The 144,179-nt window shown below is 46.3% G+C and overlaps 1 protein-coding gene, 1 long non-coding RNA gene and 1 other non-coding gene across 4 annotated transcripts in view; 1 reads left to right on the plus strand and 2 right to left on the minus strand.

Moving 5' to 3' along the window:
- LOC135397758 (uncharacterized) overlaps nt 1–2,712 on the minus strand; it is a 3,467-nt gene extending 755 nt beyond the window's left edge. The window contains exon 1 of the long non-coding RNA XR_010423725.1: nt 1,088–2,712. This is a non-coding gene — a long non-coding RNA (uncharacterized LOC135397758). The remainder of the gene's footprint in view (nt 1–1,087) is intronic.
- A 33,217-nt stretch (nt 2,713–35,929) lies between these two features.
- Nucleotides 35,930–96,343, plus strand: LOC135396468 (agrin-like). 2 transcript variants are annotated; one of them, XM_064627455.1, is made up of 10 exons: nt 35,930–36,058; nt 36,132–36,170; nt 36,228–36,437; nt 74,608–74,844; nt 78,867–79,216; nt 79,511–81,999; nt 82,135–82,152; nt 82,253–82,364; nt 82,991–83,352; nt 93,937–96,343. In XM_064627455.1, exons 1-10 carry the CDS (start codon nt 35,941–35,943, stop codon nt 94,388–94,390), a joined length of 4,389 nt encoding a protein of 1,462 aa, XP_064483525.1. In that variant the 5' UTR covers nt 35,930–35,940; the 3' UTR covers nt 94,391–96,343. The 2 variants fall into 2 exon arrangements, with proteins under 2 accessions (XP_064483525.1, XP_064483526.1); XM_064627456.1 differs by lacking the exon at nt 82,135–82,152.
- On the minus strand, nt 92,260–92,332 carry Trnaa-agc (transfer RNA alanine (anticodon AGC)). The gene has a single exon. It is a non-coding gene; the product is annotated as a tRNA-Ala (tRNA).
- Nucleotides 96,344–144,179: the final 47,836 nt, after the last annotated feature.

The raw sequence follows: 144,179 nt of genomic DNA on the forward strand, positions 1-144,179 counted from the left end.
GTCACTCCTCACCGGCCGTGCAATGTAGTGCGCTCCAACAAAAGCACACATATTCAGCGGGCACACAAACTGCTGAACAAGCACACGAGTACACATGTTATGAGACACACAAATTATTCAGAAGGCACGTGAGGACGACATTGTCAAACTACAGGCAGTTTTTGTGTATTGTTTTAGTTGCCCTAGCGTTCCTTGCTCATGCGAGAATGTTGTGCTTGTGACTGAGTAGCGCATTCTACCAATATTGAAAATTTGTTGCTCAGACGAGAACACATGGGGAGTGTGAAAAAGACATGTCTCCGTGCAATCTTATGCCTATATCTTATCTTATCTTATCTTATGCATTATATGTACAACTTTGTATTCAACATATATATATAGATTTCTGTACACATTTTTTTAACATATTTAGCCGTGCTTTTCTATATTCAACTTTGTATTCAACGTGTGTATAGCCTTCTGTATACAGTTTTTATACATTTTTGGCCATAGGCATAGCAAGCATATAGAATGATATAGGAATATATAGGTGCTATGTACTCAGTCTATAGGCCATTTTCATAAGGGTCGACACCTCAGATATCTTAGTGGAGTCAGCATGTGGAATGTAGCAAGGACTTTTTTCCTCCTGGTGCGGCGTTGCTCACCTAATTTCTCATGTGGCCTGGGCAACTAATTGAGCAGGATATCGAGAGTGCACGCTACTATGAAAGAAAGTCATCCTCGTGGAACTACGTAATAGTCTGTATTGTCTGAATATATACAAAAGGCTCACGAATACAAAGTTGTTGTGATGATTGAGTCCATAACAGATAATTTTCAAGAAAGGTTCTCCAGAATATCTGTGCTTATATAATGCACAAAAGCTGTCGGTGATTGGTCATGGGTATGTACCTACAATAGTTAACCTCGAAAAGTAATGATGCTTCCAAAAGGTTTGCAGCCTCCTTTAGCACATTGCTGTGTAGTGTATTTTGCAGAAGCAGCCCTACAAAAGTATATCTACTGTTACCAGATAATAAATTAATACACAAGTAAGCAGCTGTCTCTTTGAATGTCTTCTAATGTAGCAGTGATAACACGATACCTGAAGAATTGTTCTTCGTTGGTCTGTTCTGCTGTGGCATGCTGAAATAAGTAAAGGACACATTTCAGTTTCATCTATGCTTGCATGTGAATCCAGGGGAAATGGGGACCTCGTTCGCTTTTGTTCCGATATTTGCATAATCTGGGAACGGAAAATCTGCTCAAATTGTTTGTTCGGTGTCGTGCAACTACATGCAATATCTCCATGCCTTGATAGCATCCACACAACAGCTGCAAGACACTAATAGACTTTATGATCAGTCCTATTGCACTCTTAAATATGCCTGGAGATCAGACACGCTGCGAAGAAATGATACCAGGAAGAGATACCGGGATGGTTGATAGACATGCCAGATGGATAACGCCCCTCAATTCCTCCATTGGGGCTCGTAACAACCATCTAGCATGTTATTGCTCTTACTGTACAATGACGGGGGCGCTTACAGTGCACAGGAGATTACACTCATAATAAGCGCCAGCACTACTTATACTTTGTTTTTGAAGATGCACGTTGACGTTCGGCCATCCGCACGCTCTCTCGGTCCCTTGGATTTGTATATGGATTTTGTCCAGTGGCACATGTCAATGTCACTCTCTTTGACCACACTTTGACGGTGTTTTTTTACGTTTGCCAAGCAAGAGTTCGCAAACGCCTTCTAAAAACAACTGCAGCATTTCGTGGCCCCGGTCAAGCGCTACGCCGTTTTTCTTTACTAACCGTGCATTTAAAACGATTCTGCTTAACTTTTACGAGCTAACTTCGAATTAGTGCAACATCGCCTGCCGCAGCCACTCTACGATAGTTTTTTCAACACACGTTCACAGTAGTTGCAAAGTACTTAGACCGACGTTAAACTAGCCCCTCCCCTAGTTTCATGATGCCCCCATTCAGATGCACGGGGCTTAAACCAAGTAGCTTGGGTGGATGATCGAAATGGAATATTCCAGGCAAATATTCGTCCCATTGTGATAAAATCCGTCTCCTGGGCGCTTCTAGTAACTCTGTCAATCAAAACTTACCCAAGATTTGATGAAAAATTCTTCGTGAACCGGGGATTAGGCTTACCGGCCACCATCGCTTCTGGCAGACTCTGGCGAAATGCGCACGCGCCGTGCAGGAAGCTCGCTATGTGCGGTGCCATAAGCTTCACAGCAACAGGTGGTAGAGCATAGGGTGGTGATCCAGGATTGGCGGATTGGCGAACGAAAGTCTCACGTGATCGATTTAAACCCGACGTCACTAAACCAATGGGTTAAGTAACTTGGTGACTATACGGACTTACGTGTGCAGCTCTGACCGTTTCCAAAGTACTGCATCTCTCGAAAGCAGTCATTCCTGCATTCACAGCATAATTCTCACCGCTCGCTCAAGCACCAAATAACGTAGTAACTCATATGGCATGCCGCGTGTGAAAGTGACCACACCACTTACTTTGCTCCACTTCTCAGTGGTTTTTACTGCGCCCCCTGCTGCGTTGAGGCGCTCTGCCAGTTGTGTCCAGTCCCTGTCTCGATGCTGTGCAGTATAGGCGGGCGAGAACGTTCCGTGCAACAGGTTCACGTTCTCCTGCATGTACTGCACTATAATGGCGTACTGCTCAGCAGTTGCGCGGGCACCACGACGAGAAGACGCCATGTTTTATCTTCTTCTTCTGTCCCAGGATGGATGGCCGTTACCCACAAAGGGATATTGGCTATTGCTTGTTTTCTTCACTCTTTCAGCGCAGCGGAGGAAGAAGAAAATAGGAACCAGCGAAATGCTCCCTATTGGTCGAGTAAATGCCTTGCAGCCTTGCACGGTCAGCCTTGCACGCAGACTGTCTTCTCACTGTGGTGACGTCAAGTATCGGACGAGCACGAGCGCGAGTCTAACGAAAATCAGCGATTAGGACAGAGCGATAAGTCCGCTCGCTTCGTTTGCCTAACGACTCGTTAGGGCGCCTCGCATCGTTATGCCGAACGTGCAAAGCGATGAAGCCCCCGGGGCAGATAACGATATCATTTGAGATGATGGTTGGCTAGGAGCATGCTATGCGGTGAAGTTCATTTTTAAGAGTGTACTGTTGTACTAATTGTGGGAAAACGGTTTCTGTGCCCCTAACACTCTATAGCGAAAAAAAAAAAAAAAAAGAGAGAGTTGCGTGCAACTGGACTGCTCCTTTAAAGCTGAGTGGAAAAGAAAGTAATTAGACTACAGTAGTATATAAGTATGTAAGTAATAAGTAAATGAAGTGTGTAGGATAGTATTTTATACACTAGCCACACGGCAAACTTAATACATTCAACGGAATGGCATTTACTTCACCTCGTAAATGCCATTCCGTTTAATGCATTAAGTTTGCCGTGTGGCACGGGTATCAGATATATTGAAGGTACTTGAGTCATATTGGTGAGAGAATGTGATTACTCTTTTTATTTATTTATTTAGGTGTTGACATTATCAGGTCGTACAATTTGTATTTCACAGTGTTCGTCAGTCGGTCTCCCTTTCTTTCTCTGAAATAATAATCTAGTTAGGTCAATAAGTCATAGTCCTCCTCCAAAATGCGTTGAAGAGAAGAATAAGACAACAGAAGCAAGGGTACCATGTTGTGAATGTAAACGTGGTGTGAAGGTCGGCATTTTCCTAAGAATTCATTAAACATCACAACATTATCGGATATCCGTGCAGCCGATCACATGACATCACCATCATACCCCTTCACATCAGAATCCATCATTCAACTTCAATTTCAGAGCCCCATCACATCACAACCCGTTATTCAACTTCAACTTCAGAACCCATCATGTTTTTGAAGTTGAATTCCTATGATCAGGTCTGAGGTTGGTGATGGATTTTGAAGTTGAATTCCGATTATGGGTTCTGTCTGAGGTCGGCGATGAATTTTGAGGTTGAAGTCGATGATGGGTTTTGAAGTTGAATTCAAAGTCGAGGGCTTATGTTGTGTCCGCCGCATATCTGGGCGAACTCACTCATGAGGGGACTCATGAGCGCCCCTCACACTATTACCACCCTGGTACCGGTGGCCCATGGGTTGTTATTGTGCAGTGTAAAGGGATGATGAGCTATGCCTCAGGGTGTTATATTCCATTTGCGACGACCACAGCGAAGCGTATAAAATCCGTTAGTTGCCACTTTTACGAGACTGTTACAACGAGGCGAGTACCAGACTTTAAAGGGAACCCGCACTTCCATTCCCTGACTGTGTTATGCTATTGCGGGTGCTGTGAACCTTGTAAAATTTGCTGGAAAGTTGCCTGGAAAGTTCTCAAAAAGCAGCACACGACCCCTTTAATATGGACCAATGCCGCCGTATATCGCTAGCGCTAAAGTCAAATGATAACAATAAATGTTTTAAACTTCAGAGGGATTGCAGCAGCGGTGACCGTAAAATTCGCAAAATGTAGAACCGGACCTCTATAATGTGGACCAATGACCTCGTATACAGCTGGTTCCAAAGTCATGATGATAACAAGATCGTTTCAAACTTCACAGGGATTGCAGCAGCGGTGGGCGCAAAAACGCAGCACCAGACCCCTTTAATATGGACCAATGCCTTCTTATAGCTGGTGTCAAAGTCATAATGATAACAAAAAACGTTTCAAACGTCACAGGGATTGTAGCTACGGTGACCGCAGAATTCTCAAAAAGTAGCACCGGACCCTTTAATATGGACCATTGCCCTCGTATACCGGGTGTTTCAGTTAAATCCCCGGGCTAAATAATTCGCGAACGGGTCCACCGATCGACGAACTTTCTTTTTTACAAGTATCTGTCCGATACCATCTACACGCTGCGCACCGTGTGAATGAGTGGGAGGCGCTCATTATTTAAAAAAGGGGAGAAAAAACATAGCTTCTAAAGCAGGGCGCTGTCGGCATTAAAATGGGTACTACCCCTTGGGACCTTCAGTGGACACCTTTTACAGAAAAATCTGCCACCGAAGCGGGTCATTTGTTGCAGTAATTAATTTGTTTCGGTTTACATATTTTTGTCGCGGCTGGTCGCAGTGAAGCACAAAAGGACGCTCTTCCACTCCCTTATCCACCAATGAATTATGTCCCTACACCAATGAATTACGTCATTTTTCGCTTCACCGCGACCAGCCGCGACAAAATATGTAAACCGAAACCAATTAATTACAGCAACAAATGACCCGCTTCGGTGGCAGATTTTTCTCTAAAAGGTGTCCACTGAAGGTCCCAAAAGGGGTAGTACCCATTTTAATGCCGACAGCGCCCTGCTTTAGAAGTTATGTTTCTTTACGAAACGCATTTGAATTTTTATTTAAATAATAGGCGCCTCCCACTCATTCACACGGTGCGCAGCTAATAGATGTTATCGGACAAATACTTGTAAAAAAGAAAGTTCGTCGATTGGTGCACCCGTACGCGAATTATTTAGCAGCACCAGGCCCCTTTAATATGGGCCAATGCCCTCTTATCCCTGGTGTCAAAGTCATAATGATAATAAAAAAACGTTTTAAGCTTCACAGGGATTGTAGCTACGGTGAACGTAAAATTCACAAAAACTAGCACCGGGCCCCTTTAACATGGACCAATGTCCTCGTATATAGCTGGTTCCAAAGTCATGATGATAACAAGACCGTTTCAAGCTTCGCAGGGATTGCAGCAGCGGTGGGCGCATAATTATCAGAACGCAGCACCAGACCCCTTTAATATGGACCAATGCCCTCTTATCGCTGGTGTCAAAGTCATAATGATAACAAAAAACGTTTTAAGCTTCACATGGATTGTAGCTACGGTGAACGTAAAATTCACAAAAAGTAGCACCGGGCCCCTGTAACATGGACCAATGTCCTCGTATATAGCTGGTTCCAAAGTCATGATGATAACAAGACCGTTTCAAGCTTCGCAGGGATTGCAGCAGCGGTGGGCGCATAATTATCAGAACGCAGCACCAGACCCCTTTAATATGGACCAATGCCCTCTTATCGCTGGTGTCAAAGTCATAATGATAACAAAAAACGTTTTAAGCTTCACATGGGTTGTAGCTACGGTGAACGTAAAATTCACAAAAAGTAGCACCGGGCCCCTTTAACATGGACCAATGTCCTCGTATATAGCTGGTTCCAAAGTCATGATGATAACAAGACCGTTTCAAGCTTCGCAGGGATTGCAGCAGCGGTGGGCGCATAATTATCAGAACGCAGCACCAGACCCCTTTAATATGGACCAATGCCCTCTTATCGCTGGTGTCAAAGTCATAATGATAACAAAAAACGTTTAAGCTTCACAGGGATTGTAGCTACGGTGAACGTAAAATTCACAAAAAGTAGCACCGGACCCCTTTAACATGGACCAATGCACTCGTATACAGCTGGTTCCAAAGTCATGATGATAACAAGACCGTTTCAAGCTTCGCAGGGATTGCAGCAGCGGTGGGCGCATAATTATCAAAACGCAGCACCAGACCCCTTTAATATGGACCAATGCCCTCTTATCGCTGGTGTCAAAGTCATAATGATAACAAAAAAACGTTTTAAGCTTCACAGGGATTGTAGCTACGGTGAACGTAAAATTCACAAAAAGTAGCACCGGACCCCTTTAACATGGACCAATGCCCTCGTATATAGCTGGTTCCAAAGTCATGATGATAACAAGACCGTTTCAAGCTTCGCAGGGATTGCAGCAGCGGTGGGCGCATAATTATCAAAACGCAGCACCAGACCCCTTTAATATGGACCAATGCCCTCTTATCGCTGGTGTCAAAGTCATAATGATAACAAAAAACGTTTTAAGCTTCACAGGGATTGTAGCTACGGTGAACGTAAAATTCACAAAAAGTAGCACCGGACCCCTTTAACATGGACCAATGCCCTCGTATATAGCTGGTTCCAAAGTCATGATGATAACAAGACCGTTTCAAGCTTCGCAGGGATTGCAGCAGCGGTGGGCGCATAATTATCAAAACGCAGCACCAGACCCCTTTAATATGGACCAATGCCCTCTTATCGCTGGTGTCAAAGTCATAATGATAACAAAAAACGTTTTAAGCTTCACAGGGATTGTAGCTACGGTGAACGTAAAATTCACAAAAAGTAGCACCGGATCCCTTTAACATGGACCAATGCCCTCGTATATAGCTGGTTCCAAAGTCATGATGATAACAAGACCGTTTCAAGCTTCGCAGGGATTGCAGCAGCGGTGGGCGCATAATTATCAAAACGCAGCACCAGACCCCTTTAATATGGACCAATGCCCTCTTATCGCTGGTGTCAAAGTCATAATGATAACAAAAAACGTTTTAAACTTCACTGGGATTGCAGCTACAGTGACCGTAAAATTCGCAAAAAGTAGCACCGGACGGACCCCTTTAACATGGACCAATGTCCTCGTATATAGCTGATTCCAAAGTCATGATCATAACAAGACCGTTTCAAGCTTCACAGGGATTGCAGCAGCGGTGGGCGCAAAATTATCAAACGCAGCACCAGACCCCTTTAATATGGGCCAATGCCCTCTTATCGCTGGTGTCAAAGGTCATAATGATAACAAAAAACGTTTTAAACTTCACTGGGATTGCAGCTACAGTGACCGTAAAATTCGCAAAAAGTAGCACCGGACGGACCCCTTTAACATGGACCAATGTCCTCGTATATAGCTGATTCCAAAGTCATGATCATAACAAGACCGTTTCAAGCTTCACAGGGATTGCAGCAGCGGTGGGCGCAAAATTATCAAAACGCAGCACCAGACCCCTTTAATATGGGCCAATGCCCTCTTATCGCTGGTGTCAAAGGTCATAATGATAACAAAAAACGTTTTAAACTTCACTGGGATTGCAGCTACAGTGACCGTAAAATTCGCAAAAAGTAGCACCGGACGGACCCCTTTAACATGGACCAATGTCCTCGTATATAGCTGATTCCAAAGTCATGATCATAACAAGACCGTTTCAAGCTTCACAGGGATTGCAGCAGCGGTGGGCGCAAAATTATCAAAACGTAGCACCAGGCCCCTTTAATATGGACCAATGCCCTCTTATCGCTGGTGTCAAAGTCATAATGATAACAAAAAACGTTTTAAACTTCACTGGGATTGCAGCTACAGTGACCGTAAAATTCGCAAAAAGTAGCACCGGACGGACCCCTTTAACATGGACCAATGTCCTCGTATATAGCTGATTCCAAAGTCATGATCATAACAAGACCGTTTCAAGCTTCACAGGGATTGCAGCAGCGGTGGGCGCAAAATTATCAAAACGCAGCACCAGACCCCTTTAATATGGGCCAATGCCCTCTTATCGCTGGTGTCAAAGGTCATAATGATAACAAAAAACGTTTTAAACTTCACTGGGATTGCAGCTACAGTGACCGTAAAATTCGCAAAAAGTAGCAGCGGACCCCTTTAATATCGACCAATGCCGCCGTATATAGCTGGTTCCAAAGTCATGATGATAACAAGACCGTTTCAAACTTCACAGGGATTGCAGCAGCCGTGAGCGCAAAATTGACGATACGCAGATATGATCGAAACGAAATATGGACCAATGTCCTCATATCGCTGGTGTCAAAGCCATAATGATAACAAAAACGTTTTAAACTTCACAGAGACTGCAGCCTAGAAAATTCTCAAAAAGCAGCGCCCGACCCCTTTAATATGGACCACTGCCTTCGTATCGCTACAGCCGAAGTCATACTGACAATAACAACAGGGTAGTTTTTTTTAAATCGAACAACGTGTGAAAGTCGTATTTTTTAATTCGCAGAGAAAAAATATATGTTAGATGACAGCTGAAACGATGCAAATCCCGCCACGTGCGACACTCGTGCATGGAGTAGTTTCCGCGTGGGAGAGGAGGAAAGTCTTAGGCTGCTTGAGCGCGCTTTCTTCTGGACCGACTTTGACGGGATCTAGCACGGCTGATTTTTTGCCTAGGAACTGGAGGTTTTTTGTGATTGTAAGCTGCACCATAGACACTGTTGACAGCCACCCACAGAGCTCTGAGGGCCACAGATTTTCTGTTAAAAAATGCCAAACTTGGCGCAAACGTTCAAAAAGGCCAAACTTTGTTACCAATTTGCTTCATGACAGAACGTCTGAGGACATCGAGCTTAGTGCCGTTCGATAGGACGTTGAAAGAGCTTTCGTGCTGTATAAAGTTCATTTTTCTCAGTTTAGTGCTTTCCGTGTTATTAGCTTGAGAATCGCACATGGTAGGCGAAAATTACCAATGTTGCATCTCAATTTTTTCAAAAATACCATCTTCGATTTCTTTGATTATTTTTGAAAAGGTGGCGTCATGTCTCTACTTTAGACCCCAAGTGAGACAATCTTTTATTTTTACTTGAGAGACGCGCAGCACTTTTCTTGGTCAGACATGGTCTGCGAGACTGCAGCCTAGCGCGCCCCATCCACGAGGACGCGACCTTCAACCTCTTCTTTGCTACAGGTCTCCCGTTGACGGAGTAATCAATGACCACTCTGCGTGAGCTTGCTGTAGTACCCCCAGAGCATTACTTTACGTTTACCCAATGGTCTCCCAGTTCCGTCAGGCTCATTCAAACCGTGGGAGAGTACATGAGTTGCCACTGCGCCCTTGACGAGAAGCCCCAGTCCGCGAACATACCGACAAAGTAGTGAGAAGAAACGAAGCGCTTCGTAAAGATCTTTATCCAGTGGTAACATCGTAGCTTTTGTTTCAGGTTGCCGCTAGTCCCCCAGGCAGTGTGAAAGTCACATCCTTTTCATTGGTAAAAGAACATTGTGGAAGTTTCGAAAAACGTAAAATGTGCCAATGGACCTTTCTCACAATGCGCATGCGTATGACCTTGAGGCGCCGGAGAGGATTATCTCCGTCTTCACTAGGGGTGGCGCACTATGGGGACGACAGATAACGACAGAAGTGGGGACCAGTGGGGAGACCGCACGAACGGCGCGACCTTGTCGGCCCCACTCTGGACCGGTTTTGGTCCTTTGTGCTGTCCACGTGGATTTGTTTTGACGTGCGCCGAGCATGGAGCACTTTTGCCAACTGAATGGCAGCTGAACTTGAAAAGAACGGTGACCTACTAAGCGAACAATAGACGACGGACCGATGAGCCGGTTTCTGCCAAGGGTAGATATTTAGTCTGAGGAGAGGAAGTGACACCACCCGACGGAACCGTGTGCGCCAATGAAAACACGCTTCACAGGAAATGCCACAAGCACGTGACAAAGTCACCTGTAAACATGCCCGTGACCGCTTCTTTTTTTTTTTTTTTTTCGGGCTTTGCTTTCTTCGCCCTGCCTCCTAGAAGGACACGCGCGGACTTCGACGTGGATATCGCAGGTCTTTAGTGAGCATTGCTAGAAACACTCATAAGCCAACATTCTCTTCGTATCTCAAAATTTCTTGTAAACATCTGATTTCTAGATGTTGTTAGCACCGTACTTTTTCAAGAACCGCTAAAATATCATTTATGTTACTACGTACAGCAGTTTACTACATCGCGTGCAACAAGCGGTGGTAAACGCTAGGCCGACGCTTCACCATGACAACCTCAACGTGGACATTCTGCTCCATGCGGTTGCAAGCTTCGATACCGTTCCGTTCCCGCTCAGTTGGTGCTCCGTTGGCCCGATTCAGTTGGCAAAAGTTGCTCCATGCGGTTGCCGCCTTAGACAGCCGCTAGGATACGACGCGGATGTGAAAAAGGTCCATTGCGAGACCCCTGCAGATCATGGCTGCCACCATTGGATTAGTATCATCCGAAAGCTTTACAGGACCTTTCACATGATATAAAGTGACTGGGTTCAAGCGCATCTTTCGTCCGCCTAGTATCGCAAAACCACGAGTGGTACGCGAAAATTTTCCATGTTCGATCTTGATTATTTCTAAAACCCCAGAATATTTTTCAGGATTTATTCCACAGGGGCAGAATTATGCCTGTACTTTGCCCTGCTGATAAAGTAGGTACCTTTTCTCTTTTTGATTGAGACTCTGGGCTACCTTTCCGTGGAGCGATTTTTCCACACAAAGGCGCTCCTCGTATATGTCTACGAGCGCGCTTTGCTTCTTAGTCTTTGCTTTGTAATTTATTGCCCAGATGTTGCATTCTGTACTTATTTTGCACTTATGGTACGTATGTTTATTTTTTTTTCCTTTGGGGACGCAGGGCAATACTTTCGTGGGCTCCTTGAACTTGCTATTACGCACTTTCATGGGAGTCGCACGCACGACGTGTGCGTATGCACGTGCGCATATTCACTATTCTCCCGCACATGTGCTTGAGGTAATGCACATACGCACGCTATGAGGCTGCCGTGCGAGTTAATATTAGGAAGGCAAAACTACGGCCACAGGGGACAGAAAGTTACAACACGTGAGAATAAAATTTGTGGCCGCCTGGTTGCAGCCGTCTCTTAGCTTGGGCGCAATAAGTGATAGTTCCGAAGCTGTGCATCCTATCTTTAATTAGTTTTATGCCCCGTAGCGTTATTTCGGAACCACGACGAGTACTATATACAAAGCCCGTAAGACCGCTGTGATGACAGTATGTTGCTGCTCTCAAGTATAACACGTTCGCCCCCCACGAGCTGTGTCAGTGCTACCGTGTCCGACAGAACAACGCACACCTAAAATCCCTCGTTTCCGGTAGCCGTAGGTACCTTAAACCCTCGGTGTGGTCTTCTGTAATCCTTTTGGCATCCATGCGCTTGAACCCAGTCACTTTATATCATGTGAAATGTCATATCTAAACCTATCGGATGATGCTAATCCAATGGTCGCATCCATCACCTGCAGGGGTCTCGCAATGGGCACATTTTACGTTTTGCGAAACTTCCACAACGTTCTTTTACCAATGAAAAGGATGTGACTTTCACACTGCCTGGGGGACTGGTGGCAACCTGAAACAAAAGCTACGATGTTACCACTGGATAAAGATATTTACGAAGCGCTTCGTTTCTTTTCACTACTTTGTCGGTATGTTTGAGGACTGGGGCTTCTCGTCAAGGGCGCACAGGCAACTCATGCACTCTCCCACGGTCTGAATGAGCCTGACGGAACTGGGAGACCATTGGGTAAACGTAAAGTGAGGCTCTGGGGACACTACAACAAGCTCACGCAGTGTGGTTATTCATTTCTCCGTCAGCGGGAGACCTGTAGCAAAGAAGAGGTAGAAGGTCGCGTGCCTGTAGATGGGCCCTGCCCAGTGTTGTACGTAGCGCCGTTACTAGTAGCGGCGCTACCGTATCCGTTACTTTTTTTCGGTAGCGCAGTAGAGATCGCGCTACTATTTTAAACTGGTAACGAAAGAAGTACTTCTGTTACAAATTTGCGGTAGCGCAATCTTTGAGCGCTACCGCTATCGCTACTTTCCGAGCGGGGTTCGCGACAACTCAGCTTCGACCTATCATCAATCCTCCACTGCCTGCCTTCGAACAAGCTGCCCGATATCACAACTCATTCTGCGAAGACCGGGCAAATAGCAAATAGCCGAAAGGAGGGCACAGGCCGTTATCTTACAAGGAGGCTGTGTCCTCCACGTGTTCCCTATTTGGGATTAACCTTCTTGAAGATTTGGTGTATTGTCGGAGTTGTCTGCAAACTGACGTCACTCCTACTGCATTCTGGTGCCGTCTTCGTTAGCTATGAGTCATGACATTCCACATGACATTGCACCACGTACGCTTAGGTGCTTGACCGTTGCCATTTCTTGTCCGCTGCAATGGAGGGACCATGGCCTGCTACAGCAAGCATCTTTGACGATAAGGAGGAGAAAGAAAACAGTAGCGTGGTGTTCAGATGTCTACTATGCGTCTAGGTGGGAAAGCTTTATCTGTGCGTCAAGGAAGTAAACGTCCAATTTGAAAAAGCACACCATGGTATGTTTACTAACTTCTCGTTCCGGGCAATCAGAGTTCTTTTTGTGACAAAGCTGTTGAGCCTTTTATCGGTAGACTTGCGTTGTGCTTTATTTGCTTTAGAGGAAGAGAAAAAGATATGCAGGCTTTAGTAAATCTGTAAAAAACGGTTTTCCAAATTTTAGCCTTCAGGCGACCTACGTGTAACCTCCATTGGACGTCGATTTATTATTTTATTTTATTATTAATTATTTTGAGCTACTTTATTATTTTATTAGTTATTATTTTAAGACGTTTGAAGTACGTCATCAACGATACTGTTTGTTTCTTTCCTAAAAAGTAGCGCATGAAGTATCGCGTTACTTTTTACGAGTAACGGTAGCGGTATTCCGCTAGTTTTAGGTACGTGTAACGATATCGGGATGTCGTTACTTTTTGCTCAGGTAGCGCGTATCGGTATTGCGCTACCTTTTTCGGGTAGCGGGTACAGCACTGGCCCCTGCCTCGTGGACCCTGCCTGAAAAAAAAAACAGAAAAAAGAAAAGGCTGCGCGTCTCTCGGGTAAAAATAAAAGATTGTCTCACTTGGCGTCCAAAGTAGAGGCACGACGTCACCTTTTCAAAAATAATGGCATTTTTGAGAAAATTGAGATGCAACATTGTCAATTTTCGCCTAGCATGTGCGATTCTCAAGCTAATAACACAGAAAGCACTGGACTGACAAAAATGAACTTTATACAGCACGAAAGGTCTTTCAACTTCCTATCAAATGAAGCTAAGCTCGATGTCCTCAGACGTTCCGTCATGAAGCAAATTGGTAACAAATTTTGGCCTTTTTGAACGTTTACGCCAAGTTTGGCATTTTTTAACAGAAAATCTGTGGCCCTCAGAGTTCTGTGGGTGGCTGTCGATAGTGTCCATGGTGCAGCCTATAATCTCAAAAAACCTCCAGTTCCTAGGCATAAAATCAGCGGTTCTAGATACCGTCAAAGTCGGTCCAGAAGAAAGCGCGCTCAAGCAGCCTCAGACTTTCCTCCTCTTCCTCGCGGAAACTACCCCACGCACGAGCGTCGCACGTGGTGCGATTTGCTTCGTTTGAGCTGTCCTCTAACATATATTTTTTCGAATTAAAAAATACGACTTTCCGTTGTTCGATTTAAAGTGAAACTACTTAACAACAACAACAAAGAAAAAAAAAGAACATTAAACTTCACAGGGGCTGCGGCTACGGTGACCGTAAAATTCGCAAAAGGTAGCACAATGACTTCATCTTCAAAACCCGTCGCATTGACTTCAACCTAAAAGCCCATCACATTGACTTCAAATTCAAAACCCATCACGCCACATCATAGCCCTTTACATTCAACTTCAACATCACCTCACCTCATAGCCCTTCATTCAACCATATATCATTCACCATGATGTGATGGTGAGTGAGGTCGGTGAATAAGGCCATCATGAATGTATTCGCCGACCTATGATGAAGATAAACCAGACAAACAATTAGGGTATTGACTAGAAAACATCGAAATAGTACTTTTAAATGGAGTACAAACACCTTTCGGAAAAGTAGCGGGTAAGATATTGAGACACTAAAAAACGTATTTTGAGAACAGTACTCAAGATACAAGCCTGGTTAGTGGGGCTGGCGTAAGGATTTTTAAACTATACGGTTCGAACGCAAGATTATATTGGGTATGTTGGGGGAAGAAGCCGAAACCTTATATGACTACACGAATGTATGACTTTATATCTAAAATGTGGTAGGGCCGGCGAGAGGGGGGGGGCGCAGCCGTGGATGAAGCCACGAGGCCTCTTCAGGGACCTGCGTGCCCTAGGCCAGATAGTTGCTAGCGTGGGAGACAGGACAGGAGAAACCTTGTTTAATCAACGGTGCCGATGAGACTATCGAGCCGAAAGTTCAGCACGCTCGCGGGTCGCGCGATGGTGAGCTGGGCTTCCTCGTCTACGATGGCCGCTACGCTAGCACACCAGGAGACGTGAAGAAGGAGTCCGGGCAGGACTCATCCGGAGTCGTCCCCACGACCCGTAATTACTCCCGCGACAGCAGGAAAACCAGCACCGGACGCCCGTTTCGGTCTCGCCAGCTGTGTGTTGGTGTGCAACGTTCGAGAACCCGACAGCAGAAGATCGCGTGGAAGGTGATGACAACCCGTAAGGGTGTGGGCCTTACAGACTGAGCCCTAGTGTAACATCACAAACTTATAGCATGTGGAGTGATCATCAGGTAATAGCCTATGCCTCCATTGGGAAACACCGAAACGGGCGTATCCTCACTCACGTGAAAGTTCGCTCGCTTCTCGGTGTGGCTCTGAAACGTTGCATCTGTTCCCAGGTTTCAGATATGCGCAAGAATAAATGCATAAATATAAATGTCCCTGGGCGACAATTCACAAAAGGAGGTCGGGTTACCGCATATTACCGTTATCCTATACTGTTAAGCAGTGTTGTACCCGTTACCGAAATATGGTATCGCGATACTGATACTCGTGACTTGAGTAAAAAGTATCGAAATACCGATAACGATACTTCTTTTTCAAAGTAACGAATACCGCTACCGTTACTAAAAAAAAGTAACGCGATACTTTGCCCGATACTTTTGTTTGAAACACGAAGATGATGCAACATAGAAATACTGTATCGCTTATGTAAACAGTTTTGCAGTAAAAAGACAGCAGACTTCTATCAATAGCTCGTTCTGGAACTCGGCTTCTGCCATCCTTTCAGGCCGTGGTCTCTCCGGCAGTTGGCAGAGACCAGTATGACAATTACGTTAGTGTTAGGCCCACACACCCTGGAGTCCGATTACCAAGGAATCCTATCCGAAGTTAACAATACCACAGTATATGTGAGCGTGACTCAGTGCGACACGGCAGCTAAGCAGTGGAATCCAGAGCGTACTGTCAATGACTTGACCTCTGTTCGTTGACCTCAACTCTTTTGTTGTGGTTATTTTCTCCAGTTTCTAAGAAAAGCAATGAACATGTGTTTGGTATAGTTATTCTATAATTCCGGTTACGGAGCACTTGGACATGTCCACAGGCTTCTTGTCGAGGGCTAGGCGAACCATTGACAATGAACAAGAGTGAGAAATGTCGTCGGTGAAGAAAGGGTTGGGCACTAAAAAGTATCGGTATCGGTAACGATACGGAGATCGCGTTACCATAAATTTGTAACGGAAATACTCTTCCGATACCAATTTTAAAAAGTATCGCGATACGCACTCCGATACCGAAAAAGTATCGATTACAGTAACGGCGTTACTTGTAACGGCGATATGTACAACACTGCTGTTAAGTGATGTTACGCTGTGTGCAAGTGCATCGGAAATCACTCATCACAGCAGACTGAACTTGGAAGGACTGATACATTAAAGGGGTTGAGACATGTCATCCCAGGTTGTCTCAGAGAAACGTAAAAGACGATTCTTTGTACCATTGTGAACCTGCATTGGAAGTTTCACTGCGAAGAGGGTAATAGAAGCGGATAAAGTGGGCTCAGTGAATACCGAAACTAATGTGGCTCTGACATCACAGCCCTCGCCGCCGCCAGTGAGGCAGCGCATAAGAAGTCACGTGCTTATGCCTGCCAATTCGGATGGGCGCACCTGAGCTCTGTGACGTCCGCGCTTTGTTCGGGAGTGTGTTCGAGGGCTTGTATCTCGCTAAGTACGACACGTCGAAGGATAATTATTTTTTCCTCAGTATTCTGGCATGCAGTACAATGCGTCCATGATGTAATGAACCACATCTATAAAAGTGTCCCAACCCCTTTAATAGCCTACGCTGTAGATTTAAAATCCGTGAACACTGTCCGTACACGTAGGCTAAGATCAACTATGTGCTGTATTGTGAGCTATATAGGGAAGAAGGGAATAGCATGAAGCTCTGAAGCTGCTTGTGACATGTAGTGTGAAAGACGCTTCTGTTATGACTTGGGCGCCAAGAGACAGATCGTGTACATGTCTTGGCGGTAGCGCTCCCCCTGAACCAGCCGCGCCAAGGCGACTCTTCTGATCCCGGGTCAATGGTGAACTCTACGATCGAAAAGGCTGAGAAGTGTAGACGTTGCTATTCTCTGTTGAGACGGGGAGTCTGTAAATCACAGTTGCCCGCACAAGGCTTCCGTGGAGCGCTAGAACGTGCACACATGTTGGTAGAGGAAGGTGCACGTCTTCGCTTCGCGCGGCAGCAATCACCGAGGAGACGAGCCACGAACTCTGCGAACATCCGCAAGATCACTTTCTCCAATTATCCCGGCCTGGCCTTCAGTCTTTGACCGCTTTTACTTCGTCCTTTCTTCCAGGCCTCCTCCTCCTGACTATTGACCACTCCCGTTACAAGTTGTGTAGTATCCACGCCATGATCGGCTCCATCTTTATTGTAAGTTCCATAATGGCAAAATCACCTCTCAATAACCGGTATTGACCCTTTTTAAGACATCGTTTATGTGTGGCATTTCCCGATCGTGTCACGCTCTTCCCTCGTCCCAAATCTCGGTGATGATCGCTTTCCCGACCACTTTACCCAAAAACATCACAATTTCAGTATCCTAACCCTCAGGTGTTAAAGTGCTGATGCAAACAATGGCTTAACGTGTGCAGCTTTGTTTCCATGGTAAGTGTATTATGCATAACATGAAAATGTAATGCATGGTGGACCAATATTGTCCCAATATTGTCTCAATTCCGAGCTGGTGCCATATTGGACCAATGTACAGTATAAAATACGTTTGGATAAGGATATATCCGCTTAAATTTAATGATAGGTTTGAAACATCACGTAAACGGGACAATGAACCAAAAACTCATTTAGAAAGTACGATCGCGAGCGCCATCATGGAAACTGCTCTGCAACGCGTCGATCAACGCCAGTTCGACTTGGCCAGAATTCTCTTGCCATGGTCGGACCCCTCACATCAGATGCAAGGCCTACGAGTTGTTGCTGAGTTCCTCTCCAGCACTCGACTATGGACGAACTCTAAAAAGACACCTTTCCATCATGATCAATTTCTCATCCCTTCCACAAGCGCAATGGGGCCATAACGGCAGTGAATGACCCACCACATCATCATCATCCCATTTATGTGTGTGTCATTTAGAAAGACAGTGGTATTTCCTTTCTTAGAGAAACCAGATACATACTATATACATCGCTTGTCTTGCGAGCTGGGGACGGGGGTGATGTAGGGTGAAGGTGCGGTCAGCCTGCCCTGAAGTGGCGGCTCGGTGCACCCATGGGAGAGAGAAGAGGGGAGGGTGAAAGAGGGAGGGGAGAGATGATGCTGGCACAGGATAGGGAGGGGTATGCTAACCCTCTTGCTCTGGGACTTGGGTAGTCCAAGAGGACTACCCACCGCACGAGCATCCCTCAGTAGTCTTCATTGGGATGCTCCCTGTATACCACGGTAACCGCCAGGATTTTTGACGAAGTTACCCCATCTGTCTTGCGAGCTTCTGCAAATTCGAGACTCCTGCTTGCCTTCCAGTCAAAATGAAGGGTGAGGCGTCTAAGTTTAAGTTGATTACATATGCACAAAAAACACTGACGTGAGGAATTGCTTGGAGTATCAACTCACCATCAAGATTACATCTGTGTTTCTTAGTGACAGTATGAAGGAAAATAAAGACTCAGCGTACACGACATTCATATTCTTTGCACGACAATGCTAAACATTTTGCCCAATTATACCCGTTTCGCACCAGTATCCCACAAACACACATTCAAGATCAGCGTCTGTAACCATTACACCCATCTAACACCCTCCATACAAACTTTTTTCCACAGAAGAGTGTAACAGGGGTGTTCAAAAAAAGGGTGTTTAGAATACAAGAGTGTACGTCGCAAAGCTACATCCGCGTTCCATCTGCACCACTCAGTAAAAGTAACTTTCTGAGCGGTATCGAATTTTACTGATGAATGGTGTGCACGCAAGCTGAACATGGTCGAGCTCTCTTCGCTTCACGTAGAACCTCCATGGGAAGTTCTCGATCACCCCCCTGAACCAGCCGCGTCAAGGCGACTCTTCTGATCCCGGGGCAATGACGAACTCTACGATCGAAAAGGCTGCGAAGTGTAGACGTTGCTATTCTCTGTTGAGACGGGGAGTCTGTAAATCACACTTACCCGCACAGGGTCTCAGTAAACCTAGCTCCGGTAGGACTACTGTCCCAGCGCCATTCAGGTGCGGAAAGGTTTAGAGCGCCAGAAATCCATGGCTGCGCCTTGGCATCAAGATTCTTAATGTGGCAGGTGGTCCTGACCAATGGTGTGGCTCAATGACCACACCTGGAAGCCTATCCTAGCCTTCCAACTTGAAGTTTGTTGGGTCCGACCCACAAACTCACAATGGCTTTGGGTGCGAACGAGTTTCGCACGAACGGGTGTTTTTCGGCGAAAGATCCATCCTAAATTGGTTAAGGCTTCCGTGGATGTTACGTAATACAAGCTGCAAGCCGCGCTGAGTGGCAAATCGAGATCTCCCACAGTCGAAAGCGCGCGCGCACGCACACACGCACACATAAAGAGACGATGTTGAGATGAGGCTGATGCCTGTAGCAGGCTGTACACTGCCACCGTGCCAATTGTAGAGAATGAGAGATGATGATGGAGATGGCAGTTCAGGTGACTACAGTACGGTGGAGAGTCTGGTTGATGGCAAAAACTCCCAAAAGTGACGGGAACCTTGATGCATATGTGAGCGGCACTATAGACCAGGGGCCCAGCAGCTTACCGAGGGTAAAAGGGCGGCGGTCGACTGCATGCATCCCGCTCTGCAAGATCTCGCGTTCTCTCTGGTAGGCGGGACAGTCCATGAGTAGGTGGTGTAGGTCAGCGCGCACATTGCATGTTGCACAAAGGTTCAAATGAGGCATAGATTGAGAAGTCATCCGTCAAAAAGAACTCGTTACAAGTTAAGTTACCGTGTGCAAAATGTATCTAAGTTAATAACGAAGTTCTTCAGCCTGAAATGTAACTCGCAGTTACTGAGTCACTTAAAAAAAGGAACGAGTTACTTCCAAGTTACTTCGGACACAAAATAGCATTACGCAGCTGCAGCGGGCGCGAGCAGTTAAGTTAGACCTTGAGTTGCCTGCGGAGGAGTGCAACACGCTTAGATAGTTTTTGTTTATGTCCAATAATAGACCTCTCCCTGTTTGTAAACAAATGACGTTATAGTGTTCGACAGTGCCACAAATTTGGTAGAATTGAACTACGCTCGAAGCTAGAGGTGAACAAGGTCGAGCCCGAAAGCCACGGTCTTGAGGGGATTACGATATGGTCCCTTAAAGGGACGCGACCTGCTTTTCTTTCAATGGGAGACAGCGAACAAGTGCCCGTTCGTGGAACCCAGCCCCCTCCTTCCGATTTGTTTCGGTTTCAGTCTGTCTACCAATGTCATGATGACGTTTCTCTGGTAGAGGTCTATTCGAACGCTTTGCATCTTACTCCCTGTGGGCGCACAATGGTTGAGCTTCATTTCAATGGCAGCGGTTCTTACTTCCTGAATAAAATACTGTCATTGACTGAATACCACGTTTTATGGCAAAAAATGCCATGAAAGAACCGGAGAGAAAGCAAGAAAATATGTGGACGTGAGTCAAAAGTGAGTTAAAAGTAACTTGGAACTTAACTTAAGTTACCTTAGCAAAGTTACCTGAAAAAGGAACGAGTTCCTCTGAAAGTTACCACGGCGCAAAAGTACCGAGTTAAGTTAGAAGTTACCCAAAAAAGGAACTTAGTGACAGTAACGAGTTACCTCGAACTCTGAAATGGGGTGAAGACGGGATGCGTAGTGTCGCGGAAGGCCAGGAGGAAGCGACAGTGAGAGAGATGGATCCCTACGGCGTGGAACAGAGAATAGGGTGCCATGTCATGCAGTCACTGATATCTAGTCTTGTCTGTAGAGGTGGCACGTAGAAGAGCCCGACCGTCGCCTTTGGGCAAGGTGATGGAGTGGGCTGATGCAATCTGGTGACCACGTAATGCAGCTTGACCTGCCTGTTCATTGCCGGGTATGCCCAAACGACCAGGTACCCACTGCAGCACTACGCAATGGCCCATGTCCAACAGCGTCTTGTACGATTCCAGCACATCAACCACAATGGACACCAGAGGGCAACCTAAAAAATTAAGAATGTAACCTTCACAGATGTAATTGATTTTAGACCAGCCATCACAATGTTCAACAATGTCGAACTGATGATGCTCCGTTGTGGTGCTCGTTTCGAAATGCTACGCTTTGGGCTAAATTTATCGGACGTATAATATTCTCTGTCTCTGCTGCGTTTATCTTCTTTTTGTTTGTTTGTTTGTTTCCTTTTGGGTATAGCAAGTCTACATCATGACTAACCTTTCCCTTCTGTTTTCCCCTTTTTTCAGCATTAAACGTATCCCCCCCCCCCCATCGGACCATCGGACGTGCTAACCCCTCGGTCCGTAAGACAATATTGTAGCAACTAAACTGACCCCTGGGCCCGCTTGCACGAAACAGTCCTAAGTGTAACACTTGGCAAGTGTTGCACTAACGCGTTAAGTTTAGGGTTGCGGTTAAGTGGCTTGCACGAACAATTCGACGACCGCCCTAAGTCAAGTATTCTAAAGTGGATCGTGGCTACGAGCAGTAGCAGTTTTTGGAGGCTCTCATTGGTAGAAAGAGAACTTCCGGAGTTCATCCCAGGAAGTCGTGCGTCACGGCATGTTTGGATTCTGGGAAGTCGTCTGCTTCTGCCGTCGAAACAGTTTGTAGAACCAAAATAAGGTATTGTACTATCATTGTAGCTGCAGGAACGAGTTAGGTCACTTGTTGCGTACTTTTATTAAATAAAATAAAGCCTGTGGCCCAAAGTATGTCTCGAATTGCTCGATGATTGGGAACTTATCGCCAACGGCAGTGCCGGTGAGAGGCACTTCGCGTGCGGCGATCATTTTGAGAGATGTTGCTAACGAAAAGCACAAAACGTACGGCACCCACAGCATAAAAAAATGAGACGTTGTTAGCATTGCGAGGAAAATGCGTACTGTATTGCGAGATACAGTTGAGGCCGACGACGAATCTTCGATACACGGTTCATAGCGGCTGACATGTTAGTCCTAAGCTTTAGTGCGGTAGTTTAGGGTGCTCCTAGGACCCTTGGCCAGCGTCCTAAATTGCGCGGAGCGAGCGCCACCACTTTAGTGTTGTAAAAGTTTCGTGCAAGCCACTTACGGCTCCGGCACTACACTAAGTTTGTTTCGTGCAAGCGGGCCCTGGAACAATTGCAAAGCGTTGCACGCGAGGCGCGTTGGCACGTTGCGAACCTAATGTCAGGAAACGCTCATACAAATATTCCCCGATGTGCAAGCTGGACTGCCGACGCGAACTGAAGAACCCAGTGGCGTAGCGAAGGGGAAGGGAATTTCGGGGGTTCAGACCCCCGAAATCGTACCTTTGGTTGTGCATTTGGGAGAGGGAAACGAGCGTGAAATCCGCATATAAGGTCCCCATAGAACCCTTCCTAAAATATTTATCTGGGGGGGGGGATATGTTCCATGTTAAATTAGTCATGTGGCACACTATAGAAAACTAATTTCTGAAAGAAGACCTATGATGAAGAACAGTCTCTGTCCGAAATATCGGCGGCTCTCGTGCTTACGCTGTTCCCATACAATTTATGAAAAGAGAGGTTAAAAATCCACATAATTCATTGTGTGTGATGACTGTCTATATACGAACAGATGAGACTTCCTTGAGTATGTCATGTCTTAACACACACACACACATAAATGGGATGAGGTTGTGGTGGGTCATTCTCCGTCGTTATGGCGGTACACTGCCCCATTGCTAGAACCTGTGCAAGGCCAGTAACCGTAAGTAAAATGTAAAATAGCCGGCCGGCTCTTTGCCGGGCTGAGCTTTCATTTTTTTTTTCTTTCTCTTTTAATAAACATGTTCCCTCCCCACTGATCGCAGTAGAAAGGACTCGGCCTACTCGGACCCGGACGATACCGCATGCTTTCTATCTTTGTCTTTGGAATACCAGCTCTTTGCCTAGCTGACCTTTCCTCTTTTTTTAATAAACATACCTCCTCCCCCACCCAAAAAAAGAACAGAAAACCCCAGACGGCAGAGTATAAGACGAAGTGAGCGCTGCTTCATACAAAGTTCCTTACGCACATATCATGCATCTGCCTTACGAGTACTCGGTATCGTTATGTGATTATTCAGTTCGTATTAACTTCGAGTATGCAACTGTACAGATATAGTATACCAGCATAATTTTTCTTTCCCGAATTAAAACACCATTTTTAACACCATACTCCCAGTTCAAATGCATGGAGTGTAAAAAAATGTGTATTGGACCTCTTTCACCACTCACTTTACACCCTTAATGATCGACATTGGATAAAACGTGATTGGGGGTTGGAACCCCGAAACCGTCCTTTGGTATTGCAATTATGAGAGCGAAACGAGGGCGAAATCTCCATATATGGTTGTTGAGTGTGCAACTGTTCGATTCGTTTACCCTTCGGGGATATCGCTATTCGCTTCCGTTTTAAAATTATATTCGCACAGCCATAGTTGAAAAGTGAAACAGCCACCAAGTCATACAAGTGAGCTGCTGGCAGGAGGAGTTGTGAAGTATAAAACTAACAACTTATTAAAGGATAAGCTATTTGAACAAGTGCCTGGTGAAGTTAGTAAAAATGTAATGTTAGTAATAATGAATTCTAAATAGTGTAATAGCGTACTATTGCTGAGGTTCAATAAATTACCTCAAACAAAAGATGTGGACGTTACGCCTAGCGGCTCCATTAGGTGTATTCCTCATAAAACACTCTTATAATGGGCGTTTTAAAACAAAAACACCCATAAAATGGGAGTGTTCTAGTGAAAACACCTTTAGGACGAAGTTGTTTTCTGGCAAATACTCCACCTCAAATAGCTAGTGTAATAGAAGCTACCGCAGCAGCATGCCGAGACATACAGTTCGACGTTGTTGCTTCTATGGCAGGCACCACCCTGAACACGGCAGGCTTCCAGCCGTGGTTCCATCGTACAACCTAAACCGGAGCGCAATACGTCATAGACACGCCTCGTTAGCTTTGTAGCACTGTGGGATCAGCGTGAGTGCCGAAGTAGCCTATATTGGCGTGTCGGATGGATCATATACTGAAATGCAATTTGTTGGGGCACGTTCGTTAAGTGTAGTGGAGCGGAAAACGTTTGTAACGGTGACGGGAATGCGTTTTTGCAATTAACACGCAGGCCAGCAACGAGTCAAAGATACCAGCGAAATTCCTGACATCATTCTCTGTCAAATACTGTTTTTAACTCAGGTTCGTCTATAATGTGATTACTTGCTGAGCGGAGCTGTAAAACCAGCATATTTTTTTCTTTCACGAATTAAAACGAAATTCTTAACACCGTATTCCCAGTTCTAATGCGGTGTAAAAAAGGCGCATTGGACGTAAACACCTCTTTCACCACTCACTTTACACCCTTAATGATCGACGTTGAATAAAATGTAGTGTATGTCGATATTACGCCTTTAGTAATGCTCTTCTTGCACCCTTTGCTTCAGTTTGCGGGATAGAAAAGGGTGTTTTTATAAGAATACACCTGCGTGGTTTGAGCGAATAAGGGTGTAAAATGATTTACTGTGGCAGAGGCGTAGCGAAGGGGAAGGGGAGTTTCGGGGTTTCAAACTCCCGAAATCGTGCGTTTGGTAGTGCATGTGGCAGAGGGAAACTAGGGTCAAATCGCCATATAAGGTCCCCATAGAACCCTTCCCCAAATATTTCTCTGATACGCCACTGGCAGAATCGCATCCGTAGTACTAAGCTTTCGGAACTGTTATAAACTGCGGAATTGTTTGTCCTCGGTGGCATGAGGACCGACTTCTACAGTACTTTAGGCTGGCTAGATATGCACGTATATATGCGTGCATGTGTGTCCGTAATGCTTAAAAAATTTCCCCATAAAAATATGACCGAACAGCTAAGAAAAAGAAAGCAGCCAATACTGTAGGCTGGGAAAATATGCATGGAGAGCAAAAAGCGAAACTCGCGGAAGCCCCGAAGACAACACTAAAGGACAATACTCCAACGGTTTTATAAACAGTTCTAAAAATGTGATAGGCGCTTCGGATGAATCTCTTTCCTTTTTGAGGACGTGAGACGTGTTTCACTGAGATCTTTTATGGAAGTTGCCTGCATATCCTTTCATGTGTAACAACGTTTCGCGCCCAGAGAAACTCCAGAACGTGATTCTTATACAAATAGGTGGCGAAAGGAGGACCTTCCGTGATGTCGATTTTGTCTTCTGCTGCGTATGCTCGTTATTTTTGTGCAGAAACATTTGTAGAGACGCGTTTATAGTGGGAGAGACCATAGGTATTCCGCCTTTCTTGAAGAGCGACTAATGTTTGAGGAGGTTTTGGATGCGTCACAAACATTCTACGAGTATACACTGACGCGACCACTTGGAATCACATTTTGGAAGAGCAACAGTCTGGTGCTCTGTGCCTTCCTGACGTACACGTTACACGTCAGGAAGGCAACACGTAACAGTCGTTAATTAAAACGTTCTTTCATACACACGTCATGTCGCCGTCCGTATAGGGAAAGAAACACACGTGGAACAATGTACACACTATTTTTTTACACATTTCGGGAGTAAATGCCCTGTCCTGCAGGGAAGAAACGTTTGTGGTTGTAAAACACCGTTCTTTATGGTGTATCGCACAAAAGGCATTTCAAAAGGCATGTTCGACAGAAAACACCATTTCAAAGGGCACGCTGAAAAACCCTTTAACTTCGCGGCCTCAAGTTTTCGCGTATCGGCCACAAAGTATAGCTTACATATTCGCGGCCACTAAATTTCGCGGGTTCTGGATGCTAAAATTCGTGGCTTGACTGCGTACTCGATAAAAACGACATTGCACATTCTTGTGCTGTAAAGCGGTTCACTCGCTTACCAGTAACCTGTAAAGCCTCTCGCTTATTTTTCTTTTTCGATCAGTCAACCAACCGGTACAACCAACTGCCAACACAAAAGTTTGCAATTCGATCGAAGTCTCGAATCTTGCTAGAAATTTTCGCGTGCACGTAGTATACGCCAAGTTTTTAATTAGCGGAGCTCACGAAAAATTAAGGGCACGTGAACATAAGAATTTTACAGTGTTCTATAGAAAGTAGCACTTCAGGGGTATGTATGCCATTTCAAAAACTGTTTCAGATGGGTGTCTTTCAGATGCGTTTCTCAACACTATTATTACACCTTCCAGTTGAGCCTGTAGATAAAAAAAAGGTGTTTACTTAAAAAGCACCCCATTTACAGACTGAAAAGTGTTACAGTGTACTCCTGATCGCTTCTCACGCGTTGTATTTCCTGCTTTCCTTTTCACTGGCATGGCACAAAGGAGGCTCAATATTCGTGAAACAATTTGTCCAGCAAAAAAATAGAATAAAATAAAATTAAAATACTCCAGAGTCATACTGCAGCAACTTTTTTTCTGCAAAGAACAGATTTTAGCAAAATTGTATAAATATGCTCGAAGGACAAGGTATTGAGTTTATTTGTAGCAGTGTGACCGGCAGTGACTGTGGCAAATATTCTCTACTTTTTTTTTTTACGGTTCCTACAAAAATACGTCCACACGGACAATTCTAGCCACACAGTTTACATAATGTAACGTCCGTGTGTAAGCATGGCTGCCGTATACAGCGCTCGAAACGTCCGTGGATACACCGCATAATAACAAAATATAAATTTTCCTGTACTTTGCCGTTGCCCGGATCGAAACAAGGCGGACTCGAATCTTGCTTCTATCCACTGCAATAAACAGAGAACCGAACACGGCATCTTTCGACCGCATGATTACTGGCCTATGTATATCAAATAAAGAAGAAGAAAAAAACTAATTCCGCCAGATGGCACAAGAAGCGACCTCGCCTCCAGAACCAGATGAGCGTCTATGAGGGAAGGCCGGGATGCGGATCTCGCTGCTCTTGGTGATTATTGTACTTGTGCTAGATGTTATATCTGCCGGACGGAGGTGCATTACGTGTAGACGACGACGATGGAAAGCCTTGAGAAGGACACGACGAATCGGAACACCAAGAAGAGGTAGGACGCCAGTCTGTCTTTTTTTCTTCCCATAAACGCGCAGGTCGCGCTAGCGTGATGATATTTGGCAGAAGCGCTGTTTTCATAACGAAGATGAACTCTATTTCTTTTTTGCGTCGATTGGATGGAACCAACCGGGGCTGGAGCGATCCATGTGAACAGGTGTCAAGCGGCGCCGCGCGGCCCGCCTGGCTCCGGTCACCGCGTCCAACACGTCGAGCGATGCACGCTTGGCCCCCCCATCTATTCCGGCTTCTCCTTCGGGAATTTGCGAGGATGGAATAAATGACGCGTTAGCGGACTCGTGTTCGACGGAAGGACGCATTTTATTGTCCTCATGTCGAAGGGCTGGTGGACAATAGGACGAAGGGGAAGGAAAAAAAAGACGTTTGTTTATGCGAGATTTCCGCGACTGTTCTTTTATTAGAAGTGAGAAGAAATGCTGATGTGTTCCGTGGGTTGTTTTCGTTCCAGGTTTTATAAATCCGTTTAAACACGAAACGTTCAATGGTAAGAGGGATACTTTTACGGATATTTCGGCGTATTACGTAATCTGCCGTAATTCTGTCGTATTTTTCGAATATTTGTATAGTTCTATAGAAGTATTTTTATCGGACAGGCGCAAGATTTTTCTCGAAATAACGAAAATAGACGATCGCGATGAAATGCTTGCACTTGGAGGCAAAAACCTTCTTTCCCTTGAGCAGGAAGGAAGGGAAAAGAACACCAAGATTCAGGGATTAAATATGTCACTCTCAGTAGCTTACGAAATAAGAACACTGCAATAGTTTATTAGTTTAATTCATTCATCGTATATTGCGCTGCTATGCGGAAAGCTCATCCTATCTTATCACGATATCCATGTCACAGTCACGATTTATTTGTTGTTGTTGTTGTCATCCTATCACGCTGTTGACATACCCTCAAACTGCCCCCCGACATCCTCTCACGTCTCGTTTGGTGGACAGCGCCTCATGTGTGTGTTCATCTCCAGCGAAGAAACCTTTTTTCTGGACGGACAAAACCATACGAGCTCTCGCAGCTATACAAAAGCGACAAAAGCAAGAAGAGATCGAGTGAACAGACGCATCCAGTATTACGTTCCTCATTATTATCGTTTGTGCAGCAAAAGACGTTCGAACGTATCCCTTAATTTAATTGGGTCATTCTCGCGAGCGGCGATAACAACTTGATCTACCGCTTAACGAAGAGTGGAGTAACGGTTGTTGTAAGCCTCTCTTTCAATCAACGGTACGAGGGACGTTTTCTCCCTCGACTAGCCAATATAAATGCGGCACTAATTTCGGTTTGGGATCATGTAGTAATTAATTGGGACAGCTGCCTCTCGCCAAGACGGTAGCATCGTTGCTGTCATAACGTCGCATGCCCGTCGTTGCCAATCTCGCATAGACGCGTGGCTGTCGTGTGGAAGGATGCTTTTGTATGGAATATGTTGGCGGCGATTGTGTATCTATAGTATGTTGTTATCCTATTAGGGAGTTTTCGAAAATCGTTAGCGCTCTCTCATTCCGCATCGCTGTCAGTCAATAAAATATATCAGCAACGTGATGCCACCAGATTTCGAGGTAACTCGTTACAAGTAACTCGTTACTTAACTAAGTTCTTTTTGTTTTGGTAACTTGTAACTTAACTCGGTACTTTTGCGCCGTGGTAACTTTCAGAGGAACTCGTTCCTTTTTCAGGTAACTTTGCCAAAGTAACTTAAGTTAAGTTCCAAGTTACTTTTAAATCGCTTTTCACTCACATCCACATATTTTCTTGCTTTCTCTCCGGTTCCTTCATGGCATTTTTTGCCAACGTGATATTCAATCAATGGCAGTATTTTATTTAGGAAGTAAGAACCGCTGCCATTGAAAGGAAGTTGAAGTATTGTGCGTCCACACGGAGTAAGATGCAAAGCGTTCGAATAGACCTCTACCAGAGAAACGTCATCATGACATTGGTAGATAGTCTGAAACCGAAACAAATCGAAAGGAGAGGGCTGGGTTCCACGAAGGAGCACTTGTTCGCTGCCTCTCATTGAAAGAAAAGCAGGACCGAAGGTCGCGTCCCTTTAAGGGACCATATCGTAATCCCCTCAAGACCGTGGCTTTCGGACGCGACCTTGTTCACCTCTAGCTTCGAGCGTAGTTCAGTTCTACCAAATTTGTGCGGCTGTCGAACACTATGACGTCATTTGTTTACAAACAGGGAGAGGTCTATTGTTGGACATAAACGAAAACGATCTAAGCGTGTTGCACTCCTCCGCAGGTAACTCAAGGTCTAACTCAACTGCTCACGCGCGCTGCATCTGCGTGATGCTATTTTGTGCCCGAAGTAACTTGGAAGTAACTCGTTCTTTTTTTTTTTTTTTTGAGTAACTCAGTAACTGCGAGTTACATTTCAGGCTGAAGAATTTCGTTATTAACTTAGTTACATTTTGCACACTGTAACTCAACTTGTAACGAGTTCTTTTTGACGGGTAACTTCTCAATCTATGGATGTCACCCACTACGAAGGAATCAAGCTATTGGCTTATAATGTTTTCGGAAACGTTATCGAGAAAAGTGTACGTTTTCCTAAATCTCTATTCTCTTTCTTCGCACCCGTCTTGTTCGAGGGCACTGTAAATGCTTCCTGAGGGTATTTGCAATTAAAAATAAAGAACGAAGAAAAAAGAGAGGGCGAAGAAGGCCCCATGTAATATCTTATCACAATCCTAGCTACGTGAACATCATTCAACGGCAGGAATGAACAGTAGGTCTTCACACGCATACGTATAGGCTTGTTCAGCCAAATATTTGCCTGTTTCGCCCACGACAAGCAATAACATCTGGGGGCTTAATCGTTTCACACGTTCAACTTAACGGCACGAGACAGCTGAACGAGGAGTCGTTCAGGCTAACGAAACGAGCAACTTTATCGATGCTTTGCTGTTGTCACAATCTGTGCTCCTCGTGAAGCTGCTTCTTTGTAGGTATTGTGCACGTTGCGAGCGCTCACGTGTTGTGATGTCACCGCCCTGAACGAAGAGCAGGTTGGCAGCGAGGCTGCATTTTCTCCGACCAATAGGACTGTTTCATTTGTTCCGATAGCTCGCATTCTCGTGCTCTCATACATGCTCGTCCCGGTCCAATATTCCAATGTTCGTTCCCATGCTCGTTCATTATCATCTTCTTTTTTCTTAGCTCGCTAGTCGTGTGAAAATAATGAACAAACAAGTACGTCACTGTAAGGATAATCGTCGAGCAATACGCAAAAAATTGTAAATTATTTTCCTGCCCGCACGATGGTGTCGGGCGCGAATGGTCTTAAGTATGACACGAGAAGTAGTGTGTGCTGAGTTCTAGGGCACATGGGAGTCCGAGGCCAGAAAGGGAAGACGTATAGTGGTATCAGAAGTATCAAAAGAAGAAAGAGGAGGAGGCTGCCCTTTCTCCTCAACGTATACACTTACTTATACGTATATACTTACTTACACTCCTTCAAGCATAGAAGTACAACGCGCAGGCTTACTGTCAGGCTTCATAAGCAGTAAACTTAAAATAAATTCGCAGTGCAATAAAACGTTTTCTCTCACTCTCTGCTTTTGTTGAAGTTTTGTTTCAAATGTGTGGCGTTTCCTGGTGATTGTGTGTGTGTGTGTGTGGGGGGGGGGGGGGGTTACCCGTAAACGTCAAGAAAAGTTTCATCAGGTACGATGCCATTTCAATGTTTCCGTTGCGTGAAGATTGCGTTGCGTGAACAACGTCCTCAAGTTTTATCATAAAATGCCCAGCAGTTGTTGTTTTTATTTCTTTGAATTCCTTCTTGGCCATATCTATTTCCGTACGTGCGACGTCTGCCTCTCCGTTTCACGATACCGAATGACACCAGACGTACACACTGGCGGTGAAATACTAGGTGAAATACCTGTCCGCATGCAGCTGGAAGCGCCTGTGCGATGAATGTCTCGGGTAGCCTACAAGCGCATTTCCTGAACCGTAACAAAGCGAATGATCTGTTCTTCAAAGCTTGGCTTCGTAGCGAAGAGGGAACACGGCTACCCAATACAGGATGACCTCACAGTGCGCCCTGGAATGTCTACAGCAGCACATGTATTTGATTTAACCGAATTATTACACTTAAAACGACATTCGCGACCTGAACGTAATGTAAGGAAATGTTGTCGTATGCTTTCTCATCATATACAGAGTCACCGCAAAAATTATTTCAATTAAACTCGCAGCCTATTATTTATGATTGAATTTTGAAGCCATAGACCGAAACTGGCACCGAACGACACCGAACGAAGACCGATAACGGACGTGGCGTTCGTTTTCCTCGTTTATCTCAAAATGTAGGACGCGCCTCGGGCGGAATGCTTGGGCGTTGGTGAGGCTGAAATGCTGTTTGCGGTCTTAATTGTTCGTTCAGCCACTACAAATTACGTTGCTCCACGGGACCTTGCATATGCCCGTAATGTCCAGTCGAATGTAACCTTAATTTAACAATCAGCCAAGAGCTCCTGGCTCCCCTTCTGGAACCGGGCAGTCTGGAACCATATCAGCTGGTCTTGAAATTAGAACAAAGCAACAAAATGCTAGCAAGCCTGCGTAGGCTATTTGTTGGTACTATTTCTCTGAGTCTGGAGAATTATGAAAAGCTGGAGCTATGTTGATGAACTTTCCTTTTAGTGAACATCCGTGAAACATCGGCCATGAGGTGGACATTAAGCGTCTCATTTGCATACCCTCATTAATTAAATTAAAATCCAAACTTTTAAATTTTGCTTCGGGCGCTTTCGGCACCTGTGCCGTAGCGATGGGAACCTTCAGCGAAAAATATTTTAAAAAGAAACGCGTCGACGCTCGATTTTTTTTTTCGAGCAGTTAATTGGTGTCGGTTTACATATTTCTTGCGGAATAGGTCAGCAATTCGCTTTTTCGCCCACCTACCCGGCACTCAGCCGCATGTTCATTCACCTGTTTCACACACGAGGTGACGGAGAATATGGATGAGTCGAAAAAGACGCATAGGTATTTCTTTCTCTACCTAACTGGTGCACAGCTGTCGTTGGGTAGGTGGGATTTATCGTAATGATGACGAATGCTCCGCGGGCGCTGTGCAGCAGTCAGGTAGAATATTGAAAGGAATACTGAAGGCGTCTCTTGAGGGTGTTCCTTATATTCCGTCACCCCGGTGTCTGATCCAAGCCAATGACAGCTGGATAGCTGATCGAAACAGCGGATTGCTGCGCTGCTCCGCGCCAGAAATATGCAAACCGCAACCGACTAATTACACGAAAAAAACAACAAGATAATAATAATAAAAAATAACAACAACAACTAAGTGCAGACGCGTGTTTTTCTGGAATATTTTAAGGAATATCTGGAAGGTAAAGAAGAAAAATGAATGAATCCGGTCGCGATTTTACATTGTCGTAAGCACGAGCTGTCGCACGTCGGCGACCGTATATAGGATGTGCGACCGAGATACGATAAAATATAGTCGTGAAGTTTCGTCTCTACTCGATGGCTTGATTGCTTGGCAGGACAACAACCGGAAGCTGCTGACAGTGGTATTACAGCATGGAAAGCGCCCGTTATAAGATACACGTGTAAATGATTGGCTGCGAGTAGTTCGCTGACTCTGACCATCACGTGACAGTGTTCTGTGAGAGTGGAGCTCTATAGGATAATATGGACCTCACTTGTTCCGTTCAAAACTAAAATAATTCACGGCAGAGAATGGAACCGAATCGAAATATCGTTGAAGGAAACCAGGCGGTAGGGAGCTTTATAGTGAATCACTTTCAGTCAAACTGTTCGCGAACGGTTTTGCCACGACCCAATCAGATGATTACGTTCTGTCTGAGTCACTTCCCCTCTCATTTGGTCATCCGCGAAAACGTTAGCGAACCGTTTGAGGAAAAAGGATTCACTAAAACTCGCTGGTTTCCGGTTAGCGAAACGTTTCCGACGGAAATACAGTGGCAGTCAGTCGTTCCTCTGTGTTATAAAAATCTTACCTCGAGGCGAATCAAGCGCTTCTGCAAAGTACTGGAGAAGGCGAAACTCAGACCATGGTTTAGCTGCGTTTCAGAACCATGGCGATGAGGCAACAGCCGAAGCGGACTCTGTCACTTGACTCGAGATTGGATTGAGCGGGATTCCTATTCGAAATGCAGAATGCGATCAAAATACGATGCTTCTTGAATAACTCTGGTATTTGCATGATGTGTAGGTACGGGTATTATGTTCCACGAGTCTTTGAAAAAAAAATAGGGGGTGTTCTTGGTATGGAGCAGATGCGAGATAGCCGCGCGCACGAGGATATTGCTTCTTTAGGAAAACCTTCCGTCTGTGACGTGTACATTTTATCGATAATCATCCTCGACTCGTATTCGTTCTTAGAACTCGTAGTGACTCAGGATCTCTACTCATTTAATCGCTTTTGAAAGCAGTAAATATTATCTGCCGCTGGCGAACACTGGCGGCAGGGAGTAGCATTCAACTATAATCTTTTCTTTCTTCCCCCTCTTTCTTTTTACATCAGAATGAATCAGGATGAATGTTCGGAGATCACTAGAGGGCTACAATAAGAACAGCTCACCCTACTGGGTTGCTGTGTTATTTAGACCGCACCGAGGTAAGAAAACTGAATAGGTGACTCAGTTCGTCCGCGTGCTGGAGCCCCGCGAAAGCTGCAAGGAAACCAGCAGTCCACTAGGAAGCACGTACCAGGATGAGACAGGGAGGTGACTAGGGCTCAAATCTCCCGGCGATTTCCGTCAGAGTTCCCTATGTGGGGATACCTCCCATTAGCGTCATAATGGCAGGTAAACCGCTCGGTGACAAAAACAACACACAAATTAATCATGATGAATGGGGAATTCGCCACATGAGGTGCGACCCACGACCTCGAGGCGCTCGGTGAAGAAACCACCATCACCACCCATATCTGCGCGAAACGTTCCCAAAGGGTAGCCTGACTCTCAGCTTGGATAGTATCCGGCATACTTCGGCAACGCTCAGTGGGGCCAATGAGCTGAGCACGAGTTAGCAAACGGAGAGCCGAGCGGGCCGTGAGTGAGTGGGAGTCATGAGTACCGGCCTCTGGCCCTCGGCCATCGAGAGCGGACTGACGTTCATGTAAGAACGGAGCATGGTAGGAGCTAACCACCATCGAAACAATGATTCTTCTTCTTTTACATTTGTTAATTTAAGGATGCAAGACTTCCCATCGGTGGGAAGTGCGCGACAGGTCGCACACCGAGTCTTTTTACGTTACCCATTTGCACACTACATGACGGAAGCAGTAATTATATCGTAATCTTGTCGAACCTTGTTTTTGGGTATCGATCCGCGATCGATGTCCGGTTTGATCATTCCGTAGCGTTGCTCTTCTGAGGATCTGTACCGCCCTTTCTACCTCCCTCTTCTTTATACCAACGCGATCTTATCAAAGTATGCCAGTTTGATAAAAATTTCCGGTCCCACCTGAGCGTCCAAATAGCGTCACCCTGTGTGATTTTATTCGGCTCGTGTGTGTTTGTGTAACAGGTGCCGGTCGATGAGGCCGTGTATATGCGGGGCTCGTCTCTCGACATTACCATTTTCGCGGGCGGTCGTGATTTGAATGGAGAGAGGGCGACACAAAAGGGACGTCCAAAAGAATTTCGCCTTTTCACGGGGAATTCCAATTTTGGCCTCCACCATCTTGCCCTTTTCAATGCGCCTTTTAATTTCGGGCAAAAATTGATCCCGAGACGGTCAAGCGGACACCCACTATGCAAGAAAGCCGGCGCCGAGCTCTTTACTATTCTCGGCGCTTTTTTTGGCTCTGCATATGAGACGAGAGAAATGTTTCCCTGGTAGCGTATATCTCCTAATTAGAATTGTAACCCGCCCGTCTCTTGTTTCGAAAGAAGCCTTCATTTCTTCTGTTCGGAAGCGAACAGCGTCACTCCCGGAAATTATGATTTTCGGAGTTGTTGCTTGGTGGCACTTTCCACCTTCCAGTGAAGGAGAGAGAGAGAAACATGAAGATTCGCGTGGGTGACATCGTAAGACCAACGCTTGGATCGTCAATATTGACCGCGACTGTCGCGGCTGATGCCGGAAATCACCGGCGCTCTCCCTGTAACGATATCGAACGTCATTATCGTACGGACCGTATCGATGACGTTGGGTCGAGACGAACACCCATGCAAAATTACCAACGCCGTTGAAACACGTGGTATGACGTTTTGTGGGGGATAAGGGTACTCCTTCCATCCTCATCCCCTCCTCCGTTTCCACTGAGCAATAGGGCAGTGTACCGCCACAGTGGTGAATCGCACACCTCATCATCATCTAGTGTGGGGGGGGGGGGGGGGTAAATGTGGATCTGCCGCGTTAACTTTGATAGGGACCGATGCCTTCTTTCAACGCTCGGTTTTCGCTTCAACCGCAACTAACTCGCGTTTTCAGCCAACAACGTTTACTAGGAATATCCTGCACTAAAAAAGATAGAATGAACTGCCAACGTTGCGTGCCGTGGGTGCGTTAGCAAATTACACCAAATGAAAAAATCGGCAAAACCAGACCCAGTGTCAAAATTTTGACGCATAAAATAACTCGTACAATTTTCGCGCAAATAACATGGTCAGTTTGCGAACATTAAGACCATTATCATCATTATATTTGTTGTTGCTTAATTAGAATCAGAGCCGTCATCCCGCGCTTCTATGACGCATCGGGCGACAGGTTCCCTCTCAGGACGGACAGTGCACGTCCCGCGAGAATTGCGTTTCCGGGACCGGCCGGAGGAGAGAAATTGGGCCGGCCCGCATCGATCTCGCGGCGAAGCACGAAAAGTGGGCGCTCGACGCAGGCGCGTCGCCGCACCTGGCAGTGTTCCTCCGACGGGACCCTCGCGTAGCACGTGTCCCATGGACTGCAAGGCGGCGGCGTCCCGGGCTGGGGGCTGGGGGCCCCTGGCTCTGCTGGCCGCGGCCGCCGCCATGCTGCTGGGCTGCTTGCTCGCCGGGATGTTGCTCTACGCACATTGTACGCGACACGAGTTTTTCATTGGACGCACCTCTCAGTTATCTCGTTGGTGACCCGTGTGTTCTGTTTCCAGATGCGGCCACGCCGGAAGTACCCCTCTTGCAGGACGACGGTAAGTCTCTTGACGCTTGGCCCGTTTCTCTCTTGACCACTAATTGATCGCATGCAGAGCCTTGTCGGCGAACCCAGTGTCGCTTCGGGGCAGAATGCCACAGCGAGAGGGGACAAGCGTACTGCCGCTGTCGGTTGGCCTGCTCCGACGGCCTCTTCGCTCCAGTCTGTGGATCAGACGGCTTTACTTACTCTTCCGAATGTCGTCTTCGCATGGCTGCATGCATTCAACAGAAGCATTTCACAGCGGCACGCTCAGGACCTTGCGGTAAGTGGCCGGTGCTCTTGTTCAAACGCGAGCCCGAAGACACGGACGAAACTTCTTGCAACCGAGGCTTCAGCGCGGCTTCTTGGCGAGGACGACGGTCACACATTGCCCTTGTTACGTGGAGTAGTGTTAACTGGTTCTTTCGTCAAGAACTTGAAAGTGGGAAGTAGGTCTATTCGGGGGTGCGTAATGAGTCTATTCCGGATCCTAACTCCTGGTGTCATTTTTCTGCTATCTTGGGGTCTTGCATCATCGTGTTCAATACTTTCCTCACAATTCGGAGCTAAAAACTTCGCGTGCTACTGTCTTTCTATATCGGCGCGCAACGCGGTATTACTTTTGCGAACGGTCCAGTGTACCCTGGGGTATTGAGCCGCAAATGAATTGGAAAATTTCCTTATTCGTTGTTATTTCGTCTGTTTCTCGTCATTGTAACTCGTTATTGTAGAATCAGGTTCCATGGAAAAGGTTTCTTTAAGTGCAAACGAACCTCCAAACAGCCGCGGATAAAATGTGTTAAACCGGAACAGAGCATGAGTACCATACTTCCTTCAAAGACATGTGTGAACACGTTCGCATCCTTCCACATTTGCTCATAAGCTTTCCGTGTAACGGAATTACTTAATCTTTGTACATCGTTTGCGGAGAGACACGCGTCCGTTAGCTACGAGTGGCGATTATTTACATATACCCCAGGGCACTTCTTAATTACAGTGATAAATTTTCCAAGACGGCGGGGGAGGCTCCCCGCGCGGTTCCTTCTTCGTCACTTAACTGACGCTAATATAGGAAAACGGCCCATTGAGGATGTCTGTTTATCCCAACTGCTTTCAGTTCACGTCGGCTCTGAACGTCAAATAATTTGGGTGGGAACAACGGGAGCAGAAGAGAAATATGCGGTGTATTTGATCGGATATTTCCAGCGAAACACAAGAACGACAGGCGAGAGCTTACGCTTCTACAAAAGAGTGATTACCGCATTTATTTTGGTGTAAACCCAGAGAAGGGAGGGGGCAGCTTAATTTTAGCGAGCCTCGTTTTATCGAAGCTCCTTTTGGAGACTTCTTATTAGGGATCCTGGTTTTAAAGATAAAACGTTTCGGGAAGGATGGTGAGGTAGTACGTTTTACCGAGAATCGTTTTAGAGACGTTCTTAGCGAAATATATATACGGCTTCGCGACGACAATCATCACCACCACCCATCAGTTAGTATAGTCCGCATACTAGCTGCACGGCTGCTACGAGAAAAACGCTGCCATAGATTCCAATCTAAATGTATAATGCTGAATCCTGACTGTTAACACAACTTGACTTACATGTTTATTTAGTTTAATACTGTTAGCACATACTGTATCGTAGGTGGGCAACAACAACAACGACAACTAGACAATTAGATAATGATGATGGAATGTGTTGGGACTCATTGTATAGGTAGGCGTTAAAATGAGGCGCAACAGGTAACGCGAAGAATGCAAGTTAAAAAGTAGATAAAATGCACCTATTCACGAGCAACATCTGTGAGAGTTTGTCGTGCACTTTCAAGTATATACAGTTATTTTTATACGCGATACATAATGTAAGATAAGGCGTCGCACAACTCCATTTAATCGCTTCCCCCTTGATCGATTTGCTCCCTGTCAGTCTGTCTTTCCCTTTTTCCAGTCCTCGATCGCTTCATTTATTTATCATTTATTCTGAGTTTGCCTGTCCGCTTTCTTGGCTCTGATATTATGCTGTTCGTGTTTACTTTTCCTAAAAATACGTGTACAGGAGTAGTTTGTCCTGACCTCATTGGGACTGGCATCTCCATGTTTTTCCTTTATCAAATCTCGATGTATTTTATTGATTGTGTAATGGTAGAATATCCGCTAAATGGAACATGGAAAATCATCCGTTATAAAGCAACAGGATTGACGTTCTCTGTACACTGTTGCTCGTTCTTTCTCCTGATTTGTTGCAGATGAGAAGGATCCGCCTATTCTGGACACATTATGCAAAATGAAAGGTGTCCAAAAATAGGTGTCCAGATCTATTCCATTTTTAACAAATCGGGAGATTTCTTCGATAACATCCTGATTTGATGGGCACAAACGTCAAAACCAAAAGCCAATTTCAAACAGACTCGAGACGTTATGAACCCAATGAATGACAACATGTTAGCGCGAAGCATCAAAAGATCGTACGCTCAGCATAAACAAACCGGAGGAGATATCGCGTTCCAATGGATTCCGTCCCACGTCGGTATCGGCGACAACGAAAGGGTGAATCAGCTAGCGTCCTCGGCACACCTGAGCTGCAGCCCTTGTTTACCAACTCCGGACGGCACCGACGGGCAAATGGCCGTTCAGCAGCTTGTTGAACTGCGCCACCCTGGGATACGGGACATCATGCGCCATCATCGCCCCCTCCTTCCCATGAAAGCCTCCCTCGAGGTATACAGGCCATGCTCCGTAGGCTACGCACTGGATCTGCGTTCACCAACCCTCAACTATTCAAGATCGGCTGTAGGGGTGACGCCGGCTGTGGCCAATGTCAACAACCTGAAACAATCGAGCACATCCTGCGAGAATGCCGAGCATTCCATTCTGCACGCGAAGCCCACCTTCTTCACACCAGCTGTGGCACGCTAGCAGACATCCTCTACCCCGGTGGCTCTTATGCCGAACGTTCCGCTAAAGCAAGAAACCTCTTTCGGCAGGAGGGGGTTTTGCCCAACGACTTCTCTGGCTCTTTGCACTTCCCGACGGACTCACGCATCCTCTACGCATCTCCACCCATCTCCACCCTTCATCCTCCACCCGTTTTCTGTTTTCGCTATAGTCGCGACGCTGCCCACTTCTGTGTGGTCAACAACGGCGAGCCGATTCTGTCATCCCCTCTCCCAATTTCAAAGGCAGACATGAGCAATTATGAACTGCAATGTACATTACATGGCCTATTGTGTACAGATCTGCACACAATGTGAGCTATGTACAATGTAATGTGTATAAATGGCACTATATGCCACGCATAGGGCCACCACTACGATACAAGAATGGGGATTTCTACATATTACGACATCTTACGCAACGCATTTCTGTCATAATGACTGGTACTGAGTCTGTTGTTAACACTCGATAGTAGTGAACAGGTGCACAACGTAATCTATAGCCTCGTTCAGTGGGGCTCGCAAATAGACACGGTATCAAGAGGAGTCTGTTGCACAGCCAGTATACGAGAGATGACAAATTTACAAAGGGAAGGAACGGGATTCTGAATGACGGTTTGCTCCGAACGGTGTTATGTGGTTGGGTTCTGTTCTAACACGACAGCCATTTCTGTTTCACTGTTTTTGAGGACTGCTTCAGTGAACATGAACAACTGGACTAACATCGTCCTCGACAGTCCGTTGTCCGACTGTTTCCTCTTGCTTTCTCCCATATATGAAAGCTGCGCTTTGCCATTTGAGCACAGTTGAAAATGCAAAGTATAACTGAAACTCACGGGATTTTCGGAATACTAGATTCCAGGGAGGAAAAGGTGTACAATGCTGATCTGCACGGCAGCCTGGGCCACCTCTGCGATTACCAAAATTTTAATTTTTCAATTAATCAATCTTTCGTGGCTTTACGTCGTGAGACAACTGCGATCGCGATTGCAAAAACGGAAGCTTATTTCGTCATGGAACGGCGTTCACTAAAACGTAATTCGTTAAAACGAGGTGTTTTAGTGACCTAAAACGTAACTCGCTAAAAATGCAACCGCTTCTCTAAAACGTAATTTGTTTAAAATGAGGCACGCTAATCCGCGCAGGGAAAAGCCAAGCGACACAAATTCTAGAAAATTCCAACATTCTCGCCACTGAGTTTTAACGGTGAAACACAAGGAAGTGCGAGGCTTTCACGGCTTTTACACTGTTCCAAGTCTACCTAAAAGCAGATTAGGCTACATTTGTTATTTTGCGCAGAACACGGCAGTTCATAATCCCTACATGGCTACAAAATGACGCATCGCTATTTGCTCTTTCCCCGATGCTCTCTCGCAGCTTGACACTTTGATTGATTTTTCGCCTTCCGTTCTACAAATGGCCCATGAACTTCCAAGATATGTATCGTGTGGAGCAACGAGAGAGCTTCTCCGATAGTCGACTCTCGGGAGTCTGTTTTTGCTCGGAATAATAAGGAAGTTTCACGTTCGAGCCATACTTATAAAAACGTTACATTATTTCTATTCGCACAGGGGGTGCGTGCTATGCGAAAATGGTTATTTGGAAGGTATCCCTGGAATAGGAGGAAATGGAAACTTTCCCCTCGCGGAAACTCGCGGTCAAAGTCAATTCGCGGATAGTTTTCTTCTGACTTTGAACTATACGTTAAGCGCCCGGTTAAACTCTGTATTCATTATCATACCCGCTGTGTTCTTCTCCCGAAATGTATAATCTTATTAAGCAATAAGATTATACGCAATAAGATATATAAGCAGTTCCCCAATGCTCCACCTAGTGCACTGAACTCGGAATAAACGTGTAAAAGCAGACGAGGCGTCCACACTACGGTGGTTCTCCGTCCTCCGCAGCGCGCCGACACCGTTCGATCTCGGAGCGAATACTCCACTGTTCGGCGATAGATCAATGTTACTTGACGAATTGTGGATTATTTGTCACCGAGACAACGCCCCAAACCGTTTTACTTTTACCCAATTTTACTAGCAAATTAAAAATATTAAGCGTGTTCTGTCACATTTGTAATTGTTGCGCTGGGTTTGCGAGCAACGAGTGTTAAGCTACGCCGTCACCACGAATTGCATGGCTTGACGGTATCTTTAAAGCACAACTTCTACTATCTTTAAAGCATAACTACAACTTCTAAGTTAAAACATAACTTCATAACACGGCTATGGCCATCCATTGCGCACGATGGTACTGTAATCACTCCTGATTTGTGGAAAGCTCGGGTCGTATACTGTTATCGAGCCGGTCTCGTCGCCACCACAACCACCATGACAATTGCCATAACTGCATCGGTGTCACAAAAAGGCGTACCCCTCCCGTTTTCAACAATTCAAGGGAGAGAACGATGTCATTCGGGATTATGGTTGGCCAGAAATGTGCTACGCGTATTAGAAGTTACGTATTAACAGGACAGGATAAGAATCGAACCCGGGTCTCTCACCCAGTTAAGATATTCGCGACACTGCCCACATTGTGTGATCAACAACGACAAGCTGCTCTCCCCGCAGCCAACACCGCCACCTGCTGTCACAGTGTGTAGAAGCCACATTTGGCATCATCCGCTTTCCAGAACGTTCTCACTAAACAATAAAGAGACCTTAGTACAAAATATGGAGGATCATCGTGTTGTAGTTGCAGGCTGTCTCTACAGCAAAAACTGAACCTTCACTCAACATCAATCGCACGATGGAATCGATGTAGAGGTGCAAACATGGATGCAGAGACACGTTTTCGAGTTAATCTGCAGATAGAAAAAATGTTATATTCCGACTGACGGTTGACACCACCAGTTATCGGCCGCCAGTAAGTTTTCCGAAAGGTAAATACCGCAAATGGTAAGCCCCGTAACTGTGACATGATGTAGTGGTGATGCTAATACCACCGCTACCATGGTCCGGCTAAATTTTTGATAGCGGAAGGAGTATTTCATTTAGAAAAATGGGTAGACTCGATAGTATATACTTCCCTGGAAAGAGGACGAGAGAGGGATAGGGAAAAAGCGAGAGTGACGGACGAAACAAAGAATGGAAATTGATGTTCTGGGGCTGGAACACAGACACACTTTCAGTGAAACAAAAGATATTTCATTCGTTACAATTAAAATGCTGCTCGCCTGTTTGTATTACTTCCGCATTATTAATTACTATAATTTGTGTCAACTGTGCCCACGAGTTAAGCCACCTCGACATACATTGAACAAGAACGCGCATGGGGTGATGTCATAATGCGAGATGCAGAGGATGACGATCTATGGCTTCTCCCTTAACACATTCAAAAATGTCCCGTGCACTTTGCTTGGGGAGGAGATTCCAGTCTCTAAAATGAACGTCTAATTCGTGCAATTCCACTATCTCGACGCCAGCCAACGACGCCGTGCAAGAGCAAGCGTAGACGATCCATCCGCCAACAGAGTCGTTCGTTGTTCAAGATACACAAACTACCCGGTTATCGCGGTCGCTTTACAATTCTTAGCTCCCCGCTAACAAAAAGAAGGGGGAAAATCATTTCCAACGCCCCCACACGGTGAATGGGAGCCACGACATTAAATTTACACCTTCAGAGATACAACTTCCTTCGCCGCATTTCTTTCTTGGCTCTCCAGAAAGTCATTTCGCCGGAAAATGTGGTGTTTCCTTATCTTTCTTAGACAATGAGACATTGCAAAGAGATACTGACGGCTCGCAAATGATACCTCAATTATAGGGTATTTGAAAAGAAGTTATCGCGAGCATATCTCAAACACTCTCTGGAAACAAAGGAAGAGAAAGTCGAGAGTCGTGAATAGTTTATGGCTGCACTTTATGACAGCGAAGGAAACAAAAATTGTTAGTATCTTCGTGCGCTCCGCGTGTTCATCTTTCGAAATATATCACAATTTCATTTACCCTGTTCGATGGGAGCTTTATTTCCCGGGAGTTCGTTAACGACTAACGCGACTTGGAGACTCGCGCTGCAACCATTCCCTGTCCTTTGTCAGCTAACAATATTTTTAGAACAAAATATTTCACGCATAATCGATTCGTTACATAGCAAAATCTGAAATGTTAAACACTGTCGTTAGAACCTTCAACCTACTAATTATGCGTCACTTTTTTGAAAAAAAAAAAAAAAAAGACGTCTTCTCGACCTGGTTTTGTCCCATTTACAGTGGCACACGATGCACTTTTATTTTTCCATATTTGTAGAATAATATTTTATAGCCCGCGAAATCGATCGTAAACAGCTATCGAAAAATTTCTAGAACTGCCTTAAATATCAAGGTATCTTGCTGTGTTCATCTGACCGTAATTTGCCAGTTGTTCTTCCGGGAGGTGCTCTAGTCCACGTTTTCTGTCGTAGGCGGCCGTTTGTTGACTCATAGAAATTACACCCTTAAAATAGATACGGTACTTAGACTAGGTGGTGTTGGTGGTGATGGTGAAAGAGGTCGCCGTTGTCGGCCTCACAGAGGTGGGCAACATCACGACTAACGCCCATGGGGTATGTGCATCCTGGGCCGACTTCTGAGGGAACTGTGCCGACATATGTCAGACTTATGTGTAATTAGAGTAGGTTTACACGCATAACACGCCCATGACCAATCCAAGAATGCCGTTGTCTCTCCCGATTTGTGGAAAGCACGGGGCATACGCTTTTCTTTACTTTTGCTTTCTTTTTTTTGTGACATGTGACGGAACTACATACCTGTCGCAAAAAGGCGTGCTCTCGTTTCCAACAAGTCATGAGGAGAGCGACGCCGTTCGGGGTGACGGTTGGCTAGCACCATGTTCTGCGACTATGCTAGATTGGCTAGGGATGATGCCAGCTGCGGTTACTGTCATCAACCTGAAACCATCTAAAATACTCTGAAAGAATGCCGCGCATACAGTATGCGGGAGAGCCTACCTTTGCGCACTCCAGGACTGGCACGTTGGCGCACATAATCCATAAAGTCCGGAAGTTCTTACGCTGAACAACCTACTGTGAGGCATAAACGAGAATACGACGTGGCTTCACTGGTCGTTGATGGCCGGTCGTGGTGAAAGCGGTGGTCCGGGTGAGGTATACGTTTGGCCAGACAAGACGTTGAAATGAAGGAACGAATCAGCAGGCGAGTTTAAGAAAGGCAAGAGAGAGGTTTATTGGGGCTTTTGGGTGGTAAAGGGCCGAATTATGAGTTCATGCACGAGGATTACTCATACTGGGATGGTTACCCGTCGACGATGTCCGATGAACTCTACGTGGCGCTCGTTGCTTTTACGCGTTGCTGCCACGATGGTGATGATGATGGTGGGTCTGCGGAGGTAATGGTGATGACACTGTCGCTCTGCACCCCAAATACTCACAACCTCGTCCAACCTCACATCCAACCCTTCATCCTTTCTGGCTATAACCGTGATAATGCCCACTTGCGTGTGGCCAATAACGGCGAGCCTATTTTGATATTACACCTTACACCCTTGGTCGCACAGCACGGTGCTAGCCAAGAGAGCCGAGACCTGAGGGTTGCACCCTACCGCGTTCTCATCGACGTAGCTATGCACGAACGCTTCCGCCGTGAAACACTCTTGAAATATTTTCACGCAGCGCTAAATTGTCGAGTCAGTGGTCCCTAGGCACTGTTTTTACATCTAATGTGTACTGTCATCAAGCAGGAGGCTACCTATTGAGGTAGTCGCCTTTGGACAGACACTAACTACACGTTATCATCTTATACAAGCTAGATAACAACACACAGCTAGTTTTGGCTTTCCTTCCGAGTTTTGTGATGGCCTCTGTGTGTTTGTACCAGCGTCTGTCCCCTATTTTAGTACTGTGCTGTAGTGTGTACAGTTTTCCTTCACTGTTAAATATACATTTCTGTAGCTTCACTGTTTTTGATTATACATGCGATCGCATCAATGTAACAATTTCCTCAGTATCATCATCCCAATGACATCCCAAATGACTGAAAATATGAAAAACGTTTCGGGAAGAATACGTACTTCTTTACGAACGATTATGGCAACGTCAGCAGCACTGAAACTACCTACATTTACCTGATATTTACCTGAAATTACCAAATATTTACACACTGTGCTGTTGGCTTTGCTTACAGTTTCCACTTTGCAAAAATATAAATAGAAACATGCAGAGGGAAAACAGCAAGCTGACTTTATTGACACTGGGTAATTGCGGGTTTTGCTAGCTTAATACGACTCCTAAAACATTAGAATAAAAATGACCCTTGTACATAACTGTTCGTCCCTCTCTTTTTTTTTCTTTTTTTCTTTCTCTGCATCTCTCGGCTCCTTTCTAATTTCCCTTGGATGACTTCCGGAGAGGCTTCTTCTATAAGCTTGTAAACTTAGTAACAGGATTAAGATGAGCCATCTTAATCCTCACATTAGTTACAGTGTTAGTTTACTAACGTGCACGCAAGCAGCAGGTTGGTTTGCCGTAACTCGTTGTTGAGGTTCATGAGCCAGAAGAAATGCTCACATACGTATGTCGTGCCTGGACAGGGACAACGCTCCGTCACGCAAGGATAACAACAATTACTGAAATACTATTTGGTTGCATTCGTCGTTAAAATCTTTGAGAGGGCAGCTTTCTTCCATACGCCGGTCAACGGCCTTCGGCCCACAGAATTGCTGATTGCGGGCCGCGTGTTTGAGACCCCCCCTCCCCTGGTGGTTGTGGTGGTGACGGGATCTGCTTGCCGTAGTCAGCCACGCTCAGGTGGGCAACGTCAAGGGTGATCGTGCGTCCTGGGCCAACTTCACAGGGAACTGCGCCGACATCTACCTTAAAGCTTCTTAGGAAAACACAGGGAAAAAACCCAGAGAGCACAGCCGACTGAAGCCCGTTACTCTTCTTTAGTTCCGTGTTAACGCCGCCAAGCAACTGTGGCTATGAGCAGCGTACAGATTTGGACGGATGGAGGGAGGGCAGCAGGAAGGAGAGGGGGAAGCTCGTTTCTGTTAAAAGAGAACTTGTCCACGCACGCTCTAGCCAACCACGATATCATTCTGTCTCCTCTCCTGTTGTGTTCATCCTTCACTTACCTTACGACCCTTCACCCTCCATCCCTTCCTGGCTATAGTCGTGACGGTGCCCACTAGCGTTGGCCAACGACGGCGAGCCAATATCGCCATTACCCCCCTCCCTCCCTCCTCTGTTTTCAGAGTGTAGGTGGCATTTTCACACGTAACGCGTTGCATACTTACCGGACGAACTTCCGGTGGCGCACGACGACGCGTTTATGCGAGCTGATCCTACAGAAAAATCCTGAAATTAAACTCTGCGTAACGAAATAAGTACAGCGACGCAAAGTTGGGCTTCCGTGCATCAGAATGCATTAGAATATTAGAATACCGATGTCAACTTGGCGGTCTGGAGAGCTGTGTGCTGGTTTCGCTATGGCGGATACCGGTGCAGAAACTGAACGAAGTCCCTTGTAGTTGCACATTTTTGTTAAGTAGAATTCGTAACCACGGAAGTCTATGAGGTTTACGCATAACGAAACTTAATTAATTTCGTTTAATTGAAAGATATTTCGCCTCTCTTGTGATAATTATGACACGCCCTGTTCTGATGTTAGCGGTGACTTCCCAAACAGACAACTTATGATTACCGTCTGTTTGGGTCTCCGAGCTCACATTCGAAGCCGGCCTCCGGACGCGTTTACTGCTTTTATTGCCCGCGTTCACATTATTTCATGTGACTATCGGCACATACGCGAGGGATAGTCATAAAGATTTAATTATCACCTCGAAAAAATCAAGCAGCGACCATGAAACTTGGTGATGGTGTTAGTCCTTCTCTACATATGCACCCTTCAATGCGAAACATTTTTCCCAACGATGGATGACTTGGCGGAGACCTTGGTTGTAGAAGTCTGCATTTTGGCTGTTCAGAAAACGACCCACCTCGAAAATCATCCCGTCAGCATTCTGAAAATGCCTGGCACGCAGTGGTTTCTTCATCCGAGGAAAGAGGAAGAAGTCACTGGGTGCCATATCAGGAGAATGAGGGGGTGAGGCAAAATTTGATAGCCCAAAGAAGCAGCATGTGTTACTGTGTCCTGTGCAGAATGAGCTGCGGCGTTGTCGTAGAGCAAAAGCACCCTCTTGGACGGCTTCCCGCGACGCTTCGTCTTGACAGCCTTCCGCAACCTCGTCAGGAGATTTCGGTAGTATGCTCCCGTGATGGTTTGCCCCTTACGAGCATAATCTGTTAGCGCCACACCATAGCAGTCCCAAAAAACACTCAGCATCACCTTGCCCGATGATGGTTGGGTCTTCGCCTTTTTATCGACGGTGGTGATTCCACATGTTTCCGCCGCCTGCTTTGCTCCTTTGTCTCGGGGTCGGGTCATAGTAATACTCCCAGCATTCGTCCATGGTGATTAGGCGGCTAAAGAAGTCATCTGGATTGGCCTGACACAGCTGCAACATTTCCGCTGCTGACTCGGTTCGGCGGGCTTTTTGAACGGGTGTGAACAGTCGGGGAACCCAGCAGGCGGCGATCTTTGTCATGTTCAAAATGTCGTGCAAGATGTTGAAACCTGATCCATGACTGATTTTCATTTTTTACACTCTTGCCTCGATTGTGATATGCCGGTCTTCGAGCATCAGAGCCTCCAATTGTGTTGCCATTCCCGGCTCTTCCACAGAGAGATGGTCTGCTACTTAGTCCTCCGTCATTCAGACCTGTTTGACCACACTGGAAGCGTCTGTGCTACATAACTACTGTGTCATATGATGGTGCATTGTTGCCATACACTTCCACCAACCCAGCACGGATTGTTGCAGCGTTGTTCCCCTTTAAATGCAGAAAACGAATTACCGCACGATACTCCACTTTATCAATGGGCTCCTCTAGCGGCGTACTGCGGTACTGTGGCACTGGGATTTCAACGTGCATGTGCCTACGAACAAACCAAAAATTAATTATGTAACTTTATTTTTTCGAGGTGATAATTAAAACGTATGACTACCCCTTCGCGACAGAGGGAGACTGCATCGTTAACGAAAACGTCCCGTGGGGATGGGGCGAGGCTCGCCAACAATGCCTAGATCTGCTACGTCACCGGACCTCACACAATGCGTCTGCTTTCTGTGGGGATACATAAAGTCCAAAGTGTACTTAGGGCAGATATCGTGTACAAATGGAAGACAGGATCAGTGACGCTGTTCGCGCAATGAACACGAAATTCCTCCGAGAAAAATACGCTGCCTCTGGAGAACGACACAACGTGTGCTAGGCACTACGTGACTAACCTTCCACTGACTTTGCCAACAACGGCCCTTATCAGTGTTACAAAAAACAAACATGAGCGGAGGCAGCGTTGGAGAACGAACCGTGTAGTATTTTACGCAACCAACGAAATTAATCAACCACAACACTCCAATGCCTTAACACTCGGACAGCACTCAGCCGTAGACACATCCTGTTCAACTAACGCTTCTTACCATTCCGAGGGGTCGACCTAAACCAGGGGCCTCAAACTTAAATCAATTCGCGGGCCGTATTGACATTGGACCACATCATGGAGGGCCGCAGAGAAGAAAAACTAAAAGATCGCGAAAAAATGGCTAGGAAGCATGCGAGCTGGTGAAGATGATGCATAATAGAGCACTGCACGGGCCCGGGCTTGGCGTTTTTTAGGCGGGCCTGGGCCGGGCTCGGGCTACAGCCACCGGGCCCGGGCCGGGTACGGGTTTGACAACGCCAGACATGTTTGGGCATGTACACGAACATATTTCAGTTCACGAGACTGGACTGCTGAATTTTCACGTTACTTTTTTTCCCCATTGGGTATGGGATATCAGGTATTCTCATCTGAGAACTATCACTTTCTAGCATGTGATCATGCTGATTTCGTGAATGGGTCTGGATTTCACGCGTGCACTCACACACATTTGGGGACGATTGGTGTAGGGTCCTGCACGAGCACGAGCAATTAGGTTAGGTGTTGGGACATATTTCGTTCCCGTGAGAGTTCAAGAAAGAGGAACTAACACCGGAGCATCTGCAATAGAGCGGCGATGAGTCTCTCTTGAACCGCAATGTACATACGCCCACGCGCCGCTGCGCGCTGCGTTCCCATGCCAGCAACCACCAAGCACAGAGCGGCTTGCCGGCAGAGAAACACAGCCGCTGCTGCGTTCGAGTGTACCTCCTGACTCTCCACCAATTAGCTGCGTCCTTTTCCTTGCTGCGTTGTGCTCTTTAGTAAATCTAAATACGCCTCAGAACCTCGAGAACAAATAGAGAAGAGGCGGGCTTGGACCGGGCCTGAGCATGGAAACAGTCGGGTACGGGCTGGGCCCGGGCCGGTGGAGTCGGGCTCGGGCCGGGCCCGGGCTCGAAATATACACAAAACGTCGGGCCCGGACCGGGTACGGACCGTAGCAGCCGGGCTTGGGCCGGGGACGGGCCTGAAAATTAGGCCCGTGCAGTGCTCTAATGCATAATGTAAAACCCCGAGGCTAGGGAACACGAAAGTGTTGTGTCTGTGAAAGTTCGTGTTGTCTCTGTCCTTTCGTGTTCCCTAGTCTCGGGGTTTTACATTATGCAGTAAAAGATCGTAATTACCATAAGACACCCTAATATGCTATACCAGAAAGTACAGGTATATACTAAAAACAGAGTGGCGCATTTCCTGTCAAGACGGACGGTGTGTCTGCAATTCAATGCTGAAGAACTCCACTTGACAACACCAAGAGAGGTCAGTAACCTGCCTTCCAATATGGAGCACTAAATAAAATGAAAAACCAGTTCGAGAAAAATACGTGCTTCTTCACAAACTATCGTAATTGTTTCGTAACCTATCTCCTATTTACGCACTGTATTGTCACAGCTCCTTACGGCTGCAATCTGAAAAATAAATACCAAAGACAGTGAGAGAAAAGCAAGCTGATTTTATTGACACTTCATGGTTTCGGGATTGTGACAGTAAGATGACTGGTAAAAAACAAAAATACAATAGCCATTGTACATAGCTCTTCCTTTCTAATTTCGCGCGGGTGACAACGATGATTGGTGAGGCTGCTGAATCTCATGAACTGTCTGAGCGTGGCCGACTGACGTGACGTGGTCGACTACGGCAAGCAGTTTCATCACCATCACCTAAACTGTCTGTCTACCTACCAATGTGGTCATTCGTAGTTGCGGTCGAAGACCATATCGCTGTGGCCGTAACTTTTTGTTATTCATGACGGTAAAACCCAAAGACAAGGGACGACGACAACAGACACACAGAGGCGAAGTCTCAAACTCAGCTCAAGTTTAATACAAAACCGAACACGTTTGATTTAACATTGAATGATAACTGGGAGTAGGTTTACACGTAAGGTAAATCCGCCCACAATTGTGTGGCTATACATGCTGCATGACCCGCAGGGCAGGACTGCGGTTACTTTCTTATTGACGTGCGCCGGAAATCTCCAACACACGGTGCTGGGAAGTAATACTTACGTCCCCCACCTTGCTATAGTCCTCCGCCGTGATTGAACCCGCGATCTTGAGCTCAGCAAGCCAACACGTTGCCGACTGAGCTAAATTTAACAATAGTTGTTGTATATTAAGCAGCACTACGCAATACAAAGTCCATAATGGTCAAATGTCCTCAGGCCACAGAATAGCTGACTGCGTCCCGCATGCGTCCCAGCGGCCGAGTGTTTGAGACCCCTGATCTTAACGAATGCTGCTGTGTGCTTGGGAAACCGCTGCTAACGTCAGAACAGGACGTGCCGTAATTATCACCAAGAGACACGGAAAACCTTCCATTTAAACGAAATTAAATTTTGTAAGGCGTAAACCTCCGAGACTTGCGCGCTTACAAATTCCGCATAACTGAATTGAGCATTTGTATGGGACTTGGTTCCGGTTTATGCATCGGTAGCAGATGTCGGCACTCGTGACTGCCTCTCACTCGTACTCACTCACTCCAAGCTCAGCTCTCCGCTTGCTTACTCATGCTCACCCATCTCCACTCAGCTCACTGTTTACTCACTCATGCTCACTCATCATCGGCTAGGCTTCCGTTCTCTGGCTGAGCTCTCTGGGTGCTCCCGCACACAGAGCTGCTTTCGATCCTTGTTTGCCATCTCATCTCACGGATCTCTAGCTCTAGGTTGTCAAGACTGTGAAGAGCATGATATGAGGAGTGTTGAGCTCATGCGATGGAGATTACGTAAAGGTGATATGAGAATAGGAGATGGGAGTAAGGCAAACTGAAAGTAAAATGAAACCATGTATAGGTTGTGATGTAAGATGTAAGGCAGTGGTTTATCTGGAATCGCAAGTATACGGGGGGTGGGGTTGGACGGCTCAGTTCACGGTGCGTGAGCGTTAAGCAAGTGCGCTCATGCTCAATTCAGCCAATCATTTTCGGCTAACTCACGCTCAGCTCATTCGTGCTCATACTCAGCTCATGCTAGTTCACACTGAACATGGATGAGCATTCTCATGAGCGAGTTTTGCTCACTCTCATCTTCTCGTTTGCTCACTCATACTCATCTTCTCGTTTGCTCGTTCATGTTCACGAGTGAGTTTTGCTTATGCTCATATTCTCCTTTGCTCACTCATGCTCAATCACTCCTTGCTCAGCTCATTCGCCACATGGAGCATGAGTGAGCATCCTCATGAGTGAATTTTGCGAGGTATAATATACGTAGCACCCATTGCGGTAGCTGAAAAACGACTATCCGGAGACTGGTGGTGGTGGTGCTAATGAAAGAGCTCGCCGTTGTCGGCCTCACAGAGGTGGAAAACGTCACGACTAACACTCTGGGGGAATGTGTGTCCTGGGCCGACTTCAACGGAAACTGTGCCGACATATATCTGACAGCGTATAAGGAAAACCCAAGGAAAACCCCAGACAATGCCGGAGACTGCAATGTTGATATCGGTGTAGCTGTAGTCTATTCTGATGCACGGAAGCCCAGCAAGTCCGCGTCTCTATATTTATTTTGGAAATAAAAGTTATCTGCTAACAGAAAAAGAGGCGCCACACTTGGAGCTTGGTATCTTCTACGACTACGCACACACTCCAGTGTGGAAGCGGACGATTTCACGTGGAAGTCGAGCACTGCACGGGACATTCAGCCGCAGACTACACAAGAGAGATGCAGTTTTTAAGTCCATGCCGATCCAATTAGGGCAGAAGGCGTTCCGCAGTTGCGGAGTCCTTCAGTTCAGCGAGCCTTGTTTTAGCGAAGCTCGTTTTAGAGGTTTCTTGTTAGCGTTATTTTAGCGAGCATTATTTTAGAAAATCAACAGAACTTAGACATTTTAGCGAAAATCATTTTAGAGACTGGCATTTTTAGCGAAATACTTCCAACTTCACGGCGGTTCTCGGTTTTTTTCCTGGAATATAAGTTGGCGGTCATTACCAGCAAACGTGACTCGGCCGACTTTCACGAACGTTGAGGAAATTTCTCAGTATCCTCTTCAGTATAGCTTTGGCTGTGCTCGCCGCACGAGCAGCGTTAAGGACATGACACCACTGAGGAATCTCTTCAACGTTCGTTCAAACGGGCCATCGCCATGATTCGTCACCATCGATTCCGAAACTATGGTAGCATTTTATTCGTCTTTCATCACTGACCATGCTACCGAAAATCACATGCGAATTACTGGCGCATGTGTGCACTTATGTGCAATTTGATGAAATGCCCCGCAAGAGCAGATTCCGGATGTTGAAAGTACGGCGGAATTCCCTCTCTGGAAAAACGAGCCTTTGACAAACGCCTTTGACAAAGATGAGCCGCCTGAGCGGTGGTCGTCTGGAAAGCACGGGAAAGGGCAAGTGACCTCGGAAACAATCGTCTGCGAACAAATGCGTATCGCATATCGCTCCATGGAGGATACCGTGCCAGGGGAACGCAATGCATACAGGGCAGGTTCTGGCCCGACGTCATTGTAGACGTCATCTACACGTGGCCACAAAAATTGCGGCGCTCATGGTCGGTGGCCGAACCATTTGTAAGCAACGCGACTGCCGTTTCTCACTCATCCGATGTAATGCACTGAGAGTCCGAGGGGATAATCCACTACGTCCAGTAAGAAGCACCGTGTCTCTTTCTCCAGCAATAGAGGGTAAGGTGGGGCAAGATGAGACAGAAATTTGCAATTGAATATGGAATTTTTATTTTTCGTGTTTTTCAAAAAAACTTTCCCATAGGCACATCCTCAGAGCTCTAGGGCTTCTGACCTGTAAATCAGAACGGACTTAACCGGTTCTAAAATAAACACACAGCAAGAAATTCAAAAATGCAGATTGTCTCGCCTTTCCCCAACCCTCGGGGCAAAGCGAGACAGCGCGTGGGGCAAGATGAGACACGCCGTGGTAATGCAAATTAGTTTTTAATACAAATTAGTTTTTGCAATTTAAGCACCTACACAGCCCCCTTGAGCTCACCGCCTACATGATGTGCGATAAAACCACACAGAACCCGGTTTTCTTTCCCTCCATCGTCCTTTGCAAACAAGGCACCGCCAGTCTGATGTGTCGCTGGTCGCTCGCTTTTAAGTGCGCTTCTGCTTTGCTGGAAATATCCTCGGCAGCATGCAAAAAAGGAATCTCTGAGGAACAAGCATAAGGCCACCTAATAGTTGAGTGATTAGTTTCTAAATTACATGAATTGTAAATTGCATTACATTTAAATTACATTAAGTTGTCGCGTCTTGCCCCGTGGATGCCATCGGATGCATTAGTTTTTCAGTTCAACACCGGATAACCAAGAGTGCCCATATTTTTTCATATATCTAGATGGATGAATAAAGAAATAGGATGTGGACTTACATTGACAGAATAAACCTGTGACACGATGCTGCACAGCTGACAAGAAAAAGGACTACAGAAAATCTCGCCTTTTTTGCGGGCCTTTACATTCCAGCCAGAGGTAACCGACTTTTTTTCTCCTCAACAAAAATACCAATCCGGACAGTTCTCACGTGCAATAAAGCGGACATGCAGGGCCACCTATGAGTAAAGTTTCAAGCGCATGGGACAACGCGTCTCTGAGACAGGTGGCGTCGAGCAAAAAAATGACTCATGTTGCCCCACCCTTACCCTACGTTCATTATATGATTTTATGTTGACAATGAAATGTCGGCCAGGGCCAAAATGGAACATGACGTATCAAGATGACGTATCCTTATGGTGAGCTAGAATGACTGGTGTGATAACCGGCCTATCCAATGCATGGGAGCGCTTGGTCACGGCCGTGGCACCCGGCCACGTGCGATTGTTTACATGGATGCGCTGAAGCTCCCCTAGCAGCACAATGTATTGAAAGTCGAGTGCAATAGGGGTGGACGGTAGGTGTCTTATCAATGTTCTTTAGTTTCACAAGCCTGTTCAAGGCCTTCCACCTACCCGTCCACCCCTATTGCACCCGACTTTCAGTACATTGTGCTGCTTGGGTCGCTGCGCGCCTTGGTGAAGGATTTTTGTGGGGATCCGAAAAACTCTTCTGTTTCGTATCACATGCCCTTTCCGTGAAATGCAGAAGTTTGCACCGCGCCGGCCAAGAAACGGAACAGTGCGTTGGTGCCAATGCATGGCTTATCAGGGCATCAGGAGCTCTTGCTCAGTACAAGGTCGTTGCTTGCGGCATGAGGTTCTCTCTCTCTCTTGCAATTGATAATTTGTTGCTTTATGTCGTGATACAAAAATGATCGTAAGCGATGAAACAGTGGTCGGTCTGTGCATATCGCCGTATTCTCGCTCAGCCCTGAGGGTTCTTGCGCTTCGAGGAACCCTTACAGTAGCACTGGCAATGCGCTGGGCTTTAGCTTGCTGCGCGTGCACAATCTAAAACAACTTGTACAACTGGCACACCGCCGAAAGGCTGATAGCGTCCTCAGCCGGAATCGAATCCAGTCCAGAACCTGACGCCAAACATTTGAACATTTGAGGGTTTTAGTGAGGGAGCCTCGACAAATCACTAATTGTAAAGCACGGGTAGATTTGGTTAGACGAAGTACAATGGCTATTCCTTGCAATCTAACCGTGCTTGTTTCCTCGCATTTGAAATCGGCTATCGCATTAGGACCGCGTCCAGGCATAAGTATGCCAGGATTGTGTGGAGAAGGTAAGGAAGGGGCCGCTACAGGACGTCACAGTATGTCCACGGTCTCTTGATAGGGGATTGATCAAGGGACCGTGGTATGACCGAGACAGCACGGTTTGAATAGAGAAATCAGCAGCTACAAACCGTTGGATATTATACTTTTTCATTTCACACAGTTTTCAGAAACCGTTTCCCTCAGTGACTTACAGGTTAGAGCGCAGGTCGGACTCGTACACAATGCAGGGTTGCAGGGTGCACAGTGCAGGGTTTGTGATGCGTATTCTTTCGCGTTTTATTAGGCCGGTAAGTGGCCTAAGTGAAATAAGTAGCGAAGCGCACCAAGACTGCGGATAAACAGTTTTCGACGGTTTAATCAGGGGTCAGATAAACCCTGGTCGCTTCGGACACTGACCGGCTGACAAACGTATAGGATCGCACAGTGGTTTACACACGATTGCCTAATCAATTACGGTGATCGTATGTACTACTACGCAATGTATGTGATGCGATATAAATTACATCAAAGCATGCGACATTATCTCCACTTGTTATACCTTAACGACCGGACGTTTCGTTGCTTTTCTTTTCACCCTGCTCTGAACCCCTTAGCTGGTGTACGTACAAGTGGAAAGAACTTCGGCGATAATGTGCCTGCTGTTCACAGTCACATCATAACTACTGCTTATTGCTCGCTATTTTCAAGAAATGAGACTCCATGTAAGAACCGATGGAAGTGTGTTTCAGAAACCCACTGTTTGTTTTAGTCCGTACAGCCTGTATGTGTACATCTCGCACTTGTTTTATTGTACACACCATCAGATCAGGGTAATAAAATTTCTTTATATATAACTAGCTTGTTCAATGCCAGTATTCAATAGCAAGCAATGGAAGAGCGTCGCTAAAGTTGGAAGTAAGAACGACAAGATAAAATATGCAACAAAACAATCATTACAGCGTCCTTGTTCCCCGAATATTCACCTGCTGAACACGTGAAAGTGCGGGTAGTCAGACAACAATACTGGTGTTAATTTCTGAAGAAAACGACTAGAAATTATGGAACAGCTTCGTTCGCAGAGGACACACGAAACTTTTCCTTAGAAACGAAGATTGAGAAAATAGCAGCGGCGCTCGGCATGTATCATTGTACCTGATAACAGGGATTAGTAAAGATTAGTGATCCTGAGATTACGTGGGTAACCCTCGGCCTCGGTGTCTACTTCCGAGCGATCTGCCTGCCTGTCTGACGGCATATGTTGCTCGGGCGGGAGTGGGGGAGCGTTCTGGACCGACTTCATAGGCAACTGTGCTGACAATTGGCCTAAAGTGTTTGAGGAAAGCCCCGCCTCAGACAGCACAGCTTGTGCCCAGATTCCAACCCGGGTCACCTCCCAGTCTCGGCATGCTATGCCAGCAAAAAAGGGCACCTCACATTCTAACATATAGTGACCCCCAGACCCAGGAGGGTGACCGCAGGCTCAGCAGCGTTCGCGGAGTGGCCTGGATTTGACCCCGTTTGTGGATGCTGGTTCTGCTGAAGCTATCTTCAAAAATTTTGACGGCTTTGGTAGGAGGATACCTGCTCCTGAGCACTAAAGTCATGGAAGTTCTCTCTCTCTGACTTTCTCTTTTTTTTATTCGTCATGATGTACTTAGCGAACTTGGCTGCTCTGTGGTGGCGTCCATGAAAATAAAGTACAGGTCATTGCTCAGCATGGAGCGAACACTAAGAGCTGCTGCGTTAAGAGTGCGCCCTCGTTTTGAGAAACGCTCACTTCAGGCAGTAGGAAGAGTCTCTTTTGCTGGAACTGTTTTTGTTTTCTCCTTTGGTACGATGCTTTCTAGTCCAGCTGATTCACTCTGATTATATATCAAATGTGAAATAAAATTTCAGCATCTCTTTTGTGTATTGGTATTAATCTTCTTCAATGGAAAGCTCGTTGCATCGCGAAAAGCCGGGAAAGGGGGAAAGCAGTGACATAGTGTATAAACCCTGTTCTGAACTCGTAAGCAAAAGCGTTTGCTTGTACGACGAAGGTATGAAAGAGACAGAGTGTTCGTACCGGATGTGACTTTCTGTCTAAACAGGATGTCACCTTCCACTGCCTGTAGTACGATGTTCGCGACAAATACATAGTAAACTGAAACTTTTGCTTGTCACACAACGCGATTACATATGTTATGAGGTAAATAGAGAGATGTTCTTCAGCTTGCATAATTTGATGTCAAGAATTGGCTTAAGTATCCGATTCATTTTTCAAATACTCTGCAACTATTAGTACATGTCGCTATTTTCGGAAATTGCGGCTAAAACACAATTTCAGCATGAGTGTGGAAGGATTTGTGTGGCTTTCAGTGCGTGTATCACGATGTTCAGTCTTTTGCGCCCAAAACGTTACACATTGTGGACCAGTGTATAACTGCATTACGCGACAAGCGCAATTTTGTTGGGTTGTACAACAATGTTGGTGTAAAAAGTCCTGCAGCCAAAACTTCAGCAGCCTTCCACAGTGTCCCAAAACGGAAGATAAGCCGAGTGACCTTTCCTTGGAACGCATTGTGACGCTGCCTTTACCACAACATTCCAAACGCGAACTCGTCCGTCCGTCGTAATCATATCTGCGAAGCGTGACGTATCAGCACGCCCACATTTTTTTTCCTCTCCCCCCGTATCTGTCATGGGTTGCTTCAATTTCGCCCATCGCGGGAACTCCCCGGCGCACCCAGGTGCTCTTTGCACGTGGGGTCACGTGACCGTGGAGGCGCAACAAGCGGCAGCGAGCCGAGCCCTTGGTAGCCACCTATCGGCAGGCCCGTCGTCACGACCTGGTTTCATTCGCCGTTCAGCACACCATTCATTCTAGCTCACCATAGTATTCTGTGACGTGAGGCCGGGACAAGATGTCGATTTTGCCACAAGCGACCGCTTGAGGGTGGTTACAAAATCGAAACCTATAGTGTCACCCCTGTGCTGCGAAGCCAGTCGGGTGCGCGCTTCCTCGGATTGGCGTACAGAAGTACGTCACCATGTTGTCTGCCATGTCACCCGCATACTGTATGATGCTCACCAGGATACTTTTGTCCCTGAAACTCCCCCAGCTGCAGAGGCAATGCTTATCTATGAGATAAAAATATAGACTGTTGAACAATGTCAGACACTGTGTTGCTTGTTTCATACACAAGTTTCCGAAGGCAACTGTCACAATACCGGTTGTTGCCTTCTTGATTTGACCCGGATAACGTACCTCTTTGCTTCGATGCTTTCAGTTTATACTGTGCCGTAGTTCAAACAAAACCCATGCTGCGTGCGTCTACTGTCAACCCTGGATTTATGAACGGCAAAATATTGGAAAAGCTGGTCAAGCAGCTGGAGATAGAGGGACACAACACAGCCCTGTCTTCGGGCGAGTCGTCGCAAGATTAACAGCGAAGTACGATTTAGATTTAGGAAGGAGCGTATGCGCTTGGAGCCGGTTCAATTTTCTCGCAGTGCGACATAGGGCGAAAAAACGAAAGTATTTCGCCTGTTTCGCTTGTGTGTATTCTGATTATCTGTATGCGATGTCCGATGTGCTTCTCCTTTTGACACAGCACGGAACTCCGTGGCATCCCTCTGTGGTTGTCATGGGACCACAGCCTCGGGCTGGCTGAGATGATGAGAGTGATGCTGATATGGTGACATGATGATGACGGTGTGCTTACCCTTGTGGTTTCAAGGTGCCCAGCAGATTAGTTTTGGCTTCTGACACTAATCTGAAATGGCAGCGTCATCATGCAAAATCGCGAAAGCCGAGGTATCGGATCTCGTTCATAAGTCGAGGTTTCGAATGAATGGAAGGGATGGAAGGGGATGTATTTAAAGGGGCGCTTTAGAGACCTTGGTAAAAACGAATTTTTTTCGAATACATTAGCCATTTTACTCAGGACAAACGTTTGAGAGGTGGTCAACGATGCACTAAACGTTTAGCATATTTATTACATTTACTGTGCCTTTGCAACAGACACGAGGGCGTGCTCAAAAGTTCTCGGCCCGACCCACTTCCAGGTATACGAACGCGATCTCGGACACAAAGGGTGAGACGAAAAAGAAGTGACATTGTAGTGAATGTAGGTGTGTAACGCGAAGCGTTAATTTCAACAACAGAACCACGTCTTCTACAAGCGTGAAATTTTCGAATGTTGTACGGGTGTACTTCGTTACCAGGACTACTGGATCTTACAAATTAGTGAAAGCGTTTGAAAGGTAATCATCGCATACAAGTGAAAGAAGGTCAAATACTAAATCTGAACATATAAGAATCATAAAATTGTGTGGTCTTGAACCTTTTTTATTTGCATTTAAACAACACCATCTGAAGCACTTCTAGCGCAGGAGAAGCACGACAATGCTAAGCGTAACGGATTCGGAAGTTGCCATCTTGCAAAAGGTAGAGTCGTTGGATTGGGTTAGGTCAGTGCACTGTAGTTAGGTTTGGTCAGTTTGGGTTTGACAGATTGGGGGTATGGGGGGCGCACCCCCCGCCCAAGGCACGCACTAGGCAGTGCGGGCATGAGACTGTGCCGCCGGTTGGGCCCGGAGGTCCTCTGTGAATATGTGGCTCATTTAGAAGAAGCGGGCGATAAAATTTAATTTTTATACGTTTCACACAATATACGAGGGTCATTCCTGCTTAATTTCGTTCCTAATTTGTTCCTCTTTCAGGTAAAAACATATCGTTTACTTCGTCACTTTCATTGGCTAGAAAAACGCAGTGGTCCCGGTAACGAACTACATCCCCCGGGGTGTCATGAAGTTCCTGTCGATGCAGAGGAAAACTCCAAGGCAAATCTATGAGTGCATGATGCAACCGTTAAGTGACGAGTGCCCATCATACTTTCAGTGCGGGAATTTTGAAACCGAAGACGCCGGAAGATCAGGGAGACCTCCGAAGGAGTGTTTTATCGATTTTACGAGGGGCGTTCAAGTCAAACCGGGACTTTCTGTCTCCTGAGTGTACAAATGGCTTGCGCTACTTCTTTTTCGTCATTTTCACACGCGACAGGCCTCTGCGTTCACCATGTGGTGGTCCAACTTTTGTGCAAAACAGAAGGCACGTGCTGGACAAGATGGCCGACAACGAGTTGAGCGCGCACATCGAACAGCGAATTGTCATGAAGTTTCTCGTGAATGAAGGCGTAAGGTCATGTGAAATTCACAGAAGACTTCAGCCTCAGTGTGGCCACGATACGCTTAGCCGCAGCAAAGCGTTTGAGTGGTGCAAACGGTTCCGAGACGGCCGTACATCAGTGCAGGACGATCCCGGCCGGGGCGGCTCAGAGCCCAGTGTCAGAGTTCCTGAGGACATCCAACTTGTGGAGCGCCTGATCCTCAAGGACCAACGGAGAACATGTCTCGATATCAATAGTGCATATAGTGCGATCAATAGTGCATATTACTGGCAGGTTCTCAGGGATGTGCATAAGGCGCTGAAGCAAAAGCGGCCGGGCCTCATCACCAAAGGAGTCCTCCTCCTACAGGACAATGCACGCCCGCATACCGCGCATTTCACGACACGCACCTTACAGGAACTTGGCTGGGAATTGCTGCCGCATCCCCCTTACAGTCCAGACCTCGCCCCCAGCGATTTCCATCTCTTCGGGCCACTGAAGGCGTTCCTTGGGGGCCGCCACTTCAGCTGCGACGACGAGGTCAAGAATGCGGTTCGATCATGGCTGCTACGCGCTGGTAAGGATTTCTACGCTGCTGGCATCCAAGCCCTCGTGAAACGCTGGGACAAGGGGATTAGTGCAGCTGGAGATTACGTTGAAAAATAAAACTAATTTCACGCCTGCAAGTTAATTTTACTTTTGCGAAAAATGAAAAGTCCCGGTTTGACTTGAACACCCCTCGTAATTATGAGTTACCAACCAGCCCAAGTTTTAACCCTTTTTCAATTAGCCTCCAACGGTGTCAACACCAGAAATTGTGTATTGTGTCCATGACCTCATTTTGGTAGATCGGTGAATCTCGGCCCAAACAGTGGCGGAGTCCTACAGAGAACGCATTGGGTTTGTAATGAAGAGTTGCCATGAAAAGGAAGCTATCAGCCAAGTGGGCTCCGATATGTTTGAATGCCGATGAGAAACAACGCCGAATGGATACCTCCAGGTTGATTTTGCAGCATTTTGAGCGTTCTGTGCTGACACTTTTCTGGAGCGACTGGTTACAGTTGACAAAACATGGTTGCATCACTATGATCCTAAGACAAAGCAACAGTCCATGGAATGGCAGTAATAAAACAGTTCATGCGGCATAGTGCTGTAGCCTGCTCTACCAGTTAAAGGGGGCTTTGAAAGAAAAACGGTGCGGAAAGCTATGGAAGGGCGTTCTCCTATTCCACGAAAATGCACCGGCTCACAAATCAGGCAAGACAATGCAGGTTCTGAAGAACGTGCGGTTTGAATGCATTGAACATTCGCCGTACTCACCGGATCTTGCCCCATCGTACTATTTTTCGTTTCCAAACATAAAACGAAAAAGAAAAAGAAAGATTCTAGGGGGTGATAGCAGCAGCCGAAGTATACCTCGGAAAGGAGACGTGGAATTCCTTTTTTCGATTTTTAGAGGAGCTTCACGAACAATGTGCCAGGTGTGTTAATTTCGAGGTGAGTATGTCAAACTGTAATAAAGGTATATGGCTCTAGGCCGCGTTCTTCCTTGCCGGGCCGGTAACTTTTCAGCACCGCCCTCGTACAAGTTATGCCATCTTCCTATACCCGTGTGGTTATGAAAGACGAACGAACGTTATGAAAGCGCAAAATTTTCATTTGTCATGTGACAGTACAGTATCTGCCAACGGTAACGTTAGGCACTGGAATGGAATCATTTTTTTGGAATGGAACCTTTTTTTGTGACACTTATGCTGTTCATAATTGTCACAAAAAAGGCGTACGCCTCCTTTTTTCAACAAATCAGGGCAGATAAAGATATCATTCGAGATGATGGTTGGCTAGGAGCGAGCTATGCGGTGAAGTTCATTTTTAAGAGTGTGTACTTCACCACGTAATACGCTCCTATGAATGAGAGTCTTATGAGACACTTATTCATCCATTACATCCTCACCTTGCCCTTCACCACCCCCAACCGCTCTTCCTCCATCCATTTCTGGCAAAAGTCGTGACGATGCAAACCTGCGTGTGGCCAACATCAGTGAGCCAATATCGATATCCAGGGATTTCCCCAGCACCCATCACACACTCACGCACACCCTTAATGCCCCTCCAAAATTTTCGCAATACCCTCCCAAAATACGTGCCAGAAAGGCCAAAAAGCCTGAGAAGCGAGGTGTAACAGATGTGAGGTGTGACACACACCTTCGAGACACCAACGACCCCCGCGCAGACACTGAATCCTGAAAAAATCCCTGTCGACATCCCATAGTTTTGCTGCAAGGTGCCCTCTGCCACGTGGTTTCAGAAATCATCATTTATTAGTTAGGAGTTCTGTTTTCCGGGAGACTTTCCAGACGAATGTCAGCACTCTTCCGCTGAAGTCGGCCCAGGACGCACGCTAACTCCCGCCCCCACCCCTGTCCCCCACTCCTTCCTGCTGTCTTCTCCTTCCTGCTCTCCGTCTGTCCACGTCTGCACGCCGCTCATAGCGCCAATTGCTTCGCGGCGCTAAGACGGAAGTAAAAAAAATGTTATGTTCTAAGTTCTAAGAGTGGAGATTGCCGTTCTCTGTACCAATTTCATTTCGCCCACTCTAATGACTGCTTTGAGAAAACGCCACACTTGAACTGTGGTCAGAAACTGAAATCCTCGTTATTATAAACGATTAATTTTGTGATCAGCATTCTCGCGTGACCATCTTAATACGTACATCTTTGAGCTTCGCTAAAGCATCATTACTGTAGCAGTTCCAATGCGTGTCACCAATAAATGTGACCAATTTCTTGCTATTGGATACAGACATACTTCGTCCGTGTAACATTTGCATCGAGAGCTATGATTTTGCATTACATGAGGCACAGTTCAAAATGCAAAATAACGGCATCTCATGGAGATTTCCGAATTATAGAAGATGAATAGCCACTACTACTAAGGAAAGAGTACACGCTGAATTGTAATCAGCCAGTAGCAACATCACAGGACTCCAGGGGAAGGCATGCCCATATGTTTCCCGCACACAGCCACACTCCCGCTCTTAGCTTTTCTGCCGAGTTGGCGCGATGCATCTTTTATTGATCGATACTTTTATTCGTCGCTGTTATTACGGAATACATTTCAGTGAAGTCAAACTAAGAAGCGTATGTCCGTGGTGGTATCGGAGATTGACACGGGCCGCCATTTTTCGACCCGGGCCGCACCCTTAAAAAGAACCCTAACCCGTCCCAGGCTGGCTTAGGGACGTTGGTGCGCTGTTCCAGTGGATTGTAGTGACAGTCAAGACGGCCCTTCCGTTCTATTGAGATCCTCAACTGGGTATTCCAGTGGTATTAACTCCTATACGCCATCTGAACCACGCAGAGCAAAAAGTTAGCGCGTGTCGTGTGAGGGCGACAACGGCGCGCCCTTTCACCAGTCCCACCACCACCATCGCGTATACAGTTCGGGAGAATGCGTTCTCCATGCGCAGACATGGTCGGGATGAAACACGTCCCATGTCATCATCATTAGACTAGTTGTTGTTGTTGTTGATCGGCCTGACAAAAGGACATTCACAGCGATTATAGTTATTTTTATCAGTGCGTGCTGAGAGACACAAAGAGACTTATTCATATTACTCAAAACTCTAAAGTCATATACAGCTCAGGATGAAGTAAAATATTCCGTATATTTGCTAATAATATAGCGTCATCACAATGCTGGACGTTAATCTGGAAGACACTTGTACAGTGAGTGACATAGGATAGAGTTTCCCAAGATACCTCGGCCCTGTAGAAAGCACCACTAGTACGGCCGCCGCCAGTTTTCATCAGTAACGTACGTTCCGCTCGAAAATTACGTCGACACTTTTTAGGTTCCAGATTTGTTGCTGTCAATTAAGGAATAATAAAATCACTCTCTTCCGTCTGACCCGTCATGACATTTTCGTGAGTTGTCGGATAATAACTATTCATTTGAAATGAACTCTCAAATAGCTTTCGACAATGAAACAATAAAAGTGCACATTATGTTTGAACAAATAGAGTATTTTTTTAACAAAGCTTATGCTACACGGAAGGCAACGAAACCGCACACACAAGGCTTAGCCTTTGGAAATATTAAGAGCTCAGAGTCGCTTATATTTTCGGAATATATCGGAGAGGAATTGAACGTGAACAAAATGGTATTTTAGTGTATTTGTAAGCGTCCAGCATGTCATAGCATATACGGTTTGAATCGCGGACGTATTCACTCCACTAAAGACGAAATCTATATCTCCACCTGACTGAACTAGATCGAGACAAAAAAGATGAGAGAGGTTACAGCGAAGCGCATTGCAGATCAGAGTGTCCAACCGAACAGGAAACCAACTGTTATTTTTTGGCTGAACTGGAACTGATCCAAACCGATATTGCTGACGCCATCTTGGAACTGAACCAGAACTGAACCTATTGAAGACATTTCGGTTGCCGCTTCAAATAACAGGTCAAAATCATTGAAAACGCCCATCGGGGGTCCTTTGACCTGTAATGCTTTTTAGAATGCTTTGAAATTTTACTAAGAGCTGAGTTTTGCAGCTTGCTTATGGTCACGCTGTCCGTGATACGCAGCAGCAAATGCAGTAGTCCCAGCACCACAAGTGAGCGTGTGACGAGCGTTTTCCGGACTCGAATACCCACTGTATCCGCGAAAGGGCTTACGTGCCGAACTTTGCAATATGTCGAGCCTGGTAAATGTTCTTTTCTGATACCTGCGTTCGGTCAATCTTTTCGCAAAGCGGTTTAAGCACACACAAATAATGCCAAGGAACTGAATCGAAACCGAACCTGAACCGAAGCGAAACGATGCCTCCACAAGCTCGTAAAGCAGGATAAGATTAACATTCTATATATATATATGTCACATATTTTGTTCAATGTGAAGGTTGACCAATTTTCAGCTATAGTGACATACAATAATGGTGATGTAGTAGAAACAATGTTCTCCAGGGCGGCTCTGAAACCGCACTGCGAGATTTCGAATTGGTCGAGATATCGAGTGCTTCCCCGCTCCCAATTCCCAAATCCATACGTAAACCTTCACCACACAGAGAGAGAACAAAATGAAAATAAGTTATCCACGCAACCTTCTTGGAAGAGTACATGGCAGCAGGACTGGGAGAACCGAAAATCACCAAACAGCGCGCGTGGGGATACGGCGCGTACAATGAGAACGCCTAGCGCCATCTACATCCTAAAAACGAAACTTCTGCTGCATAGCACGCTCTGCGCCAACAGTTGCTCCGGATGATAGGGTTATCGCCTCTGATTCGAAGAGAAAGGGAGGCGTACGCCTTTTTGTGCTATCATCATATATCCAAATTGACACAAAAAGGCGTACGCCCCCCCCCCCTTGTCTTTTTCTGTCTTCGAATCAAAAGTCATTAACCCTATTACTCGTGGCAATGGTTGGCGCAGTCCATGCTGTGCGGTGACCGGTGAAGTTGTGTCGTTGTGTTTTTAGTGTTCGAAATAGGCAGGTGCACTCTTAAAAATGAATTTCACCGCATAGCACGCTCCAAGCCAACCACCACCTCGAATGATATCGTTATCTGCCCTGATTTGTTGAAAACGGGAGGCATACGCCTTTTTTGTGACACTTATGCTGTTCATAACTGTCACAAAAAAGGCATACACCTCCCGTTTTCAGCGAATCAAGGGAAACAACGATGTCACTTGAGATCATGGTTGGCTAGGAGCGTGCTATGTGGTGAAGTTCATTTTTAAGAGTGCAGTGTACACAGCACACCGTACATTCTGCTTTCGCGACCAATGGGCCTAGCTATACACTCTAAAAACAGAACTCCACCGCGTATCACGCTGTGCGCCAACCACCCAAGCAGCACAATGTATGCCATGTATGCCATCACCCCCCCCCCCCTCCCCTCCGTTTTTAAGAGTAAAAACAAACTTGACCGCATAGCACGCTCCTCGCAATCCATAATGTTGAATGATATCGTTAACTGCCCTGATTTATTGAATACGGGAGGCGCACGCCTTTTCTGTGACAGTTATGGAGTGAAGACTCACAAAAAGGCCTACGCCTCACGTTTTTAACAAATCAGGGCAGATAACGATATCATTCGAGATGATGGTTGGCTGGGAGCGTGCTATGCGGTGAAGTTCATTTCCATGAGTGTAGAGTGAGGACATCATTGCCATTGTAATTTTCAGCGATGATGAATGGGATCGCATATCCCAGTTCGGTGTTCCATTCCCGTCATCTGCTTACTGTAAAGAGCGTCTCGATTATCCGCCGCCGTCCAGGGACACGCAACGCTTCGTACCGAGGCCGAGGGAGCAGACGATAACCGCTCCACCGGAAGCCCACGCTCTTACTTCCGGCGAAAGGGTTGGTGTTGCGCAAACTGAGCAACGCGCAGTCCACGAATAGAGGTCAGTGGCGTTGACGCTGTCTGGCCTGCTGTGCCGTTATCAGCAGAAACATCGAGAAGGAAACTGAAGGGGCAGGATCATGGTCCTTCTCGCGTCCTGCACGAGGGTGAACCGAACGTGGCTCCACAATGTTTCGCACATTTTCCCTAGCGTTTATCATCGCACTATAGGCAGCGTATTTTGTGATGTACAGTCAAGCCTCAATCAGACCTCAATTTACGAACAGCGCCCTCTGGGACAAGACGCCATCACCCTTCCGCGTTCCAAAACTTATTTTTATGATCGACTTTTGCGGGAACGTTAACCTTTCATAAATCCAGGGTAGACTGTATGTGGGGGTAGCGTAGAAGTAGATGAGGCAATTAAACGTACAAATACGAACGCAACAGAATACTCACAACGTCCAGTAGCATAAATACTTCGATCGAATACTGGCAGATCCGCAATGCGCTTCCTGACTCTGGAAAGGAAACGTTCCCTTAGCTTGGCAGATTTCGGAGTTCAAATCGAGAAATTAAATTTATTTCAACGAAAACCTGGAAAAATGGCTCGCAACGTGGCAAAAAGTCTCAAAAGATGAATACCGCGTTGATCACAAATGTTGCTGTAGAGTGCATTTCTATTAGAATTCTTTGACAGGGTTCCGTGGAAAGAGGTGTAATACCTTTGGGGTTTAGAATTTTATGGTCGATTCACACGATGCAACTTTAGTTGCGCGCAACCAGGTTGCGCCACCAAGTTGCACCGTGTGAACGGCGAAGCTCTGGTTGCGCAACCCGAGTTGCAGGAGTTGCAGAGCCGATCGCTTCACGAGCGATTCCTCCTGCAACTCTAGGTGCAACCTGTCAATCACACGGCTCCTCCTTGCAAGTGCGACCAATCAGGAATACTTTAATGTGTCAGTTTATTGAAGCGGCAGTACTTGGGACGATGAAATTTCCCTGTCCAGTGGAAACTATGCAAAATTATCAAACTCGCAAGGGATTGAAGTCGTAACGAGCGGAAGTCGCAGTGCGATTGGACGAAAATGATGACAATGATGTTTTTCTTGCGCCATCTGGCGAGCTTGGTGACCACTACGGCATTCCGAGTTGCTCGCCGTATGAAAGGGACCTATTTGGTGCAACTTCGGTTGCGCGTAACTGTAGCGGGAACCGAGTTGCATCATGTGAATCGACCCTTACAGGGCGTTTATTTATCCTCTACAGATATTTTATTAAAAAAAACACGAGAGCAGCATATATGTCGTCTTTGCAGTTGAGTTATACGGCTAGAAAGACATCCTCTCGAAGATCGTATATGTAACTAGAAGATGACTAAATTACCTAAAATTCTTAACTCTGTAAGTAAGGGATTTCGAACAAAAGCGAGGTAGCAGAATGGGAGAAGATCCTCGTTGAAAGCCATTCCAGTTTTATATAATCCTGAAACGCGCCATCCATCCCGCGCTATCCATAATAGAATTTTGCTATGCAAATGAGCCAAAACCGAAACCGCGCCGGTCGGGAGCGCAGGGGGCACAGCGCTCATTTCACGTCAGAGGGCCACGTGCTGTGGAGCGATGGCTCGTAGGTGCTGGCCAGGTCATCCACTTTGCGGACCAGATAAGTCTGTGTCGGCGAAAGTGCTTGAGGCTCGCCATTTTGCTTCCGGCTCATTTGCGTATCAAAATTCGGCGATAGACATTTAACGGAGATACGCGCTCGTTTCAGGATTTTAAAAAGACAGAATAGCTTTCAACGCGGATTGTCTCCCGTTCTGCTTTCTCGCTTTTTCCCGAAATTCCCTCGTCAGTTAATGAATTTTAGGTAATTAGGTGCCGTCTTGTAGTTACATACTGTCTTCTGACAGTCTGTCAGAACACACACATACATACTGTCTTGAGAGGGTGTCCGCCTGGCCGTACGTATAACTCAACCTCAAAAAATACATTTACGCTGCTCTCATAACCTTTTTTATAAAAATTATGCATAGGATTAAAAAAAAAAAAACGCCCTGTGTAAACGTGGCACACCTGACGATGCAGGAGTGTGCATTTACCTTAGCTCTAGTTTTCTTTTTCTTTTTAATGGATGGTTGAGCAGACCTGAAATCTCAGTGTGTGTTTTTTTTTTTTTTCCATCTCTCTAAAGCGGTGGCTTTCTTCACGGGAAGTGTACTTTCGACGCCCCTTCGGGCGTGCTCTGGGGCATAGTTGCCCCACTGCCTTTTTGCTCTATCTTTGCTTCAACCGTTTCCGGGCTTACACGTGCAACTTTGGAATTCGAATATATTCGTCCTGAAAGATGCATTCCTTCGATTCGAAAGTCGAATACAGAATTCCATTAAATCCGTTAAATCCACGTTTGTAGCCCGCCTCGACTAATGTCACGTTGTTTACATAGAATTCCATGTTCTATTCGGAGTTCGAATCGAATACGCCGATATTCGAAAAATCCGAGCACTCTCAGAACCCTACCTATGAAGTCGGCCCAGGACGTACAACACCCCCGCGGGTGACTTCTCGGTAAAAAAGACCATGACCACTCAGCATTGTGCTTGTTCCGAAAGTAACTAACGGAATACCGCTACTCCACTAAAATGTTGCGAAATACTAACATCATTACAAAATCCAAGAAGCAACGAGATAGCGCTACCGCTACAAAATAAAAGTAACGCAAATACTTATCCGCTATTTTGCCGCTACTGTAGGGCCGTCGTTCAGGCATCTCGTTTCTGATCGCACCTAACAACAGTGCGAGAGTTACGCAAGGTGCTGATTCGAACCTGGTCCTGTTTGGGCTTTTCCTGAGTTAATTGTCTGACTTAATTGACTCTGGGCGTCGGAGACTTACGTGTTTGTGTCGTCCATGTTTGTAGCCCGCCTCGGCTCATTTCTTCTTGTTTACACTCCCGAGTTGTTCGAACAACCAAACGGACAACACAGGACAAGAATATACAAGAGGACGGTCTGTCCTGTGCTGTAAGTTTCGTTTTTCGTCCCGTAGTCTTCGGCCCGAAACTCACTGAAATGGTGCATGCATCATACAGTGGACAATAGAACAATTTACGGTTAACTCATCTCTGTTCTTCTCTGGTCATCATCTCTTTGTTTTCTCATCATCTCATCATCTGTTTGTTCTTTCTGTGTGTAAGTGTACTGGGGTAGCCAGTTCGACTTCGACGAAACTCACATCCCCATTTTTTTTTTCTTTATCACATCACATCACATCACATCACGGCTAACTCACACATTATTTTATTGGATGTTGTTTTTGAATCTCGCACTGCGTACATTCACGTTATCTTGTGCAAAGTAATCATTTTTCCAGATTGTTGTTCTGAAAGAACAGTTCTCAACGTCGTGCCTGTTCTCAACGTCGAGCTTTTCCCTCTACTTATACTGTCACCTGATTGATTTTCCCTGCGTCTATCTCTATAAAATATAGCGCGTATTCTATTCAAATATTGATCTCAGGACAGGATTATATCTGTTCCTTCTTTCGTTCTTTTTTCTTCTTTTTACGCGCGTTTACCAATGGTGTACACGTAAGAAATTAGCCAGCTCTGCCAGATGGAAAAACAACGAAACGCCGACAGACAAGCGGACAAAGAACACATTTCAAGCCCCTGCGCCAGAGAACAACGCAGGAAGGGATGAAACAACAAAAACCGACCGTGTCTGAATCAGGCGCGCACGATGGCCCTGCGACCTTCATTGAACGCAGTAAATGCGAGTGTAATATTATGAAAGAGCTACACAAAGAGCACACTAACATCACATTCCTCGCACAAGTAAAAATTCGCTCCATTGTTCATATTACTCAGCATAAGATACCCGTATATGTTTTTGTTTTGTTTTTTTTTGTTTTTCAGAAATGGGAATTGAGGCTGAACAGTACGAGGGCAAGGGAGGGTTAATATTATTGGATCAGTTCGAAGATAAAAAGACAATTATTAAATTAGAATGCTGAATGCGGAATACGTTCCCGCGGATGCGTCAACTAGTAATGTTTACTGCGTGGCTTTCCCAGGATTCCGGAATTTTACGTATTCTGCGTTAAAAGTCATCGTATAGTACCAAGCGGAGACTGAAGAAGTGTGTTTCGGTTTTCAAGTGAAATGTCTTAGCGCAGCTACAGAATACTACAGCCCTACATGTGATACTCAGTAGGCCTCAGTGTTGTGCATAGCGGTGTCGGGCCTATAGTGTTGTGCCCCTTTAAATACCCGATTGCAGGGAACATCAAGCCCAAAAAGAGAGAGAGACTCCTTTCGTGTGTTCTGCAACACATATTAATGGCGCTCAGCCGATAAAGAGAGATGTTATAGTATTACTTTTGACATGACCTTCGATGGGATTACCGAAAAGAGGCGTCTTTCTCATATAACGCTTTGTGTGCACGACGCATAAAGATAAACGAAAAACTTCCTTCCTTATATTGGAGCCAGAGAAGCATCGGGTCGGGAACCGCCGATATTTCGAAGAGCTCTGTTCGAAATATCGGCTGCGGCTCCCGAGCTGATGCTTCCGTTTCAATCTGCCTTCGCCGAATCGCTCGATTTTCCCCTCTTCGACGTTCCTTCCTTATAATTTGCCGGGAGCGAAAACACGGTATGCGAACAATGAAAAACGGCTGCTAGATGTGCTCCGCACGGACATTAATGCCTGCACGTTCATTTTTCGTGTTCTTGCAAAGTATGCGGTTCCACCTGATGGCAATGCGAGAGTGGGGTGGGAAATAATGCAAACGCAAAACCTCAATGCGCCGCCAAAAAAAGAAAAAAAAAACTTCGCCATGTTCACGTGCCACCGCCCTGGAGCCGAACGCCATCCAGAATGACATCGTTCTGTTTCTTGACTCGTAGAAAACAGGAGGCGTCCGCCGGTTTTGGTCAATTTATTTATCCATTTAGAAGTTCCCTTAAACGAGAAAGTCCTACGAGATGGTGCACCGTACTAACATTCAATTTCAAATATTGCAGTGTCTACAATACTTTCGAATATCTACAGTCCCGAGAGTAGTGTCACCGCCCTTAAAGCGGAACTATCTACCTCTCCCTACATTAGCTTTGCGCCGAAGGATCTCCAGCCTCACCCTTTTCCACCGTTATTTTCACAATGATCATTTAAGTGCGGAAATGATAATTAGATGTGCGTATACTTCTTCGAGGTTCGATCACACTTTCAAGGTCTGATTCAAGGTTTGGTCTTGATTCAAGGTCTTCAAGGTTGCTGTCAAGGTAGCTAATGACTGGAATGGTCTTCCCCAGAGCCACGGTTCCGGACTGAAAGAAAACCGGAACCGAAAACCGAAAAACACCGTTATTTTGGGCGAACTTGAACGCAACGAAAACCGTAAAAGAACTGAAGTGAAAGGACTGAAGTGAAAGAACTGAAAGAAGTGAAAAACTGAACTGGACCTCAACAGCACATACAGCAAGAGCTCAAGTGCACAATGCATGGCATCCATCGGTGTTTCGGTAGGAAACTCTGAAATTCATTCTCTCGGATCAAAGGTCCCGTCTTTCCCCGGAAATACTCGACAACTCACTGTTACCTATAGGTCAACTACATTGTAGTTATTTGTGCGCGAACCTCACATCACAACAAATAATGCGCCAGAGCGCAAGACGGGCTGATTGTTTTTATCTAACTTTGTAACCTCGCTCTCCCCCCCCCCCCTTTGTTTGATATCTTGGAGAGAATAAACGGGGTAATTTTCGCTGCCGCGAATCCTCCTTTCTCCTTACACCATGTGAAACTGAACCGGTCTGAACCGGTTTCGAACCGTTACTTTTTAGTCCGGCGCTGAACCAGAGCTCAACCGTTTTCTTTGAACCCAAACGAAAACCGTTTCGGTTCGACACCCTCCCAGAACCTTACTTCGGGACCAAACGGACTTTAAAAACGCTGTCACAGGGCTGTTCCTCTGCTCGTCTCCGGTTGAATAAACCCAGTGGTGTATATACCGTACATACTCATGACATGCAAGTAATGCTAGTTTTTGCGTGATGTCTTTTGTTGCATTTTTGTTCTACGCATCTTGTACTGCTAGTGTATATGTATTTACCAATTTGAGTGTATTGCTTGTATCTTGTGTGCTACAGCATGCACTACGTATTCCGTGCCATCTACGTCATGTAACGCCCCCTCTGGGCCTTCGACGATGACCAAATAAATAATAAAAAAATCATCGTGCAGCAAAAGAGAAACACACACACACACACATGCACAAGCTAAACAAGTCTCCCTTAAACACATCAAAGGGCGAAAACATATCAATACTACCATCAGAGGAGGATACATTATAATTACGTTGAATACGATGCAAAGGGCCTGAACTAAAATAAACAGAAGGGTAAAAAAAGCAGATCGTGCGAGAAAGGCTGACGTTTTGACGGCTTTTCTTTTGCGTGTTATCTGTTCACATCATAACTACCACCACTATTTTAACGATGTAATGCAAAAAGTAGTCGCTTTTGTTTCCTGGTTTATGTTTTTCCGCGCTGCTTTTTGTGTATCTTACTTATTTTGGTTGTTGTTGGTGGCATTGAGCCCTCTTTAGCCGTTACATTCGTGCCTCAAGCACCACGTGTCATCTTCATTGTTTGTTTGTTCCAGGGATGGGCCTAAATACAATTTTTTTTAGTATTTAAATAGAAATGCACACTTCGTTGAAAGGGGTATTTATATACTCTGTTAAAAATACAAAAGTATAGTAAAGTAATGTTAAAGTATTTAAACACAAAATGTAAATACAGTATTTAAATACCGTCACTAACTACCATAAATACTGTGAGGAATATGTAATCTGGAATTACAGAAATAACGATGATCCGAAAAACAAATCAGCAAGGACCAACAGAATTTATTTGTTAGATTATCATGGCAATTTAAATATTAGAGGTTACTCGAAGGCTGCATCTTCTAGGCATCTTCTGTTCTAAACAGAACTCCGACCTGTCGTCGCTTCGCGCTCACCATTAATTCATCCTCTCATATTAACCTCCATGAAGTGGGGTAGGGTCCTGCGGCTATCCACGGGGAAACATCCCATGTCATCATCACTTCTCCATCATTTATTGTTGTTGTTGTTATTGTTTGGCCGTGGAATTGGATTCGCAAAGGAGAACAGCCTCTCCACAGGTGCCGATGATCAAAGGCTCTCACTAAGTTTGACGAAGATGCTTCGTACAAAAAGGTAGTCGGATAGTCGCGGCCGTTGTCCGCAACAATGGTGAAACACTCTCCATCTAAAACGGGTTATCGCATGCGCATGCTAGCGTAAACATCCACGACTGCGCAACTCTGGGGTGCTGGTAACAGGATCACTTCGTGTCCCCGACCTTTGCATTGCCGTTCTCCCCGAAAGGTAAAATGCAGGGTAAATTTAAGATATGAGTCAGTGTCTTGTGTATTTAGGAGTATTTATAAATTATATACGAAAATAAGTACCCCAAAATTTGGAATTGAAATATAATTATAAATACATTTTTCGAGCCTGTATTTAAATAAAAAATATAAATACGCGTATTTATGTTTTAAACACTATTTTAATTACAATGTATTTAAATACTGCCCATCCCTGGTTTATTGTTTGCCTCAGATTTTGCATCTCAACATCCTTTGGGAAATGAAAACGATACTCAGTGCACAAGCTACTCAGGTACCATCTTATTCTAACCGCAACTAAACTTTATTTTCGGGAAACACATTTTAAGCTCCGTTCGAAAGCAGCGCCCGGGCTCCGCGGAGCCGCAGCGGTGGCGCAACCGTTGCTGCTCATCATGGCGGTAGTAGTGTTGTTGTCGCTCTTTTTGGCGGCAGGTTGCTGGTTCCCGTGTTGTGAGCCCTGTTACAAATTTTCTTCAGATGTGTCCGACCCGTGCCGTGAGCGCCAGTGCCAATGGGGCGCCGAGTGTCGGCCGACGTTGGACGGCCGCAGCGCCGATTGCGTCTGCCCGGACAAGTGTGTTTCCTTCGGGGATGCACGGGGGTCGCGACCCGTCTGCGGCTCCGACGGCCGGGATTACCCCAACACCTGCGAGCTGCGGCGCGCCGCTTGCACCGCTGCTAAGGAAATCAGGCCCCGCTTCCAGGGACCTTGCGGTGAGTAGCCGAGACTATTGGGTAAGGTCATGAAGCCGGTCATAGGGAAAGAAAAGAGATGGTGCTCATCGATTTTCATTCATTTCGATAGCATCCCATACTCACCGATGGTCGTGACCGTGCCTGTCGCGAGCATCATTTTGAGGCTTTTTCGCGGTAATGTGAATGAATGTGATCTAATAACGGAACTCAGTCAAATCTACGCACCAACGACTGCGCCGAATGACACAGCTATCGTTTCTGATTTGATGAGAAAGAGGGTCGTACGCATTTTGTGGCAATTAATGTACACCAAAATTGCTACAAAAAGGCCTCCCATTTTCAACAAATCGGGAAACAATCTGTATGGCATCTGTTCCGAACGTGTTGTGAGGTTAAATTCGTCTTTGCAGTGTAGCTATTTTGTATAGGAGAAATTTCTTTCACGACTGTGTTTTTTCATTTGAATGAATACAACCAAACTATTTGTTGCATCGTGCACTATGTACGCACATAAGTTATCTCTCCCAGAGTATGTCCCTTAATAGGCAGTTTATTTCTGACTTTCTATTTTTGTTACTACAATGGAACTACGTTCTATTACTTTCTATTTCTGTTCGCCGCTCATTTACTTTGTATCACTTGGTGACACCCTGACCTTTCACTTTTTAAGGTGAATGTCCGATATAGACTGATTGATTATGTACATTTACGTACATTACATTATGAACAAACTGTCGATTATGTACATTTGTCTGCTTGCTGCGGAGGTCCAGGCGCCTTCTCAGGGCTACTGCCTTTTGCTCCTGGATTCCTCTCCTTATGTTTAACGAGAAATAATAATAATAAAAAATAACTACAAGGTGGCCTTCATGTGTTTTTAGCGGTTGTTACGCTCCAAGCAAGGAAAAGTAGTATGTACACTGAAGATTTTCTTTGCTCTGTAAGCGATCGAATTTGTAATCGAGCTTTTTCAACGCAAACTAGTATTAAAGGGCTTTGCAAATGGTACTACATATCTATCTCAGTATGATTTGTGAAGTAGTAGTAATTATCAGTAGTAGTAATTTCTCAGTAGATTTACGAATGGCCCTGTGAGTTTGGATTGTTTCAAAGTTTTGGATTGTTGTGTCTCGTCCAGCGATGTGGAGCGCTTGGAGTACGAATTGTACTTTGTACTGTACCCTAAGAAGTGGCGGATCCAAGGGGGTGGGGAGCGATCGCCCAACGCTAAGTTACGCATTAAAACGCTAGGTCACACATTAGTTCCCCCCTCTCCCCTCCCCAGTTACGGGATTCGACAAAGACCCCCCCCCCCCAAACAAGAAAAAGAAAAAAAAAGAAAAGCGAGGGTCTGGACCCTAAACACTCTTGTCTGGTAGTTTCTTGTACAAGCCACAGGCGATAAAATCAGTAATGACAAATTAGTAGTTGTGCCTGGAAGTGGAATTTTTGGAAGAGCAAAATGCGGTGTTGACAGGCCTGAAATGTTCATAGGCAATAAGCAGTCGTCACGTTCAACACTGTTAAAACAGAACTTCATCTCATTACACGGTAAGAGCAAACCGAATGCAAACGAAATGATACCTTTGTGGAATGTCCAGACGTACGCCTTTGTGTAGTCGATTGATAATTAGCACACACGCATATTTAAAAATGGTGATGGTGGTGGTGGTACTGTTGTAAGAGCTCGTCGTTGTCGGCCTCACAAAGGTGGGCAACGTCACGACTAACGCTCTGGGGGAATGTGCGTCCTGGGCCCACTTCTAAGGGAACTGTGCCGACATCCAACCATCATCCCGAACGACATCGTTCTCTCCCATGATTCGCTACAAAAGAGAGGTGTACGCCTTTTTCGTGACACTTGCGCATTTATGTTAATTATCACACACACACACATAAAAAAAAAGGCGTACGCCTCCCGTTTTCAACAAATCAGGAGAGAGAACGATGTCATTCGGGATGATGGCGGCTAGCAGCGTGCTATGCGGTGAAGTTATGTTTCAAAGGGTTTGATAAACCATATGCAACGCACTAAATGTATGGCTTCGTTCCATACGTTGTAGTTCATGAATTGGACACGCATAATCTCACATTCCTCATTCAAACGGTTTCTTAGCTGTTGGGTTTTTGGAAGTGCGATTTTTTTTAAACTACCGTACAACGCTGAGAGACGTCGGCAGACAAACAGAAAGTGACGTTTTCATCCGTAAACGCTTGCCCGATGTGCGAAGTACCCGAAGCTCACCAAACCGAGGGCGGTTCTCCGGTGGCCGGCTCCTTCTTTACAACCGCCTACGTTGACATAACGGAAAAGTATAAAGTATGCACATCGACGTCCTTTCTACTCGGTAAAACGCTACTCCAAAGGCGGGCTAGGAGGTGAAGAGTAGTGGACGAGGCAATTCAACATAGACGGACAAACACAACACAAGCCTCACAACGCTCAGTTGCATATTTCGATTGAATGATGGCAGTTGAGGAAAAGGCACCAGCAGTGGGATTCGAACCCACACCCTCTGATTGCCGGTCAGATATGTTGAGCAAATGGTTGTCCGGCAGTCAGGGGGGGTTTGAATCCCACTGCTGGTGCCTTTTATTCAACTGCCATCATTCAAAATGTTGAGAGCGACGGAAGAGTGGATTGCATGGCCTTCCGGGTATAATAGCTCCGTCACGCTGGGTCGCAGAAACATAGCGTTTTGATATATACAGGGTGTCCACGCGAACTATAGAATTAATTTTTAAAAATAGAAAAATCACTTTTTCCCAGTTTTAACCAATGGCGATGTACTCTACGCCTAAAGGCCCACCTTGAGATGGCTCAGGCAAGCTTCTGTGACGATGCATTAATTGACTATTGTTTATTAACTTTTTAATTATCACCGATAGAAGACTGACCCAATGACAACATCGGATCCCTTGGGGTCACTGGTAAGGTTGCACTTTTCAGAACAAACATTGAGGAAGTTATAACGCGAGGAAAGGGCCTGGAAAAATGGTGCTCTGGTGGTCATTTTTCGACGCTAAAGTAGAAGCGCTCCCGTTTTCATTTCCTGTGTATGCGGTAGTGGGAAAAAGCTGTCGCACCAATCTATCCCCATGCAACCTATCCCCCCCTGCGACAGTGTTTTCGCTCCCCCGCATACAGAGGAAAGGAAAACGGAGCGCTTCTACTTGAGCGTCGAAAAACGACCACCAGATCGCCTAATTTCCAGGCCCTTTCATCGCGCTATAACTCTCTCGATTTTTGTTCTGGAAACGGTAACGTTACCAGTGACCCCAAGGGAATCGATGTTCTCATTGGGTCAATCTTCTATCGTTGATAATTAAATGCATCGACACAGAAGGTTGCCTATGCTTCTTAGGCGTAGAGTACATCGCCGTTGGTTAAAACTGGGAAAAAGTGATTTTCTATAAAAAAAAAACTTCTATAGTTACGGTGGACGTCCTGTATATGTGCATGTTTAGTACACATAAATCAATATTTTCAACAGTTATTGGAAACGTTCCAACAAACGTTTGGAAATGGTTTCACAACCCCATTAAGAGTGCAGAATGCTAAGCACTGGCACTAGCATATTCCGTACTAGCATGATTGATTTCCTCTAAATCTGTCTGTGCCTGTAAATGCAGATACTTCAGGTTAAATAAGATTTGACTCAGTTTTAAACTGAATCAAAATTAGTACAATGACTGTGTGGCCCTTAGCCTAGCTAGTGATTCTATCTCTCTCCATATTTACGAGTAAGAAAATAACTATAACTATAGTTCGTAACTAGCACTTGCCGAAAGCGCCTGCAAAGCTTTCTGGAAATACCAATGAAGAGATACTTTCTTTCTCAAATTTTTTGAACACGGAATGGTTGAAACGGGGAGAGATCATTGGTGTTATCAAAATCAACTTCTTACCTCCCACTCGACAGCAGTTGTGTTGTTAGAAAACGCGAATTATGCTGGCAACACAATGCTGTTCTGTAGTCGGAAGCACCTTGAGAAACACAGAGAACCCCCCAAACTAAGACTTACTATGACGTTTGCAGACCCATGTGCTGGAGTGGAGTGCCCAGGGTCGCAAGTATGCCAACTAGACGAACATCGCAACCCCATCTGCCGGTGTAACGGTGCCTGTAGAGATGGAGGCGGCGGATCCGGACCCGTGTGCGGCTCCGACGGACGTACTTACAGCAGCGAGTGCGCCCTACGTGTAGAAGCGTGCCGCTCCAGAAGGCCTCTGCTCCTACGACTGCTACACTCGGGTTCGTGTAGCCTGCACCCCTGTACGGCCCTTCGGTGCGGTCCGGGACAAGAGTGTCACATCGACCGGTTAGGCCGTGCCCAGTGTGCCTGCCCGCCTCCCTGCGAAGCTGTCGTACGGCCTGTCTGTGCACACGTGGGTTGGACATCTTTACTCAAATCGAGCTCAGCGTGGCATTCGATGCATTAACGTTTGTATTTTCCCGCAGGATGCGACGTTGCGAGCTTGTGGTTATCATTAGCTTGCAGTTGTTATCGTTTATCTCAGTATACCACGTCCTAATGCGGTCTCTTGGAATATTCCTTACTTAAGTATAGATCTGATAGATATTTCTCGCTGGATAGTCTTTCAAGCATTGTCAATCAGAACTGTATATGTGTAATTATATAAAGAACCTTGATTTATGCTCTTTTTTCCCCCTTGTTTCAGGATGGTAACACCTATGATTCTGAGTGCCATCTCAGGCGAGATGCCTGTCTGCGTGGTGTCTCAGCCCCCCAGATAGCATACACCGGGCCTTGTGACACGGCAGGACCATGCCATGGCTTCCAATGTCCTTCAGGAGCTCTCTGTTCTGCAAATACTGACGGAACTCCAAGCTGCCATTGTCCCGCCTGTCCTGCTGATACGTTCGACCCAGTGTGTGGCTCGGATGGCATCTCTTACCGTAGTGAATGCGAGCTTCGTCGTGAAGCTTGTCAGCGAGGTCATGAAGTTGTCAACTTCTCCCACGTCGGGCTGTGTCGCGACGCTTGCGACGACCAGCGTTGCCCCTTTTATGGCGTGTGCAATGAGGGTTCATGCACCTGTCCACCACCATGCGAGCCCCCAGTTGACGACCCGGTATGCGGTTCTGACGGAGCCACTTACCGTAACGAATGTGAACTGCGTCGTGCAGCCTGTGAGAAACGGCTCCACCTCGAGGTGAGTTCCCGTGGACCATGCGATTCCTGTCGAGGAGTTGAATGTCGATATGGAGCTACCTGCCAGAACGGTGTCTGCGTTTGTCCAGACTGCGACGAAGCACAAGATGCCGTCTGTGGATCTGACGGTCGCACGTATCCTAGTGAATGCTTTCTCCGCCGAGCAGCTTGTGAGCAGGCCAGAGAGGATCTGACGGTTTTAACGCGTGGAGACTGTCCACCTGAAGACGGCAGCGGGTCTGAGGGATCCGGATGCAATAGTTGCCGCTTCGGCAGTGAATGCCGTGGAGACGAATGTCGGTGTCCTGATAGTCCATGTCCTCCAGCACCCGCGCCAGTTTGTGGATCTGATGGTACATGGTACGCGAGTGCCTGTCACCTGCAACGAGAAGCATGCCTTCGTCAACGCGAGCTTCGGGTAGTCGGAGCCTCACGGTGTGAGGCGGCTCGTTCTTGCTCTCGGAGCCCACATGGCTGTTGCCCCGATGGAGCAACTCCTGCCTTGGGTCCTCGCGGAGCTGGTTGCCCCAGCGTTTGCCGTTGTAACCGTTTGGGTGCATTAGGTCCAACCTGCGACCCAGCGTCGGCACAGTGCGCTTGTAAGCCCGGGGTAGGTGGTCTCCGCTGCGACCGTTGCCAGCCTGGCTACTGGGGCCTCCACCGAATATCTGATGGTGTGAATGGGTGTAGTCCGTGTCGCTGTCATCCCATGGGCTCTGTTCGTGACGATTGTGAACAAATGACTGGCCGTTGTGTTTGTAAGCACGGCGTCCGGGGAATGAAATGTGATCAGTGCCCAGTTGGAGCGTCTATTGGGCCTGATGGCTGCGCCGCAGGAAGCGAATCACCGCATCATACATGCGAACCCTGCAATCAAGACGGAGGAGGACCCGTATGCGGCTCCGACGGTCAGACGTACGCGTCGGCCTGTCAGCTGCGACAGTTTGTGTGCCGTCTGCATGTAAATTTGACAGTAGATCGACGTGGGGCATGTAGTCCAACAGCAGTCCCGACTGCAGGTTCTATTCGCCGCTCCACAGCTCAGCGGTTAGCTATAGAGCAGAGCGGACTTGTTCCACCAACCCCACCGGCTTCTGAAGAAGACGATTCTGCTAAAGAGGCACCGTGGCGTTTTACAGGCGCTTCCTACTTAGAGCTGCGCCGCCTTCAAGCTTATACAGGCCTCTCGCTGGAAGTGGAATTCGAAGCTGAGTCTCCAGAAGGTCTGCTGCTTTATAATGGTCAGACGTCCTCAGGCGCTGGGGACTTTGTAGCACTGGCTCTACGAGAAGGTCACCTTGAGTTCCGGTTTGACCTAGGCTCTGGACCTGTAGTTCTTCGAGCACCACGACGTATCACCCTTGGTCGCCGTCACCGCGCCGTTGCCAAGCGTTATCTCCGTGACGGCTTTCTGACATTGGATGACGAGGCGGACGTCCGAGGTCGATCCAGAGGTCTACTACAATCGTTGGACCTAGCGGAGTCTTTGTTCGTAGGCTGGGTGCCGGGCGGCCCTCCAGCTGGTGTTGCACGTAACGCTGGAACAGGGCTAGGGTTCCGCGGATGTGTGAGACGCCTCCGTGTCGGCAAGCGGGATGCTTCCCCGAAAGAAGTGTTACGTGCTAGGGGTGTGTCGCACTGCTGCAACGGTACGGGTTGCGCCCTGGGATGCGATCCTAACCCCTGTCCGGAAGGCAGCAGTTGCATGGGAGGACGCCCTGACGGATTTTCGTGTCGTTGTGGCCCGGGACGAAGTGGAAGGCTGTGTGCCGATCGAGCTGATGTTCCAGCATTTTCGGGTGACGGCTACTTGGAACTACCACGGCTTAAAAATGTTGGACGTACATTCTCATTGGAGCTATGGTTCTTGGCCGAGTCACCTACGGGTTTGTTGCTTTACAATGGTGGTACCAGTGGCGACTTCTTGTCTCTTGGTCTTCAAGACGGACGTCTGGAGCTGCGCTACGATCTCGGATCTGGAGCTGCTAATATATCGTGAGTATGAGATGCTTCTGTCAACAGTGGAGCGCAGCTTTGGAATTTTTTAAGCGGACAACGACACATTCAACTTCGTTTGCCCGACTGTGCAGTGTAATTCTGTATTTGCTCTATTTTTTCCTGCATACTCAGTGGTACGGCGCTGCTTACGTGAGTTCTAGTCTTGCACTACATGGCGTACGATGACGGCTACAACCGCCAAGTTGTTTCACGATGATGTTTTTTGTTTTTTTCTGTGTTTTTTTTTCAGGACTCCGAATGTTGTCAGTTTGGGTGGATGGCACACGGCGCGAGTGACCCGGAGCGGACGCGAAGGCTCACTGCAGCTTGACGACGGACCGACGGTTCACGGCGAGGCCAGTGTACGTTTCTTGAGAATATGTCAACTCTCGCCCTGTACTTTTTTTTTTCGTTTTCTTGAATTGTAAGATTCAGTGCGGTTGAGAAGGATAGCACAGTCTCCAGCGTGTTACAGCGGGTGCTAGAGGGGAAATGATAACAACCACTTTATTTTAGATATGGTGGTTTGGGGGTTTAATCGATGACATCGCAGTAACCGTGAGAAAATATAAGTAAACAAATGTGAAGATTTCGAATGAGTGCTTTGCATAGAATGCATTTTACGCTTCGGCCTTTCCAGCTTCAGCATTACAGCGAAAAAATAACCCACGGGCAGGACACACGTTTCAGATCCTGATGGTATTGCGAATTCCAAAGTCAGGATATAGCTAGTTCTCCTACTGAAGTAGTCCGACTTATGCATGTTTTCCTGGCAGAGCGCGCAATATTGATATTAAAAATGTACATAAACTGCAGCCAGTCGTATCGGACTATTGTGCCACTTGTCCAAGGGCTGTTGGAAGCTGAATCGCTTTTCTTGCAGTACTCAATTGATCACTTTTCAATCGTTGCTTTTAGTGGTTTAGTGGCACCAGGGCTGTGACAACATTATCGTCTGAAAGTTGGAACGATGTTCTGTCTTGCTCAGGGCCCGCTGAGCGAACTAAACCTGGAACAGCCGCTGTACCTGGGCGGCCTGCCTTGGGATACAGCGGCCAGGCATCCCCAGGGCCTGCAGGGAGCGCTCCAGCGTCTGGTGCTCAACGGAGAAGCCTGGCCAGACTTGGTGTCACGCGCCCAAGCCTCGGAAAGAGTGTCTTCCTTCAAGGGACCTCCATGTGGCAACTCCCCGTGCTTACACGGTGGACTCTGCCTACCGCACCTGGAGCGCTTCACGTGCGCCTGCCCCACTGGCTTCGGGGGAACCCGATGCCAGTTGCCGACACCTGTAGGACCACCACCCGTCGCATTTGACGGAGCTGACACTCGGCATTTCCGCCTCGCAAGTCGGTGAGCTACGTTTTGAAAATCTTATTTCGAGAGAAATTAAGCGTATTCATTAGACGAATTCATGAGCTGACACGTGCATGAACGACGGTTCCATATGGTAGTGGTTTCCTTTCAGAGCACTGTTTCAGTTCAGCTGCTTGAAGCGGCGGGTTAGAGATGGCGGATGGTTTTTGCTTTTTAGGGACACCTTGTGTGAAGCTCTTGCCTTTCATCAACCAAAATGAATCTAGTACAAAGTACTGCCCATTCGGGGCCAGATCACGTCAGTGGCAATGTGTTGTTCCTCAGAAACTTAACAAAGAAACAAATAGCAACGTTTTGAAATGAGCTTGTGGTGGCATTTTAGTGCCCCCCTTAACATGGCCTAAGCCACGTTTGAATTGTAATGTCAGTCAATTAAATTTTTTTGCTTCGGCAAACCTGTTTGAACTGGTTCAAATCGGTTCGACCCCTTATTTTTTCTGCGCCTAGACCCGAATCTGAACCAAACCTATATGCCTGAACGTTGAATGCGAACCCAACCCCACAAAATAGCAGTTCCAATCCCTGGAACAGACACGCTCCCGCGCACGAACTCATATAATATTTACGCTTGCTATCAGCTGTCGTGCTCGTCACTTTCAAAAGAGATTCCAAAGGACTTTCTCTAGAACAAAAAAAAAAAAAAAAAATATATATATATATATATATAGTGGGACATTCTCCGTTGGAGAGATATCTGCGAGATTTTCGTCCTAGAATATACTTTGGTGACTTCAATTCGATTCAGTGAACTCATTCCACTTTAATTTGACTAATAAATATTGGTTTATATATATAAATTAATTAAAATTGAACTAGCTACATTAATTTAACCGTATGCCAAAACGTTCCCTGAAATTTCTTAAGTGTCAGTCATTTCAAACGTTCGGAAAGACATAAATTATATGTCCAAAAATAAAGCAATAAATAAAATAAAGTGCAACTGGCGGCGGTGCTCTTGGTGACAAGGCTACGGAACCTGCTATATGCTGCTATACAAACGTAATATACTGATCACGACACGACAATGGAATAATTTCGCCGAGGCTCCGTCTGCACAACCCGCTTTTAATATTCAATGTGGAAAGTGTCAGCGCAGATTAAAGAACGAGAAAAGTAGCTACCTTCTGTTCAACCTAGGTTTATGTGTTCTGTTTAATTTCATTGGGATCGATGCCGATGTTCGTCATCTGCAATAACTACACTTGAGTAGCACAAAAGTGTTCGTAGAGGAGCAGTGAACTGTCCTTCGACGAACTTTTTGTTTTCACTGCGGCGTTCAACAAATGTGGTGTACAACAAATAATATGAGATACTGCAAAGGAACGACGGGCACTGTTCAGCTGTATAGAGCGTACGAGAGGCCACTAAACTGCACACCCCCAAACCTTCAAAAAGCACGTGAGTGAACGAAGGAAGTCGCCCGACGTTTGCAGATAAGAAGGCGCGAAATTAGACTTGTACGTATCTTGAGTACGTACTCAAAACACTGTGTTTTAAATACTGTATCTCGAGTCCGTACTCAAAATACAGTCATTTTCCGGTATTTTGGTACTCTACTCAATACCTATTGGGACAAGTATTTTTAAAGTATTCAAAATACTTTTTTCAGTATTTTCTACTCCGTACTCAAAATGATTTCCTTCCTCGTCAAGCCGTATCTAGCACACTACCCCGTCGTGTCCAGATTTTCAGCTCACTGGAACTTAACCCCTTATTTCAATTTTTTTAATAGGCTATCTGGTCATCTGACACAATAGGCTGGTCCCACGATTGGCCTTGCTTGTTAATAGCCCGACCCCTTCGTCAGAAAACGGTTCCTATTCATATTGCCAGGTGAATCCCCAGGGGATCAGGTACAAGAGAATCCCGCTATTTATTCCGTTGGTTACCAAAGCAATAAACACGCGCCAGAGGTTGAAAGACCCGAGAATGACATACAGGAGGGATTACTAAGTTTTTGGTCAGAACATATCACCAAAGTATACTTGTGTTCACCAAAGTCCACCAAACATTACTTGACACCAAGTCCTTAAAAATAAAATATATTCAAAAGTATGGCGGATGAAGTTTATTCCTTTCATTTGTACGGCCACGTTCAGAATACTGGTTCCACTTACTGCTAATACTAAAGTACTTTAAAGAGTATCTTAAATACTTCGGAGAGTATTTAGTACTCTACTCAAATTACTTTCAGTTTTGTACTCTATTTTAAATACTTTTTACGTCGAGTAATTATTATTTTAAATACTTTAGCTCAGTATTTTGTACATGTGTCGCGGATCAGCGGAACCGGCTTTCAACGCGCTGCAGCATTTGTAGCAGACGACAAATGCTTCGATAATAATAACGCCTATAAACGCTCGTTTTTATTTATGTAACTATTTGGCGAGTAGCAACTATATCGTGACATGATGTAACAATGATCTGCATGGTATAGTACGTCTTGATATATGCAGTGCAGGTGCAGCATTATATATGAACAGTTACCTGAACTCATTCACGAGTGGTTCCGAAAACATCTATCAAATACAAGCATTCCGGCGTGCAGTAAACTCACGGGATACAGGGCAACGTTTGAGTACTATTTGTATTACTACGCACCAAAAGCTGCTCTAGAGCAAAATGTCAGCGCCCAGACACACGTGGATTGCAAGCATTCTGACACGATCACCGAGTAGCAGCAGACGACACCGTTGACTGTAGTATGCGTGATGTCACAGCCATCGGCTACCCACCTGTGGAGCAGTGTTGCGGAGAGTAGGCACCCTCGGGTGATGGGGGTTGAATTTTCGACATCGGGTTATGACGTCATTTCCGCTAACATTGATTTTTCGTCATCAGTGACTCGCGACGTTGCCCGTCGCGATCGAACCACAAGGAGTAGCAGAAGCAGACGAATTTCCTGTGACCAATGAAAGCATGCGGCGGTTCGCAGGTCCACTGACGTTACGGGAGATGATAGGGCTGTGACGATGGCTAGATGTGTACCCGGGTGTGGTCATGTCCGCGGCATGACGCGACTTCCGCGTTTGCGAGTACAGGTATGACGTTTTCGGATCCACGTGGAGGAAATGCCGATAAAATCGCGTGCCTCGGCAGTGCGCGCGAAGGTATCTGGGTCATTCCACGCCAAATGATGCAAAGGTCCTGCTCGACCCCCCGCACTTCTGGACAAAAAAATTGTCCTGGATACCCTGTGGTATTAATAGCCATTTCCCGAAGTTTTACTGGGGAATATTGAGCCCCTGTCATTTTACGCGGGGTCAAAGTTTTCGGTAAGCACGAAAACCATAGTATGCTTGAAATAATCGGACGGGTGCATCGCTCGCGTTACACGCATAATTATGGTGCTGAAACAGACGACTGCGTTCGGAAAATGCGCTGAAGGAGAAAATTTTGGGAAATTTCAACTTTTAGTGCCCTAAAACGCCCCGGCTATAGGCGCTTTTTCTTGCGACTTTGCGTTTTCTAAAATATACTTTACGTAACAGCTGGAATTCTTGAAAACTTTGTGGCCGTTCACGAGGGCCCATTCTACAAGCCTGCTGCTTTTCAAAGCCGTAAATGCAGTAGTTTTTGCCATAGTACACCTTAAACCTGGCGATTTTCGCAAAGTTTGACTTTTTTACGGCCAATTTTGAAAAGGAAGCGTTCGTCATAGAACAGTCATTTGGTATACATTAGGTAAAGGAAACCCTCAGCCAAAACATATAAAAAAACTAAAGAGGCACTTTTTGATAAGCGCGATTTTTTTTTCCCGCTGAACATACTACGCGGAAGGGCACGCAATCTTCGGTGGAGGGAGAGCGTTGGTGAGCATCGCGGGCCAGGCGCGCTGCAACGCGACAGCTCAGATACACCGCTGCTTGTCGCACGATGCCAAAAAACAATAATTTGGACTTGTGGGCACCGGTCTAGTGCATGCACAACCTACTGCCAATGTCGCGACAGGTAAGGAAACTGCCTCCACCAGTATAGCAACGCGAGTCGATACTTTGCATTACAAACCCAACCGAAACGTATAGCCGCGTGAAATCACTTTTACTTACACCTTCCTCTTATCATTTTCATACGAGTTGTACAAAAACAAAACGTCTGCAACACAAATGAATGGTTTTGCTCAGCACACTAGCACGGTGAAGGCGCTCAAGATTATGTCCAGTAGTTGATGCAGTAGAAGGCGGCTCCGCGTTTCTGGCAGGTTTTTAAACACCCGGAATACCCGATGCTGTTGGGAATGGATGTTGTCTTCATGGTGATTTCAGTGCGGCTAACGGGTTCCGAGCAGCGATACCTCCTTGTTTCAGGCACCGCCCTTGCGCTGTCGTAGCGGTTCTTCCGCGCCCCTTACTGCCGCATTACCTGTTCCTCCGGCACCCAGATCCAAGTAATGGCGTCGAGATTTGCCTCTGCCCGGCTGTACAGATCCACGTGTCTCAGTATGTGACCTTCTAAGGGCCTCTGAATGCTGGCTTTAGCAGCAAGCCTCTTCAGGATCCCAGCTCCATCGCACGGCCCTTTCCCACGTGAGGTCGCATAGAAGTGCCATGATGCACTTATGCTGAAATCCGGGTAGTGGTGACAGAGGTTGACGAAACATTTTTTGTTTTTGTATTGCGAACCTGCCGTGAACTAGTGAAGTAGTGAAGTTTATTTACATGGGGACAGTCTGGTCTTATTCTGCGTATGAGCTCTCTCTGAAAGGTACAGACCACCCCAAGCAGCACAATGTACTGAAAGTCGAGTGCAACAGGGGTGGACGGTATGTGTATTATCAATGTGCTTTAGTTTCACGAGTCTGTTCAAGGCCTTCCACCTACCCGTCCACCCCTATTGCACTCAACTTTCAGTACATTTTGCTGCTTGGGACGGCATTATCGTGCCATAAGCAATCTGATATCACAACGAATGTACGGTGACGCAGGTTCATATTACTAGGGAAGCGGTTGTAAAGTTCCACCGAATGAATGGTGGCCTGTCCTTGATCCAAATAGAAAGATTGCGGAGTGTCCTGTACGATAAACCTGTAGTTTTCGGCAAAATCTATTAGGATGACACCTTCTTGAGGAGGGAGCGGTTGCTTTGCCGCGCAGTGGTGGTATTTCAGTGATCCCAATTTATGCGTCAAGTGATCGACAAAGTCGTTCCGACAGGGTCTTTTCTGTCAGCCACGGAGCAATAAAGCGTAGGACACGTATGTTCACGTGTCGTTGGGATTTGCATCCCAGAGAGAGATTTGTGTCTCCCCTAGAGCCGCCATCTCCAAAAGATTCCCATCTTACCACATCTTTGCCTTTTACAAGCGCAATAAATTGGCGGCACATGCAAAGTCCACCAACGTGTAGAGCCTGTGGCATGCTGCCACCTGCACCGCAGGCTACTGTCTCCAAAAGCAGACAACATGTCAATGGAGGACCAGGAAAACAACCCTTTTCCACTGATAAATTTTCAACTTTGTAGACTATACGTATATGATGCACGCAACTCTGGGACGTCATGTTGGGTTCCTTGCGCATACTGGGGTACTGAGCAGGACCATTTATTTGCGTTGCAGACGTTTTGCTTTTGTACAACACGTATGAAAATGATAAGAGGAAGGTATAAGTAAAAGTCCTTTCATGCGGCTATATGTTTCGGTCGTGTTTGTAACGCAAAGCATCGACTCGCGTTGCTACACTGGTGGAGGCAGTCTCCTTACCTGTCGCGACATTGGCAGTAGGCTGTGCATGCACTAGACCGGTGCCCACAAGTCCAAATTATCGTTTTTGGCATCGTGCGACAAGCAGCGGCGTATCTGAGCTGTCGCGTTGCCGCGCGCCTGGCCCGCGATGCTCATCAACGCTCTCCCTCCACCAGAGAGTGCGTGCGCCTCCGCGTAGTATGCTCAGGAAAAAAAATATTTTCTCGCGCTTATCAAAAAGTACCTCTTTAGTTTTTTTATATGTTTTGGCTGAGGGTTTCCTTTACCTAATGTATACCAAATGACTGTTCGATGACGACCGTTCCTTTTCAAAATTGGCCGTAAAAACGTCAAACTTTTTGGCTGTAAAAATGTCAAACAGGTTTAAGGTGTACTATGGCAAAAACTAGTGCATTGACGGCTTTGAAAACCTGCTGGCTTGTAGAATGGGTCGTCATGAACGGCCACAAAGTTTTCACGGATTCTAGCTGTTACGTAAAGTATATTTAAAAACTCGCGAAGTCGCAAGAAAAAGCGCCGATAGCCGGGGCGTTTTATGGCACTAAAAGTTGAAATTTCCCCAAAATTTCTCCTTCTGCACATTTTCCGAGCTCAACAACAACAACAACAGATAAATGATGCCTATGGCCTGGGGTGATTCACCGCTTGAGAACAGTACACTACCCCATTGCACGCGAAACATGAGATGTGAAATATGAAAATGAAGTTATGTGCAAGTACAACTCTTGAACTCCCCTCCACTGGCTGCGCAGCGCTGCGTCACACAAAAGGAAGAAAGAAACACATAAAAGAAGCGCCAATGGTCCTTGAGATGCAGGGGAGGACCCTACAGCGTCTGGAGCAAACCGGTAGCCAAGAGGAACTCCAAGAACATCAGAAGACCTCGACGGTGTTGCACATGGCTCTGACATGGGCCCAGAATTGCAGCCAGGTTGAACGTCTGTCGGCTAGCACCACCCAGCTGAGCAGAGAGCTGCCCCCTCTCCGTTTCGTTGAGCTCACATTCTATTAGGACGTGCTCAATGTTCGCTACGACGCCACATTTGGCCACATTTGGAGCATATGCTGCTGTCACAGTATCCAATTCGGTACTTGAATCGGGGAGTGAAGGCTACATTGAGACGAAGCCTGTGCAGGAGGGACGTAAAATAGCGTGGTAAACCGCCTTCTAACTGAGAAGGACAAAGTTGGATCCACCGAATACAGTTGAACCTCTATATAACGAATTTGTAAATGCTGGCTCTTTATTTCGTTAAATCGAGATATTCGTTAAATGGAACACGCCAAGTTAAACAAAGATGGCCGCCGCACTACCAGCGCCGCGCGTACCGCAAAACGTCATTTGTCATAAAACAGGTACTAAGGTAAGAAGGGCACAAAATATCAAGCTTTATTCATTACATAACGCTAGGTAAGGCGTAATTTGTGCACAATATCGTTCTGAGCATTCATAACCTTCGTAACTCCGGATGACCTCGACTGCTTTCTCCTACGCGATCGCGTATCGAAGTTTCTTGGTTGGTTCACTTGCACTCATGACGTCCGGAAAGAACAACCGTACACCGCCGAAAAGAACGAGAAACGGGTACATGTCACGTAGACGTCTGCGCCGATGGAACCTTGAACGGCAGTGGCATCATGCCCATTTTACCACCGTCAGCATCAGCGGCGCGAACAAAAACAAGTAATGAAATGGCACAAAACCGCAACGTACTGTCGTCTTCATCAGCACAAGCAAATTAGACTTCGCGAGATGTCAGCAATGCGTGTTTTCTTGTCCGAAAACAGGTGCGAAGAGACCCTCGCGCCGGTTTCGAAACAGCGTCGGCGCAACGATTACCGGCGGCGGAGACGCACATGTCGGCACGCTCGTGCCAACAGCACGTGACAACCGAAGTAACCAACGAAAACTCGCGTAAGGACAACAGAGAGGGAAGGTTTCCCCTCCTTTTCTTCGTGGTGAAGGGGAAAGACACGCGCAGAAGAGCCCAGAGATTTCGTTAAATAGAGGTGACCAAACGAATGTATTTCGTTAAATCGAATGCAAAAATACATTGACGTCTATAGGGATGCGTTCGTGCAACGGAAATTTTTCGTTAAACAGAGGATTTCGTTAAATCGACGTTCGTTATTGAGAGGTTCAACTGTACATGAGAGACCTGTCAGTGATGTTCCGACTCCACTGCTGGCGACCTAGTGGCTGAATGAGCTCATCCAGAAGTGATCTCTTGCCTCGTCTTGATAACACCGTTGGTACAACAGTCCGTGACTGTTGGGCAGCCGCTGCCGCTCTGTCGGCCTCTTCGTTTCCGTTTCCGTTCAAACCACAGTGACCCGGGACCCACTGCAGGGATATATAATGACCGTGTTCACTTAGACACCGAATTTGATGGAGTATATCAGTGACGACTGGGGCGAGCGGTCCACGTATCCCATGTTGGCTGTACATTGAAGAGCAACCTTTGAATCCAGGCCCGCGGATCGTCACAGGACGTCTTACGTAGAAACAACAGGATAGCATATTGCTCAGCCGACGTTGATGATGTGCGGTGTGAGAGACGGTATCCATGTGACACACCGTCAGTTGGAATAACAAATGCAGACGATGAACATTCATGACTGGTGGATCCGTCAGTGAAAACTGCAGTGTGGTCAGAATATCGACTGTGCATCATATCCGCTGCAAGCTGTTTCAGAACTGATGCAGGCACTTGGTTTCGTTCGACGTTAAGTCCAGGAATTGACAATGCGATCGATGGTACTGGAAGCGACCACGGAGGCGTCGTGGACACCACTGATCTTGCAGAAAACGGGGGAACCTTAGGTTTCACTTCCATGAAACAGTTGTATGCGTTACTTTGCTTCCGGCGACAAACCTTTGCTATTAGTGGATGGCGGCGGTAGTGAGCTCTGAGGCGCAAGTAATGGCGAATGGTCTCCCTCTGCCATAAGACTTCAATGGCTATTTCGCTGCTTCTGCTATCACCATCCGCGTTCCCGCAGCTCTCGGGACGCCAAGACATACACTTAAGCTCCGTGCTAGAATACACCGCAGTCGTTGTTCTTGCACAAGAGATAAACTGATGTTCTGAGGCTGGAACAACATGGAAGGGACAAATACAAACAAAGCCTCAAATTGCCTAAGAAATCAACGATGAAAGATGAAAGTCACTGAAAAGGTTAGCCAGCTGTAGGGATCGAACCCACATCTTCTGGATTGCTGGTCCAGGGCTCTACCAATTGAGCTAAGCTAACACGCGTCTCCAGTGACTTTCGGGGTGCGTCATCTGAAGGGACGACAAACCAGCCACTCACTCTCACTCACCCTCCTTTCACTCTTACATTTTTGCTCACTCATACACACATTCATACGACGGAAATCGACGCAAGCGGCACCTGTTGAACAAGAGATAAACTGATGTTCTGAGGCTGGAACAACATGGAAGGGACAGATACAAACAAAGCCTCAAATTGCCTAAGAAATCAACGATGAAAGATGAAAGTCACTGATAAGGTTAGCCAGCTGTAGGGATCGAACCCACATCTTCTGGATTGCCGGTCCAGGGCTCTACCAATTGAGCTAAGCTAACACGCCTCTCCAGTGACTTTCGGGGTGCGTCATCTGAAGGGACGACAAACCAGCCACTCACTCTCACTCACCCTCCTTTCACTCTTACATTTTTGCTCACTCATACACACATTCATACGACGGAAATCGACGCAAGCGGCACCTGTTGAACAAGAGATAAACTGCAATCCAGAAGATGTGGGTTCGATCCCTACAGCTGGCTAACCTTTTCAGTGACTTTCATCTTTCATTCGTTGTTCTTGCGTCTGTGAAATTCCGTGCAAGACTGGTAGGCTATATAGCAGAGCCCCTCGGACTAGGGCTTCGTGGATGGCCAGAAGAGACTTCTCATTCATTCCCCACTACCCAGTCCGAACCCAGTCGTCTGTTTCTGTACCATAAGTATGCGTGTAACGCGAGCGATGCACCCGTCCGATTATTTCAAGCATACTATGGTTTTCGTGCTTACCGAGAACTTTGACCCCGCGTAAAATGACAGGGGCTCAATATTCCCCACTAAAACTTTGGGAAATGGCTATTAATACCATAGGGTATCCACGATAATTTTTTGGTCGAGAAGTGCGAGGGGTCGAGCAGGACCTTTGGATCATTTGGCTAGGAATGACGCATCTGTATTTTATCTCCATATAATAATTAGTGTATCTGCCGACGTCCCCTAGGGGGAGCCATAGTTGAGTGCATGCAGTGTATCCAAAATGGCGTCTTAGTTTCTCACTCATTGCATTGCTGCGCATTTAACTGCTATTATTTGATGACGTAATGTTCCTGAGTAGCTCATATGCTGAAAAGGAGCATTTGTAATGGAACGCTTTCCTCAAGTAGACTTTTTGCTGCAAGTGAAATGACGCGGATGTGCGGCATAATCAATATCCGTGCGGTCGCGTACGCTGTCGCGGATCCTACATCCACGAGTACCGTGTAGATGTATTCTAGATGTATTGTCAATGTTATGCGCCCTCACCTCTTTTGGCGGCTTTGTACGGTCGTCTTTGTGAATTTGATTGCGCAGTGATGACACCCGGCACAGCGAAATGCTTTATGTCAGTGGCGGAGCCAGATTTGGGGGGTTAAACACCCCGAAATCGTACGTTTTGTAGTGCACTTGAGAAAACGAGGGTGAAATGCTCTCCCCCATGTAAAGTTACCATAAAATTCCTCCCGACATATTTTTCTGGCTATACGCTACTGCCGTATGTAATACCTCGCAGCCGGAATATGAATGACGTTTCACACTTATACACATTGCTTATGACAATGGTATCTGCCGCAGGTCTCCCTCTGAAATGGAAACACGTTTCCGGACTGAGTCTCCACGGGGCCTCATCCTCTGGACGGGAGGTCCTCGTGGGGATCATCTCGCCCTTGGACTCTCCGAAGGACGTCTAGTCCTAAGCTTTGACCTGGGTGCACGGCGCGAACTTCTTACGTCTTCGGGCCCCCGACTCGATGACGGCCGGTGGCACACGGCACGTCTCATACTCAGTGGTCGTGACGCCGTGCTCACCGTTGATGGCAGCCTCGAAGAACGGGCGACCGCTGCTCCAGGAGCCTCACGTCTGGACACGGACGCCCTGCTCTGGGTGGGAGGCTGTCCGTCTCTTCCATCAGGACTTCCCACATCTCTTTACGCTGGCTTCGCTGGCTGCCTCGAAGACCTCCGTGCCGATGGGCGTCCGCTGCCGCTGGTGGGCGCCCCTTGCCTGGACGGCGAAAACTCGCTCTAGAAGCCCCCAAGACGTGGCCTTATCCCACTTTTGGAATTTGCCTGGGAGCTGAATGCCGAGGGCGCAACAGCTTTCTTTGTTTTTCACTTAAGAAAGTAACTTATTTTCAAACAGAGGAACTCAAGATGCCGTTACAAATAAGCATGTCTTATAGGACCAACATCTTGACTCCCGCAGAGTACTACGCGCTAGGCAGTTGAGATCGGCTTTCATTGCCGGGGCTTCAACGGAGCTTGGGGAGGTTTTCCTCAACAACAACACAGGAATCCGAAAACACTTTGAAGCCACCTGCACAAGCAACGAAGAAATTGTTGCTCCAGACAGCACCTTGGATGTGAATCCAGTGAATCTAGTCGCCCACTATACGATCCGTGATATACGCATCAAGTCTTCCATGCTCTCAGATCTTCCACTGTGCATATCTTGTACACTTGTGCGCCCCGGAATGAAGAAAACCACATGCGGGGTCGTCGGGGCGGTTATTACCACGGTAAATATAGCTTGTAGAAGTGTATACTTTGTACGACAAAATGACTGCTGGTGACCACAAAGTGATATATCGTGTCCAAAGTTCCCCGCCCTTAAAGAGTGGCTGAATGCAAGCGAGCTGGTGACCTCTATACGGAGACAGCAAGGAGGAGTTCAAAACCGGTTTCAGACACAGCTGAAAAATTTATTCCGAATTGGACATTCGCAGAGAGGAAAGTCGGCCAGAAACGGAAGGTTTCCCGATTCCTCGCACAAGGCAGGGATAGATTAATGATATACGCCTAAGAGAGCGGGGTCAAGACCAGGCACCCTCTGTGCCTCTGTATACTATCTTCAGGAGCCTTGTATTATCGCCAGCGCCTTCAAAGTAGTCTCATACCTCCAAGCCGACTTCACACTTTCTCGTTCTTTCCATAAATCTTCCAGCGGTGTTTGAAACCATGTTTTTGTGATTCCTTCCTGGTCTTAATCCCAGAGTAGTTTCGTTACTCGTCGCCTGCACGTTAGCCTATCAAAATCGACGTTTTGCACACGAGCGCCGCCGGCTACACAATTGCCGATGTTTCATTTGTATTTAGGTATTTTTATACTGTTAGTATTTTCAATTTGGTGGCACTTTTGTTACATTACAATACCGTCAACAGCGACGCTTCCTGACATTTTCAGTTCAGGGGCGATTAATGCAGCGGATGCCCAACATTCTAGGGGGAGGGGCGCGAATAAAAAAACATCACTAGTCCACACCATCCAACATCTTAAGCGTTCCAACGTCTCACACGAGCGCCCATTACTCGAACCCAAATTGAGTTATACTCGGGGTTCGTCGCCGAACGAGAACTTGTAGAATTGATGCAACGAGCTCGTGCCAATCGCCACTGACAACAGCACACGTCTTTTCCGTGTCTTGTTTGCCCATACAGCTAATTAGTGTAGAAAGAGGTACAATTTCCTTGAGTTTGAGGAATACACAATACAAGACTCAAGACTTAAGTTAGTGTGTTTCGGAACTTCGGATGCACGGCAAGATCTCAGCAAGATATAATGACATAATTTATCACACAGGTATCTTATTCAACCTCCCCACCCCGATGAAAAAAGCAGCGTGTGATTGGATGGCAATGCCGACATGATGCGTGCGAACAAGAAACGAAAATAGACCGAAAAAGAAGTAAAACCTGTGAACCGTACGAAGCATTGAACAAGTCTACCCTCTGAACCAGTTTGCACGAGAGCTCAACCATGTTTTCTTGGTTACTGCATTGCACTAAAGTAACATCGGCACGTGCTAACACTTTGTAGTAAGGGGGTTTGTAATCTTACTATTGGACACGTACGAATGTGTTAATAGATCTGAAAGTCAACAGACTGTCGTGCACAGCAAAAGGCGCCAAAATAGTCTTTGCTCCCGTTCTAAAACTATACAGGGAGTCTCAGTTAAATCCCCGGGCTAAATAATTCGCGAAGGGGTGCACCAATCGAAGAACTTTCTTTTTTACAAATATCTGTCCGATACCACCTACAAGCTCCGTACCGTGTGAATGAGTGGGAGGCGCTCATTATTTAAATAAAAATTCAAATGAGTTTCCTGAAAAAACAATTTCTAACGCAGGGCGCCGTTGGCATTAAAAAGGGTACTACCCCTTTTGGGACTTCCAGTGGGCACCTTTTCGAGAAAAATCTGCCACTGATGCGGGTCATTTGTTGCAGTAATTAATTGGTTTCAGTTTACATACTTTAGTCGCGGCTGGTCGCGGTAAAGCGCAAAATGACGCTCTTCCATTCTCTTATACACCAATGAATTACGTCCTTTTGCGCTTAGCCGCGACCAGCGCGACAAAAATATGTAATATGTAAACTGAAACCAATTAATTACTGCAACAAATGACCCGCTTCGGTGGCAAATTTTTCTCTAAGAGGTGTCCACTGAAGGTCCTAAAAGGGGTAGTACCCATTTTAGTGCCGACGGAGCCCTGCTTCAGAACTTGTTTTTTCACGGAACTCATTTGAATGTTTATTTAAATAATGAGCGCCTCCCACTTGTAGGTGGTATCGGACAGATACTTGTAAAAAAGAAAGTTCTTGGATTGGTGCACCCGTTCGCGAATTATTTAGCCCGGGGATTTAACTGAGACACCCTCTATAGTGCGGCGTTATGTTGGGTGAAAATGCAGTTATGTTTGCCCAGCGGTAGGCAAGAAACAAAAACAGATCTTAGTGGACTAGAAGGTGGCCAACCTTGGGAAGAAGCAACAAAAATCTGGGTCCGTACAGCAGGAAGAACCTTGAGCTTGAGGAACACGGACGACATGAATGCTTTCCCGGGACACATTTCCTTCAATATACGAAGGCCCCCTGAGACGTTAGAGTTGTCTCTGCAACGCGTACGTATGCGAGGGTGTTATGGCGTTATGCAAATACTTGTTTGCTGCTTCAGTCCAGCAATGTGTCGATTGCCAGCTGTTTCCGGCCATCGCTCGGACGCGCTTCGATGCGAGCCTTCCAATCGGCGCACCAAATGCTGCGACAGAATTTCTTTGCTTTTGTCGTTCGCTCCTCTTGTGTTGCGCAGTCAATAATTTATTCTTCTTCCTTATGACTCCAATGGAAGACAGGAACGCGACAGCAATCCATCCGGGACATGACTCTGTCGTAGACTTCTTCAGCAAGATTAAATGTCATGTAAGCTGATCGAGACGCTCCACGCTACAACTCAGTTGAGTAGATTATTAGTCTTCGTGTTTCTCCGTGTCCGGGGTTTTATTAGCATGGAGCTTCCCCAGCTGCTCTCGATCGCCTAGTATAACAAAAATTGTAAAAGTATATTTCCCTCAACGTGCATATAATTTCACTAATCATACCGAAGAAATGCATGCATGTCAGCATCCAATTTTTCAGCGCTTTGGAAGGAGGAGCTTGTTTGACGTGCAGAGGTTGTCCACGAAGGATTTCCCTTAAGAAACAGTTTGGAAGCCACATTCCATCTGGCCATATTGAGAGATAGAAGGGTACATAGACATTGCAGAGAGTGCAGAAACGACGGGAAAATTTCTCTTCGCCCGGAACGTGTAACGGTTTCCTCCTCTTCTCAACGCCGCTCCTTTTCTCTTCAAAATTTCTCTTCTCAACGCTTCTCCTCTTTGCCGCGTTGTCGTCAGGCAAAGCCCTATGCACGGCCGGCTTGGCTTTCGGTGCTATCCCGTTTTTCTCGCTTTCTGTTCGGGCGAAGATCCCGAGGCACACGTAAATACCCAACACATGGACAATGCAACGCAGCTGGGGAGCTGCTTGTGGTTAGACTAATTGATTTCTTTCTATAGATCTCGTAGCACGTTTGAACAGCGAAACAACCTGGGAAACTGCGCGCCGTCGAGAAAACCTTTGTACTGTTGGCACCAGTTGCAGTACAACACTCTAAAGTGGCCGACTACGGCAAGCAGCTCCATCGACACCACTCTAAAACTTCAAACAAACCAGAACTTCACTGCATAACACGTTCTGCGCCGCCAACCAACCGCGCCGAATGCTACAGTGGTCCTTTCCGATCTGAGGAGAAAACAGAGCGTAAATCTTTTTGTTTGAATTAACGTACATCGAAATTGTCATAAAAAGGCGTAAGTCTCCTCTTTTCAACAAATCGGGAAAGAGAACGATATCATTTTGTGTGGCAGTTGGTTTCAAGCGTGTTATGAGGTGAAGTTCCGTTTTTAGAGTGAATTCTTCGCTGTATAGCCGAAGGCTAGCTGGCCGATGAAATGGCGGCCGTTCAACGCAAGATAGGAAAAACAAAACAGAAGAAACAGAGAAAGAAAAACGAAGGCGCGTAATGTGGGTAGGGAATGGGTCATTTTCTTTGCAAATTCGCACTTTGCAAATGCCAAACTCTTGGAACAAGAAAACAGGATGATGGTGTTGATGGTGATGGTAGAGATGCTTGTCGTAGTCGGCCACGTTCAGCCGGCATCGTCACTGCTATCTTAGGGGGGGGGGGCGTGCGTCCTGGGCCGACTTCACCACATGACAGGCTCCTAGCCAACCATCGTCCCGAATAACTTCGTTCTTTGCCCTGATTTGTTGAAAACGGGAGGCACATGCCCTTTTGTGACACTCATGCAATTGCGTTAATTGTCACAAAAAGGAGTACGCCACATGTTTTCCACAAATAGGTAGGGTAACTGTATCACTCGTCGTATGGTTGGCCTTCGTCCTGTTATATGTTGAAGTTCCGTTTTGAGAGTGTACGTGCAGGTACAAAGTTTCATTTTGAGCATTGCGGGATTCAAACCCTGGATACTCCATTACTTCATATCAGCTTGCCTGCAGAGGGTATTATTATCTTGAAGAGGCAAATACGAAACATATCTTCGGCACGACGATTGTTGAAGAAGGTCCCGAACGAGCTATGCTCGGGTTGTTTTCGTTAGAAGTCTGTTTGCCAACCCAAGTTGGGGAGACTGTAGTGCATTTGAAAGGATCGGAGATTGATGCCGCCGCGTCTTTGGCTATCCTTCGCGGACAGTAACCATAGAGCTCTATAACGAGATCGAAATTCCGGTTACTTCTGATGTTTCGTGAGGTGGCATTCAGTGTACGCCGTCGTCGCTCTTTAGTGGAACGTCATGATCTTGAATGAAACACGCGACAAGTGGTGCCATCGTTCTCGTGGATGTTCGCGGTGCTTTCTGCTGCTGATGCATTGTATGTTATAGCGTGTCTCCTGAGTTGGTGTCTGCGTACCATCTCTGCAGAATAAAGGCTCGACACTATTCGACTTGCTCTGTCAATGTTTTCATAATGTTGTCGTAAATCTACTCTTAATTATTATTGTATTATTATGCTTTCAATGTATTTGTATTGACAACCAACGCCTCTGAACGGACTGGTGCTCGGGATGTAAATTTCCCTATATGTAACTGATTGCAATTTGAAATTATTTTGCTTGAAATGGATTATAAGCAGAGCCCTTTATACCGGGATGGATCAAATGGGGTGGAAGCTGAGGTAGAGTATTGTGTTGCGTACCCTGGAGTCACTAAATAAACTTCAGTGACTCTATAGTGGACTCTACCTGTGTCATGGGCGATGCGACCTTTCAGTGCCACCTTTACAACTATATTCCTGTCTTCCCATTTTGCTTAATCCTTTGTAACGGATTATCAACCTATCTCTTGGCTCACCCACCCCGAACTGCTCGGAGTCCCATTTCGCCTACAGATTTATGTCACGTGAAGAAAGGAGGCGGTTACTTGGCACATAGCCAACAATGAACAACATAGGCTGTTCAACAACCAAACAACAGAACACACTACGTACAGTTTTGTGTTTCAACGTGTTTACCCAGGCCCAACAGTAAACAATGCAGAGAGGGCACGTTCCTGGAGATTATTTCATGCACATTTCTCTGCCGCAATGAACTTACCAGTCGCCTTTTTAGCTGAAGACCCCTATCCGTATAGAGTCGGACCTCGTTTTATGAACCCTCGATATATGGATTCCCTCAACTTACGAACGGCTCCACAGGGAACCAAACTTTTTCCGTGTATTTTGACCTCGTTTTACGAACCCTAGATATCCGAACTATGAACGGATTATGAGGGAACGGACCCAAAGTAGCCAAGCCATTCTGACCTCGATATACGAACGGGCGTTATGAATGTACAGAGGACAGGCCAATGGACCGGAGGATAATGGAAGTTCTTCAGTACATGCTGCCAAGGTCAAACATACAATGTCACAACGCCACTACGTTCCACAAACATGATTCACCATTTCCTGAAAGAATAATTCGGGCGTTTACAGCCGAATGGTTGTGAGTTTGGACCAGGTCTCCGAGATGGAAACATCTTGCCGTTCCAAGAGAAGACGTTCAGTCCTGACAGCCGGTGACAAGCGTGATATTTGCCGTTGGAAACAGTCTCATCCGCGCGCGATACGGTACTTTGAGGACCGGGTGCACAAGTCAAGTGTCAGACTTCTGTCATCTCTTCTAAACAGGATAGACTTATTCAAATCAATTTCCCGTGGCTTTGTGAGGTATTTGTGCACTGCAGACCTCGGACCTCGATTTACGAATACCTCGATTTACGAACGATTTTCTGAGAAACGAAGGGTGTTCGTAAAGCGAGGTTCGACTGTATTTTGGCTATGTACTCAGGAAAACCACGGAACAGGAACACTAAGGAGATATCTGTTCAGGTGTGTATTGTGCCTCAAAAACTGGGGAAAGAAATGTTTAGGGAACTGTATAATGAGTTCGAAGGCTATACGGTAAGTCAGCTTGCCTCTACGCAGGATAGAGCATAACATTTGGAGGAACCACGTGACATAGTGTCTGTCCACTCATAAGGCAGCAGTGTGTGTGTGTATGGGGGGGGGGTATTCGTAGACCGGAATGGGTCCATAGAGGAAACCACCACGTGTGCATCAACCTTGAAACGTTACCCACTTATTTGGGAAAGAGAGGGACCAATGAGGACGCTCCATGGGCAATAGGGCAGAGAGGGGACGTGGGGAGCTGCTCGGACAGCCGACCTACTTGCATAGGGTATCAGAAACGTGTTTAGACAAGATGCATTAGACGTTACACAGCATCGAGCAGTGGCGTAGATGGGAATTTTCTTCAGACTGTGTTGGGACGTATGCATGGGAGGTAAGAAAAAAAAAATCGAAGAAAGGAAGAACAGATGGCTGGCCAATGTCAACGTGCGCACGGCGCGTTGACTATGCGATGCCCACACCAGGCGCCCGAACCTGCCATAGAAGCCCATTGTAGAGGAAAAATCAATAACGGGCTCCGTCGTGTCCCAGCCGTAGTGTTTTACATGAAAACGTCAGGATCTCAGGTTCTTTTGCTCGGCTCTGGCTCCTCCACGGTGCTGAGCCCCCCCCCCCCCCCCGCCCTCTGGATGCATTCCATCGTCTTTGTAGGTCACTTTCACACACGCACAAGTCGAAGTTGCCCCGCTGGTAGGGGGTATGGGATCGCTGTGCGCCGCAGGCTGTGAAATTTGTCTCCGCCGCTGATCTTCTTCGGCGCCCCCGTAGCTCTCTCGATCGCTCGGTGCTGGACTTTGGGGGCATTTGTGGTTCATCTCGAGACGCCATTTTTTTTTTTGCGGTTTCCTTCGATTCTGATCATATTTTGGATTCATATATGCCGATATTCTGGCAAAAAGTTTGATATATCAACTTTGCACAATTATAAAATTTGGTTATTGTTGTTGGAGGTGATATCCTTAAGGTAGAACCACTCAAGCGCTTTCCAAAGACATGGCGGCGTCCTAGCTTCACGTGTTCGCGAGATAGACTGCCCGCAGTGCACGCGTACCCCTATATTTCCCTCTCTCTCGCACGCGCCCGCCACACCCGTGAGATATTGCGTCAACCGCCGCAATGAACTTGTTATACCCCAGTCAGACGGCATGCTCGAAGGACTTCGGGGAATTTTCATTTGCAAAAAATGACCTCTCAGAGCCGTGTCAGACGGCAGCTCAAAGGACCTTTCTAAGAAATGACCATCAACGCAAAAGGAGGCCCCCAACGACATTTGAAATGCAGAAAGGAGCAATCTCGACAACAGTGTTATGCCATTGTACCCTCGCTACCTTCGCAGCTGAATGCAGGAAAACCTATAAAATGCGGATAATGGAGTGAAACTGTGTAAACGTATTTAGATCCTATTTAGAGAAGTGCATATGACTTCTGCATCTTGATTTGTGGCGCACAGACCAACTTCAAATTTCCACAGCAGACAGGGAAAACGAAACCGAAAAAGGGAGCCGGTGAGGGCAGTCAGTTGAGGAGCACCCCTTTCCCGCCTGTCTTGCAGGCGCCCCCGAACAAAGGTCATTTGAGAGGCCGAAGGCCATTTCTCGCAATTGACATTTGAAATGCTGTCTGATTAGGGTATTAGCTCGAATCTTACACGCGTAAGCTACCTGGATTTAGCTGGTTGGTTGCTATTGGTTTATTACTCACCGAGTTCCGCGTCATGAAATTCGGCATAATTTCGTTGCATCGTTAATTTTGACCTGGCTACCGAACCGAACTTAGACGTTTTCACATCGAAACTCACGTGACCTCCGGCGCTGAATCAATGACTGAGGACTATCCACCCTGTTTTTTTTTTCTCTTTTGATGGTGTAGTCCACGTAGAATGACGTGACGCGCGTTTCTCTCCCACGGCTTTCCTCCTTTTTACCCTGCTTCGCGTCTTTTGTTGATGTTTCTTGTTTCTCTCGTTCTTTGTTTTTTGGTTCGCGTTTGTTCGAGTGAAGTGGGAGTTACAGAATAACGACGAAGCCTTTGCTGTTTGTGTCACATCTCACATGAGGTATTTTATTCTGCGGCACACGTTTATGCAGGCGGAATGTACACAGCATCTTTGCAGCAACGAAAACCTGAATTTGCCTGAAGAAGCCTGAAGGCGTCGGACTTCCTCGTGCAAGGACTGTGAGGCTACTACGGAGGGCTGGAGCTCAGAGGCTGCAAGATTAAGATTAGGATACGATATACAACTATGGTATGGTGAAAGTTGCATGATCAAAGTGTGCAGTGTAAACACAAAGACAAAAGCTGGTATCCAATTACAATGTGTGCACAATTATTAGGCAAGTTCTATTCTTGAGGATTAATTCTACTATTGAGCAACTACGCTGCTCTCCGTCAATCCAAAATGTTAATAAACCTTAAAGGGACTATGAAACGATTTTTTTCTTCGTTTCGTTCGAAAGAAGACATTTTTCTGAGTCTAGAACCGAAATTTTACTTTCGTCGCGCGAGCGGATTTCTCGGGAGCGAATTTAAACGGAGCGGCGAAGGGAGGACAGCTAGCGCCGCGCCGTGGCGAGCTGCCGAGCGGAGACACAACGGGCAACTTGACGCGACCACGGCCGGCTCAGCAACACGTCATCGTGACGTGTCGCCGAGCCGAGGAATCCCGCCAGGAGCATGCGCCGTAGGATCCCGCGTATGCGTTCATCGGGAGTGGAAATCTCCATGACAGCAGCTTTCGCGTGATCGGCAGATTTCGGCAGTGGCGGCAGCCACAGCGCGAGCTCGCGGCATTACTTGCCATTGTGCAACACCGGTGACGTAACGAGGAACCGAAGTGCGGTCCGTACAGTTACACCATCGGCAGGGAAATATGCGCGGGAGAGGAGGAACGCGGAAGAGACATTTCCAGCGCGCGCTCCTCGCAGAGTGGAGCGATTTCGTCCGGAAAAATTTGTGGCATATTAGTTTCTCTGCGGGAAGAACAGTTTCCATCGAAAAAAGTATGGGGGTTCGGGAAATTTCATAGTCCCTTTAAAACTGAATATTTAAAAAAACTAAAAGAGAAGGCTTTCTTAGGAGAGTATCGATGTGTACACAATTATTCGGCCACTATTAGTGTGCATACTTATTATGCAGCCAAATGAAATATGAAAATTTTCACATATTACTCGTTTATTTCCATCTGTCAAAATGAAAATAGTAAACAAACGACTCAAAATTTACACATCAACATTGGTGACATCTCAAAAAGAAAAAAAGTAGAAGAGAAAGAAAGATCAGCGACCAATGCAGTCCCCCTTCTTTTTAACAGTCATAAGACTTACATTCATGGAGTCTGTCAGTTTCTTGATCTGTTGACGGTCAATTTTTTGTGCAGCAACAACCACATCCTCCCAGACACTGTCCTCCCAGACGAGGTCCAGAATAGGTACCTTCACCGTAAACCTTCCGTCTAAGAAGGGCTCACAAGTTCTCAATAGGGTTTAAGTCAGGTGAGGAAGGGGGCCATACCATTATTTTTCATCTTTGATGCCTTTACAGGCTAGCCACACTCTGGAGTACTTCGATGCATGGAGCATTGCGAGCATTGTCCTGCATAAATATCACGGTCTCTTGAAAGACGCAGAACTTCTCCTGTACCATAACTTAAAAACCCGAGACTAGGGGACAAAAAATGTCAACACAGACAAGGTCTCGAACACCTGTTTTTCTCAAACACGAGGGTTTTTAAGTTATGGATCTACACCACCAGCTCGCTTGCTACCTCTCTATCCTCTCGTTCTCCTGTACTACTGCTTGATGACTCTTGCTCTCGAAAGACCGCTTGCTCTACTAACAACTGGCAGTAGGCTTGAGAGTTCATTTTTATTCCATCTTGAACCGGAAAAGGTACAACTAGCTCATATTTGATAATACCAGCCCAGACCAGTATTCCACCTCACTTTGCTGGCGTCTGAGCCGAAGTGGCTCTCTGTGCCCGTTACTGATCCAGTCACGTGCCCATCCAAGTAGTATAGAATAGCGGCTAACAACCAAGAGCTTCTCTAATCCAAGGGTAGCCTATTCTAATCCAATTCTAAGCCAAAATCAAGTTCTAATTCAACACAATCCAGTTCTAACCCAACACAAGCAAATTCTAAGCGATCTGATTGGTCGCCATTAGCTCTGCCCACTTCACGTTGATTGGCCCGTGCTAAGCCTACTGATAGTTGATTGGTTGACCGTAGCTCCCCCCTTTGTGATAATTACTTGGCTCCGCCCACTTGACGCTGATTGGTGCATGCTGATCGCTGAGGACAGCTCCGCCCCTTTATGCTAATTAATCGGCTCTGCTGATTGGTCCATTCTAAGCCTACTGATCACTCTCCACATTAGTCGGGACGATGCCCACTTGAGTGCGGCCAACAACGGCAAGCTACCTCGACAACCCCCCTTACATTTTCCAGACCTCTAAGCCCTCTGATTGGCGGTCCCCAATCTAAGCCTACCGATTGACCCGTCCTAAGCCCACTGATTGGCCGACTAAGCTCGCTGAACATAGCCTTCACTGGAGCCCGCCAGATGGCGCGGTCGGCAGTGACCTCGCTGCGGCTTTATCTCAGAGCGCCACCAGGTGGCGCAACTCAGGTGCATCAACTCCACGTGGTTCCACTTCGACGCACCACATGAGCGAGAGAACTTTGTCGAGATGTGTTGTCACATATCGCGCTCCTGTTTCACCACAAACAAGCTGCGGGACATCATACGCAAAATCTTGGACGAGTACCTATTGGCTTACAGGGAGCAATCACTGCGCGAGCTTCAGGAACTATGTCAGGAAAAAATAAGAGTCCTGGAGATGATCATCAATCGCGCTAGGTGCTATGGATGAAAATAAAGATGCATCACACCTCGCTACACAGTCTCCTCAAGTTATCCACGTTGCGCATGCAGTTCCAGCACCCCGCTCGAATTCTCATCTCCGGCGCGTCCATGTGTGGCAAGACAGTGCTCATGCAGAATATAATGAGACACCCCGAGTTATTTAGCATTCCAGCGCAGGAGATACTCTACGTACGAAAGTATGCAGCTGGATGGGAAAAGATTTCGACGGCGTGGAGTTTATGGACAGGATACCCACAGATTGGGATGACAATATCCCACTCTCATAGTTATTGATGATCAAATTACAGAAAAGGGGGTTCTATCGGAGGTAAAGTCGCTGTTTGTGCGTGGTAGCCACCATAAGAATGCGTCTGTGATCCTGATCACACAAGCCTTGTTCTATCACAATGCCGCTTTTCGAACGATATCCCTGAACGCCAGTTATATCGTATTGTTCCAGAACGCTCGGTCCGTACAACAGATCGAAACCTTCGGACGTCAAGTATTCGGGAAACAGGGGCTCTCTTATTTCCTCGACACATATAACCAGGCAACAGAGAAGGCGCACGGTTATTTAGTTGTGGATCTTCACTCGCAAACAGCTCCCGTAGCCTGCGAACGGGTATTTTATCGCACGAGCGGCAGTTCCTGTTTACGCCCGCGAAATGACCGATCTTAGAAGACATCTCACACTCCTCAAAGTATTGGCCACCAGCAAACCGGCGCACCGTGCAGAGTTACTTAAAGAGCTCAGCTGCGACGACATTCGAATCCTTTCGGAAATCTGTCTGAACGTTCTATGCGGAAATATCCCACTTTCGATGGAACTTCATAAAAACTTGAAAAAAAACAAATCATCTTCTCAATACTTCCACTGCTCCTCTCAGGGCTCTCAAGTCTAGTGGCGGGAGTCGCCGGGCAAGCGATATCGAAAACCATCGGTCATGTCTCATAGAATAGAAATAGGTGAAGTTCTGAAATCCAATGACTTGGACTATGTAAAGGTGGGCGAAATACTGGAAGCCCTCTATTACTTGCTCAAACGCATTCACTATCATCCTCCTCCTCTGGAATCCGTCCATTCGGAACCCAAACCAAAACCGAAACCCAACCAATTTGATTTTAATCTTCTACCCTCCGGCATTGGTAAAGCACGCGCACAATCTGTGCTAAAGGAATTGAAGAAAGTTTTCACCTGGCAGGCGGATAATGTGTTAGTATATAGAGGGAAGCGAATCAACCGCTCAAACATTTTGGCTCTCGTGAGCTACTTAGCACGTCGTAGTGCGCTCATCCAGGAACCCAGTTGGTACAAAAAGTAACGAAAATTATAAGCGCTCTGAGAATACACCGAATTGCTCGCTGGAGAAAATATGGGGCCCTATAGAAAGATAAAAAAGAAAGGGTTAGGTGGAGTGGATCAGTACCGACGTTATCACAAGCTCACGTGCAGAGAAGCTATCGAACAGCTGAAAAAAGAAGATGCTTACACCCTTCACAAGCCCGTGAAGAAAAATTTAAGCGGCGCTCTATCATTGCAACTCACGTGAGGGATTTATATCAGGCGGACCTTCTGGATATGCGTAAATACCAGAAATTTAACAAGGGCTACAAGTACATCTTAACGGTCATAGATACGCCATCAAGATACCTGTACATGGTCCCCATTCGCACAAAGTGCCCGCATGACGTAAAGAAAGCTTTCTAACAAGTTTTCCCTCATGGAATTCCGAAGAATCTCCTCACCGATCGTGGAAGCGAATTTCGGGGTTCCCCCATTCGTCAGTGTTTTCAGTCGCTACTGATTCACTATACAACACAAAGTGGAAGGAAGGCAGCCTCCTGTGAACGCGTACAGAGAACAATTAGAGAAAGAATAGCCAGACATTTCAGTAGTACAGGGAAGTTTAATTATATCAACGCGCTGCCGAAGATAGTGGCCGATAATAATGACTCCGACATTCCGTCACGGGCGAAAACCCAAAAAACGTGAATGCTGGGAATGAAGGAGCTCTGTTCAACAGATTGAATCGTAAGACGACTCCGCACGAGAGCAAGTATAAAGTAGGGGACCAGGTGAGGCTCGCGTTAGATCGTGGCGTGTTCGCCAAAGGCTACAATCAAAGGTGGACGGCCGAAGTGTTCGAAGTATCGCGAACGAGAAACACTGATCCACCCGTAGTGTACGTGAAAGATTCGACGGCAAAAGAAATACTGGGATCATTCTACGAGCAGGAATCGCAGCCCATCCACCATCTTTCCTTGTACGATAAGCGACGCATATCCGCGGTAATTAGAAAGACGAAAATTAATGGGGTATTGCAATGCTTGGTTCGTTGGTTCGGATACGCCAAAGATCACGATTCTTGGGTGCCCGCCAACGATGTCAGAAAATGAATATGTGTATCTGCTCACGAACGCCAGCATGGACCTGCACCCGTCCAAGATGCTCAACGACTTCACGATCGCGTTAGATAAGCCGCTACACCTGGATGATCCGTGCTTTGTCGGTCTAGAGGGATATTCTATTCCCAACAGCTTCCTGGACGTGAACCAAGCGCCGAATAACCTGATAACGCTATCAACGGAGAACGGGCAAACAAAATTAGCTCACGTTCGAAGAGACGGACACACAATTGAATAAAATATTCGCCAAATATGGGATAGAGTTGAGTTACGAGGAAGATCACTACGTGTTTAAGCTACCATCGCGCGTGTGTTCGGTGAAATTAATCGACAGACCGCTGCATCTCGCTTTTGGAATCGCCGACATCGATGGAGATCATCTGGAGGGCGGCAGAGTACGCACGGTCCCAAACGTGTTACCGCTTGCGAAGGAAACAGCCGTTATTATGCAATTTCGCCGGGTGATACTGATCAATAACGATCTAATTTTGGAACCCTGATCGCCAATTACCGACACATTCAACGAATTCTTCAGAGCGACAAACGATATAGAACCAAGGGTGGAATACAAAGACAACACTTACTCGCTCTCTCTCCCGGCAAATTCCAACTTGTCAACCGAGTTCCTGGACCTCATTCAGGTGAAGCACATCCAGGTTGAATGATCCTGAAAGTGCATCACATGTAATTTCATAGTGAAGACGTACCGCATTCACATAAACACTCGAGAGACGGAACCTCGGCGCATTTCACTTCCACAAAATTAGTGCGAAACACCCGAAGCTCTCGTGAGCGCCGTCAATGAGCGTCTGCAACCCGAGGCTTCCCTTGCGTACGATGCATGGGCGAGGAGGTGTTCGCTAAGCTTGTCATTTACGTGTCAAAACGTGTCACTTACATTATCCGATTACTTTGAATACCTACTGGGTTTCGGTCCGAAAACCGTATTTACCAAAAATAATACGAGCATCGACGAAGGACCATAGATCTTCCCATTAACTGTATTATGATATACACCGATCTCGTCACGCCCTCTGTAGTGGGAAACGGGCATCATCATCCGATACTGAAATTAATTCCATTCGTTTACGATAGAACGAAAGAGCAACTGAGTTTCAGCTTTGTTCCCATTCAGTACTTTCAGTTAGTGCAGCGCGAAACTTCCTCAATCACCGTCTCTATACGCGACGACACGAGTCGCAAGCTACCGCTACAAAATCGCAGTAGATCGACGCTGACGCTGCACATTAAGCATGCACACTAAAGCGGTACCAATCTACGGATTTGGCGCTCCGACGGTATACAGGTCGCACCTGTACCAGAGGGGAGGCAATTTCTTTTCTCAGCTCGGGCGTTTCGCTATTCCACTCTTTAAACACGTATCGCCATACATAAAAAAGACGGCAGTCGCCGCAGCTACACGCGTGGCCAAAAATCTGTCGGAGGGAGACTCTTTCCGAAGAGCACTTAAAAGATCGGCAAAAGATACCGGCCAAGAAATTCTCCGAGATCTCGGAGGGGCCGGACGAAGAAAGAGGAGAAAACCGGACGTTCGACAGCCTAAATCACGCCAGTTGCGCGGGAACAATTTAGTTGCGAGATAGACACGATTAACGCCGTACACCCCGACACTCCTCTGTTGGATAAGTCGGAAACAATTATTTTCTGTGCCGGGAACGCAATGGCATATACTGAAGGGGGAATACGAGGTATTCTACCCGGTCGGGCTGACATATCCTCCGTCATAGAGTTCCAACTCTCGAATTTGTGGCATCACTATCTGGATTTCAACTCCGCATACATAGTGACGAAAGTCCGCATCGTACGTGACGATGGGTCCCTACCGGAAACAAATGCGGGCGATAGGACGACGTACGATGAGGTCTACCCCGTCAACGTGTTCGCCAGCTCACTTTTCAAGAATGTAGCCGTTTCCTTCAATCAGACCATGATTACGAATAATACTTTGTATAGCTATAGAAGCTACCTGGATATTTTGCTTCACGCCAGCAGCACGGAGCAAAATACCGTGCATAAAGCGGGTCTGTACACGCACGACGAACCGCGTCAATCGGAAAACAACATTCGCGCTCGTGGACTGGCTGAACGATACAACCTCACACGGGGCGGCAAGAACATCGACCTGGTTTCCAAGATCAACTCGGACAGTTTCCTGCAGCCTAAGCTACTCATATCAGGAGTGGAAATTAGGCTTGTTTTTTATCAAGGCTTCGACGAATTCCGAATTATGAAGACCGATCAGGAGCAGCACACACATAAAGTGGAAATCATGAGTGCCTCCTTGTACATAAAGAAAATCACCGTGTCTCCCAGCCTATTCCTCGGGCATGAAACCGAATTGCAGCAGCGCAAGGCTCTCTACACACTGGCCGGAAGTGAATCGCATATTCTTTCGCTACCATTTGGCAACCTGGAAGCATGCCTGGAAGATTTATTTCCAGAAAAGATACCGTCTAAGGTGGTGGTTGCATTCGTGTCCACCCTAGCCTACCAGGGAGCATTCATTCGCGACCTGTATCGATTTGTGAACTGCGACATTGAATCGGCGACGCTCACTGTGAACGGGACGCAGCGAATCGACACTTTCGACTTCAACAAAAACCTGAATCACCGAAGCTACTTCAACCTCTTGAAGCAACTGTGTGAGAAGCACGTCTCCTACGAGTACGACCACTACGTTGGAAACAAGTTCCTACTGTACTACGACCTGGATCCCGATCAATCCTCCGTCCACCTGTCAACAATTAGGCGTGGAAACGTTCGTCTGCAACTCAAGTTGCGACGCGCCTTGACGAACCCACGACCGTATTGATACTGTCCGAGACTGTGAGAATCATGTCAGTGGATAGGAACAGGAGCGTGACACATTACATTACATGACACATTAGCGTGCGCGCGATGTTCGATAAAGACATCGAGAGACTTTTAAAATACAACGATTGGACTTCGGCACTCTTCCGTGGGGCATACGCTTGAGACGATCGTCTGCCCTCGCTGAATAGACCGGGAAAAATCGTGGTCAACACCGATTGGCGACAGCAAGCCAGGGAGCATTGGATTTTATACACGAAAATGAAGGATAAACTGATCTACTTTGATTCCTTCGGATTGCCGCCCATCGAACCCGAGCTGAAACGTCTCGCCGTCGACGAATATAATTATCTCTGTATTCAAAGCTTGTATTCTCCATTGTGTGGTGTGTATTGTTGTATCGTGGCGACATTGTTGGCCAAAGGGAAATCACTGAAGAGCATTGTATCCCTGTTTTCCAATAATCTCGCCGCTAATGACCTAAAATCAATAAAGATGCTAGAAAAGTTGTTTGCTGCTTATAAAAGCGCGGTGTCCTTTATTCTCTATAGCTCCCCCTCGTAAACTATACTCGCTCAGGCGATGAATACGCGTTATAATCCTTCTATATAGCTCCCTATCATATCATTCTATCAATATAGCTTCTTAATCTATCACACAACACATTTTTTCTCTTAAAATCAGAAATACATGTATTTTTATTTTACTGATGATTACATATAGGACGCCAACTTTCGCTAGTCTCGGTGGGATGCGTCACTTTGTGTGCGTGAGTAAAGATGATGTCGGGCGATGCGACTCCATCCCTGAATCTCTCCTTCTTCTCTAGTTTCAGATCTGGTAATTCACTCATTTCTTGCAAATCTTCATCTGTGAGTCGCTTAAAACGACTGGGTAGGTACACTTTTACGCGTTTATCGTTTTCCATCAGGAGTTCCGCGTACACGGTCTCCCCGTACATAGTGTCCACCTTGTGTAAGTCCAACACGTCGAGCTTTTCGTTCTTCGGAACAATGCTCATTTTCTGAATGTCCCCCTCACCGGGTTTCTTTATTTTATCCAGCTTCTCGAAAATAGATGACATATCTCGCTTACTTCTCAGTGCAACTTTCTACAAACACCGAATGAGAACAACTATTACCTAACTTTCCTCATCTTGAAGACAATAGTGAGACATACCTTCCACGTGGTGCGCTTCACCCGGAGTCGGCCGACGGATGAACAAGTAGCTCAAATGAGTTTTTGTTTACATAATTAGCGATTTTGTTTGCACAATAACATAGGAACAGCTCGTGAACATGGCGAGCGCGCATGTTAGCTGCGAAGGACTTCGATAACCCCATTTGGAACTTCGTTGCAGTAAACCTATATTCCCCCCAGTTGGAACTTCTTGGAAACCAAAGTGCATAAGTGAACACTTTGTTTTTGGTTACAGAAAGCTTGTTTCGGCAATGAGAGGGCTATCATGTAATACAGGCGGTCCGCTTTGACGTGGGCTCATAGAGATTTTATTTTCTTCAGATAGACTTGTCTCATCAGGCAGAACTGTTTACTTTTGGTATACGTCTTAATACGCGCGCCTCGGGACATGCAGCGTGGCTGCTGACGCTCGATGACCCTCTCATTTCCCGGAAAACATGATTTACGACCTCCAAACCATGGGAGTACGCGAGCTATGATATAAAACAGATGGCCCCAATGCGTTGAGACATGCAGTGTGGTTGCTGAAGCTCCATGACCTCATTTCTCCGAAAACATGATTTACGACCTCCAAACCATGGGAGTACGCGAGTTTTGATATAAAACAGATGGCCCCAACGTGTTGGGACATGCGCCCTGGCTGCTGAAGCTCCATGACCTCATTTCTCGGAAAACATTATTTACGACCTCCAAACCTTGGGAGTACGCGAGTTTTGATATAAAACAGATGGTCCCAACGTGTTGGGACATGCACCCTGGCTGCTGAAGCTCCCCAGTAAACCAGAAATATCTCAGGTACGTCCCACAAAGGTCGCAGACGTCGCATATGTCCGCCACGTCTATGCGACGTTATCTGTACGTCCACAGTGTGACTTTCAAAAATATGTTACTTTCTATATCCCTGGGACATCTCATAGATGTAAAAAGAAAGGAGCAAGCGCGCGTTTTTTTTTGGGAGACATCTAGGGCACGTGACCCCTAGTGGCATGAAGTAAACAAAAGGGAAAATATTTGGGTTTACTACCTTATTTACCAAGTAATCACATTAAACAGGTAGCTTGAGCTAAAAACACGATATTTGCCAGGATGGGGTCTCAGGAACGTTCACAGGTATACACTGACGTCATTTGCAGACTCACAAGCTAACTGCAAAAGCGTTGTCACCGTTGCAAACGTCACACGCCACGCTACACTTCATGAACGTACTCTACCAATTTGTATTTCAGTATATGCTCGTTCTGGTATCTCTTGAAATCCGCGTACGCGGTGGAGGGGCCAAAAAGGGAGCCTGCGTCTTATGTGGTGAAAGGCGAAAGCACATTTATTAACGCGCGGTCTGCATTCGTCTTGGATTAGGGCCGAAAGGCCTCTGGGCTGCCGCCTATGGTGCCAAAAACCTTGCACGTGTGCATGTGTGGCACCCCACTGCATAGCATATTTCTGAAAGAACACATTTATAGCAATATGTACAGATTTAAGAACATCCTGTGAATATACAAATATCCCGAAGTTAACGACCGTGGAATGTGGGAAAAGTGGGGCAAACCATAGTCGCCAGGACGTACATGTGACGTCTGCGGGCTCTCTGCAATGATCCATGGGATATCCAAACATCCAATTTTGGATATCAGGTGGACATCTCCTAGACGTCTATGGTTTACTGGGTCCATGACCTCATTTCTCGGAAAACATTATTTACGACCTCCAAACCATGGGAGTATGCGAACTTTGATATAAAACATACGCCCCAACGCGTTGAGACATGGAGTGTGGTTGCTGAAGCTTTCATGACCTCATTTCTTGGAGAACATGATTATCGACCTCAAAACCATGGGAGTACGCGAGTTTTGATATAAAACAGATGGCCCCAACGTGTTGGGACATACAGCATGGCTGCTGATTTAGAAGCCGTGGGAGCGCCTCAGGGGGAACAGTCTGCTTCGAGCCACAACTCGCTTCAAAAGCAAGTTATTTCCCTCACTTGTTGCACGTTTTTTTTACAGTTCCTTTTATTTTCAGTGCCTAGGTGTGTATTCTGCTTTTTTGACCCTCACGATACCGAAGATGAAGAGCTATCGGAAGACGATTCTCGAGACGGCGCACCTCCTACACTGTCTGCTCATGTGATGCGATCACACCCCGATGTGAATATATCCTTCCTGCCCTTCTTCCGGACTGACACTGCATTTAGAGGTATCGTCAAAAGGTTCGTGCTATTGGCATCTGTTCACGATCAGGGAGTAGAGGATTTGCGACAATATTTAATTATTCATTTTCACTATATGGTCGCTATATTGAGAGTGCAAAGAATACCCTTTAGGTTTTGCATTTGTTCTGATGTTTTGATGATAAAGGAAACTCGGGGGAGATAATCGCCCACTTTATGGCATTTGCTCGCGAAGTCCACAGCAATGGAGCTATCGCAAATACTTTGATGGACGTGATTCAGGAGTCCACACGGCGCGTCGAAAATTATCAGCGGGAAGGGAGTGTGTTCGTGTCCACCGACGTCCAAAACATTCAAATGTGCATTTCCGTGGTGAAAACTAAAAAATTCGGGTGCAATGGGGTACTTCCCGCTCATTTGGCTAAACGCAGGAACGTGCTAACGAATATTCATTTACCGTCACGTAAGGAGGGTGAATGTTTTAATTACAATACACTAGCCCTCCTGCATCCACAGGGTTGGAATACATGGTAAAATATATGAACATCATGCGTCGGAGTATAGGTGGCCTAGTCGCTTTCCCGTTTCCTACTCTGATCTGGATGAATTCAAAGACAAAAACAAGATATCCGTGTACGTGTACGAGTACATCGATCAGGGAGTGCACGTGTCGCGACCCCCAAAACCCGAGTATGAAAAGAAAATTCACTTATTGGCTATAGACCAGCATTTTTTTTAATCAAGCCCTCGAGCGGTTGTTGACAAAAAGGAATTACCGTTTCGTATGCGAGCGTTGCACGCGCTCTTTCGCGAGGGAAGAGAGCATGGCGAAACATCGTCGCCTGTGCGCGGACGTAAACGAAACCATATTGGAATTTTGCGAACCGTGCAAAAACTTAGTAGAATTTACTAAAATATAGTACATGCAGCAGTACAACTACGTCGTCGCGTTGGACACGGAGAGCGTACTCGCGCCCAGTAGTGTTGGCATGCAGCGTCACATCACCTCTAGCTTCTGTGCCGTGCTCGTGCACACCCACAACTCGAAGGCGTTGTGCATCAGGACGCACCACGGTGAAGATTCCGCGAGGCAGTGCATGAAAGATTTGATGGAAATGCGTGACGAGATGATCGCCCTGAACGCCTGCCCCGCCGCAATGGTGCTGAACGAGCCGAGCACAGAGCTGCCACCCACTGCACATACTGTAAACGGGAGTTCACGCAAGACCTACCCCGTGTCCGGCATCACGACCATTCCAAGCATTGTACTGCTGGCGAGACAAATTACATCGCGACGCTGGGGAACCCCTGTAACGTGACGTGTACGACGAGAGAAAAACTGCCCATCATGGTGCACAACCTGGCCTACGATTTGGCCAGACTGCTGCGGGAATTTCACCTTCTTGGGTGGAAGAGAGCTCCATTCATCGTGGCCAGTTCCATGGAAAAAATTCGATCGTTTGAAATTGGCACTTTCCTATTCAGAGACACCATGCAGTACCTAAATTCGTCGCTGGGAGAGCTTGTGGAAACCGTCAAATCCATGGGGGGTGCAGAGGAGTTCCAATGCCTGAAGCAGGTATTTGGAGACGACTACGAAATTTTGCTTCGTAAAGGTGCATTTTGTACAGCCACGTTAGGTCTTTCGCGGTGTACGACGAATTGGCTCTGCCGGCAAAATCAGCCTTCCGAAACGACCTCACGGGGGAGGACATAAGCGACGAAGACTATCAATAGCGCTGCACGTATTCGAACGTTTTGGATGCTCGAATCTGAGGGATTATAATGCACTGTACCTGAAAACGGATGCCCTATTACATGCTGACGTAATGCAGCACTTCCGATGCCTGTGCTATGACGTGCGCGGATTGAAATTGCTTCATTGCGTTTCCCTGGCATCCTATTCATGGCAATGCGCCCTAAATTACACATGGGCAAAATTGGAATTCATCATTGATGAGGACATGTACCGAACCATCGAATCGAGTGTTAGAGGCGGGCTCTGTCAGGCGAGCAGGCGTCATTTGCGGGCTAACAACCCTTTGTGCAGTGGCTATGATTCTGATAAAGAGGAGGTGTACCATATCATACATAGATTGCAACAATCTTTACAGATTCAGTATGATAGAGCACCTCCCCGTCGGCGATTTCGAATGGGTCAAGGATTTTAGCTTCGTGGATTTTATGCCTCATCCGACGGATTCGGAGGTGGGGTACGTGTACGTGTGCGCCTTGGAGTATCCAAAATCTATCCACGCGCTGACGTGGTACTTCCCCCTGGCTCTCGAGAAGGCGGTTGTTCCGAAAGAATGGCTCTCGCCATTCTAGCGAGGGCTCCTCGAAGCGTTAATGTATCAGCCCGCGAACAGCAAAAAGCTGCTGCTCACGTGCAAGGACAAGGTCGAGTACGTCGTTCATTACGCGCTGCTCGCTCTCTATTGTAGATTGGGCATGAGGATGACGAAAATTCAGAGAATTCTAAAATTTCGTCAGGCACCATTCCTGGGTACCTACATCGACGACAATGTTGCCAGACGCGTCTCCTCGGGCACGACGTTCGAGAAAATTTTTTATAAAATCTCAAATAATGCTGTCTTTGGGAGAACGCTGCTAAATAAATTTAATATGCTGGATATTCGAGTAGCCTTCCATGACGAGACGGCGAGTCGCCTCGGGAGTCGGGCGGATTGTGTGCAAATGGAAATTTTGTCCCCCAATTGCGTCATGTACGAAATGCGCAAAAGTGCGATGCGATTTCCCTCTGCAGATTGGCTTTGCGATTTTAGAACTTAGTACATTAACCATGTGCTCGTAATCATTAAATGTAATCAGTAAATGTAATCATGCAGAGCCGGTTAACTAGCATAAAGGGGCGGAGCTACGGTCAACCAATCAACAATCAGTAGGCTTAGCATGGGCCAAGCAATGTGAAGTGGGCAGAGCTAATGGCGACAAATCAGATGTCTTAGAATTGGATAGTGTTGGATTAGAACTGGATTTTGGCTTAGAATTGGATTAGAACTGGCTTCTCTCTGATTAGAGAAAACTCTTGGTTATTAGCCACTATTCTATACTACTCATCCATCTGGGCCCTCGGGAGTCACTTTTATCTCATCGTCCATAAAACCTTTGAAAAATCCCTCTTCAGATATTTCAAGCCCAGTCTTGACGTTTCAACTTATGTGTCTTGTTCATAGGTGGTTGGGTTTCAGTCTTCCTTACCTTGGCCATGTCTCTGAACACTGAACACCTTGTACTTCTGGCCACCCCAGGTAGGTTGCAGTTCTAGAATATGACAACACTGGAGGATAATGGGTTCCAGGTAGCCTCACGTTTGATTTTTGTCAAATTTTTGGCAGTTAATTTTCGTCGTTTTTTCTCAACACATTTCTTGCGAAACTGTTGACTATTAGTAACAAAACGTTTTATGGTTCTGTGATCACGCCACAATATCTTAGCAATTTCAAGAGTGCTGTATCCCTTTGAAATACTTTTTACAATTTTTGACTTTTCAAAGTCATTAAAATATCTTTTTGTGGCATCTTGCATGAGGAAAAGAAGCTGCCTGATACGAGGGGTGTTCAAGTCAAACCGGGACTTTTCATTTTTCGCAAAAGTAAAAAACTTACAGGCGAGAAATTAGTTTTATTTTTTAACATAATCTCCAGCTGCAGTAATGCACTTGTCCCAGCGTTTCAAGAGGGCTTGGATCGAGCAGCATAGAAATCTTTACCGGCGCGTAGCAGCCATGATCGGACCGCATTCTTGACCTCGTCGTCGCAGCTGAAGTGGCAGCCCCCAAGGAAGGCCTTCAGTGGCCAGAAATCGCTGGGGCGAGGTCTGGACTGTAAGGGGGATGTGGCAGCAACTCCCAGTCAAGTTCCTGTAAGGTGCGTGTCGTGAGATGCGCGGTATGCGGGCGTGCATTGTCCTGTAGGAGGAGGACTCCTTTGGTGATGAGGCCTTGCCGCTTTTGCTTCAGCGCCTTATGCACATCCCTGAGAACCTGGCAGTAATATGCACTATTGATGGTGGCACCACTGGGCAGAAAATCATCATGAACAACACCAGCCTTGTCCCAGAACACAGTGGCCATGACCTTACCCGCAGACGGGGTGCTTCGGAACTTCTTGGGAGCTGGCGAGCCTGGATGCTTCCACTGTTTTGATGCGCGTTTAGACTGAGGAGTGAAATGGTGCACCCACGTTTCATCGCACATGATGATCCGATCAAGGAACGGCTGTCCTTCAGTGTCGAAGCGGTACCTTAGCTCTTGGGAGATTTCCAGTCTTCTCTGCCGGTCAAACACGGAGAGGTGCCTCGGGACCCAACGGGCACTAACTTTCCGAAATTGGGGGTGTTCATGAATGATAGTGTTCGACGTTCCCACAGAAAGGTCTGTCTTTCGAGCCAGTTCGAGACATGTTATCCGTCAGTCCTTGAGGATCAGGCGCTCCACAAGTTGGATGTTCTCAGGAACTCTGACACTGGGCTCTGAGCCGCCCCGGCCGGGATCGTCCTGCACTGATGTACGGCCGTCTCGGAACCGTTTGCTCAAACGCTTTGCTGCGGATAAGTGTATCGTGGCCACACTGAGCCTGAAGTCTTCTGTGAATTTCAGATGACTTTACGCCTTCATTCACGACAAACTTCATGACAATTCGCTGTTCGATGTGCGCGCTCACCTCGTTGTCGGCCATCTTGTCCAGCACGTGTCTTCTATTTTGCACAAACTTTGAACCACCACGTGGTGAACGCGGACGCCTGTCGCGTGTGAAAATGACGAAAAAGAAGTAGCGCGAGCCATTTCAGGAGACAGAAAGTCCCGGTTTGACTTGAACACCCCTCGTAGACGACACAAACGAATCCGAAACACATCGCGGGGACGTCAATCGGGGGACGTTGGGGACATCCCTGGGACGTCCGAAGTCAATTCCCTAGAAATGCCCCAAAAGTGCCAATGCAACACCGAAGTACATCACAGAGACGTTCAGCGGACGTAACTGCGCGATGCCCGTTCGGACGTGTTTCAGTTCTCCATGGGACATATGCCGGGAAGCTCCTCCCATGTCGTTTTTTTTTGTCTGTGTGTGTGTGTCTTCATATTACAGGGTGATTTCACGTCGAATCAGGTAGGGTGGTCCGGTCGAACTCTCTAGTTTTTTCTTTACAAACATACATTAAAGCCTCGTCCCTATGAGGCATATTGGCGCTGAAAGTAGTTGAAAATAATTAGTGGTTATTTTTAATGAATTATCATTCAGATTTGGGCAGTTCGACCATTGCGCTTCCTACGAAGTTTGACGCACCGTATCTTCATAACCATTTATCATATTCAGCAGATTTTTTTCAGCAGTTTTTCAGCAGTTTTTCAGACAGTAAAAAGACAAAGGCTCCCTAAGCGCAGTTTGCGTTTGTGGGTTACCCGGCCTGACGCTGCACTTTTGCGAGATATTTCGCGGCAGTAGCTTGCTTAGTCATTTAGAAAATAGATATCAGATCTGTAAGCCGCCTTTTATGCCCATTCTGCACTTCAGAAATCATTGAGTACAATTCTGCGCTGAATATCATTAACGTTCAATTATATTGCACAACAAATCTAAAAACACAAAGATTTATTCAATTCCAATATACATATATCTCCTCCACCAGTAAAACAGAGGGCTGTTGCTATACTGTGACAGTACTTTGCAAAGTAGTTTCATTCAAAACTAAAGGCACGTTTCTGCATGAATGAAATGTGCACCATTTTACAATAAATGGCAATACTTTCCATCTCCCATCTGCTCTACTTCACCCAAGCAAGCAATGGCCGATGGCCGACGGTTGGCAAAAGGTCGGATGACAGTTGGTCAACGACTCTTTCGGCCATCCAACGTTGGCGCAACGTTGCATAGTGATAGGCAGAGCGATGATTGGAAAGCCGTCGGTCAGGGTACAGATCCGTATCAAGAAACGAGCTCGTTGGCCAATCACTTGCCAAAGCTCAGACCAATCTCGCCTTGGGGAGAGGGTAACATAGAATGCGTGTAGCGCTACATAAGTTCGACTTTCGATGGACCAAAGGAATTTCTCAAAACTTAAGTAGTAAGAAACAGAAGCGTTACCTTCATGACGAGTTAATACGACATGCAATTCATCATTTCAGTGGTAGTTTGTGTACGCGCCAAATTAAACTTAGACACCTCACCCTTCATTTTGACACACACGCGAACAGGACTCTCGAATTTGCGCAAGTTCGAGAGACAAACTATGTATCAGTTTTTCCTCAGAAAACACATGCCGTTGAGTGTTTGGTCGCATTGTGGTCTCGGGCATCTTACGAGATTTTTTTTTTACTTTTAAACGGCTCTCTATTTTTTTGCATTTTGAAACGTCGTGCTCACTTGTCGTTGTGGAAATACGAGCAAAACAAACAACTATAGTTGGAAGGGAGTTGCCTCAGGACAGAGGCCGCCGATATTTCGAACAGAGACTGTTCTTCTTCTGGGCTATACAAACACTGGGCTAACAAACAACTATAGTTGTTTGTTTTGCTCGTATTTCCACAACAAGTGGCACGACAAGTGAGCACAACGTTTCATATATCACTATCACTATATATCACTATCACTATATATCACTATCACTATATCAACATATCACCATAGTGATATTCGTTACCTTACGCCGCGAGACAATTGGGCATGACAATGAGCACCGCCGCAGGAATGCTTTGGTCTGTATATTGGCACAAGCTTGACACAACGTAGGCTGGCCAATGCTTGGCAAATCATTGGCCAGGGTACAGATCCGTATCAAGAAACAAGCTTGTTGACCGATGATGTACCAAGCAAGGCCAGGTAGGCCAGCCTAACTATTGCGAAGCTTGGCCCAACCTTTCTTTGTTGCTTGGGCAGAAGCAGCACGGGGAGTTCGTAGCAGGTCCTCGCACACACTCGAACCTCACAAAGACAGGGAACCGCCCGTAATACTTTCAAAAGTTTAGTTAAGTCCAAATGTGTAACGGTCGATTCGAGCGCTCAGGCTTTCAGTTGTTCTTCGAAGCTTGGCAGCGAAGAAACGCTAGTTACTGCACAACTTTCCTCGCTCTCTTGAAATGAGAAAAGCCCAATTCCACTGCCCTATCATCAAATGCAGAGCGATTGCCGCGGGAAGGTAAGGGCAGTAGCGTTGACACTCCAGGACCATACTGAGACGAAGCAATAGTGTCAATATCATCTAAGGACACAGGACGAGGTTCATCTTGAAGAGGTACACTGAGGGTGAAATCGTGTGGAGGACTTGATGACGGGCGAATATGAGATAGGCTTTCTTGAACTACCCGCTTTACTTGACGATAAACTCTTTGCCTACACTTCTTCATGGCAGTTACAGCAACTTCTTGTGAAGGAACGCGTGGGTGATGTGAGTCGCAGCCCACACGAAGAAATAACGCGTTGTATTCGCTTGATTTGAAGTGGCCAGTGTTCAACAATGCAAGAGTGTAGAACGTAACGTATAGCAAAGGGCTCAGCATATACACTTACTGCACATTGCTGGAACTTGCTGCACTTGCACATTGCTGGAACACAACCTCATGAGTCGCGACAGCTCTCCGGTTCAAACGACTGGCATGGAGCTAAGCAACGTTTGCCTTGCATATACATATGCACACCTCAACATAGATGGCGCTACCACCGCTTCCTTCTCTCTCACACCCCCTCCTCCGACAATCATTCCCGTACTCCCGTTTAGGTGTCTCCGGGGCCGCGTGTAGGACGTCTTACGAACGCACGTCCGATGGATGTGCTTTGAATGTCCCCGGTGGAACGAAGGACGTAGGGACGTTCTTGGGACGTCCCCGCGACGATACGTGTTGTCCGGTATAGTTATGCACACCTTGACATAGAGTGTTCATCTTCTTAGGCCACGCCCTCTCTGGCACACGCCCCATTACACAAATACACATCACCTGATATGCAGAAATCCCACAAGCATTCAAGTTTATACAACTTGGAGTTGGAAAATATGCATAGAAATGACGATATGGTCAAAACACTCAATTGCCTAATAATTGTGCACACAGTGTAGAGGGAGAGAGAGAAAGAAAGAACGATTATGGGCGCAGTGATGGGGTGTGGCCTAAGTACAAAAAAAAGTATCTTATTGCGCTCACCTCACAATGATAAATCCATGTTGAATATCCTGACAGACTTGGTTTGGGAGCTACAGTGACGGCTACTAAGTTGAGCAACGTCGGAAAAAACTTGTCGAGCTAAATCACCTAGAATCGCAGTCTTACGGCAGTGTCATGCCTTTAGACATTACGACGCGAACGGTGATTTAATCATAAGCTGAAAATGACATTGTTTCACGAAAAGAAATATAATCTACTATAGTAATTGCAAAGCTACGCAGTCCGAGATTTACAGTGACTGTTGCGCTACTTATCTAGAAAACGCCAAGTGAACGCGCACCCTGCTATACTATCAGCCAGGAACGCAGATGGGTTTAGCGCTTTTAATTTTACTGTCCTTTGCACTCAGAATACGGTCCTTCCGAGGGACTGCGGGTTTGAACCCTGCCAAGGCCTCCAGCGACTTGGTGGCAGCCTGGCAGGGCATAAGTTGCTTTGACACGCCGTCTTCCGCAAGGGACGGCAAATTCTGCGTGTGGAGATTCTAGCGCACGTTAAAGAACCCCAACCCCAAAGTGGGCAGAATTGCACAGACTGACCTCTGTGGCGTCGCTCATGATCATAGCTGTTTCGCGACGTAAAGCACGAATTATTAACCTATACCGAGGGATTGCCCGTCTCCGAGGCCTTCAACCGCCCAATGCTTTAATATACATACATTACATACATACATTTATTTACTTTAAGGACCCTCGATGAGGGTATTACATAAAGGGGGGAGTAAGCATACAACACAGTGCAAGCGCGGCATGAGCACTAAGAAAAATGTTCAAAACACAGTGCTATAAAGGAAGGCAAGTCTCTCTCCAAGGCGATGTGAGATGGTAGGTTGTTCCAGGTGGCAACCATGAATTGATGAGGGGAGAACAGAAACTTGTTAGTACGCACCGAAGGGGTAAAAATTTTATGAGAATGATCAAGCCTGGGAAAAAGTCTGTGAGCCCGTGGGCAGTAGATGGGATGTGGGAGGTCAGCGGCGTAGTATAACCTATGAAGAAGTGCAAGGCTGGATATCATCCTTCTGGTCCGCAAAGGATGTAGAAGGAGACGTTGCTTTATCGCCGTAACGCTAGAGAAGGTACTATAATCGAGAGTAATGAAACGAGCGGCCCTATTTTGGACAGCTTCGAGTTTGTCAATTAAGTACGATTGAGACGGGTTCCATACAAGCGAGGCATATTCTAATTGAGGTAGGACTAGCGCTTTGTATGCAAGAGCTTTGACGTCAGGGGAAGTTAGGTACAGGTTTCGCTTCACAATGCCTAGCGACTTATTTGCTTTGCGGACCACATTATTTATGTGGGCATTCCAGGACAGGTTGCTAGTCAAAGTTACTCCAAGGTATTTGTATTCACTTAACCTTTCCAGGTGGGAGGATGGAGTATGGTACTGGTGGACTAGGGGAGAAGCCAGCGTTGAAAAGGACATCCATTTTGATTTATCACAGTTTACTTCCATCAGCCATTTCGAGCACCAAGAAAAAAGATTAAGTAAGTCTGCTTGAAGAACAGCACAGTCGGACGAAGATTTGATATTGCGATAAATCACACAATCGTCTGCGTAGAGCCTGACTGATGATTGCAAGTGGAGGGGCAAATCGTTTATGTACAACAAGAAGAGCGTCGGTCCCAAGACGGAGCCTTGAGGAACCCCGGAAGTGACTGAACAACGTTCAGAATAAACTCCATTAATGCTAACAGTCTGGCTCCTATTGCTGAGAAATGCGCGTAACCAGTTCGTGACTTGCGTGGATAGGTTGTACTCGGCAACTTTTAGCAGAAGTCGTTGATGCGGGACCTTATCAAACGCTTTTTTAAAATCAATGAACAAGGCGTCGGTTTGACCGAAGGAATGAACCGAGTTGTGCAGGTCTGTAACTAGCTCGAAGAGCTGTCGCTCGCACGAGTGGGACTTTCTGAAACCGTGTTGATTTGCATGCAGGTAATTATTTTTTTCTAGATGAGTCATAATATGAGATGTGAGCACGTGTTCAAATATTTTACAGGGAATTGAAGTTAGGGAGATGAGGCGATAGTTGTTCACGGTATTTGTGTTACCGCCTTTGTGTATCGGTATCACGAAAGCTAGAAGCCAGTCATCAGGCAGAACAGCCTGCGTTAGGGAATCTTGATAAAGGAGACTCAGAAGTACGCTAGAGTACTTCAGTGTTATCTTGAGAACCTTGTTATCAATGCCATCGGGGCCTGGTGAGCATGAGGATGGAAGATTATCTATGATAGCTGCAATGCCAGCTGCATCTATAACAATTTGGGGCATTGCTTCAGATCTGTTATGAATACCGAAATCAGTGGGTGGAGCGATGTTTTCATTAGTAAAGACGCTAGAAAAGAAATTGTTAAACGTTTCTACTGTTTCCGAAACCGAGAGAGGGGTACCAACGTCATTCATAAGTACCGGGGTGCTGTTGGATCCTCGCGGATTTATCAGCTTCCAAGCCTTCTTCGGATTGTTTATCAATATGTTGGGGAGATCTACCTTACAGAAGTGATTTTTGGCGTTCATGATCTCTTTCTTGTACAAGGTTCTGCACTGCCTATAGGCTTCCCACGAGCCTTCATTGTTTGACTTCCTTGCGTTCCTGTACAATCTTTTCTTTCTGTTTGAAAGACGACGTACAGCTCTATTGAACCACGGGGCGGATGACTGGCATCTAATGGAGACGCGAGGGACAAAGCGCTGTCGCGCGGTTAAAAGTGCGTTTTTTATGCGATTCCAATTTGAATCGACTGTATGAGTATCACGTGTCCTAAGAAAGTCCTCGAGGAAGTTAGCGAGGTATGCGTCAATGTCACGTATCTTTGCATTTTTATAGTCCCAAATTCTGGACTCGTGTGTCGTGTTTTTTGAAACTTTAAGGTTGGTTTGTATGATGACGATGTCATGGTCACTCGAGTTCGTAACATGTGTGGGGAATGATGTAACAATACCTGGGGAAACAAGAAACAAATCTAGAAGTGCATCGCCTCGTGTTGGTTTTGTAATTACCTGAGACAGACCAGCAAGGGCGCACAGATCAATAAAATCGGAGCACATTCTCGAATCCCTACAGCCTGGTAAGACAGTAAGCATTTTCCAGTTAATGGATGGGAGATTAAAATCACCACAAAGAATAACATAACTGCGAGGAAATAGTTCAGAAATTTGGTCAATGCAGCACTGTAGTCTGACAACGAAATTGTCAACAAAATTCGGTGGTCTGTAACATACACAAACAATTGTATAAGGCGACGTATGTATGCAAACACAAAGGAACTCTAGTTCAGAAACAATGCTGACCTCGTGTGAATCAATATTCTTGTCAACGCATATAATGACACCCCCGCCTCTGTACAGACAACGATCTTTCCGGTAGATAATGAATGAACTACTTAACAGCAACTCGTTGTTTCCTATGTCAGAGTTCAACCACGTTTCTGTTCCAACGATAACATTGGGACAAGAATCATTAATGATACCGCCCAGTTCTTCTTGTTTGCACATCAGACTTCGAAAATTTGCTAACAGAAACGTCAAGTTCGTACATCTAGGAGGGTGCGTATTGCGTCATTCAGCGGGTCTAGACTGGTTTTGATATCCACGGCTGGAAAACGAATTTTCGCCTGGGTCACGCGGCGTGGCCGTTCGCTTAACAGACTTACTAGCTGCATCGTACTGGTAGACATTGCCATCCAGGTGTAGCTTGTTAAAACGCAGTTTAAACTGACCCCCGTGACCCACACCGAATTCAACCAGCCTCTTCCGTTCGTTGCGTATACCCGGAGAGTAATCCTGTCGTATCGCGAAATTTGTTCCTTTGAGCTTGTAAGAAAGAGATAGTAGCCGTTCTTTGAGTTTGTAGTCGCAGAACTTCACTATCACTGGACGAGTCATCCCGGCGACAGTGTGACCCACTCTGTCTGCCCTCTCAATTTGGGTTGGTGCGACGTCCACACCGAGGTGTACGTTGCAGAAGTCGACTACCTTAGCTTCGGACTCTGACCAGGTTTCATTAGCCGCGTCTTCTAAACCGTGAAACAGGATGTTGCCTCTCCGCATCCGGTTTTCCAGTTGGTCATTTTGTACTGCCAAATTTTCGATTTGGGACCGCATGCCGTTGAGCTCTTCCTCCACTGTGTGAATTTTTTCCCGGAGCATCCTAGGTAGTTCGTTTTCGAGAACACTCAACCTTGATGCTAATGTATCAACTTTGTTTTCTACGGCTTGTTGTTTGGATTGGACCGCCTTTATCACATTTAACATTTGTGTTTGACCGTTGTTTAGCCTTTCTAAGGAGTCCAAGATGCTCTGGGTTTCATCACTGGTGGCGGAAGTGCTTCGAGTTTTCATATGATTGTTCGGGCCAGGGTTACACTCGACATCCCCACAGCATAACAACAAAAAGCCAAGATTCACAGCGTAGCAAAGTGATTTTGTAGCAGTATCTAGTAGAAGCCCGTAACAAGCAAGTAATATTTTTCGGGGACACGACACACGAATGAGACAAAGATTGTCAGACGCGAAGCACCAACACCTAGGTGAGCCGCAGTACAAGCAATTACAATATGTAGGGTTACCAACCTGTATTACGAACAACATGTGGTTAGCGCTTGTTGACATTGTGTCGTGTCCCCGACGATAAGCCGCTGAACTCCGTTTAAATAGGTTGCACGGTGACGTGATTCCCCAGGGTTGATGGCCGAAAACGTTGTGAAGGCGTGGATTCACTGATGCCTCCTCCAAAGGTTGACCAGAAGAACCCAGGGGCGACGGATGTTCCCACAAGTCGCTTTCTTGGATTGAGGTAGAGGGCGAAACATTGAGCACGACGTTCCCTTCGAGCAGGTTCGAAGATAGCAGCAAAACCTGTATTACGAACAACATGTGGTTAGCGCTTGTTGACATTGTGTCGTGTCCCCGACGATAAGCCGCTGAACTCCGTTTAAATAGGTTGCACGGTGACGTGATTCCCCAGGGTTGATGGCCGAAAACGTTGTGAAGGCGTGGATTCACTGATGCCTCCTCCAAAGGTTGACCAGAAGAACCCAGGGGCGACGGATGTTCCCACAAGTCGCTTTCTTGGATTGAGGTAGAGGGCGAAACATTGAGCACGACGTTCCCTTCGAGCAGGTTCGAAGATAGCAGCAAAACCTGTATTACGAACAACATGTGGTTAGCGCTTGTTGACATTGTGTCGTGTCCCCGACGATAAGCCGCTGAACTCCGTTTAAATAGGTTGCACGGTGACGTGATTCCCCAGGGTTGATGGCCGAAAACGTTGTGAAGGCGTGGATTCACTGATGCCTCCTCCAAAGGTTGACCAGAAGAACCCAGGGGCGACGGATGTTCCCACAAGTCGCTTTCTTGGATTGAGGTAGAGGGCGAAACATTGAGCACGACGTTCCCTTCGAGCAGGTTCGAAGATAGCAGCAAAACCTGTATTACGAACAACATGTGGTTAGCGCTTGTTGACATTGTGTCGTGTCCCCGACGATAAGCCGCTGAACTCCGTTTAAATAGGTTGCACGGTGACGTGATTCCCCAGGGTTGATGGCCGAAAACGTTGTGAAGGCGTGGATTCACTGATGCCTCCTCCAAAGGTTGACCAGAAGAACCCAGGGGCGACGGATGTTCCCACAAGTCGCTTTCTTGGATTGAGGTAGAGGGCGAAACATTGAGCACGACGTTCCCTTCGAGCAGGTTCGAAGATAGCAGCAAAACCTGTATTACGAACAACATGTGGTTAGCGCTTGTTGACATTGTGTCGTGTCCCCGACGATAAGCCGCTGAACTCCGTTTAAATAGGTTGCACGGTGACGTGATTCCCCAGGGTTGATGGCCGAAAACGTTGTGAAGGCGTGGATTCACTGATGCCTCCTCCAAAGGTTGACCAGAAGAACCCAGGGGCGACGGATGTTCCCACAAGTCGCTTTCTTGGATTGAGGTAGAGGGCGAAACATTGAGCACGACGTTCCCTTCGAGCAGGTTCGAAGATAGCAGCAAAACCTGTATTACGAACAACATGTGGTTAGCGCTTGTTGACATTGTGTCGTGTCCCCGACGATAAGCCGCTGAACTCCGTTTAAATAGGTTGCACGGTGACGTGATTCCCCAGGGTTGATGGCAAAAAACGTTGTGAAGGCGTGGATTCACTGATGCCTCCTCCAAAGGTTGACCAAAAGAACCCAGGGGCGACGGATGTTCCCACAAGTCGCTTTCTTGGATTGAGGTAGAGGGCGAAACATTGAGCACGACGTTCCCTTCGAGCAGGTTCGAAGATAGCAGCAAAACCTGTATTACGAACAACATGTGGTTAGCGCTTGTTGACATTGTGTCGTGTCCCCGACGATAAGCCGCTGAACTCCGTTTAAATAGGTTGCACGGTGACGTGATTCCCCAGGGTTGATGGCAAAAAACGTTGTGAAGGCGTGGATTCACTGATGCCTCCTCCAAAGGTTGACCAAAAGAACCCAGGGGCGACGGATGTTCCCACAAGTCGCTTTCTTGGATTGAGGTAGAGGGCGAAACATTGAGCACGACGTTCCCTTCGAGCAGGTTCGAAGATAGCAGCAAAACCTGTATTACGAACAACATGTGGTTAGCGCTTGTTGACATTGTGTCGTGTCCCCGACGATAAGCCGCTGAACTCCGTTTAAATAGGTTGCACGGTGACGTGATTCCCCAGGGTTGATGGCAAAAAACGTTGTGAAGGCGTGGATTCACTGATGCCTCCTCCAAAGGTTGACCAAAAGAACCCAGGGGCGACGGATGTTCCCACAAGTCGCTTTCTTGGATTGAGGTAGAGGGCGAAACATTGAGCACGACGTTCCCTTCGAGCAGGTTCGAAGATAGCAGCAAAACCTGTATTACGAACAACATGTGGTTAGCGCTTGTTGACATTGTGTCGTGTCCCCAATATGCATTGAAAATAACGACCCTTGCCCTTGCACGCTTGTACCCGCCACGACAAGCTGAGGCAGAGTACTTCTTAGCCAATATTATGCTCCCCTGCACCTCAGGGTTTAGTTGATAAGAAAGTTGATAAGTTGATAAGTTGATAAGAGTTGATAAGAAAAGAGAAAAATGGAGAAATAGGCGCTCATTACGAGAGCCTGCTACTCCAGATCACTTAGCAAACACAAAAAATGGCTAACTACAATAAAACAAATGAGTGACAAAGACACTCACTCAGTCACTCACACACACTGTCCACACACACTGTCAGTCGCACCACCACCCTGCACCTTATTTTTGCCAAATCATATGCAGCAGCCCGGAAATATGCCGAACCGCTACGCACATATTCACGGTTATAACGAGGAGAAGGCCCCCAAGACGGGTGCTGCGCCTAGCGGCTCTCTCCGAACAGAGATCTCTCCGAGCAAAGATTCGACGCCGTATGCGTACGGAGTATGCGGCGCGTTCGGACACCTCCCTTTCTTACACCGTGGTTGCGACATTCCTTTTCTCAAGGCCGTGTTCTGATTGGATATTAGCGAGTGACGTTTTCTCGCTTTTCCAGAGGGAATGCCGGCATAGTCTCAGCATCTGGAGACTACTCTTGTCATGTATTCCATCAAATAACAGTCAAAACTACGCCACTATTTTGCGTGGGATTTTGGTACTGTGGTCAGTGGTCCACGAGGAATAAAATGACACAATAATTTCGAAATCGACGGGAACGGACGCGACTGTCCCTTTGAGTACTATAAAAAAATGTTTTTAAACACTACATTAGCACGAAGTACAATTCTGAGCTGGACGTGTGCGTGCTAGTGATTTGATGTAGTCGAAGTTAGCAAGTCCCATTCCGTAGCTAGTCTCTCTAGTATAGTATAGTCTCTCGTCTCTAGGGGAAGTATATCAATTCCTCTTTCGTGGCTTTAACACCCATCCATTCATCAATCACCGAAAAACATTTTGTTCTCAAATATACGGCTACTATCACTACTAGTGATATCCCACACAGCTTGATTTGGAAGTGTAAAGGGTACTCGTATAGGACTACGTCAGGTGTCGACCTATGAGGATTTCTTGAAGACCTCAATCAGTAACGGTAGGGGACGGAAATCTCCATGACGTCAGCTTCCGCGCCGAGTCGCATCGTCTGGTAATGCAAAGCAAAGCGTAAAGCCATCAAATGCGTTTCTCTGATGTGTCTGACTCTGGTTGAGCGTCCCATTTTGCCGCGTTACTTTGGCGGTACAGATGATAGTATTATTTCTCCATGTTTTACGAGCTTGGCCATTGGTATAATATATCAGCTGCTGCTCGTTGGCGACCGACACTCGGTCTGAGGTCCCGTGTTTCTCGCCAGTTCCTGTCGGCTTGTACACAGATCATGAAGATGCTTAGGCTGACTAAGTTTTCAACGACACTGGGTCGGACAGTTCAATCAATTCGTTTGCTTGGTGCAGCGATTTCCTGGTTTGTATCATCGTTACGTATATTCGTGATAAACTGTACTTGCGATTGTGCGCTTTTCGCCGACATGCCGAGACGATGTTGGATGATTGGTTGCCCTAATTCACATCAGTATTCGCGGGGCGCCCAATGCCATATGCTTTCCAGTGACGAGACGGACAGCTTTTGATGGCACGAAGCAATCGGACCGCCGGAATGGAAAGACGGTGCGGGGACATCGACTGCTCGTGTTTGTGGCGAACATTTCCATGCTTGCGATTACGGGGGAGACGCTGCATCTCTTCGACGTGCTGGATACCGAGCTCAGTGTCGTTTGAAACAAGGTGTAGTGCCATCACAATACCTGTCCACAGTGGGGAAAGAGCATCCACCTAAACGGCGCAAAAGTGTGAGTACTTTTCGTTATTGGGGCTAACAAGTCAATGCGTGGTGCCCGGCCAAATGCTTATCACAGATGCCACGATCCTGTAAATGGGTTAATTCGCATCCGCGCGACTTGGAGCCTCACAGCACATAAAAAAGAGAGGGAAAGAAAAATAAAATAAAAATAGAAGCTACCGAACCTAGTCACTAAACTCAGGTGGTCCACTGTTGATAAAAAATAGACTTTCATTTCGAAACCATACTTTTACAGAATGTTTATGTAATAGCTTGAACATATGTATCCATTGTTTTTTATTCACTCATCTGCTTTCATGTTTACAGGTAACCTCCTGAATGGAGCCTGAAGCCCTTGAGGTGAGACCGCATCATCACTGCAACCCACTATTCAGAGCAGACAAATGAGGTGCAGCGTTTCTGATTCCTCTTTGCAGCATTATCTTGCCTACCATTCAGACTCTGTATATTGTTCACAAGAGTTTCTTTCTTTCTTTTTTAAACTTTCCAGTTTACTTTATCATGTGCACGAATATGATGCTGAGGAGGACATTCTACTGTTGACGTAGGTTGCTTTGAAGAGGTGCAGCCTTTTCTTCCTTATCTTATATTCATTGCTGACGTCATGGAGGAAGGAAACACACGGAGTGGCCCTTCCAAATTTTTGCCATTGGGACGGGTGTGCCAGTTTCACACTGCAAGCTGGGATGCTCCTGTCTACCATGTGACCGCTCACGTGACCCCATGAGCATGCGCAGACCAGCTCCCAAAGCAGACGACGGGAGTCGTGGTTCTCTTGCAGTTGAGATATCTGCATTGTGATGAACGCCGCGCGTCCATCTTTATTTGTGTGTGTTCGGAGGTTTACTCCTGATTTACCCTTTTACTACAAGACCGGTCAGGTTCTGCAGGACAACCACGCAGGACTAGAAACATCATTCGCGGTAGCGATGTTTGTGTGACGACGTGGCCGCGTGTTGTGTGTTGCCGAAGTGGTAAAGCATGCCAGTAATCAAATTTGTACAACAATGGAGGAAATCAATTGAATCTGCAGCTGTAGCACAGCGCCAGCTTGCAAAGGAAGGGTTCAAGATGACTCTCTCACAGACAGGGGTACGCCGAAACAGCCGGTCAAGTACGTGCTTACAGGAAACGTTACTCCCGTGACAGAGCTGCTTTCTGTTGAACGACAGGCGCAACCGCGGTTCGAACACGTTAACAAAACGTTGTTTCCGCAGTGGTGCTCACATTTTAAGAGTAAATGACTTTGGAAAAGCGTAAAAGCACGAAAAGCAGCGAGAGCAACAAAGCGTTGCCAAACCGAAACGTTAGAGAGGATCACGTGGTGGACAGGAAGTAATGGCGGTTTTGACAGGGGCGACCGCCAGAGGGGTCCCACGGAAATCTGCTCGAAACGGCCGCTCCTGTGTTTCCTTCCTCCATGGCTCGCGTGGACTACATCCAGCTGCATTCACCAGAGCTGCAGGTGCATACTGTGTTATCCTTTTGCTTCTCTCAGACCAGAGTGGCACAAGTGCATGACAGTTTTCTAAAGTCTTTCACCGGGGTAACATGCAAGAACAACTCCAGTAAATGCTCTGCAGCTCACCTCTAAAATAAATCAGCTACGTTTGATGAACCATGTCGTCAGGAGATTTTGTTCCCACTACATCTCTTTGTGCTTTGTTTGACATTAACAAGGCTAATCTTCCAACCATTACTATATCAGTGCTGTACTGCTGCATTCAACTTGCTCTGGGCATCCTGTAAAGCTGTGCAGCGACTTCACGTTGTGCATAGTTGGTGGACTTCAGCCCTTATTTGCTGATAACATTGGTGCCAATACAGTTGTTGGATGAGCTCTGTGGCAGCGCAAAATAGAACACAACCTGCGCGTGCATATACGTCTGATAAGAGAGAAAAAATTATGCATGTGTAGCATATGATTTATGTATACATAGATGTACAGCATGTGGTAGTGCTAAAAAAATTATATCCTGTATGTGTCTGCCATTGCTGAATATATTTACTTTCATCAAACACAGCATGATTAGCACTTGCATGGTGTGGCTGATCACCGACGGTTGCATTTGTTTTTTAGTTGCCTCTGATCCTGGTTCCACACGCATCAGGTTGTATGCCGGATTTTAGTGTTATAAATCACAGCGCTTAGCTGTTTCAGTTATTAGCTCTTTTGTATTTTAGTTATCATACTATTTTAGCTAAATGCCAACATTTTAGCTGTTTGAGCATAATTCCCTCGTCCATGACACATATGCAAGTGGGCCCACATCCTCGACGGAGCCTGCACAGCTGAAGACCAGGTGGCGGATTGGACAGTTCTTTTACAAAGAAGGCAGATTTCTGCCAGTAGACCAAGAAGCATCTCAATTGAAACAGTACCAATTACTTCTTTGCTTGTATTACAAAATAGCGCGTGTTGCGTGACTACTGAGGCTTTTACCTCTTTTCCAGGTACCCCAATTGGACTTCCAGCTCATATAACATCATAGTAAGATGGCAATGAAGCAGGCGAGCTGGTGGCGTGTAGTTTGTTTCTGTCCCTCAGGCTCAGGGTTGATTATGGATGCATTACATAGTATTGTAAACTTGGTTCAACAATAAATATGTTCAACGACAAACAGTTAACAGAAATAAATACGATGTGCAGAATACTCTTTTTCTGTTTTCTGTACTGTGGTCTAAATTCCTATTATGTGCATATGAAAACCTCAGACGCGCTACATTTGAGTTTCTGTAGGCACGGTTGTTATTAATTCTAACTGTTCACATTTACGACATGCTCAACACTGAATATTTCATGAAAAATCTTTCGTGAAACAAACATATTCTTATGTAAACAGTGAGTCCTTCTACGCAAGGAAATACGGCCAGCCCGTCGCGTCTGTAGACCACGAAATGCAGAGTAAATCAGTATCGCTTGAAAGCGCGGAGCACATTTGAAGAACGCAATTGAAACAAGGCAAAACAAAACATTACGCCACCCAGTTTTTTACATATTAATGGGTACAAACAAATTGAGCAACAAAGGGGGACACATTGCAAAGATCATAGCCGCACTTCACAACGCGCTTGCTTTATTGTCCAATTGCAAACACGCAAATATAATTTGCAACGCCAGGCAACTACCAGACACTTTTCATTGGTGACGGCGATACAACGTTGCGGTGAATCGCTAGAGGCCCGCGTTCATCGGCAGCAAAAACCTCATTGCCGCGGAGGTGGGAGCTTGCGTTGCTTGTTGTGACCGACCGCCGAGCAGAAGACGGTTACATTCGGCCAATACGTGAAAATGACGTGTTATACCTGCCAGTGCAGGAAACGACTCACGCATGACGACTCGCAGTTCATTATTGCGTGTTACCCGAACGCCGACACCGAAGACGACTGCGAGTGTGTCCTTGGCACCACACCACACTCCTGTCGGCGTGTATTGCTTGGCATTGCGCAACACCGGTGAAGTAACGGGTGACAGCAGGGCGTACATTTGGTCGAGCACTAGAAGGACGGGCGTAGGAATGCGAAAGAGAAAATTGAAGAGCGCGCTTTTTATAGAATCGAGCAATTTCGCCCGGAAAAATTTCTAGCATGTTAGTTTCTCGTCAGGAAGAACCGTTTCCAGAAAAAAAAAACAAAAAAAAACATGGGGGGTTCGGGAAATTTCATAGTCACTTTAATCCACAGGATAACATGGCTCATCTCATCCAATAATCCGTCAGTCCCTTTAATCCTATACGCCGGATTAGGCGAAATGGGACGAAACCGCAGTATCATGATTTCTCCCCATTTCTGCACTCATAGAACAAAACCTCCCCCCTTTACGCTCTGAAGCACAATATGATTTGTGGAAAGCACGCGCCGGGCGTACGCCCCATTTAATAGAATTAATAATGCTCCATAAGTGTCACAAAAAAGGCAACAGGTCTGGCTGTCAACAAATCTGGGGAGATAACATTGGGATGACGGTTGGCTATGAGCGTATCATGCGGTAAAGTGTACGGTTCGGATCCCGGAATCCCGAAATCCCGGGATTTTGGCATAATTTCATGTTCAGAAATCCCTGAATTTCGGAATAATGAATTTCGGCTTGAAGCAAAGAACGATGTCTTACCGACTATTGGTTTCAAGCGGTATTCCCCTAGAAATATAATTTGCAATCCGAAACCGAGCTAACCTCACCGTCCACGACACATGAGAAAGACGTTACCTGCTGACTTATGTGAACCATAACCATGTGAGCTATAACCAAGAACAGCCCTCAACTTGCATTAAAACTCCTACGAAATCGTGAGTCTTCCGATTCATAAGGCCACACAAAGTATTGCAGAATCTCTCTCTCTCTGCAGAATTTCTCTTTTTTGTTCTTTGAGTCTCCATGAATACGTATGTTTGAAAGTGAGAAGAAAAAACTGAGACAGAGTTTTGAGAAAATTAGATTGGGATGCTCCAGACCAGAACACAACAATTACTGTGGATGAGTAAAGGGAGAGGAGAGCTAAACGCACCCGGCCCCAGAATACTCCAGCGGAAAACGCGAAAAACGTCGTTGCTTTTAGCAGCCGCTTTAGTATATATAAGTGCTGAACGTCATGTCTTCTTGTACACTGCAAACCGAGGGAATTATGCTGGGGCGCAGCCACAAGATATTCCGTAGCTGACGAGAAGAGACGCATTCCAACACAAGGTCGATATTCATGCACGGTGTGAAAGCTCAATATAATACGCGGCGAAACTTTTGCTCGATGGCAGGAAACGCACACTGTATCCTAGTTCGTGATAGTACGAGATAATGGACGTGCAGGGATACATTTTTATGCGGCATCCTGGGAATAGCTGCAAAAAAAAACAAAAAACATCCCGGTCCCGTGCCGGGATTGTAAAAACGGCCCAGGAATCCGAACCCTAGTAAAGTGGTGGTGTTTCCCTTTTGCGAGGGGGGGGGGGACACCCATATCTGCTACTTTTCCGGGTGTTTTTGACCTTTTTTGGCATGTATCTTGGAGGTGTGTTAAAAGGTAGGTTGCGGGAAATACCTGATTTCATGCAGTCCCTGGGAAATGTGATCTTATTGGCAAAGAGAATCTGCTCCGCTGAACTCGAGGGAAATATTGGAGGGCGAGGCACAGACGTAGTATTCGAGGTTAGAGTGTCTTGCGCGTGACCCTGACTGTAAACAGCTATTTTGCCTGTTCGCTCACGTACTGGTCTGTTCGGTTAAAAGTCAGGGCGAAGTTTTTCGTGATTCTGTCAGTGACCGTGTACACCCTTCTTAAAGGAGCAGTCTAAAGGCCCACAACTTTGTTTCTGCTTTTGGTCAGTGTGGAATGTTAGGCGGCCGAAAACAGTTTTCCTACAATTAGTGCAACCGTAGCGAAATTGGGACGCCTGCAATAGCTCCCCGAACCTCCCGTGCGCGAAACACCCTCCTTCGCCTTCACGATAGGCACGTGATGAGCGCCACCACGCGCGTCACTATGTGACGCAAGTGGTGAGGACGCTTCTCATTGGATGCACAGTATATATGGGCCCTCTCGACCCATGGAATACGTATTCGCCAGACCTAACCTAACCTCAGTCACGAAGGAAGCACAGTCTACATGGACCCTCTCGACACATGGAATACGTGTCTGTCAGACCTAACCTAACCCCAGTCACGACGGAAGCACACTCTACATGGTCCCTCTCGACAATACGTATTCGCCAGACCTAACCTAACCTCAGTCACAACGGATGCACGGTATATATGGGCCCTCTCGACACATAGAATACGTATTCGCCAGACCTAACCTAACCTCAGTCACGACGGATGCACAGTATATATGGGCCCTCTCGACACATAGAATACGTATTCGCCAGACCTTACCTAACCTCAGTCACAACGGATGCACAGTATATATGGGCCCTCTCGACATATGGAACACGTATTCGCCAGACCTAACCTAACCTCAGTCACGAAGGAAGCACAGTCTACATGGACCCTCTCGACACATGAAATACGTGTCTGTCAGACCTAACCTAACCCCAGTCACGACGGAAGCACAGTCTACATGGTCCCTCTCGACAATACGTATTCGCCAGACCTAACCTAACCTCAGTCACAACGGATGCACAGTATATATGGGCCCTCTCGACACATGGAATACGTATTCGCCAGACCTAACCTAACCTCAGTCACGAAGGAAGCACAGTCTACATGGACCCTCTCGACACATGGAATACGTGTCTGTCAGACCTAACCTAACCCCAGTCACGACGGAAGCACAGTCTACATGGTCCCTCTCGACAATATGTATTCGCCAGACCTAACCTAACCTCAGTCACAACGGATGCACGGTATATATGGGCCCTCTCGACACATGGAATACGTATTCGCCAGACCTAACCTAACCTCAGTCACGACGGATGCACAGTATATATGGGCCCTCTCGACACATAGAATACGTATTCGCCAGACCTAACCTAACCTCAGTCACAACGGATGCACGGTATATATGGGCCCTCTCGACACATGGAATACGTATTCGCCAGACCTAACCTAACCTCAGTCACGACGGATGCACAGTATATATGGGCCCTCTCGACACATAGAATACGTATTCGCCAGACCTAACCTAACCTCAGTCACGACGGATGCACAGTATATATGGGCCCTCTCGACACATGGAATACGTATTCGCCAGACCTAACCTAACCTCAATCACGACGGATGCACAGTATATATGGGCCCTCTCGACACATGGAATACGTATTCGCCAGACCTAACCTAACCTCAGTCACGATGGATGCACAGTATATATGGGACCTCTCGACACATGAGTACGTATTCGCCAGACCTAACCTAACCTCAGTCACGACGGAGGCACAGTCTACATGGGCCCTCTCGACACATGGAATACGTATTCACCAGACCTAACCTAACCTCAGTCACAACGGATGCACAGTATACATGGGCCCTCTCGACACATGGAATACGTATTCGCCAGACCTAACCTAACCTCAGTCACAACGGATGCACGGTATATATGGGCCCTCTCGACACATAGAATACGTATTCGCCAGACCTAACCTAACCTCAGTCACGACGGATGCACAGTATATATGGGCCCTCTCGACACATAGAATACGTATTCGCCAGACCTTACCTAACCTCAGTCACAACGGATGCACAGTATATATGGGCCCTCTCGACATATGGAACACGTATTCGCCAGACCTAACCTAACCTCAGTCACGAAGGAAGCACAGTCTACATGGACCCTCTCGACACATGAAATACGTGTCTGTCAGACCTAACCTAACCCCAGTCACGACGGAAGCACAGTCTACATGGTCCCTCTCGACAATACGTATTCGCCAGACCTAACCTAACCTCAGTCACAACGGATGCACAGTATATATGGGCCCTCTCGACACATGGAATACGTATTCGCCAGACCTAACCTAACCTCAGTCACGAAGGAAGCACAGTCTACATGGACCCTCTCGACACATGGAATACGTGTCTGTGAGACCTAACCTAACCCCAGTCATGACGGAAGCACAGTCTACATGGTCCCTCTCGACAATATGTATTCGCCAGACCTAACCTAACCTCAGTCACAACGGATGCACGGTATATATGGGCCCTCTCGACACATGGAATACGTATTCGCCAGACCTAACCTAACCTCAGTCACGACGGATGCACAGTATATATGGGCCCTCTCGACACATAGAATACGTATTCGCCAGACCTAACCTAACCTCAGTCACAACGGATGCACGGTATATATGGGCCCTCTCGACACATGGAATACGTATTCGCCAGACCTAACCTAACCTCAGTCACGACGGATGCACAGTATATATGGGCCCTCTCGACACATAGAATACGTATTCGCCAGACCTAACCTAACCTCAGTCACGACGGATGCACAGTATATATGGGCCCTCTCGACACATGGAATACGTATTCGCCAGACCTAACCTAACCTCAATCACGACGGATGCACAGTATATATGGGCCCTCTCGACACATGGAATACGTATTCGCCAGACCTAACCTAACCTCAGTCACGACGGATGCACAGTATATATGGGACCTCTCGACACATGAGTACGTATTCGCCAGACCTAACCTAACCTCAGTCACGACGGAGGCACAGTCTACATGGGCCCTCTCGACACATGGAATACGTATTCACCAGAACTAACCTAACCTCAGTCACAACGGATGCACAGTATACATGGGCCCTCTCGACACATGGAATACGTATTCGCCAGACCTAACCTAACCTCAGTCACAGCGGATGCACAGTATACATGGGCCCTCTCGACACATGGAATACGTATTCGCCAGACCTAACCTAACCTCAGTCACGACGGATGCACAGTATATATGGGCCCTCTCGACACATAGAATATGTATTCGCCAGACCTAACCTAACCTCAGTCATGACGGATGCTAAGTATATATATGAGCTCTCTCCGCACATGGAATACGTATTCAGCTGACCTAGTCACAACGGATATTGTAGTCCTAACGTATTTCATATATATATACATATATATGTATGTGTAATTTGACGTGACATTTGTGATGCATGAACATTCAACGTAGAATAACGTACAGAATGTGACCTTTGTCGTTAAGACTCCCCATGTAAAACATCAGTTTTCCTCTTATTCATTTGTGCTTCTGCTAACGATTTCCAGTATTTTTGTGCACATTTCAATATTAAATGCTGTATTCCAGAAATCTGCGCTCAAAATACGCCTATGTCTCATAGTAAAGTTCTTGCTTGGCAAGCAGTTTTCTGTTTTACATCACAGTTGGCCCTAGGAGCTTTAACTCTTCTAATAACCCTGTTCTGCCTTTCAAAAGCAGATATTCATTTCGTAGCCTGCTTTTAATGTCCGTATGGTTCGTATTCACACGTGTCGTCTGGCAACAATGACATAAAGCCGGTGTTATTTGGTAACATGCACTGGACGTCCGTATTCACAAGTGTCGTCTGGCAACAATGACCTTACCGTACTCCTGCTAAATCTACGCCCATCCGTGCGCTGTGGGAGCGTTACTAAACTACAGCCTATGTTTTAATTTCACCTGGAGCTCAGATCGTATCTAATCGTTGACACATAATCCTACCAGAAGTGTAATGTAGCCGTTGATTGTCAGCATGGGTACCGGAGCACGTTTCTTCTTCAGAGCTTCTTCTTTGTCAGAAAATGTCTCTGTCGGTGGCCTTTTGGGAGCTGCTGCGTACGGAACGATTCCCAGACGCTGCGTGCGTCACATAATCTCTTCCTCCATCGATGACAATTTGCGTTTCGCCATATTTCTACTGATTTCGACGGCAGGTATACGACGTCATTGTTGTCCAAACCGAAACCATGCACCCACGTGGTCCTGCGGGGTGTGTGCTACAGGCCGTCCACAATTGGCCGAGAGGACTGGACGTTGATGACGTAAGCCCGCTTCGAAGGGATATATCCGGCGGTAACGGCCCGCTATTTTTCCGTGGTAACTGAGCCCCCGGTGCACTGAATACGGTTAAAAGAAGATGTGTGCATGATAGTGAGGGATCATGAGAACCGTTTCCGGCAGAGTACTCGGAATTCGCGAAAATCATTTCATTGTCCCTTTAAGTGTCTCCCTGGCCGTACAACTTTGTACATCGGAGTACCTATGTATAAAAATACTCCTTTGTTTTTGTAATATTTACCCAAACTTATAAATTTAAACGTAAGAAATATTATACTAACACGACATTGACTAGAGGGCTCATGTCGTTCAGCACCCACCTTATCCGAGTAGTATAGATAGGTTGAGAAACTCATACTTGGCCCCAAGGGCAGCGCCACCGTCGCGTTGCGCTGACTTTTTTTTTCGAAAAAACTCAAAGAAAGGGTCATCCCGTCGACGAACCCGTTTCCGGAAAAGCAACACGCTCGCGTGCGGTACCGTGTTAACGCATTGGGCGCAGAATCGCGTTCGGTTTCGGGAACGGCGTCGGGAGAAGTGGCCCGGCGTGTTGCTGAAACGTCTTCGAGGACGCGGATGACCCTTTCTTCTAATTTTAAGTAAATCTCATTCGGAAAATATTCGTAATTATTAATCCTCGTGGCATAGAGAATCCATATCGCGAAGTAGTGTATATAGAAAATAACAATCTCTGCGATTGAAATTCTCTGTCATCGTGAAGAGTGCTTGTCAAAGTGAATGAGCTAAAGCTTACATATTGTGAACTTATGCATTCTACAACTCAGATTGTAAATTGCAACACCCTTTAATATTTTAATTAAACACTTACTGCTGTGTGGTAAACTCCACTTCAATTGACATATTTTAGCGTTTATTCCGCAATCAAATATCTTGTATAGGATGTGTGACTATATGCACAACGTTTTAATCTACATCTAAAAAAATGTAAGAAAGAGTGTGCAGTTTTGACTTTGAAAATTTAAACAGGAAAATGATCTTAAGTCTGGAGTTTGCGTTTTACCTCATTATGAGCTAAAAACTTATAAAATTCAAGTATACCCTTTCCATTTGTAGTGCCTGTGTGCTATGACACTAAAAATATGGTGATAGCTTTTTCAGTATGGCTACGGGAAACCTCGGGTACATTTTGTGAATTGGATCTACATTTACGTGTGACCTGTGCTGTTTATATTGATTACTTTTACAAAAGGAACATTTGCTTATTATAATTAAGATTATATATCTTCCATCATGTTTATGCATAGTGCTCATCCTCATTGTATAGTGGTTACACATTTCTGATGACAGTTGTGTGATTCGATTCTCCCAAAATCTGATTGCGTTTGTGTGCCGTGTGTTACCAGGATTAGAATTGTACACTCCGCCTGTACGTCATGCTTGTAAAATCCTTCATTTGCATCGCATCATTTGGTAATAGGTTCCTTTCAACATATATTGTCGGCTGTCCAACTGTTTGAGAAATATATACACTGTGCAATTTAATTCACAAAATATGATAAGCTTTTGCTGAACATTAGTGTTCCTGTTTTGTAAACAAAGATTGATGTAACATGCCTCTAAATTTCAATTAGTGATTCTTCTCCTACAATTCTATCCTTCGGATGATGATGTTGTATAGAGTGTAGTCGTGTAAAACCTCTTTGATTGTCAGCGCTGATTCCATATGAGGATCCTTGTACGTAGTGTGGAATATTCGTTTCCTTAGCAATCATTATGTTCAATCTAGCCATACTAAATATAAGCTTGCGATGCGTAGAATTCATTACATTGATGACAAAGATTACATTGATTATTTCAATTATACACTTGTTTATTTCGATAAACTACAGTTGTCCTATTCCAAACTCTGAAGTTTTCGTTTCTTGTCTTGATTGATGAAATGAGAATTCATTATATAGTTTAGTCTTATTATTGGCCGCTTGACTCCAGCGTTGATTAATGCAGGCGATACGTTGTCGCCGTATTTGTATTGCTTCAGCAACTTGCACTTTGTTGTGACAAACTTGCACAATCTCTTATTGATGTTTCCTTTCTTTGTATGAAGATTCTTGAATAGCATACAAGAGAGTATTAGATGAAAATCGTCCAGTGGTCCACCGCAATTGATATGTTCATTGAGTTTCAACAAGTGATGATACATTACACCTTGTACGACAATATTGAACTTCTGGTCATTCGACATCATTGCAAGAACTGGTAGAAGAAAATAACTGTGTAGATGCTGTAGTGGAACATACCACGTGATACGATTTTTTTAGGTACTTTCCATTTCAATTGTTAGGTGTAATTTCAACAAATCCGTAATGAATCGTGCGATATAGACTGCTTGTATATGATAATTTGATCTCATTGCTTTCTTGATTAATGCAATGCCCATTGCAATGATTACAGTTACATCTGGTCTAGTGTATTTCAATTCTTCGTTAGCAAACCTCAAACACTCCACCATCAATCCCAGTGGCCCTTCCGATGTTGACGTGCAAATATTTTTAAAACTATTGTAGATTTGGCATACAAGTTCTTGCACCTTCAATTCCGTAATTTGTACCATATCTCCGAATACGACCATGTCCAGGACGTATTGAAATGCTGTGATAATAGAATCCTTTGGCAGCTCTTCTTTTTCGAAGCAGCTTTTTATCACGTCCTCCCATGACCTATGGTAGCGAGTACAAAATCCGTCCATCTCTTCGCTGAAACTTCCTTGTTTGTTCTGTGTTCTAGTGTGCTTCTACATTTAATTAAATCGTATCTGTGCTCATTTTATTGATTAAAAATTTATTATGTTATCAGGTTTAGAATGTTATTAATATCCCGCTGTGAGAATTATGAAAAATCATTTACAAAAAGATGCGATGTGTAAGAAAAAACGTGTGCTCCCATTATCTCTGCTGTGTACAAAGGCCACACTAGAGTCCGTCCCTCCCTATCCTGACTTGTGTGTGTGGGGGCGAGTTTATGGCCTTCAGTTACATTGGGTACCAAGACCACGGGAGAATTTCTCTACTCCCTGAGGGCGGAACCTTGACGAAAGTGTAGGCGAACTTTATGGTTAGCGGCTTCCCTCTCTCAC

Source organism: Ornithodoros turicata, chromosome 6 (genome assembly GCF_037126465.1).
Source record: "Ornithodoros turicata isolate Travis chromosome 6, ASM3712646v1, whole genome shotgun sequence".
Lineage (NCBI taxonomy): Eukaryota > Metazoa > Arthropoda > Arachnida > Ixodida > Argasidae > Ornithodoros > Ornithodoros turicata.

Coding starts and splice junctions, on each gene's coding strand:
- LOC135396468 (XM_064627455.1), top strand. CDS start 35,941: ATGGACTGCAAGGCGGCGGCGTCCCGGGCTGGGGGCTGGGGGCCCCTG. Junction 36,059..36,131: donor GATGTTGCTCTACGCACATT/GTACGCGACACG, acceptor TTCTGTTTCCAG/ATGCGGCCACGCCGGAAGTA. Junction 83,353..93,936: donor CATTTCCGCCTCGCAAGTCG/GTGAGCTACGTT, acceptor TATCTGCCGCAG/GTCTCCCTCTGAAATGGAAA.